General features: G+C 39.4%; 7 protein-coding genes across 8 annotated transcripts in view; 4 read left to right on the top strand and 3 right to left on the bottom strand.

The window, feature by feature from the left end:
- The first annotated feature begins 24693 nt into the window (after positions 1-24693).
- LOC135465641 (dysbindin-like) lies at positions 24694-34260 on the top strand. Its single transcript, XM_064742923.1, has 8 exons — positions 24694-24851; positions 26224-26325; positions 28914-28974; positions 29804-29936; positions 30446-30601; positions 31094-31234; positions 31524-31652; positions 32140-34260. Exons 1-8 carry the CDS (start codon positions 24790-24792, stop codon positions 32580-32582), a joined length of 1227 nt encoding a protein of 408 aa, XP_064598993.1. The 5' UTR covers positions 24694-24789; the 3' UTR covers positions 32583-34260.
- Positions 34261-40658: 6398 nt separating this feature from the next.
- On the top strand, positions 40659-53334 carry LOC135465467 (uncharacterized). Its single transcript, XM_064742708.1, has 10 exons — positions 40659-40692; positions 41412-41485; positions 42024-42092; positions 43089-43157; positions 45855-45949; positions 46549-46648; positions 47116-47172; positions 50309-50392; positions 51013-51465; positions 53320-53334. Exons 2-10 carry the CDS (start codon positions 41441-41443, stop codon positions 53332-53334), a joined length of 987 nt encoding a protein of 328 aa, XP_064598778.1. The 5' UTR covers positions 40659-40692; positions 41412-41440.
- A 3053-nt stretch (positions 53335-56387) lies between these two features.
- Positions 56388-90105, top strand: LOC135465884 (carboxypeptidase B-like). Of its 2 annotated transcripts, none has more exons than XM_064743251.1 (12): positions 56388-56786; positions 63569-63679; positions 66900-66975; positions 69670-69806; positions 70225-70318; positions 71088-71186; positions 78243-78341; positions 79055-79153; positions 80522-80609; positions 81489-81700; positions 84277-84370; positions 89880-90105. In XM_064743251.1, exons 2-12 carry the CDS (start codon positions 63597-63599, stop codon positions 90065-90067), a joined length of 1269 nt encoding a protein of 422 aa, XP_064599321.1. In that variant the 5' UTR covers positions 56388-56786; positions 63569-63596; the 3' UTR covers positions 90068-90105. The 2 variants fall into 2 exon arrangements, with proteins under 2 accessions (XP_064599321.1, XP_064599322.1); XM_064743252.1 differs by lacking the exon at positions 56388-56786 and adding an exon at positions 60216-60236.
- A 1560-nt stretch (positions 90106-91665) lies between these two features.
- Positions 91666-106879, bottom strand: LOC135465466 (probable arginine--tRNA ligase, mitochondrial). Its single transcript, XM_064742707.1, has 16 exons — positions 106352-106879; positions 105739-105878; positions 105247-105323; positions 103874-103982; positions 103565-103638; positions 103064-103170; positions 102522-102620; positions 100869-100929; positions 100326-100402; positions 99443-99576; positions 98502-98679; positions 97304-97399; positions 95771-95845; positions 94942-95005; positions 94432-94582; positions 91666-93925 (listed from the first exon to the last, which is right to left on the bottom strand). The coding sequence occupies exons 1-15, from the start codon at positions 106474-106476 to the stop codon at positions 94496-94498; spliced, it is 1503 nt and encodes a 500-aa protein (XP_064598777.1). The 5' UTR covers positions 106477-106879; the 3' UTR covers positions 91666-93925; positions 94432-94495.
- Positions 106880-107080: 201 nt separating this feature from the next.
- Positions 107081-109792, bottom strand: LOC135465403 (uncharacterized). The gene is made up of 4 exons (XM_064742635.1): positions 109709-109792; positions 108833-108924; positions 107864-107972; positions 107081-107328 (listed from the first exon to the last, which is right to left on the bottom strand). The coding sequence occupies exons 1-4, from the start codon at positions 109742-109744 to the stop codon at positions 107218-107220; spliced, it is 348 nt and encodes a 115-aa protein (XP_064598705.1). The 5' UTR covers positions 109745-109792; the 3' UTR covers positions 107081-107217.
- An 18506-nt stretch (positions 109793-128298) lies between these two features.
- LOC135465676 (exocyst complex component 2-like) lies at positions 128299-132026 on the top strand. Its single transcript, XM_064742982.1, has one exon. The coding sequence runs from the start codon at positions 128390-128392 to the stop codon at positions 131258-131260; it is 2871 nt and encodes a 956-aa protein (XP_064599052.1). The 5' UTR covers positions 128299-128389; the 3' UTR covers positions 131261-132026.
- Positions 132027-137453: 5427 nt separating this feature from the next.
- Positions 137454-138983, bottom strand: part of LOC135465465 (DNA polymerase epsilon catalytic subunit A-like) — a 50452-nt gene continuing 48922 nt past the window's right edge. Inside the window, 2 exon segments of the mRNA XM_064742706.1 lie at positions 137454-137523; positions 138074-138183. Coding sequence (XP_064598776.1) covers positions 137454-137523; positions 138074-138183 — 180 coding nt within the window.

Raw genomic sequence — 138983 nt, 5'->3', positions numbered from 1 at the left:
TGAAATGCGATAAATAGCGACTGAGTTTAGCGAGATGAATGTACAATCCCAGTGGATTGTGGTATAGATCGCATGCACTGACCACGGAACTGGCTGTGTTGTCAATTAAGCCGTCATTGCCAGATAGGCAACCGTCATCCTGAATTGTTGAGCCATATAAACGTTTAATTTATATCAACGTTTCTCCCTGTACCTTTCCGAAGCTAGAGAGCTTGGTAATTCATGTGGTAAAACAGTCCACGAAACGTCGTAGTGATGTGGCTCGGTTTTACTAGTTGAGGAATTAAATCGACCATTGGGAAGTTATTGCCCACTTTTTCACGTGTGCTGCACAGAGGTGCGCGTGATGTTTCTGCTAGAAGACAAGTGGTCTTCAACGAACGTACAATCCTTCACGAATTCCACCGACCTTTTATTCTCACCACAGTCCCACGATAACCCCAAATATTGAGTCGAAAATGAGATGACAGAGGTTCCATATATACTCTCATAAGATTTAGCTTAGAAACAATTAAGGGTCATTGTCGTGGTATAAAACAGCATAGAGTCATAAAAATGAATCATCAAAATTACTGCCATGTTATAAACAGTTCTCAGTTTCCGCCGTGTTACTGATTATTGATAGTGAAAAGTAGACAGCTATGTAATACCGTGTTATATGAAACATTATAGAACTGCTTTTATTTCTTCAGATAAACTATTATAAACTCATGCCTAGTAATAAAATCAAACTATCAAGGAAGCTTTTAAAAAAAAGTGTAAATAAAATCTAGTGCCATAAGGAAGTTACTCTATTTTCGTACAAATGGCTCTAGCTTCATATACCAGGTTGTACAAGTATCTTATAGCCTTTTTGTGTGCTTTACAAGTTTTGAAAAACCAACATTAAAGGGAATCTTGGAAACACATACAGTTATATATGTAGATGTCAAAACAATGTTATATACATATGACGCAGAAACTAAAACTCTATGGAATAGTCTGTATATAAAAAGTGTTTTCAAAATCATTCCGTCTATGCATGTATCTCGCTGATTAGACAGAGGTTTATTAGTAAGTAAGTATGTTTTGTAGCTATCGTAGGGTGGTGGCATCTACCACTCATGTACCAGATTTGTACTGCAAAATCATAAAGCAGAAATCGTTTCACACTTTTATGATGATATCCGTTAAAATCGGGATATTGTTATACACAATACACTCATATTTATCATTTTCTACCTTAAAACGGCAGAACAGAATATGCTTGACAGTGAATTGCCGAGACAGAACAAAATGGCGGCATTACCAAGACGACAGTTCTCATTTAGCTCAGTCGCTGAAGTTCTGCCAGTGCCTTAGGAAAGCATCTGATGCATGGATGATTTAGTGCAGAATGAGAGTGCGTGAAGACAAAAAAAAGACAAAAACAAAATCGTACGCTGATGATTACTCGGGTAGCTTACGATGGCTGCTTGGAATCTGGCGAGGAAGCGACGTTTGTGAGCCAATGAGCAACAGTGGATGTCTAACGCCTGATGATTGCCTTTGTGGCCATTAAAGTGAATTACGAGTCGGTCTCCTGTTACCGCTCCTCCAGTCTTCTCTTTACAACCCCCCCCCCCCCTCCCACACACACACACACTCCAGTCTTAAACCTTTCCACTTAGCGCGTCGGTCTGTATTAGGGATCAGGCCTTCAATTCCTCGTAACGTCATTTCCTTCGAACAATTGGGGAATAAAGTGTAAGTGATCTTTTACAGCAATTAACCGATTGGGCCTTCACAAATAAAACCATACGACACCGATCTTTGTGCCGGCAAGACAAAACCCCTCTCAAAGTCAACGGCCCAGCGATCTGGCATTTAAATGATATTTTGGTAACCAAGTGTAATTGACTGCTAAAGACCTGTTAGAATGATGCATTGGTAAAACCCAGCGAGCTTCCCTTTTTGCTCAGATCCACCAATGTTAATGAGATTCTGGCTCTAGGCTATGATCAAATAAGCCGTTCTCTCTCCATGTGGACTGGAGGTATCCTTAACGGCCCTTCCGCTCAAGAAAGTCTGGAACACTGAAAGAAGAAAAAAAATGCTTGAGTTATGCTACAATTTCGCCTGGAGAATAAAAACAGCGTCAGTGTATCTGGGGTTCGGGAAGGCCGAGCTAGTCATGCAGACCCGACCACTCTGGCTGTAATTAAGATGGATGGAACTATTAACCATAGTGTTCAATTTTTCATTCAGTCGGCGTTTTGTGTGGAATAATCGATGATATGCCGCAGTAGAGTGCCGTGTGCAAAGGTGTCCGCCATCTCCCTGTCTTCGTTATTCTAGCAATAAATGGATGATATATTAGTTATCAAGCACTTAGCATGCCATCATCCGCAGTAATGGATCTAGGAACGTGTTTGTGACGACGGCAATAACCACAAAAGATCATTTTAACTTCCTGCTGGAATTCATACATTTGATAAAATAATATATATTTCACTGCCGACCCAAGCAACATGTCATATGTTTATTTTCAACAATATATGGAGAACTTCAATCATGTTCAAAGTTCTGACAACATGATCTGTAAGAAAGCTTATGTATTTTTTACTCATAATCCAAGTATTGTAGCTTTGTATCACATTAGTATAGGCCATTATGTTGTAAAGTACACTTAACAAATCTGAGACGGATTTTGCACACGGTTAAGGCATGATTCTCCAGCAGTTATATAATATTCGCAAATGGAAGTTCGTTAAAAAACAATTCAAAATCATTCGTGTATTAGCGGTCAACCATGCAAAATGGACGTTCCAGATCACTAATCGCAAGGCCGATCCCCAAAACGACGTTTAACAGAAAGCACCAATAACTAAGACAGTGTGTAATGTGCGAAATTAAGAATGTACGTCAGGAATGTTCTAGTCAAATGAAAGAAATCAATCTTAAAATCGTGTACAGCGCAAGCTAGTTTATAAGTTGTTGATAATCAAAACATGTGTCAAATGAAGATGATATGCCGCAGTAGAGTGGAGTGTGCAAAAGCGTATGTATCTCGGGACGTTTTCATGTGACGATGGCAATAACCATAAAAGAGCGCCTTAACTACTGCTTAAATTCACACATTTGATGAAATCACACTGCCGAGCCAAACAATATGTCGAATGTTTTGTGTCAGACTTCCAGCTCATGCTCGTGAGAAGGTCTTGCAGCAACTTGTGGGTGCATTTCCCCCAGGCTCTGTCCTCTTTTCTCCCACCAGCCAAGCCGCCGTCACATGTGTGAAATATTCTGAAAACATCAATGAAATAAATTTTCATGTATACCAGGCACAATCAGTTATAATGAAGCATACAGATCACAAGCATTACCGATTCTAATGTATAGGTATCCAGGTAATTTTTTTAGCACTATCAATTTGGACTCGTAGGTTATAGGCGCCAACAGTTCGAATCTATACCTTCACACCAAGCAAGGCGTTCATCACAAACATTATGAACCATTTATTTATTTATCTGATTGGTGTTTTATGTTGTACTGAAGAATATTTCACTTATACGACGGCGCCCAGCACAGAAGTAGGTGGAAACCGAGCAGAGCACGGGGGAAAACCAAAACTATCAGCATGCGCAGGCTGCCGACAGACCTTTCCACGTAGGACTGGAGAGGAAGCCAGCATAGGCTGAATTTCAAGTATTTGGTACTCTGGGTTTATCACTGAGGTGTTCTATTAAGCGCCAACGATAACCTGCTAATTTTAACAGAAAGTCAGAAAACAGAAAATGTGTAAATAAAGTTTATAACGTAATTATCATCATAACTTTCGTCATTAAACTCAAAAAATTGATCTGTTAATTTTAACAGAAGGTCTGTTGCCTGAATGATGCTTGAATATATTCTGTTTTTATAACATAATACTGTGTCACATTCAGCATAATATCCCGTTGGTCTAATACAATGTTTATGTTGAATGAATACGATATGACTGGTTTATTTAACAGAATAATCTACTGCAATAACAAAATACCTTCTAGCATCATTCGGGCAACAGGCTTTCTGTTCAATTTAACGCATCAATTTTTGGGAATCTTATTCGTCTTCTCTCAAAGGTACACAGCTTTATTTTATAGCCGCTATTTGGACGTCTTTGAAAATCACACGTCGGAAATTGGAACCTAGACTAGAGCCGGTTATCGAAGAAAAAATCATCCATCAGTTTGTTCCAACAGCGTCATCATCATGTGGGAACTGTGTTGATGGCCACCCCAGCAACTCGCATGGTTCATGATCTAAAGGGAGGCCCTTCCTGGACGAGACGTGAAAACGTGCCTTTATGGCGACTACCAATCTTCCAGTGGTCGCCCAAAAAATCAGACAAGTTTTTTTTTCTTTCTTGGATCAGCCGCCTCTCTATAGGGTGTACTGATTTGATTATGATTTCGTAGTAGGACATCTTGTGCGTGTGTGATATTGCACATGGTTGAGTTTAGTCGGGTTTGTACCAGCTACTCGATTCCATGCCCTGAGACACTTTGCTCCCTTGTGTTACGCTCACAAAATGATTTAGGTAGTGTGATGTTGAAGTTCACTGAAGGGGTATGGGGCGGGGATGGGGGATGGGGGTGGATGGGTGGTAATCTGTTGATGGCACGGGCGCTGATGAGAAGTTGTGAGTGAGCGATGGTGAATATCTGTATACACGACTCCTCCCCCCATCTCCGCTCCATCCCCACCACTCCCCCTGAGGCTAGTCCGTCTTCAGACTGTCTACCCAGAAAAGCACCTAATCGATATAGATTGCGGTCGTTTGTCTACAGGACGTAAGGCCAGACTGCCTTGAGACAGCCATGCCGCATTAGACTCTAGGCCAGAGAACATAACGCACACGTCATCATTAACATTTATTACAGCGGCATTACCACCCAGCCCCTCGACAGAGAACTGTTACACGCAGATCGAGTTTAGGACTGAGGTTTTCGGTCTTGTGTTTGATCGGCCTACAAATTGGCTTAGCCGGAGGAACACGTTCACGACTAACAAGATGGCGTCGAATCCTGATCACCTCGTATAGCTTTCTGCCAACGCCAATAAGGCAAGGCTTTTGCTCACTCGTGACCTGGATGCCCGAATTCCCTGGTGTCCGGGGTGTCTAGACGGTCAGGTGGTGCAAAGAGACATTATATAGACAAGATCTGATGACAATGAAACCTGTTTTATAACAGAGGCCAGACGAAACAGGCGCTTCGCAACGTGACTTGCTAAGAGGGATTTCCAAGGTGTTTTCTTGCAAGATTTTGTAAGAAGATGAAGTGGTTAGCCCTGTTTATGTACGAAAGATAAGATATTTCCATTGATGCAATACAACGATTTGAAGGTTAATGGCGTACACAAAAAACGGATTCAATTATTTCCATCAGTATCGAACAAAAAATAAGTTGGCGCTATACACAATTCTTGAGCTCTCTCCAGTCGTAAAGTATAGCATATCGACTAATGGCGTTTCCGTACCAGTCAACATCTCACGTTTTTGACGTCTCACGTTTTTTAATTAAAAATCACGTTCTCACTGTCAATGTATTCAATTTCAAGTTTTTGCCAGTAAAAACTCCCACATCTCACTCCACCATCAACAACAACCAGGAATTTGCCCTGGACTAGAGCTGTTTGATTTTCTCACTTCTTTGGTTCTGTCTGGGTTGTTGAACCGTGTGGCACTATAGGCTACACCACGGAATATACAGGACATTTTATGACTCCATCAAATCCATGGCCTTTTGGGTCGGGTTTCAATACCGGTTCGTACCCCCGCTCACTAATTTTTGGGGCCTTTCTGACAATAAGCAGTCGGCGAATAACGTTCGTTGAAGATCGCTTAAATAATTTAAAACTATTATCATATGCATGTATGTATGTAATGTTCGTCACTAACTTTCCAAAAGTCGGTGGTTTACGCCTGGGACTCCGTTTTCCTTCCAATCAATGTGCTTTTACAAAGTAGATTTCATGTTGGATGATGTATATGAGGACTCAGTTGACACCTGTTTTGGAAAGAACTTATCGTGAAACAGTGTACGGCTTACCACTGATTTCCGGTATGGCTATATGATACTCCCGCCAGCTCGGTAAAAACACAGGAGTCGAAAGAACTGCCTGGGGTGTTTTTTCTTATCTTCAGAATAGCTGAAATAATTACCTTTCACTAAATATCAGTATCGTCTGTCCACGTATTACTGTTCAAAATCGGTAACAAAGTTTCCAAAATTTATAACTTGAAATCATTTTAGCACTACAAAAAGCATGTGTAGGAGTCAGGCAGTAATTTGAGTAATTGGTAAATCTGTAAAACTTGAATACATTAAAAAAATTTACAAAATTATTTCCATACGTGGAACGGTTTACCAGCAACCTGCGGATGGTCGTGTGTTTCCCTCGGGCTCTTTCCGGTTTCCTCATACCATAATGCTGGCCTTCGTGGTGTAAGTGAAATATTCCTTAGTGCGGCGTAAAACAACAACCAAATAAATAAATAAAATACAAATTATATCGCTTTTTCCAAATGTCACAATCATCAGAATCAGGACTTCTCAGCTACTTTCAGGTAAACTGCCTGTGAACTGGTGTTTCTTGTTGGATGGGCGATGATTGGCCTTTGTCTACAAGGAGCAGTGCACTTCGAACATGTAGGAGGTGTACGTGATGATAATTTTGTGAGTGCCATCTTCGTGGGTTTGTAATCTGCTATTGACAAAGGTGTCTGAAAATGACCTTCTGTAGTGGAGGGTGTACGTGCTATGTTCCATGTTGCTACAAACACCAAGAGTTTCGAGTTCGAACGTTTTTATCGGTAAAATGACAAAGACCTGTTCTGTGCAATGGAACCTGTCAAAAGTGAGAGGCAACTACGTTTGATCAAATTTACTTTGGCCTTCCGAAAAAAGTTCCACTAAAAGCTACGAACGATGGGGGGAAATGGAGAAGGTGGAAGTTTGTAAACTTAAGAAGTTGCTGACATCATTTGTAGGCTAAACCCCCGTAAACACGTAGTAGACAAATGGTCAGTAAATTTATGTTGACAAGTTATACGACACAGCCTGATTTTTTCTTTTACCTTTGGCGACAAAACTCTACTTGGCGTCTCCAAACTCTAAACTCCAAGATCTGTAAGATATCTAAAAATAAATAGAAGGGCGTATAGGTCACACATGCGCAATTCTAGCAGTTAGGACGACGATTTGCTTCCGAATTGAGGAGTTTCGAGTTTGGACTCTTTTATCGTTGAAGGTAGATAAAGTCTAACTGTATCATGTGACCTGTCAAATTGTGAGGCAACTATTTTTGATCACCTTAACTATAACACGAGCGTCTGAAAAAAGTGTCATAAAATAATTTTGTGGACTAATGAAAGAGAAAACTTGAGAAACTGAACGTTTGTGACCTTGAGAAGTTTTTAAAGGAAAGAGGTGTCATTTGTGCCTCTGGAAAAGGGCAAGACACGTGATCAGTAAGTCGATTTCAACAAAGGTTGCCACAGTACGGCTGTTTTTACCTTTGACAGCAAAAGACTACCAACTGGAAAGTCTCATACTGCAGACATTATAGCTTGTGATACACAATTCAGATATATATCAGATATTTGTCTTTTTTGGAACTGAACAGTTTTCCCCGGGTTTTAAGCATGCCTACCTCACCAAAGTTATCTTGAGACGGTGCGAGGATGGAGATTATTTTGTAGGTGTGTATGTGTGTGTGTGTGGGGGGGGGGGGGTCCTCAGTGGCAGAACAGGTTAGCACGCCAGAGCGGCGCAATGCCTCAGGAGCCTCTCACCATTGTGATCGCTGTGAGTCCAGCTCATGCTGACTTCATCTCCGGCCGTACGTGGGAAGGTCTGCCTGTAACCTGGGATGGTTTTGGGTTTCCCTTGGGCCTTGCCTGGTTTCCTCCCACCATAATGCTGGCCGCTGTCGTATAAGTGAAATATTCTTGAGCACGGCGTCAACACCAATCAAATAAATAAATAAATATTTCCTGGTTATAAAATGCTGATTTTTAACTTTGGCTCCATGCACAAATCCACTTAGGAACAGAATCCTATGAGAGCATTCAAGAGGTGGTGCAAATTGTCTCGCATTTATTGAAGTACTTTCAGCTTTAGAGTGTACTGCCGCGGTGTGTTTTAGCATCTCTATAAGCTTTTCTTCTATTTGGGTATGTAAAGCCGCCTAGAGAATCGTTATTGTGAAGCACAGCACTTAGTTTATAAAATACTGGTTAAACTATGCGGTTTTATGATAAAATTTTAGTGTTGTCTGTTGGCACTCTTTAGCTGCATGACACAAAGTGGTCGCATTTCCAGTGAATTGGCCAGAACATGATTTTAAAAAATGCTTGTTGCGGGTAACGTGACCAAGTCCCTAAATTCGGGCCGACTCTTTTTTTTTTTCAGGAAATGTGAGAATTTTTTTGTTCTGAAGACAAACATTGCCGAACACAAACCACTTCACTCTTCTGACTAACCCAAATTAGGTTAAGTATTATCAGAAGTTCATTATCTAGAAGTATTCAACTTCCCTATAACTGTCTCCAAGGCACTTCACACTTTTCTCCCATCTGTACTACATTATGTGACGTATCTGCGCAGCCATATATTTGTCTTTCTATATAGCAGCTAAAGTTTGAGAAACGGCTGATGCATGGTGGTTCCAAACGCGGTTGCGTTAAAAAAAAAACATTTCGACAACGGAGAGTTTTGTATGTGGACAACAATGTCTTTGATAGTTATTGTTTAAGACATTCTTGGAAATATAAAAATAGTCGATGGCTTTACAACTGCATACCAACAATGATTATCGAAATCGTAGTTTTTAAATGCGGAGTTTCGGTTTCGAGGATTTTCCAATTCTTGTAGCAGCCGTTTACAATTAGATTTCTCATGATTCGGTTCACATCTTCCACCCAAGATATTGGCATACTTCTCCGCCACGTGGCGCGAACTTCTACAAATAACGTAACGTGTACTGAGTGATGGACCCCAAAGGAAAGTTGCATACTTTTAGTTAACGGATTTTTGGTAATTCAATTCACCCACTACCTTACAGCACATTCATCTTCACACCATGAATGTAGGCCCTAAACATCTAACAATGGCATGTTTTAAAACCTAATGTTTTGCAGCCGACAGTCACAGATCCGTTGGACCCATTGTTTAATACCACTAGTCAGTGTGACTCAGTGTTGCACGGTACGCCCGTCCATCGTTACATCAGTTGACCCTCCTTCATGCGGTTTATAACTGATTTTCGCTAAAGGAATAAATCAACTCGTTCTCTACAACCTGTTGGGTTATATCCCTTTGAGTCGCTTTATAATGACAAAAACAAGCTAAACATGAAGAAAAAATGAAAAATCGGTTATTTTCTTGTAGTGTGGCTTCCACTCAGAATGCACATTTACACTGTTTAAAATGGCAGACATTTTATCTTTCTTGCTTGTTTCCATGTCATGGCTTCCGGCCCTTTCTCCGATCGAATGCTTCCTGCATAAATCATAAGAAATGTCAATTTCTTGCAGTGGTATTGAGTAATATATACTGTGTCTTATATGCATGAAAACCTGTGTTTGAAACCGTTGCTAGGAAACTATATTGCACCGGTACTCTACAACCTGTTGGGTTACATCATTGCAAGTCGCTTTATAATAACAAAAACATGCTAAACCTGAGGTACATTGTGTTGACAAATCCACCTGCGTATACAACCTACATTACCAATAAATGTTACAAAAGGCGACAATCAGCCCATTCCCAAGTGGTTTATAGTTCATGTCTTTACATATGTATTTTGTCGCCCTGCTGTCTTGGTGACCATACAAACACTTAGCTTTGACCCATAAAACGATACTTTTGGAGAAATTGTATGCATTATGAATCTATATACCATTTCAACCATATTTTAGGGCTTCGTTCCCTTGTTTTAGTCATGTGTGAGGTGCAATACAAAACTGGAACATTTCCAGTCTCCTACATAAGATATTCTTGTCATAAATCGGTATTCAATTATTTATCCCATGGAAGCTTATTCGTGTTATAGTAAAAACAAATTTAAGGTGAAAAGTCGAAATGTCGACGTCCTCTGTCTAACCTCATTTCTTTTATCAATTTTATGCTTTATTTCTAAAAACTTATTTTGACTTTATTGCTTGAGAACATCATTTCTTAAGCTGTAAATATATGCCTTGCGTATGGACAAACTATCATATCAAAAATGAATAGGATGCTATTTTATTATCTGGACTGAGAATAAGCCAAGTATATACGTGACGTGGTTGAGCACATGGTTCGATCACCATGTTCTGTCCGAATAGGTTTGAGAAGAAAGTCGATATTTTGAAGAAGAAAAGAGACTTTTACATGTACCAAAATTTTATAATCAGTATATCTCAAAGTATTCTTGAGGTACAAAAAGCGTCCTCTTACTCGACAATACTGATAAAATTCATCATATCTAGCGTTAATTAGACTGGTCTTGAGCTAAAAACTTACGAACTGGCATTTAGTGAAAGGTTGTCATGAGGAAAACATAAAATACTTTGAAGTTTAAGCTTTATACTCAACCGTGACCGGTATAAGTGATCCAGGGAAGGACTAATTTACTCTAAAAATTACCAAGTTGACAAGTTCTAAGGTTGATTTATGCATGGAGTTGAACCCTAAAAATCTTATAACTCAATGGTCTCATGATATCTTCTGGCAAAAATCATTCTCGTACTCGACGTGGTCGGCATATCTCATATTTAGCCTTAATTACACCCTTCTTTAAGTAGCTTAGTTGGTATTGGTGACAACCTTTAGAATCGAGCCTTAGTGAGAAGGTTGCCAGAGCGAACACATAAAATAAGTTTAATCTTTGCACTCAGCTGTGACAGACACACTTATTTGGGAGAAAATTTAGCTCAAATATTGACCTTTGACCCGTTCTTAAGTCTCGTGCGTGGTGGTGGGACTTAATAATTACCATTTTATAATCATCATATCCACAGATATGTTTTGATAAAAGAAAACCTCTTGTATGCTATACGGCCTCTAAAAGTCCTAATCAGCGTTCATTAAACCCTTGTTCTTAAATAAGTTGACTAAAATTGTCAAAACGCTTGCTTTTCATGCAGGGTAAATAAATGTTAAGGCTTATATACTTGACAAAATTTCAAATTCAAGTCCCAGACGGATGGGCATGCGCTCTGCCAGTGAAACACCTTGATGCACCCCATGCGGCCAAAACTATAAACAAACTATAATTACCCTACCCAAGAGCATTCATACATTGATCACTGTCTCCAGATGACGAGCATGCACGTAACGACCAACCTGAATTTCTGTTCAAGCAGCAAAATAAAACGGTCAATACTCCTCTAATAGCAATGAACTGATTTTGCTGTAGATCTGCAAAATGCGAGAAATGTGTTTATTAACGATGATATAGCTGCAGTCCCCGCGAAGTGCTTCGATGTCAAGATACACGAAATGGATCCGAAATTAAATTATTGCCGAATTTACGAGCCAGCTGCATTGTTATAAAATGTCAACAAAAGGCAGATATTTTATCTTTCTTGCTTGGTTCCACGTCATGGAAGCAAGCATGAAAGACCCTTTCTCCGATCGAACGCTTTTTGCATAAATCATAAGAAATGTCAATTTATTGCAGTGGTATTGAGTAATATATACTGTGTCGTACATGCATGAAAACCAGTGTTCAGAACCGTTGCTAGGAAACTTTATTGCATCGGTTCGGCATTTCACATTGATAGAAAGGTCATTGGTACCATAACAATGTCTCGATCCGCTCCGTTGTCATCCCCAGCCATGCGTAATTTGTATTACGATGGCACCGTGTATGGATTACCATGTTTATACAACGCACACTCAATATTTATTTGATGTATTTATTTCATTCTTGTTCAACTGACGACAACAGTAAAAGGTAAAGACTATAATTTATACTGAATTCGTATTTGTTGTGTCAAATTTGTCTTTATATTCTATAATTAGTTACACATGTACATCTATACGTACACGATTGCATACATTTTTTTGGCTTTTTTGATGTGTTTTACTTACACTGAGGCTTGGAGATTTGTCCATAATTTGTTAGTAAATATGTCACAGATTTAAACACGCACAGAAAAGCATTTCTTGGTCGTAATCACTGGCGTAGGTTAGTAAATTCACTTGTCTGGTAATCGAACAACGCGCGCTTGTCTTATTAACCTATCTTCATCAAATGGCGTTTTCAGAGGATTTGTCTGGTAATCGACCGACCTAGCTAAGTCAAAACGAGTAGACAAGATTAGTCAATGTGACTCACTTATCCTAGTTTGTTTCATGCAGCTCCATCCCATAATATATCTTTCTTAGTCCACGTAACGAACCTAAGTCAGATCGACTCATGCAGGTTCATCTGCAAGGTAATCGATCTGCACAAGCCAGGCGAATTGACTAGCCAACTTTGGTCAATGTGACTCGTATGTCCTAGTCCATTTCATGCAGTTCCATCCCATAATATCTATTTTTTTTAGTCAAGTTGACGAATATATGGTGGTCAAATTGACTCATCCGGGTTCATCTGCAAGGCAATCCTGTTCTAAACCACAACATTAGCATGTCATTCAACTGCCTAATACCAGAAAATAAAGATTTGTACTTACATGTAAGTATAAAATAGCTTTGTGGAATCGGCCCAAGATCCCCTAGATTATGACAGCCTTATAACACTAAAAAATTTGATGTTTGGTTAAGAAAACCAAAATCGAGTAGCAGACCACCTTAAATCAAATGTTTTTTTCAGCAACGAGTTTGCAATTTTACTTGGACAAATACACATTAACCTGTTTCAAAATCTTTAACACCTGAGCGGGTGGTTTGGAACAATCCTGAATATTCAAAAAAACCTTTTGAATAAAGGTCAGTGTCTTACATATTTCTTTGGGATAAGACAAGTTGAAAACGTAATACGCTGCCATCACTATAGCAAAAGCATCAAAAACTGTCACCAAGTCTGCAAAGATGCTGACGCCATCAACAAAGACTTCAAATGCACAGTCATCGTTTGGAATCCGCAGATCATCAGTGTACGTAAAGGCTGCATGCTTTGGAGGGTCAACCATCTATACAAAAGCCATGAAGACAACATGAATATATTTGTCATGCATGTTGTCGAAAAATTACACATTTTTAAATATTAAAAACTTTACTGCAGCTTAAGACTAAAGTTCGGATGCAGTTTAAACGTGAATAGAAGTAGGCTTTGCTGTATTTCCACATTTGTTAATAGTATTTACATTTGAAAGTTTAACTACCAAAAAAAAAATCACATTTTTCAAATATTAGTAAATTATGTTTTAGCCTAAGTTATACATCAGTGATTGACTGAAAATGAAATTTTTATACATTACATTTGTATGGTCATGTCAGAGGTCTCGTGATTTTCTTCATCTCACTTGCTGTACCTCTCAGAAGACTTATATATTAGGCTACTTTAACCAAACTGCCGATGAAGGGGAGGTAACTGGCAGTAAGCGTCAATATTTTGGTCAGTTTTTCAGAAGGCGGTAGCCAATTATTTGTGGCAGCCTTCAACTTATAGAGATGTATTCAGGGCATTTTTGTCCCAGTTCAAGCTAAAAAAAACCACCTGTACTAACTGGTATTCAAGAGTTACAAATAATTTTTTACTACCTTCCTTTCTTCAATCGCACACAGTGGAAAACTTCTCTCCCATGATATGAGGGGTAAGTAGTAGAACACCATCAGCCTTGATGCCTTAAAAATGTATGCAAAGAATTCCATTTTAATAGTTTTAAAGAAGTTATCAGTGCAGTAACTGAAACATACATGTTGAATTGTGATCATGATGATATGGTGATACATACATTCTTTTAGTTATCTGATGCAGTGTGTACAGCGTACCATTGCTAACAGGGACATATCTAGAGATTTTTTTGGGGGGGGGGGGCACCGTTTTTGTCATTATTTCGGCACATTTCATGAATAAACCCAACAAATGCATCTATTAAACAAGTTTTACCTCATTTTAATGCACCATTACGCTATTTAAAATGTATATCTGTCACAAATAAAGCAAAACAATCAATTTATGTCATGAATTTCCATTTTTGTTCAGAATATTTCTGAAATAAGAATTTAGGCCCCAAATATGTCCCTGGCTAACAATTTTTTTTTATTCTTGTGCATAAATAGAGTTGAATTAAAATGTTCATACTGCACAATTTTCACCCAAAATAAACATCCAACTCATTGATATTTAAGGCAAGTCTTACCTCTCCTAACATCGTCGTCTCTGGCATCAGAAATTGCTGAGATAATCTATGTCTTGAGGGGAAACTTGGCAGATTCATGAAGAATAGCGTCAGCATACTCGGCTTATCTCTGACTTCAGCAACACCTTTATTTTCCACTCTGTGAGTCGGTCAAACTCGCAAGGTATCTGCAGAAGACAATTCACGAAGTTATTAACATGTACATGTATTTTAGAAAACCCTGGAATCAGTGTGTACCTAATGAGATTCAAGCATTCCAAGTTCTAGTGTAAGTTGAGACTGCATGTCATGACAAAATGAATTAACCAGAGTGCAGCGATTAATCTCAGAGCCAGAATGATATTTCAATGTGTTACTTAGAGCTGGACAGGTATGGATAGGCTCACCAGCAAACTGTCTTCCATGGCAGAGAGCAGCTGATCAAACTTGTATAACAATATTTTTGATTGATTGACCGACTGATTGATTGATTAGTGTTTAACACTGTATCAGAATAATGTTTATGAGCCAACTCAGTTAAGGCCAGTGATAATTCCTTCTCATTAACAGAACTGACAGCAGCAAATGAAAGATTTACATGCATTTATTTTATCACCGTCGCAAGATTATTTCACTTATATGACAGCTTGTCAGTTTCATGGGTGGAGGAAATTGGAGTACCTGCGGTAAACCACCGACCTTTGGCGAGTTTACTGACAACTCTCCTTTTTCCGAAATCAAGCACTGGACCGAAGAGTGTACGTGTCACATATGTGGATGGCAGTGATTTACGGCAAAAGCGTCATCAAACATTTACCACCAAGTTACGGTTTACTGGGACATCGTGGGAGTCTTACAAGTTCAAGCAACTGAAGGCATGTGCCTTAAGCCACCCGGCCACGTCCCGCACCCGCAAATGAAAGAATGGTCATCATACAATAGAAAAAGCTGTAATGACCATACAAAACAACATGCATGATTATTAAATATATTTTTTGAAATATATCTAGCACACACCAGATTTCTCGTAAACAAACAAGGATAAGCCTCTTTAATGACACCAGCTGAAGCCATCTCAAGTATCAGTCTCCTTCTGTCTGTGCGGGTCTTATCCATCAAAAGGTTTATTCTTGATGAGTTGGGTGTTGCTTTCTTTGCTTCCCCATTCATCTAATCAATATGACTTGCTATTGCATCATCATCCTCCTCAACTGGGTGTGAAGGAGAAAAATTTGCCACCCCACCCTGGTTCTTCTTGGACCCAAGGGCTTTTCCTGTTGCTGTCAAGGTGCCCGAATCATTTTTCTTCTTTTTCGATACGCTTTCTACAAGTTTGAACTTTGTAGGCAATTGCAGTCTTCCACAGGCTCTACAAAGAATTGAATATTTCCCATGTTCAGTAGTTCAGTTAATACATGGAGTTTAAAAAATAAATAACCTTTGCCAAGGAATTACAATGTGTGAATGTATGTAATCTTAACGGAAACAAGGGTCAGAATTGTTTATATTGAAACAAAACATTATTGAGAGATTTGTTTTTATTCATGAGATCGGATTTATATTTTTTCTAGTAAAAATAACATCACAGAATTCTTTGTAACTTTATTTTCTTAGCATAAGACCATTTTATAGCTGACTAGCTCACATAGACTTTGCAGACTCGATCTCCAGGATGAGACCGCGGTTCTCCTTGTATAGGTCAACTACACGGTCCCTCTACACAGTAAATGTTCCAATTTAACAACCTATACTTGTTTCACATAGTTTTCAGTCTATAGTGACTGGTAACAGTTTGGTGTCAAATTAACACACTTGTTGCGCTTGACAAAACACAACACATGTACAGGCTGTAATTTTTCAAAAATAGGCGTGAAGGAATCATCGTTCACATAAAAACGGGACCTACATAACCGATAACCATGATGGGTTGGCGCGAACGGTGGGTATCGTACGTGTGAGAGGTCACGTCAAAATGTGTATGTATATTTCTTATTCACGGTCGGACACAGTCGGACTTTTATGGCGTTAAACAGATCTTAAATTAAGTGATTTAAAGGGCAAAGTTAAGGAATTTATTTTAAAAAAGTATAGAACAAAAACTGCAAACAAAACGGTGCAAAACGATAGGGGCAAATGCATGTTACATACCGACAATTGTGGGTAGTAGCTTACGTCAATTTATGTGCTAAAATTTACCTAAGTCGTATGTACCTCAGTACGAGTAGCCCTCCATACTACACATCAAATGCAATGTCCTTACGGAGGACACAGGACTGGGGTAACCTCGCTCTGAGTCCACGAGTGTATGTCCAAAATCTGACTTCGGCAGCCATTTGGCCGAGCATCTTATTGTTTACCTACGTGAACAATGATCGTTTGGGTGAACAATGATTTTGTGTAACCTCAACGTATCCTGAACGACCATTCACGCCAAAAATTACAGCCTACATGTACTTAACTTTTATCTTTTCTCAGCCTTTATGGCATTGTAAATGCACTTACTATTGCATCTGCAGTGGCAAGGCCTTTGCTCAAACACAGGAATTTTCTTATAAGAGCCCGTGCCATCTCACTATACTGACCACTGGTTAGCTGCAACACAAACATATGATTGATTTTTTTTATCTATCGCCAGGGTACATATCTTCGGAACTCAAGGTACCTACACACCCTTTCACTTTGTCGGTCCCTTGAGAAATTTTGCTGGTCAGGCTGGCTGGATGCACAAACAGAATGGTTGCGTCCAATCAAATCACAGCAATGCTTTAAGCTGAAGGCACATCTCAGCTGGGCCACGGTTGATTGAGCCGTCGACTACCCAGTCCTGAATAAAGTTCACGCTGTCCCATGTCTCTTAGATGTTCAATGCTCGTTACGGCAAAAACGCTTGACCCGATGGAAACGTGGCTTGCCTTGCTGTTAAGACAAAGCCGGAGTCCAACTGGGTCCCGCTGATTTGGTAACATACTCTGATCCATTTGAAGAGTGCAAGTGACATGTATCTCCTTCTTAATTAAACTTCATGCATGCACTGACGCTTCACATGTTATACCACAAAATGCCGTTAGGGGGCGCTTGCTAACTCAGCCTGTTTCGCTGATGAAATCTCCCAAGGTACCTCACATAGCAACACAGTGCTTTGTGGTTCCGAAGATGCAGGGGACGTCAAGGGGTAAAAGTGACATTACCAACTCCTCATATCCGGAGAGCCAACTTGACCTGTCACAGCTAAGGCTGCTGATAACTAATTCTTTGTTCCTGATGACCTTTGCCTCAAAAACACGAATGCCACAATTCATGCGATAATTATTCATATTCTATTAACATTTTAAATTCAAAATTTAAAGATATTAAGCAAAAATTTGGTATTAATGAGTGCGGACATCAGGCATGTATTTAATTTATTTGCACGAGTGAGGGTAATGAGAAACAAACTATTAATTATAAATTCCAGTGGCCACTCCTTCAGTTTTGCTGCTGTGGGTTCACGACTAAAAGTAAAAACAAAATTAAAGTAAATTGTTGCAGATAAATATCCATAAAAGGGCATGTACTTAGAGTCTGGCTTGTAGCCACGGGTTTTGGGGGCCAACATACTGCCCAGCCCAAGGTGTTCTAAATTTCGTCCGGATATATTTTTTTATGTGCTTGGCAGATAAAGTCTTATTTAGTTTTAATATGTAAGATACTGATTTCTTTGAAAGCCCTCATTTACACACATGTAAAGGCCAAGTAAATTTTAAAAACAAACCCAGTATCACAATCTCCCATATTACCAATACTGAAATAGTAATTTAACATTTCTGTAACTAAGCTGACATAAAAGTTTTGGTACAAACAGAGTTGACAGGTTAAGACATTTCACAGAAAAAAAAATCGTTCTGTTTTGATACTCAGGCTGTTTGAGGATTACTTTCATGTTTTTCTCAACAATCTCTCGGAAAGTCTGGCATCAGAATAGTCTAGCTTATTTGCAATTAGTATTGACTCACGTTGCGTGTGGTTCCAGCGGAGGTTCTTTGTTGGTTGACTCTTCCTGGGATGTGGTGGAGTGCACAGGTAACTGGACAGAGGAGTCTTCCACTACGACAATCGTAGCCTGGCCTTGTTTGGTAAGCTTTTCAGAGAAGCATTACTCCAATCTTCAAAATCTGGATCCCACATTTGAATGGTGAATGTTGGACTATCGTTTATTCGAAATGTCTTGAAAACTGTCTTTGGTAAGTCTTCTTTATTTTCCACATGAAAGATATCTTTTTGGCTTTTACTGAGAGTTACGTGGTACCGAAATGACATATTGAAGCTACAGAAAAAATAAAAAATGCTGCTTACCGAAATCCCCTTGCATTGCAAATGTTTATAAATAACGACATATGTAGTATGAAATTTATGCAAAGAAATCAGATCCAGTGTCCAAATAAAAAAAAAACAAAAACAAAAAAAAACTACGACAGTCGTAAGCAGAGTTATCGCACTTAGGAAAATTCATCTAAATGCTGCACGCAGTGAAGATCTAAGAGAGCCTCTGGGTTGCAATTAATGGGGGGAAAAAACTTTTAAACTTGGGGTTCTCATATTATGGACAATTTTAGAAAATTTCAAATGAGGGTTTTAGAAAGATTTTGGACTTCAATAAATACCCTCACACCCTACCACTTCCACCTCGACCCCCCAAAAAATATTGATAAATGTTGTTGCTACAAAGCAGCTTTGGCAGCAGAAAGAACACTGGCAATGCCTGACAAACTGCAATAAATCTATTCTTTTTTTTTCTTTTTTTCCCCTGTCATGGATTTAACAGTGACTGATTGTGTCAACAAGAAATTTGAGAACAACCATCAATTTGCCTGACATTTCGCACATGCCCAGTTAATGATATAAGAGTAGCTTTCTTGGAGATTTCACTCTATATTCTCGCGTTTCACACACATGATACGCATGGTGATGTGGGGAAAATTCTTCTGCGCAAGGTTTCCTCACCAGAAGTTGGCCATCCCCAGCTATCACGAAACAGTTTTCAATCTTTCCAAATTGGTAGCAATCATTTTCAAAATCAATTACCACACAACATCCTGCTTGATATGCTACACCATCCACTTTGAGTGAGGTTGCCTGGAGTATGTTTACATTCTCTCCAACCACTCCCAAAAGGACATTCTGTATCACTGATATCATAAGACGAATAGGGAACAGAGAGGCATTTGTTGTTTCCAGTGACTCATCATCAAGGAACTTTGGATTTGCCAAGTGTATTGTTTGAAGAAACTAGTGTCTTCGAGCCGTTGTCTTGCGAACATTTCTGTGGTTTTTTGACCTGTTCATTACTTCTTTGAAGTACAAATGTTTTCCATCAAATCTGAATGTCGAAAATGCACCAGTGGACCAAATCACAAGATCTAACTGGGGTAATGAATCAAATAGTGAGCTTTTGGTTTTACACTTGCCTCAGCGTTTAGAACAAAGTATGCCACCAAAAAGGTGGAAATGGGCATTCTACCGCACCACGTGACACTGTTGGTGCACACACAATATCAGTGATGTCCAAAAGTTGCATGTACAGTTCCCATAACTCATATTCCACTGAAACTAAGTGACCCAACATGACTGGAAAAGGCGCAACAAACACCAACATTGTGGTGCAGTTTGTTTGACATTTCAGATGACATTTTCATGGGACGACATGCCTTGTCACTTGCAGAGTAAGGATATGATTCTCTAGGGAAAAATAACCCTTTTCTACCCATGATTTGATGGAGAATGCAGAAAATCACTGCCAAAACCTTCAAATATATCGCGTGCTATATCTAATGGTATTCCCCAACATACATGGTAATACTGGTCGTTCAGTGGTGATCCAGACTGGATACAATAAATCGTTGCCAATGACGTGTCATTTTCTACAGTTACTACTGAAGCGTCATAAGACTGCTGGGAACGAAGATCAAATTCACTCTCGTTGAAAAATATTTGCATCATGGGCTTTGAAACATTAGAGAGTCTACATGTTCGATTAGCCACAAAACTCTCCATCATCCCACTTATTTCATGAGCAGAGAGGTTGTCTGCGGCCACCACTGATATGGTTCCATGTGATGTGAGTTGGCTGCCGTTTGGTAAATCTAACACAATGCCTTTAGGCACCAGAGTCTTAATGCCATAGATAAAACAGCGAAAAGCCACTGCCAGCCCATGCTTTTTTACTAGCGCTGTTCTAGCTGGCAAGGCCAGATGGATAACATATAATTTTGATCTATACTTCGATGGAAGATTCCCGAGTATGAAATACACAGCCATAATTTTGTACTGCTTAATTCCTCCCTAGTAAAACCTGGAAATCATGTTTGTTCAATGGGAATGTACCGTACAGTTTCAAGTTTACCATTTTCATCTTGACCAATCTTTTTCTCAACAGGCTCAATGAAGCCAGATTCTTTTTCAAAGAAAGTGTTTTGTCTCCGGTCAGTGGACAAGGAACGACAAGCCACATTAGCTCTATTGATCGACTGGAAGACATTGTCAAATCCTGTTAATGTTTTCAGTCCCACTTTGTTATCAACCCAAAACTTTTCAATGGTTGCTTTCATTTCTGACTCACACTGGGCAAGCAAATGTTCAAACTCCTTCGCAATTTCTTTGCATGCGCTGATGGGTACCTTTTTCAATTCTCTTAACCTCAAAAGAAATCTTGCAAAGTGCTTCAGAAAATCAAAGTTATGGCATGGTTCAGGTTCAGTACCAGCTGCTTCATGGGCGAGTTCCTCACGACGTCCAAGGTCCTCACGCATTGCAAAATGATGTGTATCATCAGATACAGTAACATCATGTGACTTGTCACTTTGATCAGCAAAGTATCATATTAGTAATGGGCTATTTAGAAATATCTCTTTACAAAAAATAGAAACCATGTTTGGACAGAATTTAAAAGCCAGTGGAAAAGATAGCTGGATGATTGTTTTGTTTTCTGGCCAAAGGAAGCCGGGCCGATTGATCTTCTCTTTGATAGCCTCAATAACCTTCATCCCCAAATATCCTTCAAAATTGAAGTAAATTCTAAGTCAATACCCCTTTTAGACATACTTGTTTTGAAAGAGGGGACTTCTATATCAACTGATATTTATCGAAAACCCACGGACACACGACTCTATCTTCATTTTAGTTCGAATCACACGCGTCATACTCGAGAAAATATCCCACATTCCCTTGCCAGAATAATCTGTACAACTGTAAACGTACAATCGAAACAAAATGAGAGATTAATAGAACTTAGATCATGTCTACGCAACAAGGGTTATCCGAGAGGATTGATTGACAAAGGAATTGGGGCGCTTAGAGTCAATCATTGACTGAACTGAGGAAGCCCTCATAGAAAAAACCTGATGAGAAGGTAATTCCGTTTGTTTCAACACATAATCCCAATAATAACAACATCTACCCAATCACTGTGAATATCTTACCAATTCTAAAAAGCAGTGACAGGATGAAAGATATTCTAGCCCAATCTAAGGTCATTAATAGCAAACGACAGGCTTCAAGCCTCAAAAAATGTTATCTCGCGCTCACTTTTCAGAAAAATCCGTGAATCCATCGGTTTCTGAATGCAATAAACCTAGATGTGGAGCATGCATACACATGTTAGAAGGATCGAACTCTCAATTTGAGAGGGAAGATTCTTTGTTTAATGTAAAATTTGACATGTGCTGCACTGTAAAAAAATGTTGTATATGCACTTGTTTGTATGGGGTGTGGCAAACAATATATTGGTCAGACCTCAGATCTCCGCGCTAGATTGATGCTGCATCGACAAAATATCAACAACGATGAATATTGTCATCTTCCAGTAAGTAGGCACATACGCTCATGCGTATTGTCATTGATTCCCTCGTTTAAAGCCTTTAAAGCCACCTTAGATGTAAAAGAAACTTTTAAATAAATACAACCCATGCCTCAAGGGTAGTCATCGGCCCTAATATCGTATCTCATAATATGATCATGTACCACGTGCTTGTATAATTTATGTTGATTAATTTTTTCAAACAAGTTCATTTTTATTACTCATTGTATATGTACAAATATTATATCACAGATTATCCGCAGGGTCATCCGTTCGATGCTAATAAAGACGCATCGTCACTAGTCGCCCTGCGGATAGACACTCTCAGGTACAGATTAATCTGTTGTTCGCTACCTAACAGCTTTATACATGTACGACCTTGTTCCCAGCAACACTTTATCCATGTATTATGCCATGTAACTAAACCACTGTCTGTTTTGACACGTAAGTAACATGTTCCTTAGTTACTGGTAACACATATCCTATATAAAGATTCATTTATTTATTTATTTATTTGATTGGTGTTTTACGCCGTACTCAAGAATATTTCACTTATACGATGACGGCCAGCATTATGGTGGGGGGAAAACCGGGCAGAGCCCGAGGGAAACCCACGACCATCCGCAGGTTGCTGACAGGCCTTCCCACATACGGCCGGAGAGGAAGCCAACATGAGCTGGTCTTGAACTCACAGCGACCGCATTGGTGAGAGGCTTCTGGGTCATTACGCTGCGCTGAGCCACCAACAGAGCCACGGAGGCCTCATCCAATATTAAGATCTCTGTGGACATTCATATTCATATTTCTTGAAAATAACACGAAGTTTGAAACTGCAGTTGGAATATAACAGAATGTAGAAAGTTAAACAGGGGTTTTATTATTTTTATTCCTATGTAAATTCTCTTCACCAGGGGATCTTTTTCCTCTATTTCTTCATATATATATATATATATATATATATATATATATATATATATATATATATATATATAAATATATATATATATATATACATATACATATACCAGTACACTTTAATACAAGGGAAACAACTTCTCATTAAAAATGAAGTGAACTCACGCCCTTGTATAGCGAATGAATGAATGCTTACAGTTTAACGCCGTACTTAGTAATATTTCAGTCATGTGACGACGGGGAGTCATTAGGTGTGTGTACATATACTATGTCTTCTTGGGGCAGAGCGAGTCCATGCCTCCACTGAAGTATGTACAGTGCCGAAGACACCAGACACAACACCTCACCTAGACAAATTGTACTGACACCAGGCCAACCAGCCCTGTATCCTTGCTCTAACCTCTCAGTGCTGAGCGCCAAGCGAGGCAACAGCAAGCACCATTTTAAAAGTCTTGACCTGACCCGGGTTAGATCTCGGGTCTCCTGATTTTGCCCTTGTATATTTTAATTCATTGGTGTTTTACGCCGTACTCAAGAATATTTCGCTTATACGACGGCGGCCAGCATTATGGTGGGAGGAAACCGGGCAGAGCCCGAGGGAAACCCAGCCAAGACCATCCGCAGGTTGCTTCCCACGTACGGCCGGAGAGGAAGCCAGCATGAGCTGGACTTGAACTCACAGCGACCGCATGGGTTAGAGGCTCCTGGGTCATTACGCTGCGCCAGCGTACTAACCACCTGAGCTTTCCCTTGAGAGATGTCATTGACATTGATGCATGCCATTGACATGTTTCTCAAAAATGATTTTCTTTTTTTGTCTTCTTATTTCTTATTTCAAGAAACTCTTGAAATATTAACAACTGTGCAAGAATGGCTTTGTAATTACCTAAAGGCCAACAGAAGAAAAGAAATCGGTGCAGTGATAGAATCAAACTGGGTGAATGATGTGCACATGAATCTTGAATCCTAATTAAGTTTTTTTATTTTTTTGTTAAATTCAAAACAGAATAGTGTCAAAGACACATATCTTCAAATTGATTTGAACAACATGCTTTTTCATCCACTGCGTCCCCCACCAATATTTGTTTAACTGCATGTATTTCCGTTCATTTCTGAAAGGTTGGCCAGTACGGTGTAATTAGGCTTTTGTTTGAAGCACACATAGGTCTATAGGTTATAGCTCACACGTACGCGGAAGGTACTGCACCACATTAGGCCTATATGGAAAACTGAAAAGCACTGTTTATACAAGCAGTGTCCATATTTGCAAGGGTTTCTCATATGTTTTTTTTAAAGAATTACATCATGTATGTGAAATGATAACTTGCGTAGCAAAGAAAGGCATTGCAGTGAAAAAGTCTCGCTGAAAACTTGGGGGGCCTAGGCCGGATAGTAAGAAAAAAAATCTCATGGCGTAAACCAGATATAGATATTGACAATAAAGAGCACTAGATGGTTTTGAACTCCAGAGGTTTGTGTTAAAAGCCTACACATACATTTACTTTCGGACAGGGCGCATCCTCGCTTTTTTAATGGACAGAGTATGAGCGAAAGCCACACTAGTCACTAGTGCCACATGTTACAGAGATTGTAGGCCCTGCTTGGAGATTGTATGAATTGGTCACGTGACTTCAGCTCCCCCTTATCATGTGACCAGTAAATATGGTTGACTGTCGTCCGATGGTGAGCGTATTCGTCTGTCGGGTCAAACACAAACAACGTGTCTTCTGCCAATGACGGATGTGAACTGCAGACGGTCACGATGAGTGTGTTTAAGAATATCAAAGGCACTATTCAGAGTGTTCAACAGGACATTTCAACCAGGTAGGAGAGACAGTTAGCTGAGCCGTGTGAACTGAAACTACTGTAAGAAAAGTTGCTGTGTCCGATGTTGCTAGATGTACACATGATGTCGTCTTGCCTGTGTGTGTCTCGAACCAGTACCGTACATCATGACATGATACATGTATCAGGCAGGAACTGATATGGCTTATGACATTACTTTGGATATAACACATAATTCATCCAGTTTACTTGTTAGAGTTGCAAAAATTTGATTACCATGCATATGTGGCAGTTCTAAAAACCTTCACTGCATGTGCGGTACTTCAAAAATGTGGTACGTGGGAAGGTCTTGCACCAACCTGCGGATTGTTTCCACATGTGTGTTCCACAATTAGTTACGAGATTAATCTATAAAATCAAATTGTTTCTATTGATGCCATAGCTAGCTATTTTCATGGCATATTTATTTTCAAATCCAATATTTAATGGTTTCCAGGTATCATTTTCATAAAAATACAATATTGATTTAGATATGAATAGATTTTTCCTTACAGCTGTGTTATTGTATAGCGGGTAGTGTAGATTGTTTTGATATCAGTGCACCATCTGACAAGTGGCAAGAAGGGAGGTACCAGCAACAAGCTGTTTCAGCCTCAGTATAGGCCCAGCTGGAGCCAGGTGTTGTCAGTGCCTATGAGTTTTATATGCAGAAGTATAACATGAACTGAAAGTACAATACTTCCCACAGTTTAGAACAATGGTTCCATTTCTGCAATATATATATGTGGTAATAACTTGCACTGGAAGGCAGGGCCTGGGAGGACTGAAGGGGGTAAACTATGGGGGAAGGAGTCAGTGATTGGATTGGGGGAGTGCGGTTACCTCTGAGATCAGTTGATCACGTTCCCAGGTTATAGCTTCCTTATTAACCTATTAACATATTTACGAAAGGGAAGCTGAGAAGAAGGAAACAGATCTAGGGAAAGGGTTGATATGTCTGTGAGTCATTGTAACAAACACTTCAAATTATTTGTGTACTTTAAAAGCCCTACCTAATTCAAATGTATTTTGGCTGCTGATATTTAATTGTTTGTTTTTTGATGACCCTTCTTCATATATGTTTATATATATATATATATGTATATGTAGCCAATATTTAAACATATTTGTTTTCTGATGTGGAAAAACTTGAAGATAAAATTTGTTTTTTTGCTGCAATAAACAACTGGTGTTACATTTATTTTTATATCATGAACTTCAGGTTCATAGTTTAATGTGTCATTTTTTATTAACCTAGATTGGTTCTAACTTCCAGGTAAAGTTTACAAAAAATAGTCTTTGGTGAATAGTAAATAATAGTATTTTAATACATGTTTTAAATACTGATGGTACTTCTTTATCTCTTCATTAGCATCAAGTCTTTAACGACCTCCACCAAAGAAAAAGATGTTGCAGTGAGAACGGCCAAAAGTCATGGTGTTAACTTGGATGCAGGGGCTGACTTGCTTCACAGGTATGTGTTCTGTGAGGTCTGTTTGATTGTGATTGGCTGCAGAAAAACTGTTAAAGGAATATAATGTATGATGGGAAAGTCAACTCCAGGAGTTGGTCAATATATTATTAAAAAATCACATATTGCTTGTTTTTCAAAAACAAGGTCTTTATGTGACCTTTATTAAGCCACATTTATCCTATTAAAACAAGGGCCATATGCAGACACACATGTTTCGATGCATATATTTTGGCCAGTTATATTATCACAATTTCATCCAGGTCTCAGAATTTGGTAGCATTTATTTCGTTTTTTTTGGGATTGTAAACATTGGCATATTTTTGGGCAAAAACATTTTTAATTCAGGTTACATGTATTAAGTTTTAGTTTGGTTCCTCAAAGAAACAAGTACTGGCTGTTGTTCATGTTGCTTTCGTTTCTTTTTGTTAAATGTCCTGCTGTAACTCTTCAACCTTTTCAACCACTAAAGCACTTTTTAAGTGGAATTTATGCATACAGTTATTATAAAAATGACTCTAAAAATTATTTGTTTGTGTCACTTACAATGCAAGCACTTTTCTAATTGGAATTTATACATACAAGTATAATGAAAATAACTCGAAAAAGTATTTGTTTGTGTCACTCATGATGCAAGCTTCATAATTAAAATGGTGCACATTATTTTTTTACAGACCATAGCTCTCTCAGATTGTTTCAGAATATTGGTTGCAGAGGCGGTCGAAAAGGTTGAAGAGTTAGGGTGTTCCATTCTGACATGCTTGGAAATTCAGGGGTTTCCTGATGGGATATTTGTCAGAAAATGTACATATCTGTATTGGACTGTATCTGTGTTCCTATTTTACACAGCACAATGGGCAGCCCATCAAAATAATCCCCAGAACACATAAATTAGACAGATCATATCAAGACTACGTACTAATTAAGTCTTTTGTTATTAGATGGAATTATTTTGTATGGCAATAGCATATGGACAAGAAGGTGCAGAAGTTTTTAAATTTTCAACTTAATGACCCAGACTATGACACAAAACAAGCCTTGTGCATCCATCTAGGGCACCCTACCCACATTTTTGCAAATTTCTGACAAAAACAGTTTTATATTAATTATTCACAATTGACTGTTTATGTTAATTACATTTCTTACCTGTTTAGTGGTATAAAATATGATATGATTGAAAAGCACAGGTGGGCTGCCCCACAATGACACATGTGGATTGTTTTGCATTATATTTTATACATCTACATGAGAAACAGAAAGAAATATGCACATTTTACTCCATGCCATTGTCTTAGAAGATAATTAGATTAATCTTAATGACTGATGGTTGTATATATGCTGCATATAGTCACTGTTTGGTAAGGATTACTTTGTGCTCTTTATTAGTGTTTTATCTTTACTATAAAGCAAGATATGGTCGAAAAGAAATTTACAGATATCTGACATGAGCGGAGCCTTAGCCAGAATTGTAGCAGAGATAAATCCACAACATCGTTTGAAATGTCAAAGTGAACGTTGAACAATGTGAAAAAGTCATTTATAATACAAACCTTTTCAGACCATGGTCGGTTTCATGTTGCGTCCTTGCATGTAGCTAAGTGTGTCGTTTATTGATTTATTTGATTGGTGTTTTATGCTGTATTCAAGAATATTTCATTTATGCGATGGTGGCCAGCATTATGGTGGGAGGAAACCAGGCAGAGCCCGGGGCAGAATGTTTTCCTTAACTGCCATGATAGTGGTGGGTTTCTCATGGGCTCTGCCTAGTTTCCTCCCACCATAATACCGGCCGGTGTTGTATAAGTGAAATATTCTTGAGCACAGCATAAAATACCAATCATATCAATAAATAAATAAATAAACTACCATGATGATGTATGGTGTGGAGGTATAAAGTGCATTTGGCTAAGGGCAACTTTGCTTCATGAAACCAGCCCTAATGGAAGTGATGAGATGTCACACCACTTTCTTCATGAGATTTTTTTCATTATTTTGCGAGAAATATTTAGAAAATCGTTAGTTTCTGTAAAGTCATCTATCATGAGCCACTGAAGATTATACAGATGTGCTTTAAAGGATATTCAGCTGCTAAAAAAAAATGTGATAAATGATTAAAAATGACTGCAGTCACGTTTATGGAAAATCAGTACATGTAGTTGATAGAAAACTACCACACTGCACCTAGCACTTGAATCCCCTGACACACCAGCTTATTGGAGCATGCAACCTCATTGCTTAAGAGTTTGTCCTCTTCTGGTTATGTATTTATTTAATATGTGCTTAATTGTCATACTCAAGAATTTCTAATTAAATGACAGGTGTAAAGTTTATGGGCAAAGGGATCTTCGAGTACCTGAAGTAAACCACCAACCTTTGCTAGATACTTAACAAAACTCCGGATTTATAGATGCAGCTGAAGCGACAAGAGCTGGATTTGAACATGCTACCTTATTGGTCAAGGGACAGATTCCAACCATCTGAGCACTAAAATATCTTCTTATTACACTTAGGAAGTTCTTCAGGTAGCTGGTTTCTGTTTAAGTGGTGCTGAATTTTGTTTTCACTTTATTTCTATACATGTCTTCACTCAGGTATCAAGAGAACTGGAAGGAGCTGAACAAACAGGCAGAGGAGAATGCATCTAAGGCTGAGGTAGGGGGAATAACTCTGCAACTGAATGTCTTTTGTAGTGTGGATAGTATTAATTTACCCTTGAACGCATCATCTGACTGGAACTGAATGAAAGTCATCTTAAAATTTTGTAGTGTGACTGTCTTCTAATGTTATTTGATCAAACATGTAATTTGATAAAATGTTTGATGGTGCAGAGCATTTGCATGATATAATTATGACTGTAATTTTTAACTAGCCTTACAAAGTGAGGAGAGGTATTGTGAAAGGGTAATCAGATGCTATTGGTGCAATGTCATTGTCTAGTTTGGTTAAGTTTTTTGCCAGTTATAAGGTTGCACTGGCCACCCACAATACACAGATTGGCAATCGTCAAAGACTAAGAATGTTTTTTACCTCATAGCTCAACATTTTGCTCAGCTATTAACAGGGTGCAATTGCCTCCTATAGTACTTGGAAGGCCAAATGTTTGCAATTTGCATATCAAAGATTTCTGTGGTAAAGTTGTGTACTAATTCCCCTCAGTGTCTTTTTACCACCACAATGATATACAACTGCATAACATCAGTGCTATGAAATCATCATGCATATGATACACAGTGATAGTTGTTACATTATAATAATTTTGGCCTTTTTTGTTGATTTAGTGGCAAGATCTTATCACTTTCATTCTACTTTTTTTGGTTTAGAGGTCAATATTTGATTGTATCACATGACTTGAACATTATGTAGTTATATGACAAACTGCTCAATCAGGCGAGATACCGGTATTCTCTGAATGTCTTGTTTATTATAGAGGCAGTTCTTTTTCTGTAAGTTTAAACTACTTGTTGCTTTTCGTATATTGAAGGATCTGGCAATTTTGATTGGCTCCTTGTATGTAAGGTATAGTGGCCAATCAGAAAGTCTGACACAGTTGAAGGAGGAAACCAGCACTTTACCTACAGTTCTCCAACAGCTTCAAGATTTGACAAATCAAATTGGTTAGTATATAACTAAATGCCTCAGATTGGAATAAAATGAAGACAATTTTCTATTTATAATGTTGATTTATTTATGACTGATGAATTTATTTTTACGATTAGTGCAGTTCTGTTTTGTTAGGCACCCTCTATTTTCTCAAGAAAATGAAGTAGCTCTGTAATGTATCAAATACATTTAAGTCTTTGGCATTGCTGTAAGATTTGTATACAAAGTATGATTATGGCAAAATGTAGTAAAATTAAAGTTAAGCTTTGTCTGCTTTTTTTTTTTTTGTTTGCTTGATTTTGATTGATTCATCTGCCTTATAGGTTCGCTGAAAAGTTTTTTTCTAACTTTCTATTAATTTCTTATTGGAAAAACTTAAGTGTTGCCATCAAAAAATTATCATTCAAAGGACTTTATGTGCTTCTGAAAGCGCACTTTTATAGGCCAAACATTACGTGAAATACGGTAGTTTTGTATAGTGTTGCCTGTGAATGATGTGTACTGGACTTGGCCTATGCTGCAGCTAAGGTGGAGGAACTATGCGAGCAGGTGGAAGCAGCAGAGATTCACCTGGAGAACATCTGTGAGGTGCAGGAGTTTAAGAGAGCCCAGGCTACTCATCACCAACAGCTGGCAGCATATAAAGAGATGAAACAAAGGGATGTGGAGAAATTCAAAGGTAGACTACCACTGTCTTAGAGATGGATTTAAGCGGTATTTATGCTCATGTGAATTCAAATACTGTCATTATATATATATGAAGTTATTTTAATCAGAGGGAGGATGTCAGGTTATGCCCTCATGGTTAAGATCCTGTAAATGCACAAGATTGTGGGTTCAATCCCACGGACAGCGAAGATTCTTCTCCTCTGACCTTTATAGCATCACATGGCAATTAGCAGTCGATGGTAATATTTAATGCAGAGTATTAATTGTTTGTTTTTTTTTATTTGAACAGTGTACATATAAATTTTCCACTTATTTGACAAAGTATGAAAACTACAAAAAATCATATCAAATCACTTGATATTTGGCTTATTTAGTCTTGTCAACTTTAATCTGGTACACATGTATCTCCAAAATAACAGATCTTGAGTTTTAATATAAACCATTCTGTAAAAACCGGTGATAAATGTATAAAGCATAACATTGATAAAATGATTTCTTTCAGTTTCGCTTGCACAGCAGCATGCCAAGAATATAAAATCTCGAGACATGAAGAGACAGACACAGCTGAAAGAGCGCCAGTCGATATTCCAGGAAGCGTTTGATAAGGACATCAACTACTACCGAACATTTGGTCATACCGAAAGTAAGTCATTGTCTTCTGTATTTGACATTCTCATTTTTTATGTATTCTTCAATGTGATGGTTTTAAATGTGTTTGATTACCAGAACTGCAGGCCAATATATTTCATAAATATTTTACATGGACACTAGATTTCATTCATATATATAACCCAAATGGGTATGACCATCAAGACCACTTTCTTCCTTGGCAGGATAATGTACAAAAGGAAAGTGTAGGTGGTCAGTTTTATTGGGAAGTAAGTTAATACATATACTTACCTGTTCATTCTTCGGATCATTTCCATGGTAAGGACAGCCCAGTGTGGAAAATGAGGTTGCCGAGAGGAAGTTAGCTGAGATAAAGATAGAAGAAGATGCGAGTGCCTTGGATAGTTTTCTGGAGTCTACAGATGTGACTCCATCTAGCGACAGGCCACCAGGTAACCCATATTACATATTATAATGCTGGCTGCCGTAGTATAAATGAAATATTCTTGAGTATTTTGTAAAAGTACAGCGAGAATAGCTGCAACAATGACACCATCAAATTTTTATTACAACAATAACACCATCAGAGTGTTATTACAACAATAAAATCATCAGAGAGTAGCTGCAGTAATAACATGCTCAGAAAGTGCCTACACCAGGAACAACTTCAAGAGTGGCTGCAACAGTAACTCTTATCAAGTAATGGCTGTATCAATATAACCAGCTTTTATGTGTAAACCCCATTCTTGTATAACTGATAGCAGCTCTTACATTTATGAAGCAATACTTTAAAGCAGTACATTACTGCAATAAGCTGCTATAATCTTAAAATACTTTCCACTTACTCTTTGGTGAGAAAGAATCCCATCTGTTACAGCAGAGTCGGAAATGTATGGGAAATAGCCCTAATAAAGTTTAACCTAAATTTTCTTTTTTCAGTGTTTACAGAGGATGAAATGCCAGAGGAGGAATGTGACTCTGGGGTTATCAATGATAGCATTGAAGGCCTGGAATCTGCCACTTCTGGCCTTCAAGACACTGACAACAGCACCTGTATGGCTGATGTCACTAGACAAGAACTGTCTGGAGAGAGTCATGTGGAGAAGGCAGACAGCTACATGCTGGGTGCCGCAGAAGCCGGAGAAAGCTGTGATAAAGATTCCGTGGGGGATGAGAGGATAGTGGAGAGGGAAGATGATGTTACTAGTAATGATAACGTTAAGACATTACCAAATGGACTGGATGTATCAGATGAAATGGCGTCAGCTGACACAAAGTCCACGACTCTTGCCGATGAACTGTCCGCTGCTGACACTGTTTCCAGTACCGAGGATGAGTCATCAATTGGTGCTAAGATTTCATCTGAAAATGCTGATTCTTAGATCAGTGGGGTTATGTCAAAGTATATATGCTGATCGTTGGGAGAATTTTGTTTTGTTCAAGAATCAGTGTTGTAAAATGATGTTTCAGAGTATTATCGGTTATAAAAAAAGTGACTGTTAAGTTGAAGATATGATGGGAGTTGCAGGATGTAAACATGAAAACATGATAACTTATGCAATACCAATTTTTATATAGAAGTGTTTGCATAGAGCCTTTTTGTCATGTGTATATTTATGCAGTAATGATGGAATATACAGTAATCTGCAGGTATTAATCTCATCTCACAGTTGATTCACGTCATAAATCAACTTGAAACATTTCCCCATACATCGAGCCCCACAATTTTTCCAAGCATGACCTTCAGGAAATTAACTGGAGTTAGTTTCTGTAGCAGAAATGTAGAACCAGTTGTGGATCAAATGCTGTCTGTATAAGGAGGGGGTCAATTTATTTTTCCAAGCATGACCTGCAGAAAATTAACTGAAGTTAGCTTCTGTGGCAGAAATGTAGAACCAGTTGTGGATCAAATGCTGTCTGTATAAGGAGGGGGTCAATTTATTTTTCCAAGCATGACCTTCAGAAAATTAACTGAAGTTAGCTTCTGTGCTAGAAATGTAGAACCAGTTGTGGATCAAATGCTGTTTGTATAATAAGGGGGCCAGGGTATGAAAAGTTTCGGATGTGCCATATAATACACCATTTTCATACACCATGTTAACATGTCTTTGCTTGTTTATATGACAACCAATCTGCCGACTCTAATAGTTGATTTGTGTGCAGCTAAGCATTCGCAACTCGTCACTCGTATTTGGTGGCACTAGACATCTGACATGAAAGCAATTTGTGTTTGTTCTAAGCTATTTTTGAATTATTATAATGGTATAGGAAACACCGTACGACCCTGTATTAATGACTGGTACTCCTTGAATGTGTGGATATTTTGTAAACTGGACTTAAGGTGAGTAAGATATAAAGTAAGTTTATATAGATTTATACATATTTTTGATTTAGTGTTCTGTGAAGGAAACTTACTCGATTGCTGTAAGACAGGTTGTTGACCAATGCTAGAATAGCACCTTGCATATGATGTACCTGAGACTGATATACAGTGTGTATGATAGTCCCAGGATGTACAGAGGAAAATCACTTTAGTGCAGTGAGACAGGGTGTTGACAAATACCGGGACAGCACCTAGTGTGTGATGCAAGCCTGCAGAAGAAAAGGACTCAAATGCAGTGAGACAGTGTGTTGACTAATACCGGGACAGCACCTAGTGTGTGATGTAAGCCTGCAGAAGAAAAGGACTCAAATGCAGTGAGACAGTGTGTTGACTAATACCGGGACAGCACCTAGTGTGTGATGTAAGCCTACAGAAGAAAAGGACTCAAATGCAGTGAGACAGTATGTTGACTAATACCGGGACAGCACCTAGTGTGTGATGTAAGCCTACAGAAGAAAAGGACTCAAATGCAGTGAGACAGTGTGTTGACTAATACCGGGACAGCACCTGGTGTGTGATGTAAGCCTACAGAAGAAAAGGACTCAAATGCAGTGAGACAGTGTGTTGACTAATACCGGGACAGCACCTGGTGTGTGATGTAAGCCTGCAGAAGAAAAGGACTCAAATGCAGTGATTTGTGCAAGCAGAGTGTGTTGACTAATACCGGGACAGCACCTAGTGTGTGATGTAAGCCTGCAGAAGAAAAGGACTCAAATGCAGTGAGACAGTGTGTTGACTAATACCGGGACAGCACCTAGTGTGTGATGTAAGCCTACAGAAGAAAAGGACTCAAATGCAGTGAGACAGTGTGTTGACTAATACCGGGACAGCACCTAGTGTGTGATGTAAGCCTACAGAAGAAAAGGACTCAAATGCAGTGAGACAGTGTGTTGACTAATACTGGAACAGCACCTGGTGTGTGATGTAAGCCTACAGAAGAAAAGGACTCAAATGCAGTGAGACAGTGTGTTGACTAATACTGGAACAGCACCTGGTGTGTGATGTAAGCCTGCAGAAGAAAAGGACTCAAATGCAGTGAGACAGTGTGTTGACTAATACTGGAACAGCACCTAGTGTGTGATGTAAGCCTGCAGAAGAAAAGGACTCAAATGCAGTGAGACAGTGTGTTGACTAATACCGGGACAGCGCCTAGTGTGTGATGCAAGCCTACAGAAGAAAAGGACTCAAAAGCAGTGAGACAGTGTGTTGACTAATACTGGAACAGCACCTAGTGTGTGATGTACAGAAGAATATTGACTTGTACTCACAGCAGTGCATGTGACGTATGCAAGAATACTGACCTGAATACAGTAAGATTGTGCAAATGTTGACTAACTAACTGATAAAACAACACTTTGTACTTGATGATACAGGTGAATACTGACTGGAATGCAGCAAAACAGGGTGTTGACTACATCAAATACATGTAGATGCTAAAATTAGCTCATCATGTTTCCAGAACTTTAATGAACGTAGTTTGTATATTTTCACTTCACAACCACGCCTGTTCTCTTGGTTGTTCCCCTAGTTAGAAATGCTCGGTTTCTAGTCAACTCAGTTCTGTATCATAGAGGCGTTTGATAATTTCTTCCCAGATACATTTAAACGAGCTGTTTATAGTCATTTTGATACCACCATCATTGTATTTTTGTTTTCACTTGCACCAATGGAAATAGTGCTATGCCATATCGATGACATGCCGTATACAAGATATGCTTTTGCTTCCTGATATATTTCATTTGTCAGATAATTAGTGTATGTAATGTTCTGCTAGCATAATGTACACGATAGAACTTTGGAAGGCCCAGTATAGAACAGGGAAAAAGAAGTAATGTTGCTGTTCACTATGAGAAAAATATTGATAACCAGCACACCATTCTTCTTTATGGAGCGTAGCGTTGTGTATACGATCACTTCGTAGCTTGGCGTAGCAGAGAGACTATTTTCGCTCATTTGTATGTGGTTTATTAAAGATAAACGTAAGAAAGTAATTATTTGTGGAGTTTAAACGATGAATCATTTAGGTTTTCAACCTCTAGAATTCTTATTGCTTGCCCTCAATCGCTAAAGCACATCTGCTTATTTTCTACAGAGCAATGCATACCCTATCTTGGAGAAGAGTAGCCATGGGATGGGAATAGATAACCGCCAACCACTGACTCTTTGTTTGCCCAGTACATTTTGAAGGCATGTTTTTGGCGTGTGGTGTAGGTGACGGGTACATTGCGTAAAATTTGTGAATTGTATATATAATGAAATTTGTGCTGTTGATTATGTATTTTTACATAGTAAATTTCTATTCGAATTTACCTGTCTTGTAGAAGAATCGTTTGTCTGCAGTGTGACTTAGATGTATACAACAGCTAACATCCCTTAGTACATTAGCCATTTTACTGGTTTTGTAATGATTACGAAAGTATGGGCACACAACGCACTTTGGGGTTAATTGTTACGTATGTTGATTGAAAACCATCATGTGTTTTTTATAAGCATGTCATTTACGTGCCAACGGGCTATAATTCACATTCTTGTGTATGGCGTTCAGAAAAAATCAGATATCTAATTTATCCCTCACGAGGCTGCGGTTTGGAAGTGAGTGGCTAATATCCAAACGCTGAATATGTCCATCACAAAAGTGCAACACAACCGCACGATGCGCATCTCTCCATCGCACGACGCACATCTCGCCATGGCATGACGCACATTCTGCCGTCACACGATGCACAATTCATCATCGCACGATGCGCATCTCGCCGTCACAAGACACACATCCCGCCATCACAAGATACATATAGCACGACGCATATCGCCGAGTGAATTTTAGTGGACTCTATGTACAGTATAGCAAACTTTCACATTCTCATGCCATCACGTGATTATGTGGCGCTTCCGTCATTCTTCAAAACATTACAAATTCTGTAATTAATACTTAAACGCATAACTATAACTGCGAACCTGGGCACATTCTCACGAAGGTGTCGTATATGAACGATAATGACACATATAGGACAAAGGCACTGTAACAGTGACGTAGTATCGTACGACAAATCTACGATAAAAATGTACGCCGCTTTACGAAGCTGGGCCCTGCACAAAGTTAATTTTACAGAGTAAACCTACATGTACATTTTTGTTGAGCATTGCCAATGACAACACCTGCGGCCTTACTAAGACAGGTGAGGTAGATATACATGTATTTAATCATCTTGTACTCAAATAGCTCTATCATGTATGCAAGGTTACAAGATTGTACTGCAAGTATCATCCAGAGGAATTTTTTCTGAATAACAGACCAATATATCACGTGAAACATGATACCTTTTGAAATCTGTTAAAGCTCATACACTCGTCCTTGGCAGGCTGCCTAAGACAATTTGTCACTGCTGTAGCATTGGTCAGGAACGCTTCTAATCTGTCAACCGTATTAGCTTCCCTCTTCAGCCAGCTTTTTGTCACACATCGTCCCTGTCGCACACGATATGAAGTTTAGCTCAAAAGACAACTCACTAAAGAGATGTATTTTGTTTTTAAACACATTTCAAAAATAATCGCAAGTTGATATACTACATATTTTGCAGCAATTGTCTCGGCGTCGGAGAGGTAAACATGGCTGTCTCTGGAAACCTCTTTTTGACGTCATTTTTGATTGATTGATTGATTTATTCATCAACGTCAGTTCGCTAAACAATTAATCAGTTAATTTTAACAGATACTAGAATGTATTCTGCTATTGTAACAAATTATTCTGTTAAACATAGTACATATATTCTATTAATTCAACTTAAAGACTATTAAACTAACAGGATATTACATGAATATAACACAGTATATAATAATATAATACATTCTAGCATCACTTAGACAACAGACTTTCTGTTGAAATTAACAGATTAATTTTTTGAGTGTAATGACGAAAGTTATGATGATGATTACGTTATAAACGCTATTTACACATTTTGAGACGTAAATAGCATAAGTGAAATGCTTCATGGTGGAAACAGATCAAACAATGCGACTGCAACTTGTGGAAATGAATTCACTCGGTCCACTCAAAAAATCAGTCCGTTAATTTTAATGGAAACTGTTGTTTGTATGAGTGATGCTTGAATGTACTCTGTTAATGTAACATAATATTCTGTCATATACAACATATCCTGTTAGTCTAACTGAATCTTTATATTGAATTAATAGAATATGTGTGCTGTATTTAACAGAACAATCTGCGTCATTAACAGAATACATTCTAGCATTACTCAGACAACAGACTTGCTGTCAAAGTTAACAGATGAAGTTCAACAGCGTGTTGAAAAGGGTGTGAATGCCAATGGCTAGTCTTTGATGTACTGCCAGTTGTTCTTACATGTATTTCCCTAAATGATGTTGCATAAGATCGTCATGGATATATTATAAAATAAGGGCAACTAGAGACTTTTTACGAATGGAGTCCTCCATGTCACCAAGTACCTCTTCAGAGCTGATGTTAAGTTAATACGAGTGGTGTAACATTGCTTGGATATGTAACGTGATCTTTCGGATATGTAGCATTTTAACCACTGGTTTGAATGTCCACAAAAATCGATTTTTTCAGCACTGTGTCAAGATTTACAGTGGCAAAACCCCTGGGTAAATGTAAAACAAGTAACAGCTCTGTACTTTTTAACCTATACAACAAAAAAGGGGAATTTGCTCTAAATTCACATTTGTTTTGCCAAAATTTCTTTTGAAAATAATTGTATACATGCACGGTTACACATTTTTCTAAATATTCTAATAAAACATGGAAGCCTAGAGATGGGGCTATAATTTGTTTGTAAATAAAGTGTCGTAGATTATAAATTTTAGACATTCTGTGAATATACTAGTAGTTTTATTTATATGCACGAATTTATTTCATTGTTGCTTAATTTGACACCTCTAATATGACCGCCGACCTTTGGTAAGTACCGATGAAGTACCCATCGTATACACATAAATGTACATCATCTTGGTATAGAACACGAGTGATCGTAAACGAATGTAAACGAATGAGAGTGCGCGCACGTGACATTTCATGAAGTATAGTTGATACATCTCACTATGATTCTATCATCAACTTCATTATACAAGTATTGACTGCATTTGCTCTGTAAATTGTTAAGAAACTGTCTGTGAATCAAAATGCTCGAGTCCTGCGGCCAGTAAGTTAACCTCTATAGTCCAGATATTTGTTCCTTTGTTTTTATATGAAATATTTGACCTCGAAATACAAAAATTAAAATGCTGAGTATAATATACGAGTCCCGTCGTCCACAAAGAGGCACATTCGACATCAAAGTACACGTGTAACTCGACTGACTTCCCTATTTCAGCAGCAACGTATTTATAAGAATTATACAGGAAGATTACCGCCAGGCATTGAGTGAGTGATACTTGAAGTTATGATTTTCAGGGCATGTGACTCTGGTCAACACGGAAGCAAAACACACCCGCTTTTTTTCAGTCTGACCAGGAAGACAAGGCCAAATCATGAAAATCAACGGCATTTAGGTGAAAAACAAGGTTCTTTGGTTATTCAGGTTCTGTGATTTTGACCATTCCCACTTTACCACAGATACGCACAAGATTACCAGGGTTCAGATCCAATTGTTTACCATAGGGAAGGTGAGACTTTTGGTGTTCTCCTTAGTTCGCTGTATTTCTCGATATCACTCTTTAATATTTATCTTCAAGATTGTTAAATCAGTTATTTAAGGCCGTAACCAAGAATGTTCCGCTCAGGAAACCAGATCGCACCTTGCCAGGTTGATTTATGCGTCAAAGCAGCGAGATCTGGATTCGACATCGCGACCTCAGTCGTGGCGAATCAGAGCTTCAACCAACCAAAGCCAGCAAGGCACTTTGCTTGATTATTTCATTGTTGCTATAGATACTACTTAATGCCTAATGGTTTAGACATACGTGATGTTCAACCACCATTCTGTTGCTGCGTGCTCTGTTATTACTCTGTCACTGTTCTATCTTTACTCTGCCGTTGTTTCGTCACTGTTTAGTAACTGTTCTGTACCATTTTGTCAATGTTCTCTCACTTTTCACTGTTCTGCCATTGTTCTGTCTATATTCTGTCACTGTCCTGTAGCTATTCTTTGTGTGTTCTGTGACTTTTCTATCACTATTTTGTACGTGTTCTATGATTATTTTGTCACGCCTCTGTGAATATTATTCAGTATTCTGTACGTGTTCTGTAACTATTCTATCACTGTTCTGTAACAATTACGTCACGTCACATTCTGTCACTGCACTGGCACTATTCTCTACGTGTTCTGTAACTATTCTATCACTGTTCTGTAACAATTACGTCACATTCTGTCTCTACACTCTCACTATTCTGTGCGTGTTCTGTAACTATTTTATCACTGTTCTGTAACAATTACGCCACATTCTGTCTCTACACTCTCACTATTCTCTACGTGTTCTGTAACTATTCTATCACTGTTCTGTAACAATTACGTCACATTCTGTCTCTGCACTCTCACTATTCTCTAGGTGTTCTGTAACTATTCTATCACTGTTCTGTAACAATTACGTCACATTCTGTCTCTGTACTCTCACTATTCTCTACGTGTTCTGTAACTATTTTATCACTGTTCTGTAACAATTATGTCTCATTCTGTCACTGCACTCTCACTATTCTGTACGTGTTCTGTAACTATTTTATCATTCACTGTCATTTCTGTCATGGTATTGTCACTGCTATTTATCGCTATATTGTCAGTTCTCTGCAACCATTCTGGTAATATTTTATCGTCATTCTGTCACACTCTGTTACAATTCTATAACTAATCTGTCATTTTCTACCATTGTACTACCGTGAACAATAGGTGTCCTTGATATAAATGTCTCAAGTGATGACACATGTAGGCCTTATCGGGCTTGTGTCGACAGATATCGGGTTGCATTATACTGATGCAGGCCTGTGGAGACAAGCTATCCCTGTATCCCCGTGTAATTATTCAGTTGGGGGCGTTTTTTTTTGGATGTTGATCTGTGACGTCATGTCCACACGTGCTGATACGTCACCTGTTTCTTTAAGGGTCACCAGAAATATTCTACACGCAGAGGACTGACATCAGGTATGTTCGTACCAGCGCACTGTTTCAGTTTCAGAACTTGAATTTGCGTAGGGCTACACTATGTAAGTCCTCCATCGACTGATGCCCAGAAGCTTAGCTAAATATTGTCTACTATACATGAAAGTTTAACACATTTTTTCAAGGCTAAGGCGATGGCCTCGTTAATACATTATCACATGATGATAGTCAATCACAGAGTGCTATCAGTAGCGGAAAGATATTATTTCAGGTCATTTTGTAGCTTATATGTAGGCCGCTTTGACCCGGCGTTGACCCTGCTAGCCTAGTGCACAACTTAAGAATCTTTAGGGCGTAAATCTTTAAAAAGAAATATTTCTTTATTTCACTGATGTTTAACGCCCTTCTCAAGACGTTTTAGGATGGCCTGTGACCTAGTGGCTAAGGTACATGCTTGTTTATTAATCGCTTGGACGCACCAGGTACCGGATCAAACCCGGCCTTGGGCAGGGAATTTGTAGATTTCTCGCTTTCACTGTTTGTGGGGCCGGTGGTGACAATAACAGGCCAGAGACGCTCGCTGGGCATGTGTGCAATCTAACATTCGCTGAAGCCAGAATATAGGCTTTCCCCAAAATGCATCTTTTGCATTTCTGTACGTTATGCACATATCGTTGTCGCCAAATTATCCGGGCCACTCCAGTTTATTTCATCATAAATAAGTAAAATTAAATAAATTTAACCACACATATATTTTGCAGAACTCCTTAAACGAAATATTCTGTGAAAGATGGATCACCATTGTTTTAATGATCTGACTCGTTCTCTTAGATCGGTGAGTATACAAAGTTCACATTTCCTTTAAGTAATTAGACCCCTTTATTATCACTCGTGCACCTGAAGTGTGGTTCTCGTCTAATCAGTGAGCTCTCTGCCGACTGAGGTCGCAACTTGAATCCAGCTTTCTCTGCATGGCTTGGCCACTGCTTTAAATCAGGTCGTTTCATGGGTACCTGGTGGAAGACGGTGATTTAAAACGGTTGCCACCTCCCACAATCCTGACCGCCGTGGGATACGAGAATAATTTACGCCATTGAAGTAAATAAACGTCATTAAATTATAAATAAATTAATTGGTATTACTTTGCGAACAATTTATGTTTTCTTTGAATGGAAGTGTTTCTTTTTAGATATGACGTTTTCCCCTTGATCTAATTCTTAACAATTATTCATCACTTTTAAATATTACTATGACTTTTCCACATTTCGAAATACCTTAAGCCTGATGCATTCAGTCACATTAATCACTAATGTGATATAGACGAGATATGATTAATCTGATTTAATTCTAATATGATATTATTTAATCCTCAGCACGCATTTTCTTCCGGGAAGCTGAGCTGTCTCCGTGAACATGCGCGAGGGCCGTTCTCTGGCAAACAGGTAACGATAGGCAGTGTTCTGCTTTTAGATCATTCTTGTTTGTCTGGACTTATTTCGAAATGATGAAACAACTTAAGATTGGGGGAAATGCAACTCTATGCCTGGTTCAATTTTGCTGTGATTTAGTCCACACAGCAATCAATAAATAATAGGCATATTTGACGTATAATTAATGGATTAACAGAATATTCGTCTAGTGTTTTGTTTTCACCGCTGTTGATCGACAGCTAACTCCTGGAGTCACAAGTTCAAATCCAGTGCGCAAAAACCTATTAAAAGTTACGCCATGCTTAAATCTTAATACCCTCTTGGCAAAACTAATGGTACTTTAGTCCTGACTAAAGTTAATACCAGCTTTTAAAGTAAAAGAAAGCTAAAATACGAAATAAAGTTCATCATACAGACAGAAGAAAACTATGCGTAAAAATACTTCCGTTTATTTTTTCAGATTTTTAAGAATGTTGAAAGGCAATCAAATATTTGAATTCTATGTTGGGCTTTATGAGCCATACTGACGGTATCTAGGAACTCTGACGTCACATCACCTCTTTTTCCTGCTGTTCACCAGAAGGAAGTCATTTTTGGGAACATTATTTCAGTCATTTTTTTAATCATGGGTAAAAAGAATTGTTCCATTATAGAATTTAGAGGTCTTTTCCTTGAACTGTTAACACACTTTTGAGCAACTGAGCCCGGACTAACCTACAGACTTCTAGCAACCGACTACAGAGAAACTACACGCAGCACACTAGGTACGAGTTCAATCCCGGGCTAGAAGAGAAATTTTCCTTGATTTTATTATTCAATGGCTAATTTTCTGCTTCCAGTATGGTATATATGTCTGTGCGACAAATTTTGTTAGAAATTTTGTCAATAACTTGCTGGTGGTTTACCCAGAGAGCAATCCGATTTTCTACATTCATCCTCACAACAATCAAATAAATACCGTAAATAAATAAATGTTAATACTGAAAGAGGTATTATTTTTTTCAACAGGTGAAGGAAGTTGTCGCCATGTTCACACATTCCTCTGAAAAGATGGAAGCGTTGAAAGTCATCCAGCCGGTAAGAACGATTCATTTATATCCACAATCCTATATAAAATGGTCGTGTTTGGTTTCAAAATTGTACATATAATGATCGTGTGTACATCCAGTATCGAAAAGATAATGATTGTGCGTACATCCACCATCGAACACATAATGATTGTGTGTACATCAACCACTGAATATATGATGACCATGTGTACATCCACCATCGAACACATAATGATTGTGTGTACATCAACCATTGAACATATAATGACCATGTGTACATTCACCATCGTACATATAATGATCGTGAGTGAATCCACCATTGTATATCTAATGATCATGTGTATATTCACTATCGGGCAAATAATGATTGTGTACATCCAGTATCGAACATATCATTGTCGTGTGTACATTCACCATCGTACATACAATGACTTCCATCATCGTTCATCTAATGATCAAGAGTACATTCACCATCGTACATATAATGATTGTGAGTACCTTCACCATCGTGCATATAATGCTCGTGTGTACATCCACCACCAAACATACAATGATCAAGTGTACATCCACCATCGTACATATAATGATTGTGTGTACATGCACAACCGTACATATAATGCTCGTGTGTACATCCAACATCGTACATATAATGATTGTGAGTACCTTCACCATCGTGCATATAATGATCGTGTGTATATCCACCACCAAACATACAATGATCGTGTGTACCTTCACCATCGTGCATATAATGTTCTTGTGTACATCCACCACCAAACATATAATGATTGTGAGTTCCTTCACCATCGTGCATATAATGATCGTGTGTACATCCACCATCGTACATATAATGATCTTTTGTACATCCACCACCAAACATATAATGATCGTGTGTACATCCAATATCGTACATATAATGATTGTGAGTACCTTCACCATCGTACATATAATGATCGTGTGTATATTCACCACCAAACATATAATGATCAAGAGTACAGCCACCATCGTACATATAATGCTCGTGTGTACATCCAACATCGTACATATAATGATTGTGAGTACCTTCACCATCGTACATATAATGATCGTGTGTATATCCACCACCAAACATATAATGATCAAGTGTACATCCAACATCGTACATATAATGCTCGTGTGTACATCCAATATCGTACATATAATGATTGTGAATTCCTTCACCATCGTGCATATAATGATCGTGTGTACATCCACCACCAAACATATAATTATCAAATGTACATCCACCATCGTACATATAATGATCGTGTGTACATCCACCATCGTAGATATAATGATCTTGTGTACATCCACCACCAAACATATAATGATCGTGTGTACATCCACCACCGAACATATGCGGACATCTGGCATCGAACATGTCATGTGTAAGGATTGTTATCAGTCCATTTTGTTAAAATAACTCTGGTTCGTGGTTTTACCCCGGGCTCTGTCCGGTTTTAGTAAAACACCAATCAAATATATAAATAAATAAATAAACAATAACCCTGTATACATTAATACACTGTAAATATAATGGTCCTGTATCCCAAAGTCGTGCATAATAATAATTTTTGTACATTTATCCATCGTACGTATTGAGATCGTGTGTATATCCTCCCTGGAACATATTATTATTCTGTATTTACACAACATAAACACGATGATTCTTTCCACCATCGTACATGTAATGATCGTGTGTACAAATAGCATCGAATGTATAATGATTCTGTACACATCAACCATTGTACATTTTATGATCCTGTCTGCGTACAACCATGGCATATAATCATTATGTATACACACAGCATCGTACAGATAATGATCTGGTCTACATACACCATCGCTCATAAAATATTATCGCTTACACACACCATTATGCATATAATGATCGTGTATAAAATACACGATCGTACATATAACAACTCTGTATACATACTCCATCGTACACGTAATAACTTTGTATACATACTATATAATAGTTTTGTATACATATTCGATCGTAGATATAATGATTTTGTATACATACTCCATCGTACATATAGCAACTCTACATACATACTTCATCGTACATATAATAATTTGTATCCATAATTCATCGTACATACAATAGCTTTGTATACATACTTCATCGTACATATATTTATTTTTTTATTTGATTGGTGTTTTACGCCGTACTCGAGAATATTTCACTTATACGACGGCAGCCAGCATTATGGCGGGAGGCAGAGCCCGGGGGAAACCCACGACCATGCGCAGGTTGCTGAAAGACCTTCCCACTTACGGGCGGAAAGGAAGCCAGCATGAGCTGAACTTGAACCCACAGCGACCGCATTGGTGAGAGGCTTCCGGGTCATTACGCTGCGCTAACGTGCTAACCAACTGAAACACGGAGGCCCCTCATCGTACATATAATGACACTGCATACATACTTCATCGTACATATAATGACATTGTATACATACATCATAATGTTATTATTATTATTATTATTATTATTATTATCATATAATAACCCTAAATATACACTGTTCAGGTATAATTGGGTCGGAACTACGTGGTAGGGCGTTTGTCATGTATTTGGAGGGTGGGGTCCCAACACCTGATCTCCTCTATCTTCTCTATCCCAGTAATCTCCCTTGATTAATTTGTGCTGAGTAAAACTCGAATAAAACAACTCTTCTTCTTCATGTCTGTTAACTGGTAACAGGGTTTGATGCCGATGAGCTCGTGTGAAGCCGCTAGCGTGTTGAGATCAGCCTCTTTTGACAGTCACAAACTCGCCATGTTGGAAATTCTCGTCAGGTAAATTCGTGGTGTAGGAGGTCTACTATGCTAAATAGGCCTAGAGAGTAATTCTCCTTGCAGCAGATATTTTTACTACCTTTATTTCAGTGTTGGGATTAAATTTAAATTTATACAGAATGAATACAGCTGGCTAGGAACTGTTAGTGGCAGTAAATTTATTTAATTATTTATTTATTTGATTGGCGTTTATCGCGTTATTTAAGAATTCTTCACGAAGTGATTAGGTTAGGGGGAAAACACAGCCTTTTGACAAGCTCCTGTCTTATCTCCTAACAAATCTATGGATGGTCGTGGGTTCCCTTGCTTTCTGTCCAGTTTCCTGTCTGGCCACCATAATGCTGGCCGCCGTGGTATATTCTTGTGAAAATATATTGTGTACGGCGTAAAAAACTTCTCCAATAAATAAATAAATACAGGTATCTGTTAACAAAAAGCAGAGGCCGAACTTTAACGAAATCGGATGCGAGTGTGCGACAGGGGAGGTTGAGCTTCACTGAAACCAACGTTACTATCGCGGCGGTGCTAATAAACGCAGATGAGTGAAGCGATGGTCTGCTTTGTTATGTCACTAACGGATGTTTTTGGTTATATTTCAGGTATGTCATCAATCTGGATTGTGCTAGTTCGCAGACGGATATCACATCTACATTCTCATTTTCCAAAGACAAGGAAAAAGCCAGGTGCATAATGAAAGATGTAAGTGTTTGATCTTCGTTTGCTATATTGTCACTTCCTCACACACCAATAGATGTAACGAAAAACGATGTCAGTGACGATTCGTGCTGGAATGATTACGGTGCTTGTCTTTCAGTCCCCCGTGTACACCGCGGTTCGATTACATCCCCCCTCCCCCCCCCCCCCCAAAAAAAAAACCCCGACTCCCGTCATATGATGTCATGCACTCTTCTTGAGGTTCAACGTTTAAAACAGAAACAAATGAATAAATAGACGTTAATTTAATAAGGGTATAATCAAGACTCTTTTAGCCCCCCCCCCCCCCCCGCCTCGCCCCCCCCCCATAACACAGACACACACACAAACACAGACACTTTTTTGTATTTCTTCAACAAATACAATTGCTCTGTCGCTTTTCGATGAATCCATGCATTTCTGTTGTATTCAAGAGCTTAATCTTTGTGGTCTGTTTTAAAATTCCTCTTCAGCATTTAGCTGTAGGCCATCACGATCCCCATCACCATGGCCACCATCACCATGACAACGTAAGTATGATCGAGTTGAAATTTAAAACACCCAGTTTAAAGATGCCTTGTAGACAAACTGCATGGTAAATGTATTTTTTCTGACTTACTCTTTGTTCCATATGGGTATAATAATACTTTCATAACACCACCTGATCATTGAATACTGTTGACTGCTTCTCTTTACATGATTCCTTCTCAATTTCGTACTTTATATACCTGTTTACTTCTTTGGTGGTTTGTGTTAAACATCGTTTTAGAATTGGCCTTACGATTATTGACCCGTAACGTCCATATTCGTTGACGGCCGGTATACTTACACAACCGACATCGTCACTGATTCTGCGTCACTATCCTCATCTTGAATCTGGGTATCGGAACTAATTCGTCAGTATTTGGGCTATCCACTTATGACGACGGCCAGGGATGGAAAGCACTCAGTGTGAAAATTTGGTGTTTTATTCCCCAGTCACAGTTCCTTTGTGTCCGTACTGACCAGGGTAGACCAGACATAACAGAGTAGGGTATACCGGATTCTGAAGATATATGGAAAGCACTCAGTGTGGAAATTTGGTGTTTTGTTCCCCAGTCACAGTTCCTTTGTGTCCGTACTGACCAGGGTAGACCAGACATAACAGAGTAGGGTATACCGGATTCTGAAGATATATGGAAAGCACTCAGTGTGGAAATTTGGTGTTTTGTTCCCCAGTCACAGTTCCTTTGTGTCCGTACTGACCAGGGTAGACCAGACATAACAGAGTAGGGTATACCGGATTCTGAAGATATATGGAAAGCACTCAGTGTGGAATTTGGTGTTTGGTTCCCCAGTCACAGTTCCTTTGTGTCTGTACTGACCAGGGTAGACCAAACATAACAGAGTAGGGTATACCGGATTCTGAAGATATATGGAAAGCACTCAGTGTGGAAATTTGGTGTTTTGTTCCCCAGTCACAGTTCCTTTGTGTCCGTACTGACCAGGGTAGACCAGACATAACAGAGTAGGGTATACCGGATTCTGAAGATATATGGAAAGCACTCAGTGTGGAAATTTGGTGTTTTGTTCCCCAGTCACAGTTCCTTTGTGTCCGTACTGACCAGGGTAGACCAGACATAACAGAGTAGGGTATACCGGATTCTGAAGATATATGGAAAGCACTCAGTGTGGAAATTTGGTGTTTTGTTCCCCAGTCACAGTTCCTTTGTGTCCGTACTGACCAGGGTAGACCAGACATAACAGAGTAGGGTATACCGGATTCCTGAAGATATATGGAAAGCACTCAGTGTGGAAATTTGGTGTTTTGTTCCCCAGTCACAGTTCCTTCGTGTCCGTACTGACCAGGGTAGACCAAACATAACAGAGTAGGGTATACCGGATTCTGAAGATATATGGAAAGCACTCAGTGTGGAAATTTGGTGTTTTGTTCCCCAGTCACAGTTCCTTTGTGTCCGTACTGACCAGGGTAGACCAGACATAACAGAGTAGGGTCTACCGGATTCTGAAGATATATGGAAAGCACTCAGTGTGGAAATTTGGTGTTTTGTTCCCCAGTCACAGTTCCTTCGTGTCCGTACTGACCAGGGTAGACCAGACATAACAGAGTAGGGTATACCGGATTCTGAAGATATATGGAAAGCACTCAGTGTGGAAATTTGGTGTTTTGTTCCCCAGTCACAGTTCCTTTGTGTCCGTACTGACCAGGGTAGACCAGACATAACAGAGTAGGGTCTACCGGATTCTGAAGATATATGGAAAGCACTCAGTGTGGAAATTTGGTGTTTTGTTCCCCAGTCACAGTTCCTTCGTGTCCGTACTGACCAGGGTAGACCAGACATAACAGAGTAGGGTATACCGGATTCTGAAGATATATGGAAAGCACTCAGTGTGGAAATTTGGTGTTTTGTTCCCAGTCACAGTTCCTTTGTGTCCGTACTGACCAGGGTAGACCAAACATAACAGAGTAGGGTATACCGGATTCTGAAGATATATGGAAAGCACTCAGTGTGTAAATTTGTTGTTTTTTTTCGCCAGTCACAGTTCCTTTGTGTCCGTACTGACCAGGGTAGACCAGACATAACAGAGTAGGGTTTACCGGATTCTGAAGATATATTTATAAAGTCGATATTTTTTCAACGCCATACAAGACCATTTCACACACGATGGCGGTCAGTTTTATGGTGGAAGAAACCGTAGTGTTGGTGTAAACACTGATCTTTGGCAAGTTTCTGACTAACTTTTCCACATGTGCTGTACACACTTGCACAAGACAAGTGGGTTTCAACGTCCGCCAGACTGCATAAACAGTCCCACGAGCATCACCAACCACTTTTTGTGTCCAACATCCCATGAAAAATGAGATCAAATATATAGGATGAACCTGATGTTGGCTTGCGTCGACAAGCGGGCCCCAAAAAATGTTAATGGTTTGTGCCAACGATTTCTTGACCCGTAATACTTTCTTTCAGGATAGGCCACGCAAAATAAGCCACTACATACACGAATAAGCTCACTTCAGTCGTATTTTAGCTCTATTTTTTTCACACGTTCAGCTTTTCCTCACGACACAGAGTGGCTTTATTTGTTTGATTTTAAATTCTAATAATAGAACAAGTTTAACCTAAGAGACCAACCTACAAAAGCCGAAAAAAAAAACACCAAAAGTTATCCGGCTGTAAGCTGTGTAGTCGGTTGTTCAACCTGCCTTTGTGATGACGATTTCTGGGCTAACTGCTTACGTAGAACTCATATGACACAAGACAAGATCGGTCAGTCCATCTTGCACCCCAAGTCGCCATTATGCCGGGAAAATGTACCTCATGGACAAACCATTTGTGTTTGTAATTTGTCTATTTAATCGATTATTTTTTAGGCTGGAAAATAATTTGTTTTTATGTACCACGTCATTTGGTAGTGGATAGTAAAATGTTTAGATATGTCCTGATACATAATATACCGAAGCCATTTTCCCTTAAAGTGTGTCTCTTGGTGTACCTATCGGGAACAAGCCTATACCGGTGAATCTGTGTAAACGTATGTCTACTTAAGCACTATTAACATCAGATCCCCTTAATTACTTATAGTTAGTGACATTTTGACCCAAATATAACTTTTCACACTCACTGGTGTTTGATGTGATTAGCTACTTGTGTGCTATTACAGAGCATCATTGTCGGCGCCGGGAAGATGGCGATCGGTGCTGGTCTGGCTGTGGGTGGAGCCATAAAGGGACTGTTCGGAGCCGTGGTAAGTATACATTAAAAGTTGGAATGAAAACATAGCTGAAATCTGATGACAAATTTTTGAGTAATTCCAGACTAGTGACGTCTTATGAATTGTAACAAACATCACTGCGTTTCCAAAACAGTTTTCTTGTCCTATTTCCGCATAAGCCATGATGTTAGGGGAATATAGGCCTACTGTGGTACTTTTTGAGCATATACATGAACAGTTGAAATAAAACTCTAATTGAGGTAAATTGACAAAGGGCCCGATTTCGCCCATAATACGTGTGACCATTTATCAACTATCACATAAAAATCACTGCTCTGGTATTACTCTTTACGCTCTAGTCTCGTATAGTTGGAATATACAGATATCACCTGGTATAAAGTATGTAAGTGGCAATCAGGGCTGTCTTAGACTATACTGTTTTAGGGACGGTAATATATGGTTGGGACTCCAACCTAACCGCGCAAGGAAGCGTATTGATATATAATGTCGTCCAGCCATAAATCAAGTCTAATTATGTTTTTGCGTAGCTTTTGTTCTCTGAATTCTTTGTCTCTTTGTGAAATATAATCATGTTTATTTTTTCAAAACGCTGAAATTTCTGAAGAGGACAAAACATGATATACTCCTTTCAGGCAGATCGAAGAACCCCAGGACAAACAAATCCGAACTCCGCTTATTCCGGAGGTCAACCAGCAGGGTTCTGCATATCCTGGAGTTCAACCAGCAGGTGCGACATATCCCGGAAGCCAGCCAGGATATTCAGGGTCAGCATATCAGGAGGTCAACCAGCAGGATCTGCATACCCCGGATCATCGTATCCGAGAAATCCATATGCTGGTTCCTCATATCCCGGAACAGGCTATCCAGGACTCAGCCCGCAGCCTCCGCATATCCTGGATCCGCGTATCCTGGACATCAGCCCGCAGGATCAGTGTAATCCGAGTGCTCCACCCATGTCCCCGGGATACCCATCAGCGTCCCCTGCTGGGAGTGCGTATCCTCCGGCTGGATCCGCTGGATACCCTGCCGGATACCCACGTATCCGGTCCTCGCCCAGCCGGAGCTGCTTACCCTGGCTTTCCTCGGTAATCAAACAAAACTCTGTCCTTTCTAGACTGCCACTTCAAACCCTAGACATTCATGTGTGGAAAACTAGAATGCAATATAGACGACACCTGGATGTATTTTGGTATGTTTTCTCGCGACATTCTCTGCATGCTTCCCTTACCCGTGTATACTGCATATCGGAGTAAAATCGACCACTCGTATGAGACTTCCGGACCGATTCCACAAACCCATTGCTGACCTAGGTCAAATTTAAAAACTCCTCTCGATGTTTAGTTTTTTTATACTCGAAGTTGAAAATTTGACGCATTTGTCTTGAGATGACCTAGTTGGTGCGGTTATCAGTTTAATATCTACGCAGAAAATAAATGATAAAATTTTGACTCAAATCAGAAATGACTTTGTGAAATTGGCCCGGGGTACAAAACTACAATCCATTTCTAGAAAGAAACTTCATGGTTTTTTAGTTTATTTATATAAAGAGGGCCAACAAACTAAAAAGCCCACCTACAGGCCAGATTATAACAAAAGTACACCAAGAAAAAATAATCTGTGAAATTCTAAAGAATTCTAAAGTGTCTGAATGATGCTAGAATGCATTCTGCTATTTGTAGTAGGCTATTCTGTTAAATATAGCACACTTATTCTTTCATTCAACATAAACACTGTATTAGATTAACATAATATCTTACTGAATATGGCAGAATATTATGTTATAATAACAGAATACATTCCACCATCACTTAAACAATAGACTTTCTGTTACAATTAACAAATTAAGTTTGTCAGTGTAAGGACAGCAGTGTTATATAGAAATACCAGGTAAATAAGGATACTTTTGTTACATACCTTTATGTATTACCGGTATGTTACTTGTACTCAGTAAAACTTTTATTCTACGTCATGCAGAGATAAGTAATTTATCTTGCCTTTTTCTTACCTTGCTTTAGAAAGATCAAACGGTTTTAAACTTCTATGAGTGAAACACATACACATGACATGCTTAGAACATATCTTCAAAAGTTTTAGAAGAATGCGATGGAAATCATCTACTGTTGGGTGACATTATCCCTATTTTTTGATGAACATTAGCTCACCACCAAAGACGACTTTAAAAACATTACAGGAGACCAGTTTTATCGACTATATGTAGTTTCGGCAGTAGACGTGAAATGTGGCACGAATGCGCATGTAGGCCTTTATGGAAGGAAATGGAAGCGACTTTTCTGGCACCCAGCAACTTGTGTGAGATTACAGGAAGCTACTATAAAATGAAGAGTATGGCTTTAAAATGAAACAAGATATGCCAAAAAATGAGAATTTTTTTTCATTTTTAAGGCATGTGCATGTTTTTAATAAATAAAGAGTTTTCATACAGTGGTCGGGAACATTCGAAATGACGTCATTGGTGAACATACTGGGAACGCGGGGCAAGCGTAGCGGGCTCTCCCCCCAACAAAGTTGTCATCTTTGACGTCACCATTAGCGGGCTACTAAATTTCCGGACTGACGCTGTGGTTTCCCCCTAGCTTTGTCCGGTTTCCTCCAAGCATAATGCTGGCCGCCGTCATTTTTAAGTGAAATATTCTTGAGTTTGGCGTAAAACACCAATCAAATAAATAAATCAAATGAATGTCAGTCAGCCACGGCAGCAGCTACATATATATGAGAATTTAATACGTGTATACCATATTACACGACTTAGACACCTCATGTACATATCAAAAGAAAATAGATGATCTTGGTTTACATCAACTACTAGAAAGTGAGCAACATGCAGTGCAAACAACTTTCTCAGTTGTCATACCTGTGGAGATGGATTAAATCTATACAGTATCTCAAATTAACATGATCCCTGATTTTACTGCTCGCAGGTGTATGGAGCATAAGTAGCGTCATATAAAGCAAAAATGTCCAATAATTCACGTATAAATACGTATTCCGTTGACAGTAATCACATGTCAAGATTTATTTATTTTATTTGACTTCATACTTGTTGGTGTGTTATATAGTCTTCTGCAATATATTACTGTACCACCGCATCTTGACTGAATGTATGCTCAGTGTTTTGTTTATATGTTTAAAATACTAGTATGTGAAGAAGTGATGTTCACATGAAGCCACGTTCACTTGAAGTCATGTTCATATGTAGCCATGCATTCGTTGTGCAATCTGAACCTAGCTCTCTGCTTTAACACTTTTTCCAGGTATTGTTGGCCTATTTGACGAAGGTATGATGGTTTCTTCGGACTACTCCGGTTTCCTCCGGACACTCCAATGTCCCCCCATCACTCCGGTTTCCTCTGGACACTCCGGTTTCCTTCGGGCAGTCAGGTTTCCTCCACCCATAAAGCTGATGGCCGCCATATATATGATGCATTCTTAATTAAGGCGTAAAAACTAATCACGCAAAAGAATAAATGCAACAGTGAAGCAGAATGGTAAAACGATAACGCAACAGTACATATAACCACTTGGATTCGTTGTGAATATAGTGTTATATAGATGTCTGGATTTTTTACGATTTCCATGTCATATGACGACAAGGAGTCATTAGGTATATGTAATATGTGTCGTCTTGTAGCAGGCTGAGTCCTTTCGCCATTGAAGTATCATGCCGAAGACACCAAACATGACACCCGCCCCAGTCCAATTATACTGACTCCGGGCTGACCAATCCTGTTTTCTTACTCTGACCTCTCAATGCTCAGCGCCAAGCGAGGCAGCAGAATGCAGCATTTTTGAAGTCTTTGGTATGGACCGACCCGGGTTTGATCTCCTGACCACCTGCAGGACACCCTAACCATTATAGCATTGATGCGGTCGAAGATAATAGTACAGCACCAATTCAAACACTCCTGAGCGACTTACGGACCATTCCGGTCTTCCAGGAGCTTGGTAATAACCCGCCAAAAATGCTCTCTTGATCAAAAACGCCAATTTTTCGTTCAAACTAGGCAATGTGTTTTTAATTTTCAGTATGAAGATCAACGTTAACCAGAAAAATATACTGAAACTTCACATGTAAAATATAAACTTTATAATGTGATCAGTTTTTTCATATTTTGGTAAGTTTAAAACCCGTATTTCTGCACCATCATTTCAGGTATCCTCCGTAGTGCAGTGTTCAAGCGTTGCACCTCGGGAAGATTTCGAATCTTTGTCACTGTTATTATTTGGAAACATACTTTTGTGTGATTAAAACCTTAGGCATTCTGGTATTAAATAAATTTTATCACGAACTAGAATGGATAAGCTATGGAATTACGTAACATTTGGCAACTATATCGAAATCATACGTGGGTCTTTGTTCAGAGCATTTGTGGGCCTTGGGCTATCATGAACTTTAACATGTTTATAGATGAAATATAAGGATGAAATTTACATTCGTTACATGTTTAATTGATTAGTGCATAACTGCCTGCTCTAGAATTTCTCAGAAAGTTACATTTGTGGTCTAATGCAAAAATAAAGATTTTTCTTATTTTATGACCTGTACATCGCTTCATATAACAGCAAAAGAAGAGTGAAACAGAACTGGAAAAAGAAGTAGTCTTACGATTGTGTCAGCAACTGCCACTAACAGCCATAGTTTGTTTCGCTACTTGGGGTGCGTAGCTCCCTAGAGCAAAACGTTTTAATTTTAGCTGTGTTTGAATATCAGCCCCAAGACGCTTGATAAATAAGAGCCCGGGGCTGAGGATGGTCCAGGACGAACCTTTGACCTTCCGTAGTCACACCGTGAGCACCGTACTGATATCGTGATGAATCCAGCATGTTTCCCGCATATACCACCTACGTACCACGGCCTACCCCCCCCCCCCACCCCACCCCACCGTAGACATCAGTAGTCACACCGTAAGCACCGTATTGATATCGTATTGATCATCCTGCATGTTCCCCGCGTATACCACTTACTTACCACGGCCTACCCCCACCTACCGTAGACATTCGTAGTCACACCGTAAGCACCGTATTGACATCGTGATGAATCCAGCATGTTTCCCGGATATACCACCTACGTACCACGGCCTACCCCCACCCACCGTAGACACCCGTAGTCACACCGTGAGCACCCGTATTGACATCGTGATGAATCCAGCATGTTCCCCGCATATACCACTTACTTACCACGGCCTACCCTCACCTACCGTAGACACCCGCAGTCACACCGTGAGCACCGTATTGACGAGATTGTGAAGGCCGGTATTGAACCCATACCAGGTGTACTCAAGCGATTGAAAGATAAACGTCTTAATTACTATCAACTAGTGGTTGAGGAGTTAACGTGTTTGACTTTCCATAGCTAGGATATGTGAGGCACGGGGTTCAATCCCTGTGTTAGGTAATTTGTAAGTTCTCCTGATCACTACTATTTGGTGACAATACGCGGTGGACTACGCTCATCTAGCAGTTTGTGCATTCTAACGTCCGTTGATGGCACTTGTCTTCCAACACTGACTGCATGACATCGTATAGGTGAAAAATTCTTAAGTATCACATTAACAGTAGTCAAATAAATAAATAAATAAATAAATACTTCGAATGACACATAAGTTAAGCGTGCATATGCATTTCTACATACGATAGACACACACTTAATAAAGTAAATACTTTTTCAATGTGTAAACATTCATGTCGTATGTGTACATTTTTATTAAGATCAATACTCAGCGATATTTGGCCATGCGCCCACAAACCTTTCACGTGTATGTAATGACTGGTCAAACATGAGGTCATGCATTGCTCTAAAACAGTTTTACTTAGCATGTTCATACTCTGTGTTTAACATTCCTGTCGTGGTGTTGTTATACATATATATAGCAAGACAATATAACCATTATATATATATATATATATATATATATATATATATATATATATATACAATAACATTAGTCTTCGTTTTAGGTGTGAAGAAAAGATTGGTGTCATCATAACGGGCGATCGGCTGGCGCAGATCCCCAGCAAGCAAGCTGTGCATTCAGCTAACACATCACAATAAGCTACATTCCTGCGGCGAGTTGAGCCATGGCTGATGACCGTGGATCTTACTACCGCTAAGGCATGCTTTCTTTGTTTTGTCTTGTTCCGTAACAAAACACTGAGGGGCTGAACAGAGACGTGCGAGGGGGCTTGTTACTCAGGACTAACATATACTTTACACGTGCGATGAGCATTGTTCGTTGGTCTGCTTTGATGGTCCGTGGGTTGGGAGCAGCACTGACAGCAGATAAGCCACCGTGTATTTATACGGCTTTCAGATAACCAGATGTCGCATTCTTACGGCTTTTCCACTCGGGCTTAAACTTGTCAGCAGTTCGCAGGTGGAACATATTAGGTAAGTTTACACGACATTTTGTATCTATCTGTTTTTGAAATCGTCTTAAGGAATTCCTCACGTCAGAAGGGCGAACTGATTATTTTATTCGAATATTAGTTGTGCTGTTGTATTAAATTTAATACTTTAATTAACACTTTTTGAACATTTTTTTTAATCTTTAACTGTATAATGATTTTAAAAGTTGGTCGTTTTAGATCTATCGGTCGGTCAAATTGTTGATATCACATTTGTTAATATTGGCCACCTAACTTTTAATATGGGCCACCTATCCTTGAATATTTGCCACCTATATTTTAATATGGACCGTGCATTGACGGATCTGGATGTAAGACGACACAAAGTTCAATGCGGTGATATCGCTAGTAATCAGAATAACGGATATTATGATGTGCAGATATACATGAGGAGTCATTATATACTTGGAGTATTGGATTTAGGGCCACTTCCCTTCCGGATGTCGTGGCCCTATAGTCATTATATACCAGCATGAAGATCTTTGTTTATATGTTGACCCACTGGTCTCACTCACGTCATGTGACGCGACTTGACGCGACTCTGCGCTTCGGAAGAACATCTTCATCTTCTGACAGCGGCCAGTCGTTAATTGCGAATGCTTTGTAGTGATTAGCGATTAAGCTGCAGGAGGTGTATGGGAACTACAACAAAACCCCATCCATTAGAAAAGCTGTTTGGTATGTATGGAGGATCAATGGTATATCAAAATCTTTTAGGATTATCATTATGAAAACAAGGGGTGGATTTTGCCTTTATTTGGAACGAGGTAGAAAGTACGCCGACCACTTGAAACAGCTGACCAGATGTGGTGACCATGAGAGTCCGGTGATCTCTTTTTCTTAGACACGTACAAGTTTACGTAAAAATTGCAGGACATTCCTAGCGTTCATACCTCAAACATTGTGTCAAAATGAGAGATTCAACGGATCCCGCTCAAGGGCGTTCAAGGGCTGCAAGATACAACTTGAAAACACATTCTGTCATTGGATTAATTTTACAACATGTATGTAAGCATTTATACATGCTAACGGATGGAAAGTCAATTCCGGCTTCTTGTTCAACGGATTTCCAATAACAAACTAAAAGAAAATAGATGTTTTTAAAAGTGTATTTATTACAACACGTTAAATTTACATGTTACACTAAGGTATTTATCGTACACCAAGCTGTTTATTGCACGCCAAGCTGTAAATGTTTAAAGTTGCATATTATTAAATACATCGTGTACAACCCAGTAAGTTGCATATATATATATATATATATATATATATATATATATATATATATATATATATACATATATTTTTGCCTCAGACTAATAGTCACAGAAATACTAATACAGAAATCGAGGCATCACCACGAAAACTTGTGAAACCTTTTACATATATGTGGTATATATGCATGGACTTCATTATTAGGAAGTTGTATGTAGTCAAATACGTTGTATATTGTACCCCAATTTTTGTATACTGTACAACAAAATGCACACGACCTCCATGCAAGATGTATGTGGTATATAAAGTCTGTATGGAGTAAGTTAGCTATATAAATGGGGTTTGGTACATTGGCCGGTAGTGGGGCAGAGCGTTCGATATGTATACCTACAATTCTGCATAATGTGTGTGGTATTCTAAAGGATATAATCGAATTGTGAGAGGAGCCATTCCTTAATTTTATCACAAGTTAGAAATCTGTTTGTGTGACAGAATTTCACACGAATATATAGAAAGGCGAAGGATAACGATTCGTAAAAGATCTAGGGCGTTTGCAGAGAAAGTATGGCTTTGTGTGTGAGCAATTAAGAAGAAATAGGTGACTCGCCAAAGCGTTGACCTTGTCGTTAATAAAATGGCAGGTTCGAATCCAGCATTCGCTGGCTCGAATTTTAGACAGAATGTTTTTCAGGGCTATTTTTTACTCTGAGCACTTCATTCTCTCCACCAAAAAGTGTATCTGATAAATTTTCGAATAAATGCAATACAGGAAATTAACAATCAAATCTAAAACGAAATAAGTTTGTCTGATTAGTGTGTTTGTTGATGAAACAAATTTCGCATGCTCCATGGCGTCGTGAAACTAACAATATGGCTACAATACTGCCGGAATGGCGTTCGGTCTTAATCATTTTATTTGTTTGTTAAAAATTCTCGGAGCACCATAGAAGAATGTCATATTGTATATTGTGCCATTGTTGTTTGGCAGAGAAAGCTACTTCCTATCACATACCTTGGATAATCAGATAATCTCACCATCAGGCGTAATTATCTTGAAGAGGCTCACCGAGTGGAAACATAGTTATCGCTTTGTTTGCGCTAATTGCCCTCAAGCCACTTTTAAGTGAAACGCTCTTACCCAAAAGCTCGTGCATGCGTGCGAATTCTTTATGATGCGCATGCGCGCGAACAAGTGTGCAGCAGTCGGCTATATAGGGCACATTTCTATCAACAGTAAATGCAAACTTAAACAATTATCACAGAAAAATGTATGTCATTAATATATAATGTCAAATGCACGGAAAATTTAAAATCAAGCATATTTAATCGAATATAAGAAAGCACGCCTACTAATCAATGTTTGTGACGTTTGTTTACGTGACCTTTGTTTTCTCAATGATATTATACATCAAAAGTAACAAATTGTTTGTCTACCTGGCGATGTCGACACGTTATGCATGCTTCCCTTTATTAAGGTGAGGTAAAATAAACCACCTGTGGTGTTGAGGGTGATTTTCATTTTGCCCTGCTTTGAAAAGAGGACAATGTCATCAGTGGCAGTGTGTAGTTCGGCATCTGCACAAACATTCGTCCCAGGTATACAGAGTTATCCGTACCACATAGACAATTCATGTTTGTTCAGACCCCAGCCCATCAATATTAGACGTGGAAAAAAAGAAAATAAACAAGTGTATGTCAACGTCAGCGGCGCGAACAAATCGAAACTATCAAATGCTCAAACAACCAATATGCTAAAATTTGCATAAGGTCGGCCACTGCGCATACTGTATGTAGGCAATCGGAATAAAAATCCCACCTACGTGGAAAATGACAAAAGATGTTGCTGATTTTGCCATGGAAGACGAAACTTAACTCTTTGGCCATATTTATACAGATAATACATAAATTGTTTTAGATCCATATCGAATCATGTAGTTTGACGTTGATAGTACCAGGGAAGAAAATGAGGTTGCCCTGAGTCAAAGGTGTGGTTGTTTGTCTTGCTGCTGTACTCAACGCACACATCTGGAGTAGACCTGTATAGCCTACATAGGCTAACTATTACCAACGTCATTTGGTGGGCCTTAAGCCCGTGGGTCAGCAGACTCACCTTAGGTTCCCACCTATGCGGAATGTCTATTGAATTACTCCTTCGACCTTGCCCAACCATCGTAGATAGCTATTGAAGGTTCGAGCATAGTGCTTAATAGAATCAAAGGTTTGTACTTGTCGTTGTTGTTTTGTATAAGGGTAATGTATAGCCTAATAACAGACGTACATCTATTGTGTGTACGACATGGAAACATCTTTTCTGGTGTAAGGCGTGACGATTTCTGAAAACGATTATTAAATTAGACCAGAGAATCCCTCAGAGATCGATGTTAACTTTATTAAGGGTTTATATCTTCTTTGTTTGTGTGTATGTTTTCATGAGAGCTTGATATTTACAGTTCCGCCTCTCCCAAAAAACTCAAGTCGCGGTACCCACACCAATATTTGGCCGATTAGTGCTTGACCTAATTGCTTGTCCTAAAAGCCAAGGTCTACACCAACACTCAAAAAATTAATCCGGAATTTTGTTGTCTGAGTGATGCTAGAATGTGTTCTGTTATTACAGCATAATATTCTGTCAAATTCACCATAATATTCTATTAGTCTAATAGAGGCATAGAATAGTTACGTTCAACAGAATAATCTGTTGCAATAATACAGATAATTATACCGATAACAAACATTCTGTTAAATTTAAATTTTCAACAGATTAGGATTTTTAGTGAACGTTCTTGTGTGTGTGTGTGTGTGTGTGCGTGTGTGTGTGTGTGTGTGTGTGTGTGTGTGTGCGTGTGTGTGTGTGTGTGGTTTGTTCACCACAGCTTCCAGATACTGCTCATATTTCAGCTCCACGCGAGGTACCCCAGCTCCAACTGAAATCCGCCATATTATCTTAGAGCCTCGTTTTGGGTTGGACTCACTGAACCTTATTTCGTTAGCTTTCACCCTTTGTAGTTCTCTGTCTATCACAGTATACAAAATATGTAAACTGCTGTAGTGTATCTAGAGGCGAACGCGTTAATCGCTTGGCCATAGCAGAGTTGTCTGTTAACGCAGTGATATACTGAGAGGGAATCTCCATCCAACTCTTTTCAAGAATTTAAACATTACCATTTGTTGTATGTCCATGTCCAAATTTTCGCATTTTGGAGAAAAATTACAACGGTTATGAAAACATAACTGACAGTAAAACATTACCTCTTTGTGGCATTTGAAAACAGCTAGCTATATTAAAAAATGCAAAGATGTAAAAGTTTGTAAACCTGGCTTTACGGAGTCACCAGCACCTCGGACTACACTATATGCATGTACATGATAGCCCTGGTCAACGCAAAGTTAATTTTTCCACATTTGGCCATCTTGTTTTCGGAGCCTCTTTGCCGCATGTGACACATCCAGTTACATCTCACAGGTGTTATCACTCCGCCGAGCAGACAGCGAAGAATTCTCGGATGTCCGGCACAGTAATCGGAATCCAATTGCAAATAATACTGACGCTTGTTTAAAATGGCTTCCGACAAAGTTTTAGTCATTTCATTTTAGTGCAAGTAATTAGGACATTTAAGTGCCTTTGATACAAAAGACACTCACTCGGAGGACTTGTCATTGACAGGGGCCTATTAGCACCTTATGGAAGAGCCATTTTGACACCATATAATAAATGGTGGGATTTCTCGCCCAAAGAGCTAATCATCGAGACGATCGATTTAGAAGTCGGCTCTCGGATTGTTTTCATGCTTCCATTCACAATACATACTGAGTAAACTGCCTCTCACAGAACATAATATATTGGGTCAAACTGACTGAATATTGAATGCTATATGTGTGGGTGGCCACTCTCAGAAATCATCGCGGCACTTTTTGCCCGAAATAACGTCACCTTTCGGCTCTCCATGAGAGACAGCTAATAATTATGGAAGGAAATCTGCGTACGATGTGACACTGAAGTGTCAACAGAAACATTCATATGAAAACATTGGTAAACAAAGTAAGAAGCATTTATAAACAGGGTTGTGTAAATGTGAATTAATAAAGAATACAGGAGCTTTCTTGATGTTAATCATCAAAACACACCGATACCGTGATGCAGGCGTTTTGCAAATTGAAATGGTTGCGATGTATTTTGAAATTTGCATTCGAAGTTGTCAGTCGGTTTCCATACATTTTCATTGCGTAATTGACGACTTCGTCCGATGATAAACTGTTTATCAAATCGAAAATATGGAATATTGATAGCTGTGGCACATTTTATATAGAATATTCCCTGTTGTTTTGCTTGAAACATTTAATTTTTCGTTTAAATTGTTTGAGTATAAATTTAGTCTGAAAGCTTGACGCTTGACCGTGTCACGTGGTCAATCACAAGGTGAGCTAACACAGCCCGGGTCATCCACCGATTAAGTGAGTGTAATTATTCGTTACCATTTCATAAATCTGAAGATTGTAGCGAGATTGGAATTCACTGTTTGACCCTTGGATGTGGACGTTTTGACTTCCGTGAAGCTTATTTATCAAAACGGCCATATCTTTGTTGTTCTTTTTTCAATAGTGTTTGTGATCGTCGATTGGAATTGGATTTTTAGTGGTTGTTGAGATTTAAAGAGAGGTCAACTTTATTTATTGGTCTATTGGAAGAAAGGGTGGAAGAAACCTTAGTGCCCGGTCTAAACCATCGACCTTTGACAAGTTATCGATGATGCCACATGTGACAAGTGATTTTCAATGAACCTTAAACTGTGCAAACGAGCCACATGAGCGTTCTCGATCACATAATAAAGTCACCAAGGCAGTGCGAGCTGGGGAATATACTTTCCCTGTCCATGCAATACCGGGTTTACTCAAATTGATATACAGTCATATGTCAGTGACAAATGAAATATAGATCACAAGATATAATATTTCAAGTTTAAAATAAAAATTCTAAAATCTAGTACTCCTCTGCTGTGTTATACACATGGATCCAAAACTATATGATGCATAACAAGCATACGTCCAAAAAAAGCTTTAAATCCCTTAAGGGTGAATGAAATGCGTATTTAAAGTGTAGTACGTGTAGCTCTGTTATAACTGTACAACTCATTCCTCATACGCATTCTGAATTTTTCCTGTCTGATTGCCTCTCCCCTGTACATGTTTTAAAAAGCTTTTGATCGGCACTAAAACTAACACGACGGAAAAATGAACGTTGTTGTGGAGTAATAAGCCAATATACTGTTAGTCCCATGTGTGCCTCTGCGTGCCTCTGCGCTGTATATGTACTTGGGCTGGCGCCCAATGAATTCGTGTAAATTTTTTATGAAGTAGCAGTTTTATAAAATTGTCTTTCATTAACTCAATATGGGTGAAGAAAATATCGTCAGTCCTTCATTTTATTGGCTGATAAGTGTGTCTATATGGAGGCACATTCGTCACAAATGAAGAAAGCTTTTCAGTTCTCCGAGGGCTTCGTACTGCTGTCCTTCTCTGTTCTGTTCAGTTCAGATATCATGTACTTTACAGGTACCTGCGCACAGTTTCCTGCCTCACGATGACGTCACTATGCGTGATGATTCTTGCTGGCCTCTCTTTGGTCCACAGTTTCCCGTCCGATTCAGAGAAACCGTACCGTGGGTGAGTCAAATAGTCCCTATAGGGTCGAATAAGGTACCAAGGTGATTAAAAAGAAAAAAAAAACAAAAACATTAACGTCAATAAGTTTTATCCTGTCTCCTATATTTATACTTAGATCTGTGATTTGGCAGTAGGAAATGGCACTAGCAGATGAGGTACATGCATTTCGTTATTGGATGCGGACAAAAGGAGAGGATTAAACCAAATCAAAAATCAAAGTACTGTTAGCAAGTTTGTATGCTTACAGGCCGACAGAAGATTGCATGTAGTAGTGGAGTAATGACCCAAACAATTATAGTCAAGGGTTTAGTGACTAACTTTTTTCCTCTGACCGCATAATTTTGACCAATTTTTTCTTGGCGAGTCGGTGACCAACATTAATTTGGTGACCAAGCTCTTCTGACATTGCACTTGCCTTGGTCAATGTTGACGAACCATCTAGAACCAGGAGGCCTTTTAAATAGCCAGAGATTCCTTTAAAGCCATTTCGGCCGATGTTATTTGTTCTATTCATGTTAAAAATCCGACACTGTTATTTGAGGGGAGAGGCTGGGAAAGTAAGAGTTTGCATGAATATTGAGATGTGTCGCGTAGGATTTTAGCGGGTGTACGCGAAATTATCAAAATTAAGAGGTATCGAGAAATGTAACCTGTAAATACTTACATGTAATATCAAAATTGATTCGTATCGCGTAGAAATTTGACAAGTAAATATTTACTGTCAACATTGAGGTGTATCGGGAACAAATTTAACAATCAAATGCTTAGCATCCAAATTAAAAAAATATTAAGTATTTACTTAATATTAAAATTAAGGCGTATCGCCTACAAATTTAGCTACGTCCAATAGCGAGATGTGTTTAATTATATGCACTGTAAAAATCAATCGATTCTCCCAGTTATCAGTTTCATATATAACTGACAATGCGAACGGCTTCCTGCTTAATCGTCAGTACCATGCATAAACGTTGTACCGAAATGTTTTATTTCTCAGTATAAAGTCTTATCGAAGTTTTCTCAACAAACATTGTCCCTTTTTATCTCATCTTTTTCTCTGAACCATTTGAATAAGACATTGATTTAGGCAGCAGCTTGTTAGAAAGTGTAAGTGCAGTTTTCTAATTGGATTTTCCCGTTACAGTTGAGATTAAATCTAAGCTTGGGGGTTCAGCTGTATATATAGCCAACTTAGTGACCTTGTTCTGCAACAGCTGGGAAACATTTCTTGAATGACAACATTTTTTTACGACCTTGAATTTTTTTTATAATTTTTACTTTTACTTTGGCACCTGTCTCGTTTTCCCCTCAGCAACATAGTTCCAGAAGTACAGGCAGTTTGGGCTATTTGTTAATAAAATGATAAGCGTGATAAAATTGATTGAATTTGATAAATACGTGCAACTGAAATGCAAGAGGAAAGCGAGAAATAAAAACGGAATGTGTTCGTCGCCAGCGTGTTCTCAGACCAGACGTAAATTGGAATGGCGAGAAAGTGTGAATGAAAATTGATGCTTAGTGACGTGGAAGACGACTTTTACCACGAATACTACCAAGTTAGATAATTTGTGATATCCTAATAAGCAAGTATAACTACTTCCGCCTACACCCCAAACGTCTCGATTAATTATTTGTTCTATCTTTATTTTCCTATCTCTTTTGCTTTTTCAATAGCCAGCGTCTTAAGTGGGTAATTTGGAAACTATTTGCACTGATATATTAAAAAAATTAATTTTTCATTGTCACCAAACTGCATGATGATACAGAACACAAGTAAAAACATAAGGACACCCCTCATCTTTTTGAACATTTCATCATCAATAATGAATGCTACTTTTTTCCATATATACTGCTGTAAGTTTCTTGATATTCTTTTTGGAAGAATATTGATTGATTGGAAACAATAAAAACCAGCCCTACGCGCTGTCTATTTATAAAATGGATGGGAACTAGAAATCCAGTGCGATTTTTATGACGATGTACGAGTGAGAGGAAAGATAACACATAGTTAGGATTGACTGCCTCTGAATTATTGAAAGAAAACTCCAATATATCTTGCATACAAATGGAATACTTAAAATTTTCATTTTACACTATCAATACTGTTTGTTTTTTTGGGTTGTAGAGAACAAGTGTCAATCATATATATGTATCGTTTTGTCTATTATTCACAAAGCTATATGCATGGCTTTATATGTACACGGAGTAACACGGACGTTGACTAAATCATTTGTCACAAATAGCACACCCACTTTGTGCAGGACTGTAACATTTTAAAATAGCCCATTCGTGAACTCTCACTGATCATTATTATAGTAAACACAAAACTGGACACAATTGCTTTAAAATTAAGATGCGACTGAAGCACAAAGCTAAGTGGAAAATGGCTAGATTCTTTCGTCATAAGGATTTTAGCTCGGTGGTGTTGTACGAGAGAATAAACCCAGAGCAGCGGCGACAGTGTAATAGGTAGCAAATGGTTACAAGCAACCTGTATCTTGTCAGTTCATCTCAGATACGGTTTTATTCTAACTGTTCATGTAAATGCTTAAAACATAGACGCCTTTAGCACCATAGCTAGACACAACCGCTGACACATGATGGCGTGGGTTCAATACCGGTCCTTGACAGGGAATATTGTTGATTCCCCCAAATCTGTTGTTCCTAGGGCCTTTAGGATAATGTGCAGATGACGGATCTCGTTGGTCCGTTTGCACAATCTTACGTTCTCTCCTGACACTCGTTGTCTGAGACGATTAAAATGCTGGCACCCTGGCTCTCTTGACCTATGAATTCGTGAGTTCGAATCCAGGTGGCATTGGTCCCCCCACCCATCAAGCTTACCGTCATTGTATAAGTGGAAAACTCAAATAAATATTTACCTAAAACAAGTCGTTTTCTTTGGCACTGTTGGGGGCTGTAAGTGGTTACACAACTATTCTATTTCTTTTTACTCAAGAGTCTAACCATTATGTCCTTACAATCTATCTACACATGTGTTTGACTAAAATTGAGCAGAACAGATATTTGTAAGCACTAAATCAGAACATAGATTGTCATTAAAAACGTTTCCAGAAGTTCCCTTTGTGATGTCGACATGGTGAATGGCAATTTTATATAGGGCAAATACATCTATGAATAACGTAAGAAATGCCTTTTTGTGTTCTGTTACTTTTATTACTTTCGAATTTGTTCGAGTATTTCTGAATTTATTTCTTTGCAGCCATCAGGTTTTTGACATCACCACTGAACACGAGAATCACAAAGATATCGTATCACAACTTGTGGATGAACACGAGGTATGTTTGATCACAAGCCCGAGTGCTCTCTTAACACGCAATAAAGTTAAAATAATACGTGTTAAACATTTTAAAATGCCAGGCTGTGTAATGATTGTTTGCAGGTTGTAGCACAATGTTACATTACAAGGTTTTTAACATGTATAATGCGGAGTGCAATACATAAAAGTGTTTATTTTATATATATTTTTTTATTTATTTGATTGGTGTTTAACTCAGTACTCAAGAATTTCATTTATACGACGGCGGCCAGCATTATGGTGAGAGGAAACCGGGCAGAGCCCGGGGTAGCAGACAACAACCCGCAGGTTGTTGACAGACCTTCCCACGTACGGCCAGAGAGGAAGCTGTACTTACTCTGTACTTACAGCGACCGCATTAGTGAGAGGCTCCTGGGTTATTACGTTGCGTTAGCCCGGTAATTAACTGAGCCACGGAGCCCCCCTATTTTATATAGAAGATATGGTGTTAAATTACAACGTTTTGTAATTATTTTGTAATGTGTTTAACACTTTAGAAACTGTTAACTTTACATTATAAACACTCTCCATCTCCCACCACTGCCAAAATGTTGAATTTAACATTGTTAAAGTTAAATAGCATTCCAGTGTTAATAGAGTATAGACGTTCACCCGCATAGGTGTTAAGGAGTGGCGGTGTAAGGAATGATGAAAGATAGTTGTGCTGGGAGTGGTGAAGCCAATCAAAATAAATACAAAGTGTTCATGCCATTCTTGAAGCCAATCTTCTTGTACACACGCACGCCTCACCTTGCTGTTTCTAAGCGCAGTTTTGTTAGCCGGTATCACGTTATTTGCTGTTTTTCATTGCATATAGGGGCCTCCGTGGCTCAGTCGGTTAGCGCGCTAGCGCAGCGTAATGACCCAGAAGCCTCTCACCAATGCGGTCGCTGTGAGTTCAAGACTAGCTCATGCTGCCTTCCTCTCCGGCCGTACGTGGGAAGGTCTGCCAGCAACTTGCGGATAGTCGTGGGTTTCCCCCGGGCTCTGCCCGGTTTCCACCCACCATAATGCTGGCCGCCGTCGTATAAGTGAAATATTCTTGAGTACGGCGTAAAACACCAATCAAAAAAAAAAATCATTGCATATACATGCCTTGGTCGATTTGTCCTTTGCCATTTGTTGTCTCTGACAGATATAAGGCATGGCCAGTCGATGCTGTGTCATTTGCTGTTTCTCCCTGTATACCTGGTTTGGTAGAGTTGTGCTGTGCCATTTGTTGTCTCTCGTGGATGGAAGGCATGTCCAGTCGATGCTGTGTCATTGGCTGTTTCTCCCTGTATACCTGGTTTTGTAGAACTGTGCTGTATCATTTGTTGTCTCTGACAGATATAAGGCATGGCCAGTCGATGCTGTGTCATTGGCTGTTTCTCTCTGTATACCTGGTTTGGTAGAACTGTGCTGTATCATTTGTTGTCTCTGGTAGATGTAAGGCATGGCCAGTCGATGCTGTGTCATTTACTGTTTCTCCCTGTACACCTGGTTTGGTAGAACTGTGCTGTATCATTTGTTGTCTCTGGTAGATGTAAGACATGGCCAGTCGATGCTGTGTCATTGGCTGTTTCTCCCTGTATACCTGGTTTGGTAGAGTTGTGCTCTATTATTTGCAATGTCTGGTGACAGCCTGGTATGGCCAGGTCGTATTGTATGTTCGGCATCATTTGCTATTTCACCTAAATGATAAATGATATTTTACAGGGAAATTCAAAACTTTACATGGTGTTGAAATTATAAACAGTTCAAATGAAACGTGTGGGATTGATAACAAACTGGTCAGTTGAATAGTGTGACGCGTTGTGCTTGTTACTGTACCTCGGTTACTGCTTCATCTCCTATCACAGTTATCGGGTATGATATAATGACAGGCACTATAATGAATGTAGTAGTCAAGAAATGACGTATTGCATAACCAGGCCATCGTGCATGTCATGCCAAGGTTCTTTACAGAATAATAAGAAAATGGTGGCCGGGTACACGGTCAGTTAAAAAATTGCACTTAAACGAGGCCTTCCGTACTATTAATACTTTGGAAACCGGACAACTTTGACATCGTCATTTTAAAGAAGAACGCCTGGAGGAGATTGGTCGATCACTCATTGTTGATATCTGGGAGATATAACGGAAATAACGGGACTGCATAGCTTCCTGGTTGCTATAGCAAAGGTTAGGCTGCACTCAGCGTCCCGTACTCCCCTGGCACGGCGGACCGGAATAGGGGACGTGAAGTGGACAGTTCGGACATCCCTCAGATCGACTCACCCACACTTTCGTGATGGTGGGAACCTTTGGAGATTGGTCAGACAATTATGCCATTGAAAAGGACGCGGTATTTTTCTGTTCTTATTCATGTAGTCAAACAAAGTACATAGATGTGCTATATGGACGTTATGGAATTATCTACCATGACAAATATATCAGACATCTTGCCAACATGGTCACCGAAACAATACTAGCCATATTTCGCTCTGACAATGTTGGCAGTAGGGATCACAGCTAACATTTATTTGAATAGATAAATCGTCATTTTTTCATCTCTCCGTTTAGTTATATTTGAGCTAGTGAGTTCAAACCTATCTCAAATACGCCATCCCCCCCCCCCCCCCCACTAATTGCAAAAGGAACAGAACAAGATGCTGTATGTAACTGATGTCTCCTTGTTTTTTTCGCCCCCCAGCTGGACGTTTGGCGGTACCCCAAGTCTCTTGGAGGCTCGATGAGCGTCAGAGTGAGGCCGGAATATGTCGCTAGGGTGTTGGACTCGCTCAACAAGCATGGCCTACACTACAGGATTAAGATCCGCGACGTTCAAGAGTAAGTTAGCAATGCACGCAAGAGCCCATTCGTATACGTCTTGCTCCTTCCCCTTAGCTCAAAGACATCACGGACAGCTTTCTTAATTATACTCTGTACGAATATTGCATCAGGAAAACCTAGAAACCGAACATGATTATAGCGGCCTTGAGGACGCCATGCCCCAATATGGATGACGTGTAACGATTCCATCTTGAAAGAAAACTGTAAAATAGTATAATAGATTACAGCATGGGGAATAAAATCGGAACACTATGATAGCTGGCAAATGGTCATATGTAATTGGTTAAATCCGTCCTCTTGTCAGTTTACCTCAGTCAGGGTTTTATTCCGACTGTTCATGGCTTAGGCAGAGTTAGGTAGAAAAAGAGTTAGGTATTTAATTCAAATCGAATTGCGAAATTTTTCTCCTCCACAGCTTAGTCGATGAAGAGTTACAGTCCATCACAGAACGTCACCGATCGAAAAGAGCTACCTCCTTCGACCGCTACAATTACAACAGCCACGCCAAAGTAAGTCTAGTTGAACTGATCATGTCTTGGTGGAATGTCCTTGGTAGGTACGGCATGGAAGCCCCTTTCGAAGGTTGCAGTAGATGAAGAGATAACAGTTTTCAGGATTCAGACACATCAAACAGGCATTCGTAATGCCTTCTTGCATTAAAGTAAATGAGGTATATAGTCTAACCCGATGGGGTCGTACATCATAGAAATGTTTAGCGAATCGCTCTGCATCACCTACAGGTGTAGCGTTGCACAGGATACACATTATGCTGATAGAAGAGATACGTTTTGCATATGTAATCTCTGTCGATGAAAGGAGGAATTTTTTATTATTTATTTCATTAGTTTCCATCTCTGTACTCAAGAATATTTCACGTATACCGTTACGACGGGGGTTGGGTTTGTGAATGAAGGAAACCTGAAAGAACTCGGATAATATCATCACGCTTCGTTAGTTATCAGCGCCATTCACCAGGCCAATGACGATAGACTTCATGGCGTAAAACCGCAGCCGAATTGGCGAGACCTTTACCAATGTCATGGGGTAATCCAATGTAGCCAGATCAACGTTCAGCTGGGCCAACAATGACCTACAGACTATATACGAATACAATGGGTCCGTAAAATAAAAGCACGATGAATATTGCCTTCCACAGAAGGCCCATACTCTGCCTAAATGACCAATGGCGATCATTTTTCTGTGCTATAACGTCGGGTTAAACCTTATTCGTTCATTTTTCTGTCTTTAATCTTTTTTGGTTCTGATTTTTTTTTTCAGATTAATGAATTTATGGCCAGTTTGGCTGCTCAGTGCTCAGCCTGCAGAATAGAAAATATTGGTAAAAGCCTTCACGGTAGAGACATGGATGTTTTGGTGGTAAGTTCATGCACGGAATATCACAACAAACCACGTAATTAACAGTTATACGCGTGACAGTGGTCACGATTTTAGGGTATTTAATGTCACAAGCAATATGGTATTAGACCAATCCTAAACGGATTTTATTAATTGATGATAATATGTGTTATTGCATTAGTTCGAACATAAATAATTATATTGTATATTACCGGTCGCTTGAATTGCGGTCAACTAAAATGGCATTGAGTTGCAAAATACATGCCTGGAGTATGTGACGTCACGCTCAACTGGCCTATGTTTGATCCGTCAGCTCCTTTCTTTCGCTGGTTTACGAACAAAGAGAGACGGTAGTTGAGGGCATTATCAACAGATACGTTTTAGTTTTTAATTTTGTATGTAATAATGTCTCCGTGGCTCAGTTTATTAGCGCGCTAGCGCCGCGTAATGACCCAGGAGCCTCTCACCAACGCTTTCGCTGTGAGTTCGCTGTGAGTTCAAGGCCAGCTCATTGCTGACTTCCTCTCCGGCTGTACGTGGGAAGGTCTGCCAGCAACCTGTGGATGATCGTGGGTTTCCCCCCTTTGCTCCCACCATAATGCTGGGATAGTATAAGTGAAATATTCTTGAGTACGGTGTAAAACACTAATCAGATAAATAAATAAGTAAATAAATAAATTGTATGTAATAAAAGGGTTAAGCTTCTCTGGTTCTTTGCTTACCCACCCAGAGTGTGACTGTGATCTGACGATACACTATGATAATAGAGAGCCGTTCATTCGTGGATACTTGATACGTTTGGTTTATATTTCTCAATACGTAGTATATGATGTGGCCTAACATATAAAACTATATAAAGAAAAAGCTTATCAGTTTTCTTCTTAACTGTGGCGTAAAAATACCTCTAAAATGCAGCTTCTCATTAAGTTGCCTTCTGTGGAGACGTCAACGACGATAACTGTTAAAACAACTTTATTTGGGGACGGGCCGAATTGGGGGCGCTAAGCTGCTCCCGCATTCCGAGTTTGTTCACCGATGACGTCATTTCCGAATATTTCCGACCATTGACGGAACATAAAAACATGCATAAAACAGAGTTTATGAAGAAATATAAAATTTTTCGTCAATAAATGACCTTTTTTGACATCTTCCTTCACACTCCTTAAAACTGTACTTTTATAATACACTTAAAAAATTAATCTGTTAATTTTAACAGAAAGTCTGTTGTGTGAGTGATGTTAGAATGTATTCTGTTATTGCAGCAGATTGTTGTGTTAAATATAACATACATATTCCATTACTTCCACATAAAAACTCTATTAGACTAACAGGATATTATGTTAAATATGACAGAATATTGTGTTAAAATAACAGAATACATATTAGCATCACTCAGACAACAGAATTTCTGTGAAAGTAACAAATTAATTTTTTGAGTGGACCTTCTTATGTATTCTTTAAAAACGAAACCACTATAAGGGATAGAGCGAGATATACGCCAAGCTATCCCTGAATCGTAACGAAAAATTTTCGAAAGATCTTTATTATGTCTGTAGTCACCCCAGAGACCTTATGAAAAACGTGTGGCCTTAAATCCCGTATTTCCAGACTATCACCATGACATCGGACATCAAGACAGCATAAAAAATAATTGCCATAATTCCTATAGTTAGCATCTTTCCAATTTAACCCAGCGCCAACTACAAAAGCCAACAGAGCCTAAATTTGATGTTCTGTTATACACGGCGTAGGAACGCAGTGCAAACCCCCTCCTGGGTGATGTATCACTCGTACAAAGATGCCCGGATAATACTCTTCTATCCAAAAGCGTATCTCGCATAATGTGGTCTAACGATAAAAATTAGTTGTATGTGCATTTTCACAAATAGGACCATTTAAACGCCTCCTCATACAGCGCTGTTCTTGCGATTTGATTGATGTTCTCTTTATTGAGGAATTATTATCTGGGTTTTCACCTCCTGGTGTTTTGCTGTAATTATGTAAAAATCAGCTGGATTCTAGCCTGGAGTCCGACGTCTTAAACGGGCCAAATCTTTCTGTAGAAGAAACACCTGGCGAGACAAACACGGTAACTCTTATTTTTACCTTGCTACAGACGTTACAAGTTTTGATTAATTTATATCTGGCGTAAGGGTACAGAATCGAAACTTGTTAAATACAGCACATAAAAGTGTCACAGACGACAGATTGTCGTAAAATCGTAAAATGCTTGCTCACTGATACTGGTCTTCTCATAATCAATCTGCCTCTGAACAGTATGGTCGCTAGCTTTCAAGTGCTGCTTCCGGTTGTTCGATTGCGACTTTAATACAAGAGGTTGTGTCAGATATGTATCGTGGCGGTTAACGATGGTTTAGGCCAGGAACTGTTTTTTTCCCTCATGTAAAACAGGCTACAGCCTCATATGAAATGCTCTCAAAATTGTAAAGTGTTTAGATAAAATCTGGCCATACAGACGGACTGGTCGTTAAAATGATCCAACTGCTAAAAACACTGATTGTGTCTACATAAATCTTAAAGGAAAATGACGTCGGTTTAGCTTTCAATTTATTACACTTTAACATGTGTGTTAAGAGCCTAAACACGAAGCTCCACACAATCTTGCTTTTACTTTTTAAGCACATGATTTGCTAAACATGTAATGAGAAAAGGTGTTTAGGTTGAATTGCGGAGATATAAAACATGTGAAGGGCACAAAATATTTTGCACCGGAAATCCTAAACATGTTTACCTCAAAACACATGGTATGCTAAACATGTTTGATACCTATCCACAAAGCAACAGCAAACCTCCACACATTACCTGCTTATTAATAAATTAAATGTTTTCATTGACAACAGTATTTACTGAAGGCTTGTAAAAGTATGCAAAGCTTAACTGTTCATTATAAAGCACTGAAGTAATGTTGAAAAGGACATTGATCCGTAGCAAACAAACCGATCTCTCACAAGACTTACCACCATTCTAACTGAATAGTATACCACAACTGTACTCTAATCAATGTCCAGTCATACAACTCATAGACATTACTTGCAGGTAATTAAATACTGAAACCGTAAGTTTTGTCCTGATATTATGACAATGAACTGACTTTCTATCTGCCACAATTTACCACCTTCACAAGTCCAACGTCATGTTCGCTTCGCTGCTGTAGGACCCTTGGTTGAATTTAACACTGCAGACATAGTTCGACTTAGTTATAGGTGAGTCTTATCTAGGTCAATCACTGAAAACTCTCAGGCTCAGCACATATCTTCAGTCACAAGTCAGGTTGTTCCTATAGAAATCCAAGTGTGATTGTCGTCATATGTGCCCAGTTAATATTATCAAGATTGCCTGTGGATAATGCAATTGGCCATAGTACCTTTGCTCTAGCACTTCATTGGTTAAACCGTGCTACGTATACTTGAACTGAACTAAAAATTACCGATGAAAGATGCCGGAGTTAACCTTAAGAGATGAAAGAATATGGCCATAAAAACTGGCAGCACAATGTATGTGCTAAAGAACAATCAATACAAAACAAGATGTAAGCAATGAATTTTGTTATTAAGTAAATTATGCTATATACATGTACTAAGACAGTTATTAGTCCTAGTAGTTAACATGTTTCTGGTCACTATTGCTTAATAGTGACATACAGTGCAATTGTTTATTGATAGTAAATATTTTACGAAATTAAAGGCCTATCTGGCACGGAATTCATTAGCTTGTACTATTACTGTGCAGTGTCTGTACAAATAGCATCTCATAAAATTCTCAAACTTCTGTAAATTTTGCTTATTCATTCACTTGCTTGCTTTGTGCTTTAATTAACAAGGATTTTGGGTTATTTTTGTCTGCGATATATATGGTGATACTGACACCTTACTCTTTTTCAACCATACTCTTTCCAAGGAAGAACTGAAGTCATAATGATGTGCAACTGTACAAGGGTAAAATAAGATTGCAATCTGTATTACCTGTACAACAGTCATAAATTGGTGAAGTTTGTTGGACTTCTCCACATTGTCTTCTGGCATTCAACGACTCCAGTTCATCTGAAACACAAATTAGTGACTTATTATTTCCAAACAGTAGAACTGGTTTACAAGGTGTATAGAAAGACCCACCAATTAGAATTTCTCATGCACCTACATTTAAAGGTACATAAATTTATTGATTTTTTTTTTTTATATAGGCCTATCTTTTATAACCATGCTCTAAATTTCACTTTACATACACCTGACTGTCACTCCACTGGAAACGCATATAAAATCATACATAAATATATAATACATATATACATTATATATAAATGAAAAGAATATATCTCACCTGTGAATGCATCTGGGGTATATAGTACTACCACTTACCAGGTTTACATCCCCTGCATGGAATAATACATGTAGGTCTGACCATGGGCAGTATGTTACGCATAACTAGAAAATGGCACTAAATCAATATATGCTAATATGGAAAAGGCAGAATGAATGACTTTAATATAACTGGAATTTTATACACTTCGGTATGAGAAAAGATAAAAGCAATGAGTACATACCAGTGCCGCTACCACAAATACGGACACACTCCTCGACATCTTCTCTTCCAAAACTGAGCAGAGGAACAGCCTCGTTTTCAATTAGATCACTTGAACTATGGCAAGCGTGCGCAAATAGAACGTGTAGAGGCCTACACATGTTTAGACTGAACACGTTCGGTTAGCAACTGAACTAAAGAGCAGACCCATAAAAATCGGCATGTAGACATGTTTAGCTGTTACGTGTGTTCTAAATGATGTGCTTACTTTTCCGTGAAGCAATTCTATATGTTTAGACAGATAACTGGTTAGCTTTGTGTCATCTTTGTGTTTAGCTCGGATATGCTCGTACAAATGCCCTATGGCCAATAAACGACGATTACATGTTTACACTAATCGTGTTTAGCAGTTAAACATCATGAAACAAATTGACATGTCAAACTTTTTCAGGTGTTTCCGACGTGTGTTAATAACCCAAACCACATTTATAGTGTAGTGACCATGCTAAAACTTCCCGAGATATGGGCGCCGGCTATGAGCGTCCATCTTCGAAGGAGTTGCCGCTACAATAATACTGATATTAACATGTTAAAATATGGTGTCCTCCAATGTCTTTTATCAAAAGCCGAAATTCTTGTTCATAAATATATCTAAAAAAAATCGTTATTCTCAGGAGGAAGGAGTGTTTAGGTATAATGTTATGCCAGTAAGCAGGATTCGTTTCGCAACAGAACAGTTAGCCACTGATTTAATTGTCTGGTAGTAGTGTGTTGAACGGGGGATTAAAACGTTCAAATCGTAAGAGTCAAATCAGATCCGAGGCTTGGGAAATGGTAATCAGCTAGCCGTGATCCGTATGTAAGTATATATGCTTGGAGTTTTACGTCGTACTAACTTAACAATTTTGGCTGTCATATGAAAAGTAGTAATTGGGTGTGTAGGCCTACTGCGTCTTCTTGCGACCAAAGTTCAAAGTGCTGCCGACACTGAAGTATCATGCCGAAGACACCAGACATGGCATCCTACCCAGATTATACTGACACCGGGCAAACCAGTCCTGTTTCCTTGCTCTGGCCTCTCAGCGATGAGCACCAAGCGAGGCAGTAACAAGTATCATTTTTAATGTATTTGGGATGATTACGGCGTCTCCTGACGTCAAGGCGGTTGCTCTAACCAGTAGACCATGCACCGAAGCGGTCAGCCGTGTTACCTATTTATTATAACTAATCAGTACATACGAACTGTGGATATTTGATCCATTGTTGTTTGCGTGCCATACAAACAATTTGGCATTCATTAGATTGAAGTTTCTCAAGAATGGTTTATTTTCGCTTTTCTTAACTTGTCTATAGTCTATTAACAAGGGGCACGATCAGCATTTACACATTATCAAAATCTGATAAATCGGTATGAATAGCTGAAAGTATGACGACGGCTAGATATAAAAAAGAACTTAACCTCAAGTCCATTCGACACAGGTTCATTGATTCATGTACAAAATGGTTTATCTTAACCATATGTATCAGTGCAATGCTCAGCAATTTACCTTCACGCCTTCCCACAGCTGTGTTGATCAGTGGCCTCGTTATATTGATTCAGAATATTCAAACACGCATGATTTATGCTTGATTTATGGCATGTTCTTCCCACAACACTGTAATCTCTCGCCATTTTCAATTGCCTACATAGATGACCTTGTCAACATTATACATCAGGAAATGGACAAATCTGTATTTCCCCACTGGAGTATGCATTTGAGATTTAATCATGCAAAATACCACGACATCTTCCTAATTCAGTATGGAAGCCGGATGAAGTCATCTCGTCTCGAGGGACGAGATGTCCTCATCTGGCGTCCATACTACAGGCAAGAAGCGGGCGTTCTTCTTTTAAGAACGAGAGGTTCTTGTCATTTCTTATTTCTCCACATGGACGTGTTTTTGTTCCTGTTTTAAACACCATTATTAGATGAAGCGAGGCAAAGGTGTTACATGCTTAAGAAAATTGCCCCATGTATGCTTCAGTGTACAAAAATTAGACCTTACAATCATTATAACGACCTTCTATAAAAAAATCTTCTAACGCTTCCATATTTCTGCATTTAGTGATATCTAGGACATGTGAACGGTGTCTCCTGCATGAGTGGCACGTGGTAAAGTGCTCGATAACCAAAACGTTGGCACACGAGGTTCGAACCCAGCCACGGACAGGGAATTTCTGGATTATTCTGGAGCCTTAAACCTTAGCTCTAAACAAGAATTAGTTTGTCTTCTTTGTTAAATGTAACAACAGCACAACATGTTGAATAATTCTCAACCAGTGAAGTCTTAAAAAGGTGCTACTGTCATCACCACATATACTTTACCTAATTCTGTTTACTCCGTGCTCAATTTGCTGCAATACTGTTGAATTATTCACGGGAACAGTTAGAATAACATCCTTTAAATTCACAAGAGGCCGGATTTCAATCTGTGTGATATATATGACGATAGACGATAAACTCTAACCATCTCGCTATACATGTCTCTATGTTACAGATCAGTAACGGTCCAAACAAGCCGGCTATCTTCATTGACGGTGGAATACACGCCAGGGAATGGATATCTCCAGCCACAGTCATTAACCTGTTCTACACGGTAATGCCAGATGTTAACTCATTCGATATAACGATACAGTTTCATGCAGTTCCATTGGCAATAAATGCCCATTAACCAGACGTGTGAAACGATCTGCTATGTCAGTTTCACGACACTTGGGAGTGATAGAAACCATACACTGATGGCCCGTATTACTCTACAAACCAGTGATGTCACTCATCACCCCATAGAAACCAGTTACGTCACGCATCAGCCCATAGAAATCATTGACGTTACGCACTGGCCTATAGAAACCAGTGACGTTACGCATCGGCCTATAGAAACCAGTGACGTTACGCATCGGCCTATAGAAACCAGTGACGTTACGCATCGGCCTATAGAAACCAATGATTAGTTTCCAGCTTGGCTGCTGGATAATTCTCGGTTATGCGATAATAAGCATGAAAGGCTATGCGTACGGAAGTTTATGTGAAGGGCTCGAAATTAGGACTTGGCAGATGGAAAACTAAAGGCAGTTTCATTTATATATTCTCCTTGTGAGAACGTTTTGTTGCAAAGAATCATAATCATTTTCTGTGACCTTGGCATATTTTTTTTTTACATATCTAACTGATCTTAAATAATGGATTGTTTTGAACATCGCCCATTTAAATCTGCCAGAGTGATGATAGTCTCGTCTTATATGGGCTTTTTTCTGGCAGGAACATATGGCGTTAATATGTATAAATGTAAAATATCGCTCCTCTTCCCAGATCGCTACGGACCCGTCTGTCAGCTACATGATCGATTGGTTTGATTGGTACTTTCTACCTGTGGCTAACCCAGACGGCTACGAACACAGCAGATTATCCGTAAGTAGTCCTACACGTGTCATTAAATATGGTCATCGGGCGTCATTTTTACGATAAGGACTAGTTCGATCATTTTCATACATTACTTGCTGGAAAGGTCTCCTTCGTTTGTTAGGTCCATGCAGCAAAATAAATATGGGATAACCGTATACACGACAAAATATGAACGATCCTTTCATTTAGTCGAGTTCACATGAATTATATGAGTCATATAAGTTTAAATTCAAAAGAAAAATTCACGATAAGTTTCATGACAAAATCAATAATAATCTTTGCAAAAACCTTGAGATTCATAAACGTTCACTTGCCTTTTTAATACAGAAGTGACAGGAAATATTTAGGTCACATCATTTTAACATTCTTTTGTCACTCAGAGTAACAGTTTTATTATTTATGCTTGTTTTAAGCCGTACTCTAGTATATTTCCCGCCCACGACTTTGGCCAGCTTTATGAGATTAAACAGCGAAGTGACAGTTTGTGCGACTCTCCACACTAGTGATATACGCCTACACGTAGCATTTCCCGCCAAGTTGACATATGAAACACACAAAGCCATGAATCATATTCCTTCTCAATAAAGCCATTCTTATGACGCTATCATTTTTCGTGATCACCCTTCGGCAGTAAAACTGTACGCTTAGCGTGAAACACAGATCCGCATTGACGATTTAGTTTCTGATAGCGCACATATCTACTCAACAACCGTAACTTGGTTTTATGTCGGTATACCCATACATAACCTAGGAAACGTGATTTCCAAATAAAAGATACGAGAAATTGAATTTGTGAAGGTGACCTGTGGTTTTTAAATTGAAATAAGTTTCATTGCCACAAGGGTAAAATTTCATACCAGCCTGCACTTTAAAAGAAAAGACAACACCAGATTAAATATATATATGCATTTATAAAGTATCCCACAGGAAGCTTAAAAAGCATAAATTTGTCTTTGTGATGTTGCACATATTGAGAAAATTGAAAGCGCCGCCTTGCTATCAATTTTGGTCAATCAGGCCCGAGTTAAGTCTACAACCCGAGAACGCAGCTGTTTCCGCTAATGCCACTCGAACCCTGTAAAGTTCCTAATTCATGGCCTTGTCAGAATTCTAGATTAAAAATTGATTTATTCAGTTATAGACCACATCACATACCGAGATCTGTTTTCACCATTTTCCTAAATAACTCGGGTTATATCATTTCTTGTCTTGTACATTTTTGACAATGTATACAGCTTCAGATTTTACTATCACCAATGAAGGTTGTCATTCCAATCCAATCTTAACTTTTGCACTTCCAGTCACTTCACAAAGACTACTGTACCCTATTGAATCAGTAAAGTAATACTTGTACCAATCTTCCTGAACTGACAGGGATCTCGTATGTGGAGGAAGACCCGATCGTATTATAACGGCTGTTACGGAGCGGACCCTAACCGGAACTTTGACTATTACTGGGGTCGTGAGTATCATCAGTGTGTTACCCAATCTCCAAACAGCTGCGATTGTGTTGCAAACTACAGAGCTATGCTATCGCACCACATAGCAAGGTTTGTGTCACAAACAACACAGCTGCGTTACCGCACAACATAGCAGCGTTTATGTCATCAAATCATACATCTGTGATGCGCAATCACACTTGTTTTTGTGTAATGAAACCAGACACCTGTGTTATCCAGTCACAAAGCTGTGTTTGTTATCACACCGTAGTTGTGTTACCCAATCACAAAGCTGCTTTTGTATGGTCAGACCACACAACTGTGTTTGTGTTAACAAACCACACACCTTTGTTTGCGTTATCAAACAAATATGTAACAAACCACATAGCTGTGCTACCGTACTACGTACCGCAAATTAAACTGCGTTTGAGGTAAAATGTAAGGTATGCTGTATCACTTAACACAGTGTTGTAAATAATGTAACTGTCTATGAACTACATGTAGGCCTACATGTACATTGTCTTTCTCGTTGGCCTAGTTGTCTAATGAGTTCGTACAAAAAGGTCTAATGAGCTCTTACAAAAAGATGACTATCGGCCAACGAAGACGCCTATTCCAATCCAGCTGCTATTGGTTCCACTGTCGCTTTATATAAGGTGGTTTGTCAGACACCTGCCGAGTGAGGTTGCTTTGGAGTTTGGTTACTTTTGTGACAAGTGGGCATCCAGAAAAAAAAGCTTCAAGCAGGTCAAACAGTTCGAAGTTGTCACGTCAGTCTGTTGCTCCTTACAGTCAACTGTAAATACATTATCTCAACTGATAAGTGAGTTTTTTCTTTACAAATTTGTGAGAAGAAGGCGATAATGAATAGGTACATTTGAATACCTTGTGTTTTCTTGCAGATACCGGAGCTAGTTCAAATCCTTGTAGTGACACATTCCGTGGAGCCTCTGCCTTCTCAGAAGTGGAAACAGCCAATATGCGAAACTTTATCAACCAACACAAGGACACTATAAAATCGTACATCACATTCCATTCCTACGGCCAGTACTTCATTTACCCGTGGGGACACCAGGGTTGTGTGACGGGAAGTCCTACTGATGACGCTCAACTGGTGGGTGGAAGATTTTATTTATTTATTTATTTATTTGATTAGGGTTTAACACATTTTGCTAAAGATTATTTCACTTTTACGACTGTGGCCTGATTTATAGGTAGAGGAAACCGGATAAAGCATGGAGAAATCCACAATACTTAGCCAGGTACAAGACACACTACCTGATTGAAAGGCGATGTTGAGCCAGTGGGCGCTTTATTCTAGTCTGGACCGTAACCACATTGGTCCAGAGCCGGTTGTATGTAGTGAGAGAGACGATTTAGTTGAATCAGCCACCATAGGCAAGTTTATCCGAATGGCAGAAGGATGGAAATTGTCTTTCTTGCTTGATGTTTAACTCAACTCTCAACATTATTGACTCGTCACCTTCATCAGTAGTCAGGGCGCATTTTGGTTTCATCCACTCACAAAGTCTTGATTAAAGAAAAATGAAATAGATAAAAACACATCTCAGTACAATCTAGAGGTCCGTTTGCATTATAGGCTAACACGTTACGTACATATCTCAATGCACCCCAGGCGCGTACTTGTATTATAATAGGGCCTCCTTGGCTCATTTGGTGAGTGCGCCAGCGCAGCATAATGACCCAGCAGCCTCTCACCAATGCTCTCTCTGTGAGTTCAAGTCCAACTCATGCTAGGTTCCTCTCCAGCTGTACGTGGGAAGGTCTGCCAGTAACCTGCGGATAGTCGTGGGTTTCCCTCGGGCTCTGCCTGGTTTCCTCCATATTGCCGGCTGCAGTCGTATAAGTTAAATATACACCAATCAAATAAATAAATAAATAAATACATTGTACTATAAACGTGAACTTATCAAAGTATAACACAAATCTGCATCTGCATTATAAATGTTAACTTATCTCAGCACAAGCCAAATGTCCCACTGGGCATGATAAATGTTAACTTATCTCAGTACAAGCCAGATGTCCCACTGCGCATCATAAATGTTGAGATATTCCAGTACAACCCAGATGTCCCACTGGCATCATAAATGTTAACTTATCTCAGTACAACTCAGATGCCCCACTGGCATCATAAATGTTAACTTATCTCATTACAAGCCAGATGTCCCATTGTATTTGATAAATGTTAACTTATCTCGGTACAACCCAGATGTCCCACTGCGCATTATAAATGTTAACTTATCTCAGTACAACCCAGATGTCCCACTGCGCATTATAAATGTTAGCTTATCTCATTACAACCCAGATGTCCCACTCCGCATCATAAATGTTGAGATATTCCAGTACAACCCAGATGTCCCACTGGCATCATAAATGTTAACTTACCTCAGTACAACTCAGATGCCCCACTGGCATCATAAATGTTAACTTATCTCATTACAAGCCAGATGTCCCATTGTATTTGATAAATGTTAAGATATTTCAGTACAACCCAGATGTCCCACTGGCATCATAAATGTTAACTTATCTCAGTACAACTCAGATGCCCCACTGCGCATTATAAATGTTAACTTATCTCAGTACAACCCAGAGGCCCCACTGCGCATTATAAATGTTAACTTATCTCAGTACAACCCAGATGTCCCACTGTGCATTATAAATATTAACTTATCTCAGTACAACCCAGATGTCCCACTGCGCATGATAAATGTTAACTTATCTCAGTACAACTCAGATGCCCCACTGGCATCATAAATGTTAACTTATCTCATTACAAGCCAGATGTCCCATTGTATTTGATAAATGTTAACTTATCTCGGTACAACCCAGATGTCCCACTGCGCGTTATAAATGTTAAGATATTTCAGTATAACCCAGATGTCCCAGTGTGCATTATAAATGTTAACTTATCTCAGTACAACTCAGATGCCCCACTGCGCATTATAAATGTTAACTTATCTCAGTACAACCCAGATGTCCACAGGCATCATAACTTATCTCAGTAAAACCCAGATGGCCACTGGCGTTTTAATTAAATGCTACCTTATCTTAGTCCAACCATAGACGTCCATCTCCATTATAAATTGTACCTTATCTCCGTACAACCCGGACGTCCACCTGCGTTTTAATTAAATCTTACCTTGTCTCAGTACAACCCAGGCGTCCATCTGCATTATATATGTTACAGTACCTTATCTCAGTACGATACCCAGAACGTCTATTTTATATTATAAATATTACTTTAGGTCGATAAAATTTGGACGCCCTCCTGGGTTATAAATGCTGCCTTGCCTCAGTAGACGAAAATCTGTGAGAGTGGCCAATTCATCACCAAGATAGGACTAGAGTTACATTTGCATTCACCAAATAGTCTTTAAAAAACATCTTCGTGAAAAGTGACCAACCGTACTGGTCACTGGCTATTTTTTATGCACAAAATACCGTAGGTTAAAAGCGTAGGTGTTTGTGTTTATGTTTCAACAGTTTATATGTAATGCTTATCAGGTTTTCTCTCCGGCCGAACGTGGAGAAGGTCTTCCAGCATTTTGCGGATGGTCGGGGATTTCCCCGGGCCCTAGCCGTTTCCTCTGACCTTAATTACCAAATTCTTGCGTAAAATACCGATCAAATAAATAAATAAATAAATTGCCATCCACTGTAAATTTACAGCGTGCCCTAGCGAACGCTGCCTCTGACGCTATTAGGTCTGCTGCTGGCGGTCTTAAGTCACGCTACACCGTGGGGCCCTCCGGATGTGTTCTTTGTGAGTAGACCTGACTTATTCTTATCTTGGGTCATTTTACCTCCTGATTAGATATGAGCGCTTGGAAGCTTATCTGTTCTCTTAACACGTCAGGATATGATATATAGCTTAATACAGAGTCCTAGAAACTTTACAATGCATACCAATACATCGTTTGATATCACTGGGCTAATGTATTTTCTTAGTCTGATTAAATCTCACATCATCCATGTTAAAGGCCAAGACAGTCTGTGTCATTTACGGACCACCACGTAATTATTCAGCGAAGGAATCACAAATGATGTTAGACAGCAGCTTACTCGTCTCGGCCCAAAACGCATTCATCTCCCCAAATACATTTTTGTCGTTTATTTTAGAGTTTAGACAGAAGTTTCGGAATAACATTTACCTGTCAGTGCAAAATTCGTTAGGGATGAAAAAGGTTTATGGGAATGACAAGACGACATCTCACAAGACAACGCTTAAAATTAATTAAATCTTCTGATACAATTTTTTTCTCTGAATTTATTACAACTGTAGAATTTAACTTTTGCTCCTTCGTCTTTCTCGCATTCTAGGGATGTTTTTTTTTCTGTTTTCTTTTGAAAAATACAGTAAAATTATTGAAACGCTCTGTTCAAGCCGGGGTGCTTTCTCTGACGTCCGCGATAGCTAGGTCAGCAATGCTTTCATCTTAGAAGCCACCGCTACAAAATTGAAGGACAAAATCCAGTGACAGTCGAATGCCTAGATCAGCCTCAGTGTATTGTATTGTATTGTATTGTATTCATTCACCACAAGTATAATTAGAAAACATGTTTACAGAAAATAAAGCACGGCGGGAATGAAGCCACAAAGGTCTTGATCTATCCCTGGAAGTACAAGTATGTAAGATAGCGCTGGTTGTAGGTGAATTATAAGTAAATAATAACGGAGTAAACATATTAAGAAAAACACAAAGCAGTGTTACGTGCCAAAGGAAATGCTGTGGTGCATGGCTATGAGACATTTATATGTTTGTAAATAAGTCAGAATTGTTTCATCAAGAAATCTTTTATTTTGGACTTAAATAGAGAAAGCGAGTCAATAGATTTGAGAGAAATTGGTAGCCTGTTCCATTCTCCAGGGAATCATATTTCGAATTGAGCAGAGAGACAGGTTGGAAGAGTGGAGGGGTCTAAATATGTTAAGACACTGTGTTCTTGTTGGATAATTATGTATATCTGACTGTTTTCGAAACATGTTACGGCAGTTCAGGGGTATTTCATAGGGGTAATATATACATTTATGAGGGATTAATAAAGGAGACTGAAGGATAGAGAATTTTACCGAGATCTGAAGAGAGGGTCTGTGTGCTCGAGGGGATTAGATAGGGTTACTAAACGCACTGCGCGTTTTTGTAACAGATTCAAGGGTCTGAGATGAGAGGCATAAGTGTTACCTTATAAAATACTAGCATAGTTCAGAAAAGGGGGAATTAAGGAGTTATAAAGTATTAAGAGAGTTGGTTTGTTTATAAATTGTTTAATATGGTTAATTATGCCAATGTTGCGAGATACTTTTTTGCATATGTAACTTGTGTCCAGGAAAGTTTGCTGTTAAACATTATACCCAAAAATTTACATTCGGAAACATAATCTGTAACGGAGCCTTGCTTAGAAAGCCGAGGAATGTCCTTGGGAGAAGAGGAATCTGGTCGGATGATCATACATTTGGTTTTGTTAATGTTTAGCCTGTTTGAAGTCATCCAGTTACGAATTATTTTCGAGTTCATCAGACATGGTAGTGACTGCTTCGTTTATATTTCTGGATGAGATACACACACTTGTGTCGTCGGCGAATAATACATATTTCAGTACAGTGGTGACATTAGTTATGTCGTTGATATAACAAAGAAATTCGTATATTTCCTGTACTTCCTATATTTATTTCGAGCGTTTGGGGAGGGAAACTTAAGTTGCTCGCGGTACAGGGGGTTTTTTTCCCTTAATTGACATAAGGGGAGATGGTCCTATCCATCGTTTGCGTATTCTTTGACAGAGAGCGTCGACAGTCCGCTCAGGGAAAACTTCATCATAAGTTTTTCAAACTTTTCTACAAATATTTCAAGGGCCTTGTTAACGGTTGTTTTTGTTATGACTTCGTCCCAGTTAAGGTTTTGAATCATTTCCTTGAACTGACCTATCTGAGCAGGTGATTTAGGTCGGTAGGTAAAAGTCTGAGGCTGTCTTGTAGAAATAGGTGTTTTAAAAATATTGAACACAGGTAAATGATCAGAGATATCAGTCAAGAGGATACCTGGAGTGATGTCAGAATCGTGAAAGTTTAGGAAAATATTGTCGATCAAGGTTGCTGAGCTGGTTGTCACTCTAGTTGGTTTAGTTATTAGAGGGGAAATATAATTACATTTCATGGTTTCCAAGAATTCCTTGGAGGCAACATGTTTATCAGTGTGAAAAAGATCGATATTAAAATCGCCCATTATAACACATTTTTGGGTAGGCAGAATGTTTCTGAGCGTTAAACTAAGACGCTCGTTAAATATCCCTATATTACGAGATTACGGATCTCTATACGTTGCCCAGGATGTAGCTGTCACCTTCAGATTTAATTTCGAAATACAGTGATTCATATTCATCGCGAAAAGCTTTATCACAGGTCGTTTTATATGATACACCACGAAACGATATTGCTAACGTATAAGACAACACCTCCTCCTTTCTTATTTTGACTCTGAGAACATTGTATAACTGGGGATTTCATACTGGGATTCATTTCATTCTGTTAGCCAACTTTCCGTGAACCCCAGCACAGTGAAGTTAAAATTAAGATTCTGCAGGAATCCGACGGTTTCATCAAAATGTTTCCTCTTGCCACGTATGTTAAAGTGAGAGACAGAGAATAGGCGTTTGCTGTCATAAAAGGCTGAGATAGTTGAGATAGTTTGCGTGAAATAACTAGATTGGCGATCGGCTATTTTACTCCAATGTGATATTTCGTAATAATTGTCTTCCGTAGATGATTTACAGTGATCATTTTCATTGAGGTCAATGCGGTTAAAGCACATGTTGTCGATGAAATCAAGGTTGACATCATGTGAGAGCAGAGGTTGGTTATTGGAGGGGAATGTGGGAAGAGAAGATTAATTGTGGAAAGGAAGGATGGAAAGAGGGTTCGGGAGTGGAGTAGGCTCGGTATTTATGATATTATCCATTACGGGTACAAGACAGTTTGTATAGTAAGTAAGCCCAGGCAGGTTTATGTGTTGAGGTAAATAACACCACGAACAGGCACGTTAAATGACAAAAATAGAAAAGAAAAAAAAGACAAAAAAAGAGCAGACAAGGAAAAGTCATTTAAAGAGCTAAACAGTAAATGCTGCGGCATTGTTTGTAAGAAGAGGCTGACTGAGACGGAGAAACAGGTATATCTAATTTAGCGGCAATAGATATGATTTGCAATAATTATTAGAAATAGACGCAAACGGGGCTATAGGCTATTCATTACCCGAGTGAGACGAAAACCAAACATACCAACATGTATATGTGTGTGTACTAGTCTCAGCAAGATAATTTCACAAGTCAGGGCAGTTAACTTATTGGAATATCGCATAGACAAAACATGGGAGACGATATTCAGTAGAATCTGGCTCTGAGAAATCTGCATACGATGTCATGTCAAAGCAGCAAAATCACGAGGACGACATTGAAAAGGGAACACACACGGTTATGTAACTGGTGATATAGGGATCACAGTATATGTTTTCCATGACTTCCAACAAAAGTAGATGCACGCACTCGAGTTTGCAAAGAGCACAACAGAATACTGTCAGGAACAGATAAAGCGATTTCACACACTGTTACACAGAATAGGTAGGTCACGCATACAGTACACAAACAAGTACGCTCTGTGTTCAATGACAGATTCAAAACGCACAACACAAAGAACTGGAAACGCACAGAGCAACACGGAGCTTCCAAAACGAGCACAACTCGCAGGTTCATGTCCCCATCCTTCACCTCTTGACCGTTGACATACACCTTACCACAGGAAAATTTCACCCTTTTGCCTTCCCTAAAGCATTTTTGCATGAAGGGCTTACATGTGTCTTTTACCAGTTTATCCGCTATAGTTAGGTCCTCGATAACATATATCGGGCTATCTTTCAACAGGGTTTTGCACATCAGGGATCTTTAGATTGTTTTGCACGATGATATTCACTATATCTAAAGGATTTTCCCCTATCGTTTTACTTCCAGCTCCAAACCGGAGGTTATATCCTCTGCTGTACCTCTCTAGGTCAACAAGTTTGATTTAAGGGCAGCATGTTCTTGCTGCACTAATTTCAGCGAATCTGTAAGGGCTTTTACTGTAGGTTTCAGCGATCCATTAACTGTTTTCTTTAGGTCGGCAAGGTCAGAGTCCGTGTGCTCGAGACTAGATTTAAGTTCACTCTCTGAACGCTCTAGTTTTACTATACCCTCATGGAATAAGTCTTGCCACATTATAGTATATTCCATTGATGATAGCTGGTTTGTCACACAAGACAGAGATTTCTTTGTAAAGATTTGAGATATTGCTCAACGTGTGCCTTATTAGATTTAGATTTATAAGGCACATCGGGTGGTACATCTTGCCGTGAGGAGTGGCCTGGTGACTTAGTAACGTTCTCCATATTAAATAGTGGTGTTTAGATTTATTTCCATTTGTGTCAGAACTGAGCATGAATTTAGTTGTACAACAATCCTATTGTAATTGTTGTAAACATTTAAAAATCACCAGCACAAGATGTTTATGATATGTCTTAACACATTAATGGTATACATGAACCAGTATACATAAACCTTTCTCATGAGCGACTTGTCTCAAATAGAAATGGCACATGGGTAAATCATCGTATCGTTTCCTCGTTTTCTTTTTATTTATTCAGTTGTTGGATTGATGCATTACGTTGCACTTTTACCACTATACACGTATGGCTGAGTTTGAGGAAATCAAACAGTGCCCGGTCAAGCGATATACATGGAGCCCCCTCACCTGATATCTGACATATCCCTAAGAACAATGTCGTTAAAATTAGGGTTGCACTAAATTTCTTCACTTAAGGCATATCCCCATTCAAGTTTGGCATTCTTCAAGTTGCACACTTTGCTTGATTCCGACTGATTCATCCAGTCTTTTGGGGCATGCACTTAACAGTTTTTGTGAAGTTTGATTAATTTTGACATAGACATCGAAAGTTTCATCTTAAGACCTTTATGTGCTTCTGAAAATGTATTTTTACATACCAGAAGTTGTCTAAAATACAGAACTTAACTGGTGTTGAAGGCCCTACAAGTTTAAAATGTTGCTTATGACGGTAACCGGGTTAAAGGATGGAATTTACCGACGGAGGTATGTAAAGCTCAGTACGAGCTAGAAAATTTGTTAAGATTTGCGAGAAGCAAACCTTATTGTAAAAAATTGCCCTGAGGATGACTCACACCGGTTATATGCTAGGCCTAGTATTTACCCTTTTGACAATTTTCAGATCCAGCGGCAGGTGGATCAGACGACTGGGCTAAGGGGGTTGCTGGCATCAAATGGTCTTACACCGTGGAACTTCCGGATACTGGGCGATACGGCTTTATACTTCCGGCCAGTTGGATAGAGCCAGTTGCTGTGGAAATCATTGCGGGAATGAAAAAATTTGCGTCAGATCTACATAGTCAGATATAGGCTACTGACACTTTTGTGCTGGGATAAGGGTGGCAAAAATAAAGGCCTTTAAAGTCATCATCTGTTTTATCTTTGTTTTTGTCCTCGTCTTCATTGCGACGGCACTTTCTCACCTACTGGGATAAAGCCTTGTAAAACACTTGTCGCAGACGATCTGCACCTGGCCAATGGGGTCTCAGACCCGAGCTTTCGCTGGTTAGGTTGACACTAAGACTTTACAGGTTCATGAGTACGTCGTTCAACACGACATAAATAACAAAATAAATTCATCCTTAACACAGAAAAATCTAGACGCTAATAAATGTAATAACCTTCTGGATTAACTCATATCAAATTTCGACACAGATTTCGACTTATCTGGGATTAACGTATTATATGTTAGGGCCAATATTAGTACCAGGTCTTATATGTTATAGGGTAAGATATAAGATATGATAAATTTAAAAGTTTCCTGAATATGGACCGTGAGACAGACATTATTAAGGGAAAATGAAAGTATCTTCACAGTGGGTTTAGTGAGGGAAACGTAGGCCTACAGAGTATGAATTTGATCGAATCTAAGTGACAGGACACAAAAATACTCCATCCAGAGTAACCACCGACTAGTTTCATACAAAATGACAGGAACGCAACAGAGACAGAAAAATAATTAGAGTTGAGCTTTGAAGGATAATATGCGTCTTCGGAGACTTTGTGTTCGCTGTTGGGATTTAACGTAACTTTCAGTATTATTTCGATTATATCATGACGGTGTCTCCTTGGAGGATAGCTCTTCCAGGGTTGCAATGTTTATTCTCTTGCCTCATTATATCGCTTTGGCGCAGACCATTTTGTTTATTTGATTGGTGTTTCATGAGTTTATCAAGATTTTTCTCCCAATACAATGCCGTTCAGATTTATGGGCGGAGGAAACCAGTGCACTTTTGTGCTGGGATCTGCTTTGCAAGTACCTGACAATACTACTGAGGAAACTGGAAGAAGAGGTGGGCACCCAACTTGATGCCTAACTCATTAGGCTAAATACTATAAATCTGCTGGGTGTTACGGGAGTGACAGGCGAAGACTGGCATTGTGAACTTACCATAAGATGTCCTCCCACAAATAGGTTGACTTTACATAAATGGAACACTCAGGAAGCCAGCATGAGACTTGGACTCACAGCAATCGCATTGGTGTGAGGCTCCTGGATTACTGCACTGTCCTAGCCTGCTAATCAAAACGTCACGGAGACGCCCAACATGCACAAGATAAAAAAGTCAGGATTGCATGGACCACATTTACATATGTAGGTTACCATGTGGATAGACCAAGACTATCAAGGTAGTCTGATGTAATGGCGTGTACACCACTCATGTCCAGGTTAGCAGGTCAGTGTCCTAAGCCAAACCTGTACACCAATCCTTCTTATCATATCTCAGGTAAATGCTTGAGGCACCTAGATTTGTGATCAAACATGTATATTCTAAATCAAGCACGTTCTTTTCAAATAACAATTTTTCACAACAAAATAAGTAAAACAAAAACACCTTCATTTTTATTTTGCACCAGCGATGAAAACATTTCCAGGAAAAGCACAGGCTGTAATGCTGAGACCACTATGGGTTTTGAGCCAGGGAACCCCCAGTCAGCACATGAATCCCTAGAAAAACCTGTCAAGTTTCTCTCCAACAAAAACAAGAGGAACATGTACAATCCAGCTGATAAGTACACTTTACACCCAACATGCATTTCCTCCCTCAGGTCCATCTTATAAAACTGTTACAATGCTTCAAGAGCCCTTACCATGTGAATGCACCTCTTCACTAAATGTACTGTAAATTCTTCAACCTTCTTGAATGTTTGCAAGGTGTTTATTCAGGTGTATTCTGAATGCATTATTTTGTGTACAATGGTAAAAAGGGCACTTTTGGTGAAGCCCTGAAAATGACCAATCCAACCAGCGTAGTTCTGTCTCCAATATCAACATTAATATATGTATAAATTGGACATAAAGTTGCTCTTTCACATGCAAAAAAAGCTGAGGAAATAGGGATGTGATGGCAGGTGCATCTTGTAACTGCTTCCTAAAACTGTCCCTTGTAACATGATGACGCCCTCGTGGGTAAATATAGTACTATACAACTTATGACCCCCAAATCTGTGGAATGCCCAATGATTTCAACACCAAATAACAATATTCTGGCTGCTAAAACCACTAATCGAATTACTCCACGAACATGCTCCATGTATTAAAGCTAGGTATACAAAGAGACGTGAGCCCAGTTTCTTTTTTTTTTTGATTGTTGTTTTATGCCGTACTCAAGAATATTTCACTTATACGACAGTGGCCAGCATTATGGTGAGTGGAAACCGGGCAGAACCCGGGGGAAACCCACGACCATCCGCAGGTTGCTGACAGACCTTCAGCCCAGTTTCTCAAAGGGGTAGTAAAATTATGCCAGCCTAATGACAACACCTGATGCCTTGGTACTTACAACTGGCGTAACGTTACATCCGCTTTGAGAAACAGCATCCTGATTATTTCTTTAATGAGATCAAATGCTGACATACCAGTTAAGGTAAGTAAGGAGACCAAGATGTCTTAGTGTCCCTCGGTGACTACTGTATCTCATCTCTCTCATGCGTGACAAACAGTCACCTGGCATCAAGATGTCTTAGTGTTCCCTGGTGATTACTGTATCTCACATCTGTTCTGTCTGACCAACAGTCACATAGCATCAAGATGTCTTAGTGTTCCCTGGTGATTACTGTATCTCACATCTGTTCTGTCTGACCAACAGTCACATGGCATCAAGATGTCTCAGTGTTCCCTGGTGATTACTGTATCTCACATCTGTTCTGTCTGACCAACAGTCACATGGCATCAAGATGTCTCAGTGTTCCCTGGTGATTACTGTATCTCACATCTGTTCTGTCTGACCAACAGTCACATGGCATCAAGATGTCTTAGTGTTCCCTGGTGACAACTGCATCTCATATGTGCCAAGTCTGACCAACAATCACCTGGCATCAAGATGTCTTGGTGTTTCCTGGTGACTCCTGTATCTCACATCTGTCCTGTCTGACCAACAGTCACCTCGCATCAAGATGTCTCAGTGTTCCCTTGTGACTATTGTATCTTATATCTATTGTCTGACCAACAGTCCCTTGGCATCACGATGTCTCAGTGTTCCCTGGTGACAACTGTATCTCATATCTGTTGCATCTGACCAACACTCACATGGCATCAAGATGTCTCAGTGTTCCCTGGTGACTACTGTATCTCATATCTGTCCTGTCTGACCAACAGTCATCTGGCATCAAGATGTCTCAGTGTTCCCTGGTGACTACTGTATCTCACATCTGTCCTGTCTGACCAACAGTCACCTGGCATCAAGATGTCTCAGTGTTCCCTGGTGACTCCTGTATCTCATATCTATCCTGTCTGACCAACAGTCACCTGGCATCAAGATGTCTCAGTGTTCCCTGGTGACTACTGTATCTCATATCTGTCCTGTCTGACCAACAGTCACCTGGCATCAAGATGTCTCAGTGTTCCCTGGTGACTCCTGTATCTCATATCTATCCTGTCTGACCAACAGTCACCTGGCATCAAGATGTCTCAGTGTTCCCTAGTGACTACTGTATCTCATGTCTGTCCTGTCTGACCAACAGTCATCTGGCATCAAGATGTCTCAGTGTTCCCTGGTGACTACTGTATCTCATATCTATCCTGTCTGACCAACAGTCACCTGGCATCAAGATGACAGCTGTATCTCCTATGACTGCAATATTGCCATGGTGGCGTTAATGCCATCATCATTCATGTACATTTGTCATGTAAGGCCAACGGCTATTGGGTATCAAGAGATATGTAACCTGAAATACAAAAAAAAAAACACATCACAAAGAGCCTACTTTAAATTGAAAATGCTGAATGCATTTTATAATTTTTAACATACGCTATTCTCACACATAACAATGGTTTGTGTGAGAGAAAACAGAGTATGTATAATTTGTGCTATGAGCATTATCTGAGTTCAAATGACTAACTAAATAAGTATTACATTAACACATCTCCAAAGTTATCACAGAAAATGGTCATTTAGGAGATTCTGACAATTTGACTAATGTCAAAATACCGAAAAACCAACAAAAACGTGATTCATTTCTGACAGGTTAGTTTTTGGGGTGGAGGAAACCTGAATAAAGAAAAAAAAATAACACTTTTTATAAACAGGTATCTGACAAACTTTCTTTAAAGCCAGAATCAGCCAGAGCTGTAAACAAGTGAGCCGCAGAGGGCACCAAAATGCAACCGATATGTGTCAAGTACATGTAAATAGAATTGTTACACAGCTTGGAAAGTCTTCTTGCTATCTTACCCTTCAGGTTACAGCCCTACTCTCTGGTCCACTACTTGCATACCCCACAATGGGTAGGTCAGTCTCACATCTTGTCCAGGGGCTGTATTCCTAACAGGTGAAGGCCGTTCCTCAGGGTTTGACGAGAGCACATGAACAGCCATAGTCTGGCCTGCCAACAAAACAGTTAATGACGAAAAATCTGCTGAATTAGTGCAGTCTGTCTCACAATGGTCATGATTTGCTTAATTTGAAGTCATGTATATAGGTGGCTTTTTTCCAGATCTTCAAACGATCTAAATTCATTTTCTATCAATCTTCATAAAATGAAAATGAAATGACTTAAGTTCTTCACAACACACTCACGTTAACCAAATCAATGAAAATGCCTGTCCTGCTGTTGTTGGTCAAGGAGCTATTTGGGTTATTAACAACGATGATATTCCAACAGAAAATGATGTAGGTAAATCATTGATACATGGAGGTAATGAACAGTGTTTTAACCATATAAACCTTATAAACTGCACCTACCTGTGCTGTATCAGTGGACTGACCTTTGACCTGAAGGCAAGACAGAGCCGTATTGCTCAGGTGCCTGGAACAAAAAGTCAGTTGAACTGGTCAATGTTTCTGTGTGACTGAACACTTCAGTGACTCATTTATTTATTTCATTGATGCATTTGTTTGACATATTGAGGATTTCACAATTATACCATGGCGGTCAGATTTATGAGTGAACCAATCACCTTTGGCATCTAACTGATGAACTTTCCCCACACTTGACATACATACAAATACAAAGTGAAAAAAAAAACCTCAAACAAAACTGGAACTGGTGTTTTAATATTATGGACATACAGGAAGTACACTATAGTAATTTTTGTGTGTGTTGACAAGTAAATGTAAAGCTGACTAATCATTTATCAAACTAATGATTAACTGAAAAGAAAATCTCTTAATTGTTTAAAAACAATAATATATGTATGTATGTATGTATGTATGTATGTATGTATACTTTAAGGTTTAATGTCGTACTTTGCAATTTTTCAGTGATATGACGATAAGGAGTCATTAGGTGTGTGTATATATATATTTTGCTTTCTAGTGGCAGGGCTAGTCCATTCAATAGGCTTCGGACTTCAAGGTGGATGATCTAACCATTAGGCCACTGAAGCGGTAAAAAAAAAACAAAAAAAACAAAAAAACAAAAAAAAAAAAAAACAACAACAATGATGTGAACACTCAAAGTCCACAAAAGGAATGAGGGATACAGCAGTGGCTGGCGTATACTCAATAATACTCAACAACACTCTTAGCAGAGAAGAACATGATGTGTCAGGCTTACAACCGTAATACTCACCCTAACTTGAAGAGATACTGGACAAGAATACAAGGTTCCAACTCCTGGTATGCCTCATGAATAGCCGTGTCAAAACTGCAGCAAAAACACAGAGGGATTCCTTTACCTGGTGATTGTTAATGCCATATTTCAGTTCTGTGAGTGGAGGAAGTCGAAGTGGTAAATCACAGAACTTGGTCAGTTACTGACAAACTAAGGCCATGTCTGTTGTCCTGTATAAGCTTAATGGAAAGAATGGTAAGGCATTTGCCAAAGATCAATTGTCAGTTTGGCTGAGGTTTATTTTCAGACGTATCACAATGACTACTTGTAGCAGACCGGACCCAATATCATCATATGTACAGTGCTGCCTCACTACACCACCATGCCAAAGACACAGATGACGACCCACCTGGTCACATTATACTGACACCAAGTACTTGGTCCATTCCTGTTACGATGAGTGACAAGTAAGGTAGTTCCAAGATTACCGATGCTGAAGTCTTAGGTGTGACTTAATTCCGGACTGAACCTTGGATCTACCATATATGAAGAAAACACTCTATCCACTATGTCAGTGCAAAAGGTCAAAGACCAAATAAACTGGCTCCTTTAAAGGCAAAGAACACACTAGCTTGAAGTACATGTCAGATGAAAGACCCTTAAATACTGTCTGGGAAAATATTTTGATTTATTTTTTTAGACTACTTTTCGACCTAGTAAAATGCATTTAAAACTTTGGATTCCACTGTGGCCTTTTCTGACCAAACTGGGATCCTCAGTTGGTTAGCGCGCTAGCGCAGCGTAATGACCCAGGAGCTTCTCACCAATGCGGTCGTTGTGAGTGCAAGTCCAGCTCATGCTGGCTTCCCCTCCAGCCTGAGTGGGAAGGTCCGCCAGCAAACCTGTGGAATGGTCGTGGGTTTCCCAAGACTATGCCCGGTTTCCTCCCACCATAATGCTGGCTGCCATTGTATAAGTGAAATATTCTTTGAGTACGGCGTAAAACACCAATCCAACAAACAAACAATCCATATTGGGACCAATGATGTCACTTCAACTTTTTGCCATTTAACACACATAGATTGCTATATTTCATCATTCAAAATGCATCTTCATTTAGAGCTATGCATGCATTCAACAAATGGACCTTGAAACAAACTATTCCAAGTCAAAAATATTGCTGTTACATCATTGATACCCTCTGGGTCCCAACAGACCCCTACAATACCCTCTGTTTTAAATGCAATTCAGCCTGCTAGAAAAATGCTAAAAAAATATCAAACTATTTTCCTGGACAGTATTTGATGGTCTTTCAACCAATAAATGCTTTATTTTAGTGATTTTTTTTCCTTTAAATCCTACTGAGCAGTAAACATGGAAAATCTGAAGGCTAAAGACACCCCCTAAAAGCGTGTCTTCAAGCTCATGATTTAACATCATTTTTCTGCTAGTCCTGCCTGCTCTTTACTTTTGATCCACACCCAGGTGAACCTGGGGTAAGACATCATTTCAGTTCTCTACCACTGTCAAGACAAACGTCACATAACTTACCCTGTCAGATGGAGAACCAATCTCTGTGCCTCAGGCTCAGTCAGGCATCCTGCGCTAAAGTCCTCAGACAATGAAACACCACAGTTCTCTGCCAGGCTGTTGATATGAACAAAAACATAGTGGCTCAAAAATTGACATTGTATTTATTGTTTGGAATTGCTCTACTCAAAAATTGTTAACTTTAATACACGTGATGCCAACCAGTCCTGTTTCTTTACTCTAACCTCTCAGTGTTGAGCACCAAACCAGGCAGCAACAACTACCATTTTTAAAGCCTTTGGTATGACCCAATCCAGGTTTGATCCCAGGTCCTTATGGATAGAGGAACTTGACAGTCAAATGTACCAGACAAATGTACCAGACATATGGCTGGGACTCATATTTATCAAGCAACTTAATACTTAAGTCATGAATTGCAAGCCAAATTCAGAACAGGAAACAACTCAATTTGTAGTTAGCAGACTGTTTTGCAGCAATCAGAGCCCTACTTTTAACTTTCTGGCACAAAACTTTTTATTTGTACCGGTGTTTGAATATTTGACTTAAGGCTTAAGATGCTGAGGTCCCTACAACTAAGGGACATATAGATTTATTTAATTGATCACTGCTGAATATTGTATTCAAAAATTTATATGTCAGACAAACAGGCCTCCTGACTTACAAATGTTAAGCTGCAATCAGAGCGATGAGAAGAATTGTCAGTCTCTTAAAATTATTTTGCAAGAACATTTTCAAAGGCATGGTTGCTAGTATGCTAATAGACGCACAGGCCTAATGACCTTGAAAAAATAGGTCAAGTTTTCAAAAGGCGGTTGCAAGAGATAGTATGCTTATAGAGGCACAGGCCTAATGACCTTGAAAAAATAGGTCAAGTTAAATCCAAATTAATTTGTTTCATCTGCATGAGAAGGTACACATGTGATATAAGGTTGATCAAAGCTGGGTCAAACAGTTCAAGAGAAAGCATATCTACTGTCACAAAATACAACTCAAATGAGTTTAAAGACCTTGAACTTTCTAGGTCGAACCAAATAAATAGGGCTCTTCCCAGTATCTAAGTGTACACATGTTAACAATTTGGTTAACCTGGAGACAAGTGTTCAAGAGATGGAGTATTTTCAAAGAAACCAACAGATGGACCAATGGATGGATGGACGGACAGATGACAACTGCTAAAATCACACTCTGAGTATCTCACCTTGAGAGTCTAGCGTGAGAGTACTGTAGGAAGACTCCGGAGTCCGACTTGAAGTTGAGCACCTTTTCCCAACTGAAGGTGTAGCTCTTCTGTCTCTTCTCCTTCAAGCCCTGCACAATGACGGCTGACACCCCTAACACGTCCGCCACTGAGTCCACATCATCTACAGGCTTACTGGCTGAAACACAGATTGCATAATCATAAAGAAACACCGTTTTCATAGACTACATTATCGTCCTTATCTATTAGTGTATTCATTTATCCGTTTTGAAAGCAATTTTCTCTCACATGACAATACTCACTGGGTGTGTGGCGAAAAATAGTTAGCATGTGCAAAAGATTTTCAACCATAAGCCAGGTGAGTACGAATACTATCTTGCTGAATTAAGAAGGCACATGTACGTAATTATCTACAAACTTCATGTAACACCACATAAACACCTGAACGGTGCGGCTTTCAGGGTCAAGGTGGTTTGCATGCCAGTGCTGCGCTAAGAGACAGGAGCCTCTCACCAATGCTGTAACTGTGAATTCATGTCCAGCTCATGCTGGCTTACACTCCGGCTGTACGTAGGAAGTTCTGTCAACAACAGTAGGTTTCCCCCGGGGCTCTGCCCAATATCCTCCCATCGTAATGCTGGCCTCCGTCATAAGGCAAATATTCTTCTTGAGCATGGCAGAAAACACCAATCAAATAAACAAACTCTCCACTGGTTATTGTCACCATGGTAGGAGAATCTTGAAAAATTAATTTGAATATAACCCAAATGACCTTGAAAAATTTACCATGGTTAAAGCAAATGAGCAAGATTCTTCAATATGCCTATATGGACCAACACCTCATGTAGTTGTGCCTTTGAGAGATAAAATATGTAGACCACATGGTCACAATTTTAATACATGCATCTAACCAAAAACTACGTCAATAAACCAAAACCTACTTTCTTTACTGTAAATTGTCTGCAGCATTCTTGATTTGGACTCATCCAGGATGTCTTTGAGGAACACAACATTTCCACGGCGGGTGCTCATTCCATCCACGCGACCAAACGGCACATGAAGAGTATCCCTCACTCTGACAAGGATAATTTATCAAATATTATGTGATAAAGACATTTTTCTGTTTGTTAGCTTTAGGTAAAATAAGGCTGACTGTTTCAGTCTTATTTGTATGATGTTCTTGTAACACACCAATGTCAATTTCAACACCTGTGTTACCCTATCTATCAGCCACAGCATGGCATAGACATGAGAAATAATATGTCAAAGTCACAGAGCATGGACTCCTGTCATTCATGACACCCCAGACAGTCATGACACACAGACACTAGAAATGACACCACACCTAGTCACTGGTGCAAACCAGTGCTCGCAATCTATTCACGAATGCTGAGTGGCCAGTCAGGAATTATCAACATTATCAGTTTGAAGTGATTGCATGACCTGGCAGGGAATTGAACCCTGGTATCTGAATTACAAATAAAGTTCCTCAACACTGGAGGTAAAATGTATTTGGTTTTAAAGCACTGTCGTTCAAGTGTTAGAAAAGTTTCTTCCAATATTCATTTGATAAATGTCATTTGAAGTGAAATGAGAATTTTTTAGCTTTACTGTAAATTAACAAATGTATCTTTTTGTTTATTAAAAAGCAAAGTAACTCTAGAGACTTTTAGAATATACTTTGTTTAGACAAGAACACATGATGTGAGAACTAAAAGATATATAAGATTACTGGAAGAAAAATGATCTGCTACGAGATAAGAGAAAAGGTATAATTACAATAAAACTTCCTTCAGTTTCACATATGGGTAATCAAAACCTTACTTGTTAAGCCATGGAGTTTGCATCCTGTTGAGAACAGCTGCCATCTGTCTGAAGTACAGCACTTGGCCACTGTCCACCTGCAGAACATGTAGTGTTAAACATCAACAACATCGTTAAAATCTATACATTTATAATAACAAGATCAAATGCTGAAATACGACAACTGGCATTCAATGTAACACAGCCATATATTGCAACTGTCAGCTCCTTGGCTAATGATTTATTTATATATTTGATTGGTGTTTTACACCGTACTCAAGAATGTTTCACTTATACCACAGTGGCCAGCATTATGGTGGGGGGAAATTGAGAAGAGACCAAAGGAAACCCACGACCATCCAGAAGTTGTTGCCAGACCTTCCCACCCCAAGATGAAAGCAGCATGAAACCGGCTTTGTCCAGTTTATTTCAACCATAAATTGCTCTGCCAGTGAATACTAATAAAGTCAAAAATATTTGAACACTGCATAACATAGCAATCAAATGAATGTGTTAAATTTTGTGTTAAATCATCCGACACAATATACACACATATATACATACCACATAATGAATCTTGTCAAACTGGTACCTCTCAAACCTATCCAAAATGGCAGCTATATCCCTGGATAACAGAACGATGAAACTATGTCAAAAACTCCTTCAAACTCTGGACTGAGTCAAGTTTCCTCCAAAATAAATGAATAGTAAAATGAATTGCAAGGTTGACTTCTATTTTACTTTTCAAAATAATTACATATACTGTAATTCTTCAACCATTTCACATGTTTGCAAGGTGTTTATTCAAGCATATTCTGAAGGCATTATTCTTTGTAGACTGATACAATCATACTTTTTGTGAAGCCTTGAAATTGGGTAACCCAACCAATGTGATTGTCTGCAAATTCAAATTATAATTGTGCATAAACTGCTCTTAAAGTTGCTCTTTCATATGTAAAATAATCGTGGAATTAGCACATAACTCCCTTAGCCTTGCACAAGGACAAAGTGTAGTCATATCCTTGAATGCAATCAAAATGGTCTTCTTGACATACAAAACTAAGACTGCTATCCTTTTTGTTGATTAAAATAGGTTCTATATATATAATACCTTTTCTCAGATCAAAGGATCCAATGCAGGATTTGTCACCCATAGCTATTCAGAACAAGGAGAATCAGAAACTTGCTTTTTTTGTCCCTTCAGTATAAACTGTGAGAGATCAAACTCTATGTTTCCAGAAAGAGATGGTAACTGAATAAACTTGTGGCATGAATACTGACATTGTAACAACCAGTTGAGTAGGACTATAGGTGGAAATATAACAACTGGGCTCAAAATAGCACTTTGTGAATGGCGAAAAGCGGGCTGAAAATTTGGCGTAGTAGGCCAACCTAAAACTGGCCTGCCCAAAAAAAAAATATCAACAAATAAAATCAAAGAGATGTCAATGTAAGGACAACTAAAAATTCGGCTTTCTAAGTACGTTCATGGCGGCGGAGAAATGTAGAAAGAGATAACACTGTGCTGACAGCTACTTTACAACAAAATTATCTCCCTTCACTTCTGTGTTTTTGTCAACTAAAAGCGAAACTAATGCCATAATGGAAAAGTGTATGTCTCAACATACTGTCAATTGTCCACTGTGCAGCCCTGGGGTTTTGGTTGGCTAAATGTTGTTGTTAATAACAAGTAGAAAGGTATATATAATATATACAAATATACTAACTACCATCAGGGAATTTTATCAATTTGAAAGTACAAATGTGACAAACAAAAGATTCCTTTGAGTGTGAGAAACATTTCATTCCAGATGTTTTATCATGGTCATTGTCATTAATCTCATATATGGTAGGTCTCTGCTATTTGGCCCGCTAAAAATTTCTGGGGGGCCTCCATGGTTCAGTTGGTTAGCGCGCTAGCGCAGCGTAATAACCCAGGAGTCTCTCAACATTGCGGTCACTGTGAGTTCAAGTCCAGCTCATGCTGGCTTCCTCTCCGACCCTTCGTGGGAAGGTCTGGCACCAACAGGCAGATGGTCGTGGGTTCCCCCCGGGCTCTGCCCGGTTTCCTCCCACCATAATGCTGACCGCCGTCATATAAATGAAATATTCTTGAGTGCGGCATAAAATACCAATCAAATAAATAAATAAACAAATAAAAATTTATGACTGGCAAAGATGATATTTTCTAATTAGAGCTCTGAACATGAGACTGACCTGGTCAAATAAAGAGAGGTCCCGTCACTTTTGAGAACCTTAGCCCTTGAGGAGTGACCCAGATGCTGTCCCATGTCCACATAACCAACACCAGTGTCCCTGTGAGATGACGTAAAATGAAAGATGAGCGAAGGTGAAAAATGATAGAAAAAAAATGACAGCAGTAGTATAACATTTCATTTAGGATTGAAAATATTATCAGTCCATTTCAACATAATTAGAGTTTTAAAACATTATTAATTTATTGACAGATTATCTTTCCACTGACACATTACAAAGGCATGGACACATTATCGGGGCAGTGATAACTCATCAACGACTAAAACTGTTATCAAGTCATTCTAACATTATTATTAAGTTATGGACACATTATGTGGGCAATGATACATTATTAGGGTATTTGTTACATTAGGGCATTTGTTACAATAGGGAATTTGTTACATTACGGTATCACATTGGCATTGGTTGTTACATTATGTTGGATGCCACATACATGTATAATTCAATTTTAACTTTGGACCCCCCAAAGTGACACGTCTTACTTCTCAAACTCTAACAGTCCCATGTTCCTCCACCTATTAATGACATCCTGAGCAGATCTGACGTACATCGCTTCACCGTGGTACTCGTCAAACCACACTCCCAGGCGCTGAAACATGGAACTGAACAGAATAAATCTAGGGCATGAAATTAACACCACACACAGCAGATATCCGATCATTGGCATCCTTAGGCATGGCAATAAAACTAAAAACAACAGCTAACATATACATGATCAATCTAAACTTCAGCCATTGCATATAAACTACACACAGCAGACGTTTGATTAGTGTCATGACATCAAAAGATCAGTTAGAATGAACATTAGCTTCTTTCATGTCAAAATTTTATCCAAAGTTTCCAAATCACAAACAGACAACCTGAGGAATTACAGAAATAGTTTCCTGGCAAATACGCACCTCCCTTACAAGAAATAACCATCTTTAAGATACAAATAGATTTCTACATGTACATTCACAAATTTCAGTCCAATCAGCAATCACCTTATATATGTTTCTGTATTCTTTCACACTCAGATCTCTAAGTTCCTGCCATTGGTCCAAATATGTTGTGTCACCTACAGATAAAAAAAATAAAAATCAAATAAAAAGAATTCACTTGAAGTTTAACCGGAATTTTAAACAAGATAAAAACTGTTTATGAATTTATTTATTTCCTCACTGACCTAAATGTGCCTACTGATCTGGCTGAAGTTTGACAGGCTGTCTTGTAAACATTAACATGTAAACCAGCACCTAGCCATCAGTTCGAGAGTAGATAAAGAAAAGAAGTACATGATCATGTAAGACTACCATTTTCTAACTGTCTGAAGATGTCAAGTCCTTCTCTCTGGGTGGGGGTGGAGGTCTTATTCCCACCCTCTGCCTCTCGGGAAACATCACTGTTCACTTTGACATACACCTATGCAAACAAAAACAAATTCAAACTCACAGGTAAGAAGTATATACAGAGACAGGGTTTACATCATCAGATGCATTTTCACTTCTGAAATGAGTTTAGCATTGCAAACTCAAGAGCTGTGTTAGCTTTAAGCTAAGATACAAGAGGAGCAATTCCAGAAAGGCAAGAATGCTTCAACATCTTCAACATCTTCAACATCAATCTATTTACACATATGTATTTATTGATTTAATTGGTGTTTTAAGCCCTACTCAAGAGTATTTCACTTTCACCCCTGTAGCCAGCATTATGGTGGGAGGAAACCAGGCAGAGCCCGGGGGACAACCCAAAACCATTCACAGGTTGCTGGTAGACCTTCCCACGTACGTCCAGAGAGGAAGACAGCATGAGTTATTTGATTGAAGATTAATGCCAAAACTGTTTTCACTTATACCACAGCAGCCAGGTTTGTGGGTTGAAGAAGTTGACAAGAGTAAGCATTGTACTGATGCCTCAAAAACCTTTCAACTTCATAAAGCTACATGTTATAGATAAACTAGAGAGAGTGGGACTGGCAATTAGCCAGGGGCTAATCAACATCAGTGAAGAAAACACTAATACAGCCAGCAAGGGTTGCCCCTAAACGATCACAAAATGGTGCTTGTAGGGGCAGTTTACGCTTTTGGTAGTTTACGCTGTACTCAACAATATCTCACTTGTATGACGGCAGCCAGCAGACCTTCCCACTTACGGCCGGAGTGTAAGCCAGCATGAGCTGGACTTGAGCTCACAGTGACCGCATTGGTGAGAGGCTCCTGGGTCATTTTGAAATGCTGCCCTCCTAATTACCACGGCCATGGAGGCCCCATGGCCTGTTAGATAAAGAGGGTGGATTTATACGTCACACAGAACTGTCATGACAACACATACATGTCCTGTAGAGACAAATTACCATGATGTTCATGTCCCTGGAATGTTATGTCATTTTGTAACAGGATTTTTAGCAGCTTTTCAATTTCTGCAGATTCACTCAGCAATCTACATGCACTTCACAAAATTATTAACATTGGCATGCTTTTGAAAGGATTTCCTAAGATTTCACCCTGAACAGGAGATACAAATCAGTTTCTGTATTCAGATTTGGACATGTGCCATTATCACTATATCACCATGAGACAGAACACTTCATGCCCTTGAGGAAGAGAAAAAGACAATAATCATTTCTCAATTCATACTAACTATTTTTTTTTCAACTCCGTTCGAAGTATTCCCAAATCTACTGTACCTCAAACAAATGTTCCATGGGACTAGACTTCAGGGCTTCACTGTTACCGTATCTCTTCAAGCCAACAGTAAGCAAACCTGACAAATGACGAACATGAGACACAGATATGACACAAAAAACACTTCTTTATACGCTGGTCTGACAAAAACGAAAACTCCTCCATTTTCAGGTAAAGAATTGGGCCTAATTCCAAATATTTATTAACTTATTTAGTTTATACATTAATACTGCTATTAAAAGTGGAACATGACTGAAGACTGATTATGTGAGTCAGGAATTTCATTATCTTTTTGAGAAGAACACTGCCATGGAAATGTAGTCAGCAACCGGCAGCAAATAGAATAAAGTAAAATAGGAGCTTGCTTGTTTAAAATGTTACAAAACTAGCAGGCAACAGGAAGTTGGCAACTACCTTCTGCTATAAACCCCCTGATGAATACGCATACAAATGTCATGATATTTCTGCTGAAAACAAAAAAAACAAAAACTCACCAAACTGCGTTCCCCAATCCCCTAAGTAATTCAGCCTGGTGACCATGTGACCTGAAGCTTCACAGAGATTGGCCAAAACATGGCCAATGACAGTAGACCGGAGATGACCAGCATGAAACGGTTTAGCAATGTTTGGGGAACTGAAAAATAGACACACATACTCCAGTATTAACATTTTTTATACATTAAAGTATTTTTTTGTAGCAGAACTGCCACCATTTAAGTATCATGTCAAAGACGCCGGACATGACTCTCCACCCAGCCACATTATACTGACACCGTGACAACCAGTCACAATTCCTTGCTCTAACCTCTCATAAAGTGAGGCAGCAGCAAGTACCATTTTAAAAGTCCTTGATATGACTGGACCCGGGTTTGATCCCAGGTCTCCCAACTTTTAGGCAGACTCTCTAATTGGTGAGAGAGGACCATTTTGCCACAGGAGAGGTTTATGTAAATGTTACATTTGGCCTCGAATGAACCATACCACTTACACTGTACCTCTATTGAAGGCTCAGATCTCCCGACTTCTAGGCAGATGTGTAGGTTTTTCTGTTTGATTTCCTCTTGACTACTCAAAATCAACAAGTCTACATGACAAATCAAAGTATACCTGTACTCAAACACAACCTTGAGGTGGGGCACCTCCTCTATGCCTCCTTTCCCCCTCTTGTACCTGAACACCTCACTGTCCTGTCCATATCGCTCACCAAATGACATCACAGAGTGCAACAACATCTGTGAATGAATGCATGACTGATTTACGCCACTTCAGCGATATTACAGACATATCCTGCCAAGAACAAAAGAAACTCTGCAGAACAAACTAGAACATATACCATCAACTTTCAAACAGATCTATATTCCTTAAGCGTTATTAATTTATCATTTATTTTTCTTCCTTCACTACCTATATTATGGGTGACATTGTTAGGGATAAAGCAGAGTGAACAGAGGACAGATGATTACAACCCCAGCCAGGTATCTGACAAACCTCTTGATGGTCAAGCCAAACCTCAGCTAAGTGTTCTTAAGAAAGTGACATACATGCACTGTAATTCTTCAATCTTTTCGCATGTTTGCAAGGTGTTTATTCAAGAATATTCCAAAGGCATTTTTCTTTGTTGACTGCTATTTTACATTTTTGTGCAACCCTGAAATTGGCCAATCTAATCAATGTAGTTTTTTCTCCCAAATGAATTTAAAAATGTGCAAAATTTGCAATGAAAATTTCTCTTTCATATGTGAAAAGCTTGAGAAATTAGAGTATACTACATGTATGGTTTTAATCTTAGACATCAGAGGCTAATTCTACAAAGTTGTGGTGTTGATTGTACCTCCTGGAAACTGTGGCAGGCGCAGTTTGAGACTACTTCATAGAACGGGCCCCAGGTACACTTTTTGGATGTTATTCTTATTCCAAAATATACAGCAATATGATTTCAAACTAAGTAGTAAAGTAGTTTAACACATCCTATTTTACAATTCCTTCCTTACCTTTGATAAACACTTGGGACAAACCCTAATCAAAAGGTCTCCATAACTGGTTTGAATATCTTGAACTAGTTCTTCAGCCTTTGTATCAAGCTCCTTAAAGGATACAAATCAACATTAATATTCATATCATATATAGCATAGATTTATCAACATACAGGTAATGTGAATTATGTGATTTTAAGACAAATTTGACACTTGCTCATGAAGGAAGTAAATGAACGCTAAAAAGCGATTCTAGAGTATTACTCTAACTTTAAAGGCTAGTATGGTGCTAGGAGGTCAAGCGCAAGTTTTTGAGAAAAACATTTGACCAAGAAGACTAAAGTTAAATGAGTTTTTAAATGTCACATTTGACTAAAGTTAAATGAGTTTTTAAATGTCACATGGCACATTTGTGTCATTAGTGTATTTAATATTATTTAATGATAAATCCAGTAAGTCTCGACTCGACATCAAAATAGGAAAGAAAAAACAACAACAAACCACAAAAAAAAACCCATAAAAATCGGCAATATAGCTGTAACACAAAGTTATCTAGTTCCTGTGTGCAATAATATGGTACATATTTTTCCCATGGTTAATTGATACAGAAAACATTGAAGTGAAACTAATGTAAGTCTACAATTACCTTATCAGAGAGATCTTTTGATTGGCCCACAAACTGGTCTGGATGCTCACATATTTCTGTTAAAATCTTCGAGTCTGTGGCAGTGAGTTTAAACTGAGGACCATCAACACTGAAAATTAACCACAGAAATACTCATCTGAAATACTCACCTGACATAATGGTCTCCCAAAACTACACGTTCATTATTATGGAGTGTTAAATTACCTTAAGTATAAGATATGATGCAGTTTATTCTTGTACTTTCCTCTCTACTTTGTGCTTTACAGGATTCAAAGTGTTGCTTTTTGTTTGTTTTTTGTGTTTCTTAGGGCCACAACGATTACAATTTTGGGCAGAATGAAACAAGGCAAAGTAAACAAAGGATTTTCAAATTTATTTTCCATTTTGGATTTTTTAGGGTAAAACACCAAATAAAATTACCATAATCTGATTTGGGATTAAAAGTCACTTTCAACATTATTTTAATCATATTATGTCATTGTAGAGGGCCTGCTTCACTGGTACACCATGTTAATGATACAAGACAATGATCTTCGAACCAGTCAAAGAATACTGACACCAGTCCAACCACTACATGGCCTATATTGCTGCTCCCCTGATACACCATGCTAAGGACACCTGACATGATCCTATAACCAGTCACAGAATAATGACACCACCCTAACCACATCTTGGCCTTACTTCTTATACCAAGTGCCAAACACTCTCTTAGCAACGGATAATCTGGTGTAGAAAAAATTGCACTTTCATGTTTTTAATCATGGCATATCAAAGGTATCTAGAAACGATGTAATCTACATGTATTTGTTAAAATTGAAGCTTTAAGCACAATTACCTACATGACAAATTGCACTGATGGCATCGCAAAGTCATTGGTGGTCAATCCCACCTTCATAATTAATTGTGAACCTCACCAACATTATTTCTGGAAATGTAACAAACAGCAGCATGCTGATTTGGAACCCTTACCTTTGCTTTTTGGATATCTCTGACAATTTCAGCAAGGCTCCAACTCTTTCTTGATTCTTCCTTGTTGAGGGAATTTCCAAGCTATTCAAAACCTGAACAGAAAAAACAGGTTTTCACATCACATCTTGTTCTAAAGTAGATCAATGTCTTAAACCCTGTCACACTATATTGGTAAGAGTATATATTTATTTGTATGATGTTCTACCCTGTACTAGAGAATACTTTCACTCCTGCATCTATCAAACTTATCATCATCGAGTATGTGGAGGTTCTTGTCTTCTTCATTTCCTTATTGAAATTTGCAGGTTGCTGGCAGAATAGTTCAATTAAACTAAAAGTTGAGATCTATTTTAAACTATTTCTGACTATTTCTAACCATATTCAACTGCCTCAATGTAGGAAAGTTGGCCATTACGTCCACTCCAAAACGAGTCAAAATATCAGAAATTGTTCAACAATAGACCTCAACTACACTAGTTATTTATTTATTTATTTGATTGGTGTTTTACGCCGTATTCAAGAATATTTCACTTATATGACCGCCGCCAGCCCGGTGGGTGGAAACCTGGCACGGCCCGGGGGAAACCCACGACCATCCGCAGGTTGCTGAAGACCTTTCAACTACACTAGAGCGATACATATGAAGCACACTAAAATATGAATTCTGATTATTTATTAAGTCGCCAACGAAATTATTTACAGGATACAAGACAATCCCTACAAACGACACCTTCCGGGAACAAAAATTGACACTCTCGACCTGTCAAACTGGAACTGTCAAGTGAACAACAACAACGACGGGTAAGTCTCGCCTCAAAACACTCATGTGTTGCCCAACAAGACAAGGAATCGTTGCATATTGATCCCAAAACCTACTCGTTTGCTGATGAGACGTCGTATATGTGTTGCCATAATGATTTCCTCTACATCCGGCAGATTTCTAAGCGACAAAATTCTTCTCTCCACCCAACACACGTGTTTTGATATGATATACTTCTTTTTATCCTCCGATCACAGAAGAACTCTATTCTCACTGGCTCCTTCCCTCCCCATGAAGCGAGTAGCACTGGGCAGCCGCCATCCATGAGGAGAACGTCCACGAGGAGAACGGACATCCATGAGCAGAACGGAACAAGTAACTTGTTCGTTTACGAATAATTGGGCAAGGTACGAGACTATAGGCCTGTATATTTATATAGGCCTATAGCCGAGCAGATAAATTCTCAACACTTTAAACCCCTTATTATCCGAAAACACAGACATTACTGTAACCCTGAAGACCTTCTCTAATGTGTCATTGTTAATTAGTAACCTAATAGTCCTCCATCACTAACTTGAAGAAAAAATATTAAAGATCCACGAGGAGGACGGTGGCTAATTTACCTTCATATAGGTATAAAGTATAACATCCACGAGGAGGACGGTGGCTAATTTACCTTCCTACTGGCATAAGATACAACATCGACGAGAAGGACAGTGGCTAATTTACCTTCCTCCAGGTAAAAGGTACAACATCCACGAGGAGGACGGTGGCTAATTTACCTTCATATAGGTATAAAGTACAACATCCACGAGGAGGACGGTGGCTAATTTACCTTCCTATAGCCATAAAGTACAACATCCACGAGGAGGACGGTTGCTAGTTTACCTTCCTATAGGTATCAGGTAGAACCTCCACGAGGAGGACGGTGGCTACTTTACCTTACTGCAGGTATCAGGTACAACATCCACGAGGAGGACGGTGGCTAATTTAACTTCATATAGGTATAAGGTACAACATCCATGAGGAGGACGGTGGCTAATTTACCCTCATATAGGTATAAAGTACAACATCCACGAGGAGGACGGTGGCTAATTTACCTTCCTATAGCCATAAAGTACAACATCCACGAGGAGGACGGTGGCTAATTTACCTTCCTGCAGGTATAAGGTACAACATCCATGAGGAGGACGGTGACCAGTTTACCTTCCTGCAGGTATCAGGTACAACATCTACAAAGAACACGGAGGCTAATTTACCTTACTATAGGTATAAAGTACAACATCCATGAGGAGGACGGTGGCCAATTTACCTTCCTGCAGGTATCAGGTACAACATCCACAAAGAGGACGGTGGCTAATTTACCTTTCCTCAGGTGTAAAGTACAACATCCACGAAGGGAACGTTGGCTAGTTTACATTTCTGGAGGTGTCAGGTATAACATCCACGAGGAGGATTGTGCCTAATTTACCTTCCTACTGGTATAAAGTACAACATCCATGAGGAGGACGGTGGCTAATTTACCTCCATGTAGGTATAAGGTACAACATCCAGGAGGAGGACGGGGGCTAACTTACCTCCATGTGGGCATGAGGTACAACATCCACGCGGAGGACGGTGGCTAATTTGCTTTCCCATAGGTATAAGGTACAACATCCACGATGAGGACGGTGGCTAATTTACCTTACTATAGTTATAAAGTACAACATCCACGAGGAGGACGGTGGCTAATTTACCATCATATAGGTATAAAGTACAACATCCATAAGGAGGACGGTGGCTAATTTACCTCCATGTAGGTATAAGGTACAACATCCACGAGGAGGACGGTGGCTAACTTACCTGCATGTAAGCATGAGGTACAACATCCACGAGGAGGACGGTGGCTAATTTACCTTCATATAGGTATAAAGTACAACATCCACGAGGAGGACGGTGGCTAATTTACCTTCCTTTAGCCATAAAGTACTACATCCACGAGGAGGACGGTGGCTAATTTACCTTCCTATAGCCATAAAATACAACATCCACGAGGAGGACGGTGGCTAATTTACCCTCATATAGGTATAAAGTACAACATCCACGAGGAGGACGGTGGCTAATTTACCTTCCTATAGCCATAAAGTACAACATCCACGAGGAGGACGGTGGCTAATTTACCTTCCTGCAGGTATAAGGTACAACATCCATGAGGAGGACGGTGACCAGTTTACCTTCCTGCAGGTATCAGGTACAACATCTACAAAGAACACGGAGGCTAATTTACCTTACTATAGGTATAAAGTACAACATCCATGAGGAGGACGGTGGCCAATTTACCTTCCTGCAGGTATCAGGTACAACATCCACAAAGAGGACGGTGGCTAATTTACCTTTCCTCAGGTGTAAAGTACAACATCCACGAAGGGAACGTTGGCTAGTTTACATTTCTGGAGGTGTCAGGTATAACATCCACGAGGAGGATTGTGCCTAATTTACATTCCTACTGGTATAAAGTACAACATCCATGAGGAGGACGGTGGCTAATTTACCTCCATGAAGGTATAAGGTACAACATCCAGGAGGAGGACGGGGGCTAACTTACCTCCATGTGGGCATGAGGTACAACATCCACGCGGAGGACGGTGGCTAATTTGCTTTCCCATAGGTATAAGGTACAACATCCACGATGAGGACGGTGGCTAATTTACCTTACTATAGTTATAAAGTACAACATCCACGAGGAGGACGGTGGCTAATTTACCTTCATATAGGTATAAAGTACAACATCCATAAGGAGGACGGTGGCTAATTTACCTCCATGTAGGTATAAGGTACAACATCCACGAGGAGGACGGTGGCTAACTTACCTGCATGTAAGCATGAGGTACAACATCCATGAGGAGGACGGTGGGTAATTTACCTTCATATAGGTATAAAGTTCAACATCCACGAGGAGGACGGTGGCTAATTTACCTTCCTTTAGCCATAAAGTACTACATGCACGAGGAGGACGGTGGCTAATTTACCTTCCTATAGCCATAAAATACAACATCCACGAGGAGGACGGTGGCTAATTTACCTTCATGTAGGTATAAAGTACAACATCCATGAGGAGGACGGTGGCCAATTTACCTTCCTGCAGGTATTAAGTACAACATCCACAAAGAGGACGGTGGCTAACTGACCTTTCCTCAGGTGTAAAGTACAACATCCACGAAGGGAACGTTGGCTAGTTTACCTTTCTGGAGGTGTCAGGTAAAACATCCACGAGGAGGACTGTGCCTAATTTACCTTCCTACTGGTATAAAGTACAACATCCATGAGGAGGACGGTGGCTAATTTACCTCCATGAAGGTATAAGGTACAACATCCAGGAGGAGGACGGGGGCTAACTTACCTCCATGTAGGCATGAGGTACAACATCCACGCGGAGGACGGTGGCTAATTTGCTTTCCCATAGGTATAAGGTACAACATCCACGATGAGGACGGTGGCTAATTTACCTTTATATAGTTATAAAGTACAACATCCACAAAGAGGACGGTGGCTAATTTACCTTCATATAGGTATAAAGTACAACATCCATAAGGAGGACGGTGGCTAATTTACCTCCATGTAGGTATAAGGTACAACATCCACGAGGAGGACGGTGGCTAACTTACCTGCATGTAAGCATGAGGTACAACATCCACGAGGAGGACGGTGGCTAATTTACCTTCATATAGGTATAAAGTACAACATCCACGAGGAGGACGGTGGCTAATTTACCTTCCTATAGCCATAAAGTACAACATCCTCGAGGAGGACGGTGGCTGATTTACCTTCCTATAGGTATAAAGTACAACATCCACGAGGAGGACGGTGACTAGTTTACCTTTCTATAGGTATAAAGTTCAACATCCACGATGAGGACGTTGGCTAGTTTACCTTCCTACTGGTATAAAGTACAACATCCACGATGAGGACGGTGGCTAATTTACCTTCCTACATATATAAAATTCAACATCCACGAGGAGGACGGTGGCTGATTTACCTTCCTATAGGTATAAAGTACAACACCCACGAGGAGGACGGTGACTAGTTTACCTTACTATAGGTATAAAGTTCAACGTCCACGAGGAGGACGGTGGCTAGTTTACCTTCCTACTGGTATAAAGTACAACATCCACGATGAGGACGGTGGCTAATTTACCTTCCTACATGTATAAAATTCAACATCCACGAGGAGGACGGTGACTAGTTTACCTTTCTATAGGCATAAAGTTCAACATCCACGAGAAGAACGGTGACTAGTTTACCTTTCTATAGGTATAAAGTTCAACATCCACGAGGAGGACGGTGGCTAGTTTACCTTCCTACTGGTATAAAGTACAACATCCACGATGAGGGCGGTGGCTAATTTACCTTCCTACATGTATAAAATTCAACATCCACGAGGAGGACGGTGGCTGATTTACCTTCCTATAGGTATAAAGTACAACATCCACGAGAAGGACGGTGACTAGTTTACCTTTCTATAGGTATAAAGTTCAACATCCACGAGGAGGACGGTGGCTAGTTTACCTTCCTACTGGCATAAAGTACAACATCCACGATGAGGACGGTGGCTAATTTACCTTCCTACATGTATAAAATTCAACATCCACGAGGAGGACGGTGACTAGTTTACCTTTCTATAGGCATAAAGTTCAACATCCACGAGAAGGACGGTGACTAGTTTACCTTTCTATAGGTATAAAGTTCAACATCCACGAGGAGGACGGTGGCTAGTTTACCTTCCTACTGGTATAAAGTACAACATCCACGATGAGGGCGATGGCTAATTTACCTTCCTACATGTATAAAATTCAACATCCACGAGGAGGACGGTGGCTGATTTACCTTCCTATAGTTATAAAGTACAACACCCACGAGGAGGACGGTGACTAGTTTACCTTTCTATAGGTATAAAGTTCAACATCCACGAGGAGGACGGTGGCTAGTTTACCTTCCTACTGGTATAAAGTACAACATCCACGATGAGGACGGTGGCTAATTTACCTTCCTACATGTATAAAATTCAACATCCACGAGGAGGACGGTGACTAGTTTACCTTTCTATAGGTATAAAGTTCAACATCCACGAGAAGGACGGTGGCTAGTTTACCTTTCTGGAGGTGTCAGGTACAACATCCACGAGGAGGACGGTGCCTAATTTACCTTACTAGTGGTATAAAGTACAACATCCATAAGGAGGACGGTGGCTAATTTACCTCCATGTAGGTATAAGGTAGCCTACAACATCCACGAGGAGGACGGTGGCTAACTTACCTCCATGTAAGCATGAGGTACAACATCCATGAGGAGGACGGTGGCTAATTTACATCATTGCTACTGGTATAATGTACAACATCCATGAGGAAGACGGTGGTTAAGTTGCTTTCCCATATGAATAAGGTACCACATCCACGAGGAGGACGGTGGAAAATTTATCTTTCTATAGTTATAAAGTACAACATCCACGAGAAGGAGAGTCGCTAATTAACCTTTCTACATGTATAAAATTCAACATCCACGAGGAGGACGGTGACTAGTTTACCTTCCTATAGCTATAGAGTACAACATCCATGAGAAGGACGGTGGCTGATTTACCTTCCTATAGGTATAAAGTTCAACCTTTATGGGTATAAAGTTTTCCATCCTTCAGGTATGCAGTACAACATTGATGATTGCCAAATTAACTTCTAATAAAGATTTAACTGATTGATTGACACACACTTATGAGGACAATAGATAAGTTATATGTCGTTTTGGTACAGCTAAAATCTATATGCGGAGGACTGTTGCCTTGTTTATTTCTGAGAAATATATATAACATATAATGTATAAGTATGTATGTAAGGTGATGGATACCAGGGTTTGTTACATGTTTAGGAAACTTTTTTAAAACTAAGTATTAGCCCGATTTGAATGGAAGTCCTATAAGTTATACAATAGCTCTTCGCCAGCCTGATCACACTTGTGTGGTAATTAACCATAGGTTGTTTATTGTTACTTAGAAATGTTATATGTTTTATGTACATGATTATTATTATTGCTGTATTCTGTGTACAGTAAACTTCTGACGCTTAATGTTGTAATCCCTTTTGATCTCTGCCTGTGCATAGCTGTTCACAGCGCTCTTGTTGTCAATTAACGTTCAATGGCCGTTTAATTAGTATGTAAAAACTTGCAGAGATATAAAGCCTGGCGAATTGTTACGCTCAGTTCCTTGATAAGGACAAACAAGGTGTTTGCTGCTGTTGTATAGCCTTATTTATAACCCCAAAAATACACATATGTAGCTTGAGACCATAATTTGTAAAGTGCGAAAAACATTGAATATTTAAGAAAGCTTATTTTGCCAAAGATATCAAGTAAGTTTTTCAGAGTTTGCTTCTTAACACACCCCACACATTACTTCCTCTTATGGCAGAGAAAGGTTCAAGCGTCTAAATTCTGTGTGTCAGACCTCTGACTTTCATGCATGACCCAGTTTATTTTGTTATACCGCAGAAGCTTACATCCACATATATCAGATTTCACTGTTGGACAAGTGATCGCCCGCTTTATTGCTCCTGAATTCTCTAAGTGAAAACATTTAACTTGAAACTAAATTAGGCGTCTCCATCTTATAGGGTTTTCATATGTCGCGCTACCATAAAGTTACTTGCTTTATTTATGTATTTATTTATTTGATTATTGTTTAACGCCATCCTCTCTTTAGGACACATGGTTTGTTTATTCACAACGTAATGTATATAACATCCTAGCCCAGCAAACCACGGTGGAATTTTTAGAAAGACATTAAAGTCCTCAGACTTAAAAAGGAATTCAGACTTATCTCCTTGTCAAGGAAATCTGTCAGCTATAACTTTCTCATACCCAGAATTGTTTTCTTTGACCTTAGCAAGATGCATTTATTACTACTATTATTAAGTTTTAAAAAATAAAAATGATCAGAATCATAAAAATCCACACATCACAAAATATTTCTTAACAAATATGTGTACAGGCAAAAGAATGCAACAATACAGGTGTATGTAAATATACCGTCAATGTAATTATGTAACTCAATTCGCATTAAAATTTGCCTTTCCCTGCCCGACAACCAAGCAGCAGAAGATCCATGTATAATACAATATGAATTGGGGTTGGGCTTTTTGAATAGCGCTTTGATTTTATTCATACAATGAATGAAATCCTCATAAAATGGCTGAAAAGGAAGTATGTCAAGCAAATACCATTTCATTTGTACTACCTAGCACATTGGGCCTACTATAGTGCTTGAAAGTGTCGTGATAACTTTTGTTATGGTTGAAGAATTTTAAATGTACTTCGGACCAATATCTTCATCTTAGAAATTAAGTAGGACTATTTTATTTTCTTCATATGGACATGTTGTCTCACATGAATGATCTTCATGTCTCCTAATCCCAATTTACTTGGAATTCGACGGTGGAGAGTTATTTCCAGAAAAATTAACGAGTTCTATCATGTACGAGTTTGTTTATGTTTATCGGACGCCAAAACAATATACAATATTTGGAAAAACTCGATGTTGATAGAGGTATAAATGATTTTCTAATTCGATTATAAGATAAAACATTTTCAGTTAAAGTTAAAAACGTGGAGTTTCTAAGAACATTCAGTATATAGGCCTGCTCTTTCTACACTTTTATACCTCCGTGCATCACTTGCCACAATGTCTAAACAAAACAAATTTATGGGTAACTTTCGTGTGTCTGGACCGTGGAAAGCCGAGGTGGCGGTGTGTTTGTAAACACAGTTTCCCATCGCATGTCTGCTGAAGTAATACTATCTCAGGGTGACTTGTTAGCTTTGCAGTTTGGCTAATGTAGTACATAGCTTTTATAAAAGCTTTCCACTTTTCCGACGAGTTTATTTCTGGACGCCTCAATGTAACAATGACAGCACACCAACCTGTCGTGATTCAATCTGTGGATGAATTGTTAAGTTGTGTAAAAAGTTGCAAGGATTGTTGTAAAGGAGACTATATTTCATTTCATTGTCCGTTATGCCCACCGTCAAAGTTCAAGCCAACAAGGAAGAAGAAAGTAGAGAACCATTTGAGAGCTGTACACTGGAAAGCACGCGTTGAGGGTCAAAACGGTACGTAAAATTAAGCATCAATACGCTTCATTCATCTAAAATACTGTGTACATATATAGTTATCGTCTGCGGCTTTATATGATAGGCGAGCTTTTTGATTAACTTTTCATGTTAAAAAAATAGATACATTCCCTGTCAATGAGATGATATGTTCTTAAATTATTTTTCTACATCTTTTTTCGAAATGTATACTCCTAGTGGTCATCCAGACGTATATGCAGATTTATCGGCTCTGTAGGTGACGCCAATTTAAAATATTCTTCCACTGATGAGGCAGAGTAAAATAGGTATCAAAGCAAATCTAAACTTACAGATCTTATTTTCGTTATTGGCCCCTGGAGATGGATGTAAAACAAAAAGATGCCATCAACTTCCGGTCGGGCAAATGCAAGTGTCTAATTTGCAAGGGAAAAAATAACTAACACAAAGAGATCAGATCATCTATGCCTGCAATAGAACTTCTACTCAATGGCCTCATGTGAATAGTAGTTGTGTAGTGTTTGTGTACATATTCTCATTTGGCGTGTATGTTTTAATACCACACAATGTAAAGAACGCTCCCGCTGCGCTAACCGTAACTCGAAAGCCAACAGATGTTTTTCTTACATAATGCATGAACGGTGGCAAAAATTTTAATGCCAATCACTGGAAAACTATTCATCTGTAATAATTTGATACGAGAGAAGAGCACAATTTGTCCTGCTGACCAACTTTCAGCATTGCACCATTACTGCTTTTCGCATCGTGTCTCAAAAATCAGAATAAAGTGTGCCTAAAAGCGAAAACTTCTTTAGAACCAAAACAAAGCCACATTCGTGGTTAGCTATTTATGCCTAATGCATGAACAGTAGGTAAATTGTGGTCAAACTTTTTAAGCTAGAACAAAGCTAGAACAAAAGCAAAGCCAGATTCATAATCTATTTGTCAAATTACACTGTATATATTCACACAAGAAATTGGATCAGCTCTGCACGGGTTTAAACTTCTTTCCAAAGGCTTCACTGTGCGAGCAATCTAATTAGGCTTTAAGTCTGCGCTATATATTACAGTCCATGCACATATGTCCATAAAATTGACCGCCATCACATGGGCTGTAAATTGAGCTGTTTTTGAGGCGTAAAACACCATTGAAATAAATAACTAAATTATCACAATGTTCAAAAGACGTGTTTATTTTTGTAGGTAAAAGTGCCGTTCTTTGCCATCTAACTGAGCACAGTTCTTCACGGCATTTCCATTGCACGTCATGTTGAAGGATAATTATTCGCAAAGAGAACACTAATTAAGGAAATGCATTTCAAATCTGAATTGAATATTATACTCGTGTATATCTGCATTGTGGTGCTTGGGGCGACAAATGCTGGGCATGACTGAACATTGTTGCATGTCTTAGGGTTAAGGTCTTTGTCTTGAACAAATTTTTCCGATACGTTTTGCTTTAGAATGTGTAACGATGTGGGCGTCGATTTTGATAAGTGTTGCAGTCATTTCTCGTATGTTTTCAAGAAAGGTACAACTTTTGTGATGTCTTGATTTCTGAAGGTTTTCGTCAGAAGACTTACAAGTGTCCAGGATTATTCCGTTTGCGGACAAGGAACTCAACAATGAGGAGCAGGATTCCAACATGTTTATTTGTGTATCTGATGTCATTTCACAGGTATGGATAAGGGAGCAGTTGTCATGCAGGTGACATTGATTTGTTTATTTGATTGGTGTTTTACGCCGTACTCAAGAATATTTCACTTATACGACGGCGGCCAGCATTATGGTGGGAGGGAACCGGGCAGAGCCCGGGAGAAACCCACGACCATCCGCAGGTTGCTGGCAGACCTTCCCACGTACGGCCGGAGAGGAAGCCAGCATGAGCTGGACTTGAACTCACAGTGACCGCATTGGTGAGAGACTCCTAGGTCATTACGCTGCGCTAGCGCGCTAACCGACTGAGCCATGAAGGCCCCAGGTGACATTGAGGCATATACTCAAAATGTTTAGAAATAACAGGTGGGTCTGAGCCTCAAGTATTCAGCATCAGTAGAAAAATACCATTAAACTGTGTCTGACAATTTTTGGATTTTTAACCAACTTAAACACAATGTTTGGATTGTATATATATATGCCGCATAATGTTGATATTTCAGGTTGATGTGATCGACCAGTATGTGGAAGGCTTGTTGACAGACAGAGGTTCAAAGTGGTATGTATAGCTTAAATCTGTACACTTCATTTATTTTCTTTGTCTTTTACATATTTTTCTATATTTCCTCATATGTGTAGGCGCATTCTGAAGTTTCGCACAGTGACTGGTGTGAACAACAATTAGCTTAGGAATACCTACACATTTTTCTGCGCAATTATAATTTACAGACACAGTGTATTTAATTGACCCTTGTATTTGACTATATACAGTAGTTTTAAACATATGATCATTTCTGTCTTTCCCTATTCTTCTATAGTGGCGTGCAGCACCACTGTACATTCATATCACACAAACAAAAGATTTCGCTGCTATTTGAAGAATAGTTGCTGCGATACAAATAATTAATTTGTTACATGACATATAGTTTAATGTATTGTTTCACATCATACAGCCACACTTGATGGTAGCATGTGATTTCATAAAGATCCTCAAGCACTTCATCGCCCGGGATATATTATTATGTATCTAAAACGAGTGTTTTAGAGTGTTTCACTGTGTTATATTGATAGCTTCTCCTAACCCCTTCCTCGTACAACTGTATACATGATTATGTGTTTATCTAGGTCCGAGAGCTCTGAGCTGGAGATTTTCTTGACAAATTCGAGAAGGGAATTTCTAAAGGGCTTTGGTTTCGGTTATGTCTTGGACTTGGTACGTAAAAGTGTGTATAAATTGTTTATAAATTGATATTGACTTTTTCGCTTAGCTTGATTTATATGTACTGAAAATACCCTTTGTATGGAAAAAGCCGTGTTACTATATTTATATATGTTTTACGTACCAAAAACAACGCTGCGAGACTCTGGAATTTTGTAAATGTTTTGTGAGTAAATTATGGCCATTCTGGGTGTTATTTCGAATGGGTATGCGTATGGTACTTAATAAGATTTTCTCTTTTAGGCTTATACATATCTCGAAGCCTATGTGGAAAAAAAGTTCTTCAAATTGAAGCTTAGGGACAAACGGTACGTATAGGTACATGTAGGTAGGGTGGTTGCCAGTAATCCCGGTCTTCTCCATGCACGTTTCAAATAATCATGCCTATAAGGATTTTTTTGTTACAGTACAGATCTGGGATGTTCTGTTTGTTGTCACAACTTATTTTGGTCCAAGAGTGAAGAAGAAAGTGACGGATTCATTGCTGCTTACATGGAGCGTGATTAAATTATGCGAAACAATCTGCATATGTTTTTGTATACCTTGTCTGTATATGTGCATTGGAAATAGGCCATGATTATCTTTCACTGTGTGATTATATTGTTGTGTGAAACATTGCTTCAGGCGCCCCGACACATCTGGATTTGTACACAAGCTAGTCCAGCTACCAGGAACCGAGCGAATTCAGAAGATTTTAAATGTGGATGGGTTTGTATTTACCTTGTGTTTTATCTGTCTGTTTTTATTTTTTGGTATAATTAGATATGGCTATTTTGGCTCCAGTTATGCATGGAGTAGTATCGGAATGGCTTTCCAGCTTTCAAGTTATCTATATACAGACAGTTCAAATGTGTATAAACATTTGACAAGGCTAAAGCCATAAAAAAGGAGGAAAGTAACTAAGAATATTGCAGTCATCAAGTAGTCATTTACATGTAGATGTGTGTTTAATTATTTATCATTATAATTTTATAATTTTGTTCCGCGCATGACTTGCTAAAAAGTGTGCAGGCATATATGTTTAATTAGTAGCAATATAGATTTCAGATTCCAGATTTCAGTCTTTTACAAATGAAATAGGAAGCCTTTAACAGGATTGCATTCTGTTCACATTTTTTTCTTTGTAGGTACGAAGGGACAGTCAGGAATAGGAGATGTAAGGAAGCTTTGGTTCGGGATGTAGTCGCACTGCTTGTATCCAACAAACTGCACATATCTTTACCAGAAGCAAGACGAAGATGCTGTCAAACTGAACATTCATCGTTACACACGGCACTTAAAAAAGTGAACAATTAAGAGCACACCGCTTAATCAGCCGTACCGAGTCGTAAATGGCATGCTGTGTGTGTAAATAATAGATGACTGATGAGTTGACAATGTGTATTTTATATCATTGTTACCATTGTATCATGGCTATATGCCTTGTACATATAGCCTACACCTATAATGTATTTTCCATTCCACCTCCATACCATTCATTGCTTCACTTACACATGTATAGAATCTTAGAATGTACAAGAGAGTTAATACACTAATAAACTTGCCTAGGGTACTGCAGCATATGTAATGAAACACAACTTTTATCCGTACATCTCAGTAAAGCGTTCTTCAGTTTATAATAGTTTTTCTGTAAAGGTTTTTGCAAACCGGATGAATACAATGCTGTAACCATTTTTAGGGAAAGGAACTTGTTGAATTAGAGTTTCTGTTGGCAAACTCTCCATGGGCGGTGGGTTATGGCACTGCGACAGGGCTCCTTAAAATACATATATTTAAACTAAAATGTGGTTGTTGACTTTTTTATTCAACTGTCCGGAATTGGTGGTCACTGGATTTCTCATATTGGATGATTCGAGGATTATATTCTAAGGCTCTGTGAAAACTTTCTCATCTACGTACATGTAGAGAAAGGCAAACTCAGTTTGTCCTCGTTCGTGTTGGGCTTTTCCCATCTGCGGAGAAAAAGGATGGTAAATTAGTCACCGTCCTCCTCGTGGATTTTGTACCTGATACCTTTAGGAACGTCAATTGACCACCGTCCTCCGTATGGATGTTGTACTTTATACCTGCAGGAATGTAAATTAGCCACCGTCCTCCTCATGGATTTTGTACTTTAAACCTATAGGGATGTAAATTAGCCACCGTCCTCCTCGTGGATGTTGTACCTTATACCTACGGGGAGGTAAATCAGCCACCGTCCTCCTCATGGATGTTGTACTTTAAACCTATAGGGATGTAAATTAGCCACCGTCCTCCTCGTGGATGTTGTACCTTATACCTACGGGGAGGTAAATCAGCCACCGTCCTCCTCATGGATGTTGTACTTTAAACCTATAGGGATGTAAATTAGCCACCGTCCTACTCGTAGATGTGGTACCTTATACCTATATGGATGTAAATTAGCCACCGTCCTCCTCGTGGATGTTGTACTTTTTACGTATAGGAAGATAAATTAGCCACTGTCCTCCTCGTGGATGTTGTACTTTATAGCTATAGCCTCGTGGATGTTGTACTTAATACCTGCAGGAACATAAATTAGCCACCGTCCTCCTCGTCGATTTTGTACTTTATACCTGTAGGAAGGTAAATTACCCACCGTCCTCTTTGTGGATGTTGTACTTTATACATATAGGGATGTAAATTAGCCACCGTCCTCTTTGTGGATGTTGTACTTTATACCTATAGGCAGGTAAATTAGCCACCGTCCTCCTCGTGGATGTTGTACCTTATACCTACGGGGAGGTAAATCAGCCACCGTCCTCCTCATGGATGTTGTACTTTAAACCTATAGGGATGTAAATTAGCCACCGTCCTCCTCGTAGATGTGGTACCTTATACCTATATGGATGTAAATTAGCCACCGTCCTCCTCGTGGATGTTGTACTTTATACCTATAGGAAGATAAATTAGCCACTGTCCTCCTCGTGGATGTTGTACTTTATAGCTATAGCCTCGTGGATGTTGTACTTTATACCTGCAGGAACATAAATTAGCCACCGTCCTCCTCGTCGATTTTGTACTTTATACCTGCAGAAAGGTAAATTACCCACCGTCCTCCTCGTGGATGTTGTACTTTATACATATAGGGATGTAAATTACTCACCGTCCCCCTCGTGGATGTTGTTCCTGATACCTGTAGGAAGGTAAATTAGCCACCGTCCTACTCGTGGATGTTGTACTTTATACCTATAGGAAAGTAAACTAGCCAACGTTCTCCTCATGGATGTTGTACTTTACACCTGCAGAAAGGTAAATTAGTCACCGTCCTTCTCGTGGATGTTGTACTTTACACCTGCAGAAAGGTAAATTAGCCACCGTCCTCCTCGTGGATGTTGTACTTCACACCTGCTGAAAGGTAAATTAGCCACTGTCCTCCTCATGGATGTTGTACTTCACACCTGCAGAATGGTAAATTAGCCACCGTCCTCCTCATGGATGTTGTACTTCACACCTGCAGGAAGGTAAATTAGCCACTGTCCTCCTCGTGGATGTCGTACTTTACACCTGCAGAAAGGTAAATTAGCCACCGTCCTCCGCATGGATGTTGTACTTCACACCTGCAGAAAAGTAAACTAGCAACTGTCCTTCTCGTGGATGTTGTACTTTATAGCTATAGGAAGGTAAAGTAGCCAACGTCCTCCTCGTGGATGTTGTACTTTATACCTATATGGATGTAAATTAGCCACTGTCCTCCTCGTGGATGTCGTACTTTATACCTATGGAAAGATAAATTAGCCACCGTCCTCCTCGTGGATGTTGTACTTTATAGCTATAGCCTCGTTGATGTTGTACTTTATATCTGCAGGAACATAAATTAGTCACCGTCCGCTTCCTGGTTGTTGTACCTTATGCCTATAGGAACATAAATTAGTCACCGTCCTCCTCGTGGATGTTATACTATACACCTATAGGAAGGTAAAGCAATCACCATCCTCCTCGTGGATGTTGTTCCTGATACCTGGAGAAAGGTAAATTAGCCACCGTCCTCCTCGTGGATGTTGTACTTTATACATATAGGGATGTAAATTAGCCACCGTCCTCCTCATGGATGTTGTACTTCACACCTGCAGGAAGGTAAATTAGCCACTGTCCTCCTCGTGGATGTCGTACTTTACACCTGCAGAAAGGTAAATTAGCCACCGTCCTCCGCATGGATGTTGTACTTCACACCTGCAGAAAGGTAAACTAGCAACTGTCCTCCTCGTGGATGTCGTACTTTACACCTGCAGGAAGGTAAATTAGCCACCGTCCTCCTCGTGGATGTTGTACTTTATACCTATAGGAAAGTAAACTAGCCAACGTTCTCGTCATGGATGTTGTACTTTACACCTGCAGAAAGGTAAATTAGTCACAGTCCTTCTCGTGGATGTTGTACTTTACACCTGTAGAAAGGTAAATTAGTCACCGTCCTCCTCGTGGATGTTGTACTTTATAGATATAGGGATGTAAATTAGCTACCGTCCTCCTTGTGGATGTTGTACTTTATACCTATAGGCAGGTAAATTAGCCACCGTCCTCCTCGTGGATGTTGTACTTTATAACTATATGAAGGTAAAGCATCCACCGTCCTCCTCGTGCATGTTGTTCCTGATACCTGGAGGAAGGTAAATTAGCCACCGTCCTCCTCGTGGATGTTGCACTTTACACCTGCAGAAAGGTAAATTAGCCACTGTCCTCCTCATGGATGTTGTACTTCACACCTTCAGAATGGTAAATTAGCCACCGTCCTCCTCGTGGATGTTGTACTTTATACATATAGGGATGTGAATTAGCCACCGTCCTCCTTGTGGATGTTGTACTTTATACCTATAGGCAGGTAAATTAGCCACCGTTTTCCTCGTGGATGTTGTACTTTATAACTATATGAAGGTAAAGCATCCACCGTCCTCCTCGTGGATGTTGTTCCTGATACCTGGAGGAAGGTAAATTAGCCACTGTCCTCCTCGTGGATGTTGTACTTTATACCTGCAGGAAGGTAAATTACTCACCGTCCCCCTCGTGGATGTTGTTCCTGATACCTGTAGGAAGGTAAATTAGTCACCGTCCTCCTCGTGGATGTTGTACTTTATACCTATAGGAAAGTAAACTAGCCAACGTCCTCCTCATGGATGTTGTACTTTACACCTGCAGAAAGGTAAATTAGTCATTGTCCTTCTCGTGGATGTTGTACTTTACACCTGCAGAAAGGTAAATTTGTCACCGTCCCCCTCGTGGATGTTGTACTTTACACCTGCAGGAACATGAATTAGCCACCGTCCTTCTCATGGATGTTGTACTTCACACCTGCAGAAAGGTAAATTAGCCACTGTCCTTTTTGTGGATGTTGTACTTTACACCTGCAGAAAGGTAAATTAGCCACCGTCCTCCTCGTGGATGTTGTACATGATACCTGCAGGAAGGTAAAGTAGCCACCGTCCTCCTCGTGGATGTTGTACTTTACACCTGCAGAAAGGTAAATTAGTCACCGTCCTCCTCGTGGATGTTGTACCTTATAACAGTAGGAAGGTAAATTAGCCACCGTCCACCTGGTGGATGTTGTACCTGATACCTTCAGGAAGGTAAATTAGCCACTGTCCTCCTCATGGATGTTGTACTCTATACCTGCAGGAAGTTAAATTAGCCACCATCCTCCTCATGGATGTTGTACTTTATATCTATATGAAGGTAAATTAGGCACATTTTATATAGATACCGGGGGAAAACCACCGTCTTGCCAAGTACCTGTATTCTGTACAGTCCTACAGGCCTATGAACCCCATGTCGGGACAACGGGTGTGGAGAGGCCGTGGGCTGTTGGGTCCTTATGATATAGAATACCTTGTCTTATTCATCATCTCTCTTCGATAGTTCGATAATTTATATCGATAATTTATAAGATACCTTGTCTTATTCATCATCTGTTGTCTATAGTTCGATTATTTTGGAGAAGCCCTGTAGTAAATAAAATTTAAGTTAATAGTATGAGATATACAGTGATATAATCCGTATGTCTTTTAGTGAACACAAATGTGTAACTATATCCCACTACTTTACATTTCGCGCTATATGTGTGGTCATGCGCACTACACCGTCCTCCTGATGGATGTCCGTTCTCCTGGTGGATGTACTTCCGTTCCCCTCGTGGATGTAGGCTGACGAGTACTGTTGCATGAAGCTCTCAGCACTCTTCCTGCAGAGGTGTTACGGATAGACAGCTGGAAAATGTCTCAACCTAAAACTGCTTTACTAATACTGAGAAATAAAAAACGATCACCTCATAGTGATCGACTGACCATTTACAAGTAAAGCCATACAAAGGTGCAAAAGAACATAAAAAAAATAACTAATGGTAGTTTTTGATATAGTTTTCTTTTTGGTCTGTATGGTAATTTAATGTTTTAGAGGTGTTTTGGTATATTCTCAGCATATATCTTTCACAACTATATAAAGAGAAAATCATATCAACCTGACACTTTAGTTGAATGAGATGGTCCTATATGTAGGCCTACTTGTTAATTAAGTTTTCAGATCATATAATGTATAATAGACTTACCTACAGTTTTCAACTTAAAAATGAAGACAAGCTAACAAAAATCGGATTATGACAATCTTAATTTAGACACTTTGTCACACATACTATTGGTTGAGGATAGCTATAATAGCTATAAAACTCAAAGAAAGATTAATATTTTCTAACTGCATAAATGGTAACGACAACAATCCGGGATAAAATCGAATCGACAATGCACAGCGAAGAATATTCATGTACTTAGCGATCCACGTCAATATAGGCCAACTATTAGGCCTATATGTTACAACTGGCAGCATTACTGCGGGAGAATAAATATAAAGCGGCTAGACTCTGAGCGGATCTAACTCACGGGCTGCGGCTTTAAGTGGGGCTGTCAGGTAGGACTATATTTGCCAGTGGCTTTTCAGGCGATTTTGTTTTCATTCCCCCATAAAACTGATCGATGCCGTTAACCAATACTCTTCCAATGTTTTCCCAGATATAGCTACCGGTATACATTTATTTGTTCATTTCATATGATTGGTGTACTACGCCGTTCTCAAGAATATTTCACTTATACGACACTGGCCAGCATTATGGTGGGAGGAAGCCTGGAAGAGTCCGGTGGGGAGGGGGGGGGGGGGGGGTGGATTCACGACCATCCGCGGATTGCTGGAAAACCTTCCAACGTATGAACTCACAGCAGCCGCATCTGTGAGAGGCTCCTAAATCATTGCGCTGCGTTGGCACGCTATAACCACTCGGTCAGTGCGGTATAGGCCTATATTTTATCCATTTATATTTTATGGTGTTTTACGTGTTGGTGTTTAATAATAATAATAGAAGTTTAGTTACATAAAAAATAAATTGCTAATTCGCATTTCTTCTTGTAGCTCATTTAAAAAGAAAAGACACTACACCGTCAGAATTTGCTCTGTATACACGTAGTTGTAAAACTGGTCAATGTTTTGTCTTCCATCTACCCTGATTCCCCTTTCATTTGAAATCGATTAACCGATTTATTCCAGTACTACTGCAAATAAATTTTATATGACCTGTAAACAATTTTAACGAGTACTAAAACATTCCATTTCAAAGGCGAGTTCGTTTTTCATGCCGTGTCGTCCTCTTTCATGCCATTGTGCCGATCCTATTGTTTAAAATAGCCAATCAAAGTTAAAACCGCTGTGCGGGAGATTTCATAAATTTGTGGGTGGACGAAAATGGCTCCTTTGCAGTCGATTGACAGGTAGAATGATATGCATTAGGATAGAAATACCGTGAGTAATTTGAACATTTAGCATCTTTGCTAAAGACAAGATGTCTGGCCGGGCTCTTCCGCTTGTTACGGGACTGTCACCCAAGGAAGGGCCACCCGGTACGCGAATCACAATCCGTGGCGAAAATCTCGGAACTGATCCCAAAGACTTGATCGGTTTAAAAATCTGCGGCGTGGACTGTTTGTTATCTGCTGAGTGGAAATCGCCGAGTAAAATCGTCGCTAGAACCGGTCCTGGGAAGGGAAAAGGTGATATCATTGTGATAACTCGATCAGGCGGTAAAGGGACGTGTACAGTTGGTTTTCGAGGATATTTTCTGCAGACTGGCCCCTTGCAAGAGTCCGCAGTTTGGATCGATGAGGCTCAGACTGTACAGTCCACTGTCAACAGAGGTAGGACAGCCTCGCCCATTTTCTTCCTGGACAACGAAAACCCGCTGGGAATATCTGATGAGGGACGTCAGAACAAATTCACAGAAGAGGACATGCTGGAGCTGTTCCCAGAAGCGTCGGGTAACCTGTCACTGGAAAATTTCAACGCGGCCTGGTTTTTAGTGGAGAACCACTACAGCACTAGTTTTGACGATCTGAAAGCCGGTTTAGCGCATATGAAGCGCAGAGCGTCCCATCGCTCTGAAGGACCAATCGCTTTTGTAAAGTCGAATCTGACAGCAACTCTTGACTGTCAAGATAGCCTTGATCGAATGTACATCAAGTTTGATGATGATAAAATAAAGGACAAAAGTATGAATGCTTATGCTGTGTTATTGATGCAGGCTAAATCATGCGCAGATGGACTGTTTAAGGAAGTTTTGGGCAGAAAAGATAAAGCAGATTCTACTCGCAATGCTTTAAGTGTGTTACAAAGGTTCAAATTCTTGTTTTACTTACCCCTGAACATAGAAAGGAACATCCAAAAGGGAGACTATAACTTTGTTATCAATGACTATATTCGAGCGAAGTCTTTGTTCGGTGATACTCATGTTCAAGTGTTCAAGAAAGTATACATTGAAGTGGAGAAGAGGATAGGTGATTTCAAAGTAATGTTACACAAAAAACTAATGGAGCTACCAAACACATTGGAAGAGCAGAAAAGGCTAATTAAATATCTGGCAAATTTAGAAGCTAGTGGTGATCCCGCATTGGAATGTCTTGAAAACCAACAGAAATGGCTGATGAAATTGCTGACGGAATGCAGAGATGCGCACATTGCTGAGGAACAAACACATTCCCAGGCCAGCCCTGATAATCAGTTTTTTGGATCTGGTTCACAGTCTGGTCAACGGAGAAATGTACCAGTCCCTTCCAGTCCAGGTCCATCTCAACGTAAGTTCCTCACATCTCCAGTGTTCCCCAGAGCCCCGAGTTTCACATCTCTTACGTCGCCGGAGCCAGGCTGGAAGTTCAAACCTCCACAGAGAGTGCAATATGTGGAGGAATTAACTGACATTATGATTGTTAATTTCCCAGACCTGTGGAAACTTTGCCAGGCTTATTTCGGTGGAAGCCTTTTACTGAAGGACACAGGTGAGAAAGCTTTTAAAGTGGACACAGGTAAACACAGCAGCTTCAAACAAATCATCACTGAAATGGTGCGCTTCTTCACCAACATGATCCGGGCGGCGTTTCTGCCTGAATCGTTGGAAAACTTGCCCAAGGAGGACCGAATGAAGTTCGGAATCTGGCCCTCTGACAAGCGGGACATCCCAGGAACATGGTTGCCTCACTGTGTCAGATACATCAGGTCCTGCGTGAGCTCTCTGTCTAAGCTCGACCTGCCCAGCGACTCTCTGGAGATTATCAATGAGCTGGCATTTGACATGAGAACTAACTGTATGGTGACTCTTCTCAAGCAGGCTATACAGGAGGTGCGATCTTTACATACCCGGGAAACGTGGAGCGTGGAAACCGACGATGAATCTGGCGGAACCACTCAGCTGCCAGCGTTGTTCGAGAACATTGTGAATGAGGCGATTCAGCATCTTCATGAAGTCGTGGTTCAAATTAAAACTGGAGAACAGGACTTGTTCAGCCAGAGGCCAATTCAGAAAGAAACAACAGGCTTGTGTACAAAGCTGTTACAGGCATTCAGTGACAGCCTGGAGAGGCTGGCCTTTGACCCGGATAATAAAGACGCAGAGAAAAATAAACTACCCGGCATCGTCATTCTCACTCCGGAGACCGAAAGCTCTGAAGACACACCCATTCCACCTCTCGATCGAAGACTCATTGTCATGCTTAGCAACTGTAACTACACTATAGAGCGTGTCATCCCGCGGTTGGTCGAAAACCTTGATCGCCATGGTTACGTGCAGATGACACAGACGCTGAAAGAAGCGCAGGACACATACAGAGCCTTGGATAACAAGCTGTTTGAGGCGTATGTGGAGGAAAAGTCTAACCCGATCATCGGGACAATGGAACAGAACATGTATTTGGGTCAGTTTGACTGGAACCAGTGCGGAAAGCCAAAAGGCGTGCGCAGCTACTTGAAGCAGGTGATCATGGGAATGATTCAGGTCCATGCAGAGGTCTTCTCCGTCTCGCCCATTTTCCTGACGCGTGTTCTCAGCAAACTGACGGAGGCCATCTCTGAGGAAATGTCTCGCCTTGTTAGCTGTACCACAGGGTTTAACAACTATGGCATCTTACAGGCCAGGCTGGAGATCAGCGCGTTTCAGGAGACCATTTCCCTGTATAAAACCCCTGCTGCGGACAGCTCTCTGAAAGAGGCTCTCGAGGCTCTGCCTAGCACCAAACTCATTGGCCCGAAGGAAGAAAAACTAGTAGACGATCTACTCAACACGTTCAAGTCTCGGATGAAATTCCAGCTAATGTGTTTCAGTAATGACACTATGATAAAAAGCAGCGTTTCTAATTTGTTGATTAACACAAGTGCCCCCCAAAAATGAGTGGATGGCTATGGATCTAAGTGTGACAGAGAGTTTGTCAGTTACATTGCATAGTCTGGTAGTATATTCCACTATATAATGTGAAATTCCTATAATACAAGTACGACAGTAAAAATAAGTATATGTTACAAATGAAGCATATGATATACGGTAATAGATGTATTATAGATAAGATATAAGTTGTCTTAAGGTAGTACTTCCCAAGTATTCTCTCAACTATATCTTCATGTATGTCGCAAAAAACAAAACAAAAGCATTTTGTGTGCATTCTGATAACTCGTCTAAGTCACTAGTTGAAGACCTGGAGTGACTTTTCACAATATATGTATTTGTATATATACTTTATTAATGGTACATAATTTTGGTCATTAAGCATGTCAGGGTTTAGTTTCACCCACGTATCTGGTCTCCTTGTGTTTAGAACATGAAAAAACAACAACTTAATAGAAAATAGTTTGTGTGAAAATAACATGTATTCTGAAAAAACACAAGCTGTGTAAATATTTCAGTAACTAACATGGGTACGTGTATCTTGTACAAGTGTAAAGTTTTGAATTTGAAAGTGCTAACAAATGCGAGAATTCAGCTGATTGCATCCAGCATGTATTTTGGGCATCACCAGTAATACACTATAATACAAGCATGCATATGTACTGTACTGCTTTCTGAAAATTTCCTTCTTTTTCCCTTCGTCCTACATGTGTGATTGCCATGTTATGGCTGAGATATTGCTGATGTGGCGTTAAGCCATAATCATTCATTCATTCATTCATTCATTCAGCCTACACGTTGTACGAAAATTAGGCATTAAAGTGCAATGTTCATACCGAGTATGTATATTTCTTCAGCAGCCAATAAGTTGTACTATTTCATATATAACATGTATGTCATCATTTTGTTAGCAAATGCCAAATACACTGCATGTATGTGAATGCCAAGTGTGTTTTGAATCAATTTTTTTCACTGCAGTACAGGGATAATTTTTCAGCAAATTTTGCCAGGATCCCAAGTGTTTCCTGTATAAACTTAAATACCCTTTCCTCAAAGCAAATAAGGGATAAAATGTGAGCTGTATCAGAGGTTAATACTTATTTTATTAGACAGGTATATATCTTACTGATTGCTTAAATAATCTTTCACTTATCGTTTCTTTAGTCCTGTCGAAAAAATTGATCGACTTGCCATCCTAAGCAACCGGCCACAAGTGGATGCTTTTGGTCTCAGAAAATTAGAACATTTTCAACCTCGAGAAACTGCTGAGTCAGCAGTTGTCGGTGATAGCAAGCCCGCTAAAATTGTAGGTTCAATCCCATCAAACATGGACAAGGAGTTTGTAGACCCCTGCTCTCAGTGTTGAATTATGCTGGCCTTGGTGACAATAGGTGATCAGTGATGATAGTATGATCTTTTGGGCTGTTGAACATTTGTTAAAGCCCTTGTCTTCCAACGATATGTGTGCAAATATTTGTACATCACGTGGGACAGTAGGTCAGTAAATTGCTGAAGATTGGTGGTTTACCCTAGGTACTGCCATTTCCTTCATCCAATTTTCCTCCAATAATGAAAAATACTCCAGTACGGCAGTAAACAACAACCAGGCAAGGAAATGAAATAAAAGTTGAATGATGTTAAATGACACTGACATTTTTCTGTGTCACAGCTATCTGTTAGCTGAGATGTAAGCATGCTTGGGGTTTTATGTCGTACTTTATTTTTTAGTCCTATGAAGATGGGTAATAAGGTGTGTTTGCATATAACATGTATGTATGTTTTCTTCTGGCAAAGCGAGTCAGTTTTGTATTTCTTTGATTGGTGTTTTACGCCGTACTCAAGAATATTTCACTTTTACACTGGCAGCCACCATTATGGTGGGAGGAAACCGAGCAGAGCCCAGAGGATACTGAGCAGAGCCTAGAGGAAACCCAAACCATCCCAAGGTTGCTGGAAGACGTTCTTACAGAGAGAAAGCCATCATGAGCAACCACACTGATGGAAGGCCCCTGTGTCATTGCACTGTGCTGGCGTCCAAACCCACTCAGCCACGGAGGCCTCCAACTCTTATTCTGAGAAGCATTAACAAACAAGTACATGTAGTCGCAACTGTAATCGTACAGCATAAGTGTATCAGTTTACAGACTATATGATCATCACACATGTACTCAACAGTATTTCAGTTGTAGATAGTAAAAAAGGCCATCAAAAAGGCTTCAACAGTCACACCTGCAACTTAGAACAGAGAGGTTTTCTCACAAAGTATACCTTGAACCCGACAACATTGGTGCGCAACAGTGGTATCTCACATCAACATCGTGGGGTGCTACACTGCTCTGCACTTCAACTCAACATTTCATTACTCTGATGATTAGCCATTATCAAGATTATTTCACTTGTACAATGGCTAACGGAATTACAGAGGCGTTATTTAGTTGCGTAGCAGTTAATTGTAGCAAGGTTTTTGAGACACCTTGGGTACCTCGCTGCTTCTCAACAGACGTTAGGAAAATTTTGCCTCTGCCAAACAAGAAACAGTTTACGTGTTGATGGGACAAAAAAAACCATACAAATTTCAACACTTGAAGTCGGACATTTGATATTCATTCATTTATTGTACCAAATGTACATCTGAATTGCTTGTCTTCAATTGAACTGAACTGTCTTCAATTGAATTGAATTGCTTGTCTTCAACTGAATTGAATTGCTTGTCTTCGAATGACACTGACAATCTTACACTGCGATGATAAGCTCTGATAAATGGAGGTGTACGAACGTGAGTTTAGAACACGAGACGTAGAAGATATGATGCCTGATTAAAAACAGCTCATCAGTTAATAAAACACATCCATTTGTAGTCCACAGCACGGCACTAAAGTGATTTATTTATTTATTTGATTGGTGTTTTACGTCGTACTCAAGAATATTTCACTTATACGACGGCAGCCAGCATTATGGTGGCGGGAAACCAGGCAGAGCCTGGGGGAAGCCGATAACCATCCGCAGGTAGCTGCCAGACCTGTCACTGAAGTGTGTCATAATGGTCATGTTTTAATAACTTTACAGAGGTTTGCCTTTCACTCCTGGTTATTTATGCGGAGGGATATACTCACTTTAATTGGTACATGTCTGCTGATAAAAAGCTACAGCCAACTATGGTTGAGCTGGATTAGAGTATTTTAGCCGAATTGCTAAATGGATGACTATATCCAGTGTTCCCCCTTCTGAAGTGGTGGGGTACAAAATTCATTGTTATCTTTCCTAAAATGTCATCATATTTGATACATTTGTGAGTGTAAATCAATCTGCAACCTGTGCCTGTTTGACACCCTCCCTTAGTAGTGCCTGTCTGACACCCTCCCTTTGTAGTGCCTGTCTGACACCCTCCCTTTGTAGTGCCTGTCTGACACCCTCCCTTAATGCCTGTCTGACACCCACAATAGTGCCTGTCTGACACCCCCCTTAGTAGTGCCTGTCTGACACCTCCCTTAGTAGTGCCTGTCTGACACCTCCCTTAGTAGTGCCTGTCTGACACCCTCCCTTAATGCCTGTCTGACACCCACACTTAATAGTGCCTGTCTGACACCCTGCCTTAGTAGTGCCTGTCTGACACCTTCCTTAGTTGTGCCTGTCTGACACCCTCCCTTAGTAGTGCCTGCCTGACACCCTCCCTTCGTAGTGCCTGCCTGACATTACCTTATTACTATACAAATGAAATTTTATCAAACATATTAGAAAAGTAAGTAATTAAGACAGAAAATATGTACAAAGATATTGCTGTTTTGTGTAAATACGCAGATCATGATACCAGTGTTCTGACCTGGAAGATTGTTTTCCCCTCCGAAAAGCAAGAGGAGGTTATCTCATAAAGCCATTACACTTGACGTGTAGACCATGTAATTGCACAAACGGTCCACTAACTTACTGAACATACTCACAACTATGTTTTGCATATCTACACATTTATATACATTTGTATGGTATGACATATAACACTGAAAAATCAAGCACATGTACCTTCATGGGCTTCATACACTCTTTTTTCTACGACTTTCTAGGAAATTCCAGTACTTTCAAGGGCCAGCGGGAATCCTGTAGTATACGTACAAGAACTGCGGCTGTTTCTCAAGAGGTTCTTATGACGGTCGTGTTAGGTGATCAAATTTAGAACAGCACCGTTTCTCAAAACAAATTTACGCCCTCTACAGATCCCAACTTTTGCACCCACAATGAGCTGTCGCAGATCAGTCAAAACAAAGAAAAACCTGCAAATATTTCCGCAAACATGGTCGAGATTTTGCAAGACGCACCTGTCAAAACATTATGCCTCTTTCATTCACCTGCTACAGGAAATGGATCAGAGAAGTATTCACGAGCTTAACTGTCTCTACGTCATTGAGTGCACATTTTTTTTTCCCTGTTTTCATTGAAGAGTGCCAGTTCTTGTCCAAAGCTAGGTCGCCAGCTCATCACACTGGGCAGCTCAAGAACAGGGTCCACAGCTCTGTATGCAGAGGTAACTGTTTGTCACTGAGGCTTGAGTTTCACCTTCAGGTGGGGCTAGATCACCTTAAACCCCGACCGTCACAGACTGGTCTTGTTTCAGAGCAATCCGCTTTGAATCTGTCAACTGTTTATCACTGAGGCTTGGCATTCACCTTCCAGATATTGCCCTTCCCAAGGCTAGAAAGCATCACCCCTGACAAGAACTGTCATGGATGTTATCTTTGTCTTGGTGCACAAGTCATCGTATCTGTGGACTGTCTGTCACAGAGACTTAAGGTTCACCCTTCCAGATACTGTCCTTCCCAAGGTTAGCCATGATCACCCCTGACCAAAACTGTCATGGCCTAGTCTTGTCTTGTCTCAGAGCAAACCTCATTGTATTTGTCGACTGCGTCACAGAGACTTATGGTTCACCTTCCAAATACTGTCCTTCCCATGGCTAGCCATGTCTAGTTTTGTTTCGTTTCAAACTTCATCATATCTGAGGACTATCTGTCACAGAGACTTGAGGTTCATCTTCCAAATACTGTCCTTCCCATGGCTAGCCATGTCTAGTTTTGTTTTGTTTCAAACCTCGTCATATCTGAGGACTATCTGTCACAGAGACTTGAGGTTCACCTTCCAAATACTGTCCTTCCCATGGCTAGCCATGTCTAGTTTTGTTTTGTTTCAAACCTCGCCATATCTGAGGACTATCTGTCACAGAGACTTGAGGTTCATCTTCCAGATATTGTCCTTCCCATGGCTAGCCATGTCTAGTTTTGTTTTGTTTCAAACCTCGTCATATCTGAGGACTATCTGTCACAGAGACTTGAGGTTCATCTTCCAGATATTGTCCTTCCCATGGCTAGCCATGTCTAGTTTTGTTTTGTTTCAAACCTCATCATATCTGAGGACTATCTGTCACAGAGACTTGAGGTTCATCTTCCAGATATTGTCCTTCCCATGGCTAGCCATGTCTAGTTTTGTTTCGTTTCAAACTTCATCATATCTGAGGACTATCTGTCACAGAGACTTGAGGTTCATCTTCCAGATATTGTCCTTCCCATGGCTAGCCATGTCTAGTTTTGTTTCGTTTCAAACCTCGCCATATCTGAGGACTATCTGTCACAGAGACTTGAGGTTCATCTTCCAAATATTGTCCTTCCCATGGCTAGCCATGTCTAGTTTTGTTTTGTTTCAAACCTCATCATATCTGAGGACTATCTGTCACAGAGACTTGAGGTTCATCTTCCAGATATTGTCCTTCCCATGGCTAGCCATGTCTAGTTTTGTTTCGTTTCAAACCTCATCATATCTGAGGACTATCTGTCACAGAGACTTGAGGTTCATCTTCCAGATATTGTCCTTCCCATGGCTAGCCATGTCTAGTTTTGTTTTGTTTCAAACTTCATCATATCTGAGGACTATCTGTCACAGAGACTCGAGGTTCATCTTCCAGATATTGTCCTTCCCATGGCTAGCCATGTCTAGTTTTGTTTCGTTTCAAACTTCATCATATCTGAGGACTATCTGTCACAGAGACTCGAGGTTCATCTTCCAGATATTGTCCTTCCCATGGCTAGCCATGTCTAGTTTTGTTTTGTTTCAAACTTCATCATATCTGAGGACTATCTGTCACAGAGACTTGAGGTTCATCTTCCAAATATTGTCCTTCCCATGGCTAGCCATGTCTAGTTTTGTTTCGTTTCAAACTTCATCGTATCTGTGGATTCATCTTCAACATCCAGGTCACTGTCTCCAGCAAAAATTCCATATTGTAATGTCTGCAACAAAATCACGGCAAAGATTAAGAACCTTCATAGTCCCTTGTGGAGAACAGGGATAACAACAGGATAACAACAGTCAGGTTTACGTGTTCCCATACATATTACCCACAGGAAACCCAAGCACGGGTGAAACTGGAGAGCCCAATATGTGGAAACCAGATTGGCAGGAGGAAACCTGAGTTCTGGGATGGAAACAGTGCCCAGTGCCCAATGGCAGTTACCTGGTAAATGTCCTGATTTGAAGTTGTAGCTACATGCTCTTGGGATTTGACACAAGTTCAGCGGTTTAAGGTTTCACGACAAACAACAAGAGAAAGGTTTTAAACCCTTAACCTGGTATCTGACAAACCTTCCAATTAAATCCTCACCAGTCAAAGCTGTGTTCACAACCTCAACTTGATTTGTCAGGGATGGGTTTGTTCTGACTAGAACAATGCTTTAGCCCAATGAGCTGGCCATTTTTTCACCTAATAATTACTTGTTAAACTGCTTCGCCTGAAATGTAAGTATCTCCAGCGTGATCTCTGCAGTCATAAAGCAAAATTACCTGGCTATTCCCTGGAAAGTTTTGAGTTTCTTTCCCAAGTCTTCCAGCGACATGGTAGTGGTGTACTCTCCTGCACAGGTGCAGTACGTCCTCATGTTGCAGTCTTTTATCTGAAAGGAGAACACAATCCAGCTTTTAGCTTACACATGAATTTCTTTATCAAGTACATACTTTATGAAAATATGTGAATCCAACCTTTCTGGTCAACTTTTAACTTGTGCACTAGCTTGAATATAAAGTCAGTGGCTACCAAACATTCATTCTCAAAAATGTATTCTATAGGTGTACTAAAAACGTTGTTTTAAACTTTACAACATTTACACGTGTTTACACAAGAGGACAAATGATTGCCATTACAATGTCACTCATGTGATTACACTATTTTCGCATTAAAGCTGTCTATTAAAGATGACATCAAAACACTTCAGTACTCTCCTGTATCCTACGTGGTAAGCAAGTTTGAGTGTGTCAAAGGAGCCAGTTTAGAGGTAACCATGTGCATGTGACAAAAAGACAAACCTTAACATGAAATACAGCCGTGACCTGTAATGCTAACAAGAACTACCCGAAACGTAAGCTGATAAAGGCAATAGTTCTATTAAAACAGTGAAACAGTTCAGCTACAGGTGTCTGACAGCGAAGTGACCTATTAAGCTGTTGTTAGGCAATGAAAAAAATCCGTGGATCGAGGCAAGTTCTGATATATTCAACAGCAAAAACAGGTGACCTTGACCTAAGCAGGCTCCATTTAAAGTGGCTTTTCTGACCCACCAATTTTTGTTCCCTAAATCAGCACAGCACAGTTTAGTCCATCGTTTTTGTCCGTGTAAACAAAATATATGATAATATACTAATGCCTAAGGGGGCGGGTGTGAGTTGGCGCGGGTGATTCAAATGTGAGCATAAACTA

The sequence above is a fragment of the Liolophura sinensis genome, chromosome 5, assembly GCF_032854445.1.
Source record: "Liolophura sinensis isolate JHLJ2023 chromosome 5, CUHK_Ljap_v2, whole genome shotgun sequence".
NCBI classification, from domain to species: domain Eukaryota; kingdom Metazoa; phylum Mollusca; class Polyplacophora; order Chitonida; family Chitonidae; genus Liolophura; species Liolophura sinensis.
Note: the sequence above shows the minus strand (reverse complement) of the source record. Positions and strands in the feature narration are given on the sequence as shown.

Coding starts and splice junctions, on each gene's coding strand:
- LOC135465641 (XM_064742923.1), top strand. CDS start 24,790: ATGAGTGTGTTTAAGAATATCAAAGGCACTATTCAGAGTGTTCAACAG. Junction 24,852..26,223: donor CAACAGGACATTTCAACCAG/GTAGGAGAGACA, acceptor TCTCTTCATTAG/CATCAAGTCTTTAACGACCT. Junction 26,326..28,913: donor GGGGCTGACTTGCTTCACAG/GTATGTGTTCTG, acceptor GTCTTCACTCAG/GTATCAAGAGAACTGGAAGG.
- LOC135465467 (XM_064742708.1), top strand. CDS start 41,441: ATGGATCACCATTGTTTTAATGATCTGACTCGTTCTCTTAGATCG. Junction 46,649..47,115: donor CCAGGTGCATAATGAAAGAT/GTAAGTGTTTGA, acceptor ATTCCTCTTCAG/CATTTAGCTGTAGGCCATCA. Junction 47,173..50,308: donor GCCACCATCACCATGACAAC/GTAAGTATGATC, acceptor GTGCTATTACAG/AGCATCATTGTCGGCGCCGG.
- LOC135465884 (XM_064743251.1), top strand. CDS start 63,597: ATGACGTCACTATGCGTGATGATTCTTGCTGGCCTCTCTTTGGTCCAC. Junction 71,187..78,242: donor GAGACATGGATGTTTTGGTG/GTAAGTTCATGC, acceptor TCTATGTTACAG/ATCAGTAACGGTCCAAACAA. Junction 78,342..79,054: donor TCATTAACCTGTTCTACACG/GTAATGCCAGAT, acceptor TCCTCTTCCCAG/ATCGCTACGGACCCGTCTGT.
- LOC135465466 (XM_064742707.1), bottom strand. CDS start 106,476: ATGTTGTTGCACTCTGTGATGTCATTTGGTGAGCGATATGGACAGGAC. Junction 103,639..103,873: donor CTTCAGACAGTTAGAAAATG/GTAGTCTTACAT, acceptor TTTTATCTGTAG/GTGACACAACATATTTGGAC. Junction 103,171..103,564: donor AATACAGAAACATATATAAG/GTGATTGCTGAT, acceptor TCCATGTTTCAG/CGCCTGGGAGTGTGGTTTGA.
- LOC135465403 (XM_064742635.1), bottom strand. CDS start 109,744: ATGGCAACACATATACGACGTCTCATCAGCAAACGA. Junction 108,925..109,708: donor GACGTCTCATCAGCAAACGA/GTAGGTTTTGGG, acceptor TTTTCTGTTCAG/GTTTTGAATAGCTTGGAAAT. Junction 107,329..107,863: donor CAAAAGATCTCTCTGATAAG/GTAATTGTAGAC, acceptor GTATCCTTTAAG/GAGCTTGATACAAAGGCTGA.
- LOC135465676 (XM_064742982.1), top strand. CDS start 128,390: ATGTCTGGCCGGGCTCTTCCGCTTGTTACGGGACTGTCACCCAAGGAA.